This window comes from Podarcis vaucheri (genome assembly GCF_965113315.1).
Source record: "Podarcis vaucheri genome assembly, chromosome: 4".
In the NCBI taxonomy this organism is placed as follows: Eukaryota; Metazoa; Chordata; class Lepidosauria; order Squamata; family Lacertidae; genus Podarcis; species Podarcis vaucheri.
In genome coordinates, this window is record NC_138762.1 from 7974567 (window position 1) to 8115400 (window position 140834).

Here is a 140834-nt window from a genome sequence, read left to right on the forward strand (position 1 = left end):
CAAGACAAGATCTGGCATCCACAGCGTGGTCAGGCATGGAGAGGCTGCCAGTTCTGATGTTCCTGCGGCTGAAGACTTTGCAGCGGAGTTCCTGGAGGTTGTGAAGACGGAGGGCTACGTTCCACAGCAGGTCTTCAACTGCGACGAGACCGGGCTGTTTTGGAAGAGGATGCCCAAAAGGACTTTCATCACACAGGAGGAGGCCAAGTTGCCTGGCCACAAGCCCATGAAGGACCGTCTGACCCTGCTCTTCTGTGCCAACGCAAGCGGCGACCTGAAGATCAAGCCCCTGCTGGTGTACCACTCGGAGAACCCACGGGCCTTCAAGAGACACAAGATCGACAAGGAGCGGCTGAGTGTCATGTGGCGATCCAACAGTAGGGCTTGGGTCACACGTGTGCTGTTTGTGGACTGGGTCAATCTTGCTTTTGGCCCTGCTGTCAAGCAGTACCTGCTGGACAACGACCTGCCGCTGAAGGCTTTGCTTCTGATGGACAATGCTCCTGCCCATCCTAAAGGCCTTGAGGTGGACTTGTTGGAGGAGTTCAGCTTCATCAACATCATGTTCCTGCCGCCTAACACCACGCCACTGCTCCAGCCAATGGATCAGCAGGTCATCGCCAATTTCAAAAAACTCTACACCAAGGAGCTTTTCAGGCGATGCTTCGAGGTGACTGACTGCACCACCATCACCCTGCGGGAATTCTGGAAGGACCACTTCGACATTGTCACCTGCTTGAAGATGATCACCACGGCCTGGAACGGGATCAGCCAGAGAAATTTGAATTGCGCTTGGCGCAGCCTGTGGCCGGACTGTGTGGCACCAAGTGACTCTGATGCACCAGAGTCAACAGTGGTGCAGGACATTGTTGCCTTGGGGAGGACCATGGGCCCGGAGGTCACGGAGGAGGACGTCTGCGAGCTGGTGGAGGAGCATGACGACGAGCTGACCACCGTGGAGCTGGTCGAACTGCAGGCAGAGGCTGCGCAGGAGCAGGCCTGGCTGGAAGAGGAGGAAGCAACTGAGGAACGGCTGTCCTCCAAAGAACTGAGGGACCTTTGCCTGAAGTGGAAGGAGGTGCAGACTTTTGCAGAGCAGCACCACCCTGAGAAGCACGTGGCACATGACGCTGGGAACATTTTTGATACGAGGGTCATGTCGCCTTTCAGGGAGGTGCTGAAAAGGCGGATGAAGCAGCAGACTATGGACAGGTTCTTGACCAAGAAGCAAAGAGTGGAAGAGGAGCCTTCTTCGAGTGGTCCCCCAGAGTCTTAGAAAATGTACTGTGCACTTTGTTGATTTTTAAATGTTTTTCTGTCATGTTTATAAAGTTAATTTATTTTCCCTTCAATTTTTGAACTGCTCTTTACAGTATGTGCGACTTTAAAGAGCAGTTAATAAACTGTTGTTGTACCCAATTTGGCTTTGTTTGGACTTTTTTTGACCATAGGAACGCATTAATTGATTTTCAATGCATTCCTGTGGGATTTCGTGACTCGCAAGACGAAAAATTCGCTAGACGACAAAACTTGCGGAACGAATTAATTTCGTCTTGCGGGGCACCACTGTATCTGAGTGTTTTATCTGCATACCCCGTTACACAACACACACAGAGACCCGTCTCTGTATTCTCTCCCTCCCTGATATGCGAGACACACGTTATATACACCCTTTTCGTGTAAATATGCGTATGTCTAGACACAGAGACACGCGTGTTTCCAGTCACTTTATTTGCGTCCATTGACAACGTGCAGCCGTGTGACGTGAGGGAAAAACCGGGGGGGGAAAGCGAGCGACACCCGTGAGGGCTGAGGCGGTGGGGGGAGGGGGCCGCGGCCGCGGCGTCACTTTATACAGCAGGAGGAGGAGCCTCCTTCCCGGCCCGCTCCTCTGACTGGGCGCGGCCGACCCACCCTCGCCCGGCTATTGGGTGTTGGGAGAGAAGTGGGCGGGGCTCCGGCGGCGGCCGAGGCAGGCGCGGGCCTTTTCCTAACCGTCGTCCGCGGCGCGCGCATCAACGGACTCCCCTCCCCCCCGCCGCCCCCATCACAAACAAGCGGCAGCGGAGGCGGTGGAAGGGCTCATGAATATGCAGGAGGTGGGCGTGGCCGACGCGGGGGCTCCTTTCCCTCCCCTCACGCCGTGAGAAAATGGCGGCGGCGGCGGCAGCAGCATCGGCGGCGCTCGGCGTCCGGGCCGCGGGGTCTCCGCCGCCGCCTCCTCCGCTCCTGCGACGGGGCCGGGGCCGGAGGAGGCGGCGCCAGGGCGGGCCTGAGGAGAAAGAGGCGGCGGCGGAGGGCGGCGGGCCGCGGCGCTGCCCGCCTGAGGGCCCCGGCCGCCCGTTTTGCCGCAGCCGCCTCGGCAGCTTCTCGCAGCCGGTTCGGGCCCCCTCGGAAGGCGAGACGCCGCCGCCTCCTCCTCCTCCTCCGCCACCGCCCGCCCAGGCAGAGCGAGGTGCGGCGCCCGCCCGTGCGCGACACGTATCGTGTGAATGGGTTACGTGCGCGTGTGCGGGAGTAGGAAATGCACGCGACTCGTTGACGTTGTCTGGGCGCGGGCGCGTGCCTGCTCGCGTTTCTGCCTACGTGGCTGCAGCGGAGCCTCGGAGGGGTGCGTGTGGTTTTTGGACAGGCGCCTCAGTTGCTAGCGAAGCACGTCGGGATGCGCCCAGGCGAGGCGCGCGTGTGTGAATGGGCAAATTTCACGGGGGCGGGCGTAGGCGCCTGGGTCTGCGGGCAGGTGGCTGTGGTTGTTTGTTAATTAAATTTGCATTCGTAGATCTCGGGGCAGTTCGCAACATGAGAAACGCAAGATGCAAACACGGAATTCCGAGGGGCTGTGTCACCCGGGGACAGCAGCTCTGCGTGGGGCTTCGCCCGAGAACGCAGTTTATTTCTAGCTAAATGGACACAGGCTTAAGATGCGTGTGGTGACTGCGGTGGTGGTTTTGCAATGCCTTCGGAGCAAATGAGAGAGCCGGATGATGCGTGTTGGCCCACCTTTCAGGTGACCCCAAAGACCCGTGTTTTCCAACTGCTTTTAACCACTCTCTGCGACTCTTGCTGAAATCGATTCCTTCAAGCTTTATTTCCAGAAATAATTGATCACTTTCTTAAACCTTAATACCCAGAGTTACAAAATGCAAGTTGGCTCCCAAAAAAGAATGGTTTTAAGGAATTTGCTAACCACAACATTGGTGTGTGTGTGTGGGGGGTGTTTTTTGTTTGAAAACATCAGCCGTGTGCTGGAGGTCCATGTTTTATACATCTTTGGTGCACTCGAAGGAGGAGTGTAACAAGCACATGTATTGTGCAGTCAGTTGCAATTGGCTGTGCTCTTTTGTGTTTGCATTCTTATCTTGTGCATTGTCCTCACCCCTTGGCACAGTTGGCATCTGTCTGAAGTGTACAGTGGTGCCTCGCAAGACGAAAAGAATCCGTTCTGTGATTCTCTTCGTCTAGCGGTTTTTTCGTCTTGCAAAGCAAGCCCATTGACAGATTAGCGGATTAGCGCTATTAGCGACTTTTAGCAGCTTATCTGCTGATCGGATCAGCTGATAAGTGGCTTAGCGGCTTAGAAAAAGGGGAAGGAAAAAAACCCAGCAGGAACTCACAAGACATTGTCATCTTGCGAAGCAAGCCCATAGGAAATTCGTTTTGCGAAGCACCTCCAAAACGGAAAACTCTTTCATCTAGCGAGTTTTCCGTCTTGCGAGGCATTCGTCTTGCGGGGCACCACTGTATCTTGTGAAGTGAAGGAGTCCTGTGTGTGTGTTTCTTCTCGCAGGGGCAGGTTATTCAGGGGAGCAGTCTCTAGACATGCCCCGTCCAATTTTCTTTCTTTATTGCCTTTATATCCCACTTTCTCTCCCAATTTGCTCAAGGTGTATTCTTCCTCCCCTGTGAGGTAGGTTAGGCTTAGAACTAGCCCAAGGTCACCCTAGGACAGCGGTTCTCAACCTGTGGGTCCCCAGATGTTGTTGGACTACAACTCCCATCATCCCTGAGCTCTGGCCTTGTTAGCTCAGGGTGATGGGAGTTGTAGTCCAACAACATCTGGGGACCCACAGGTTGAGAAAGGCTGCCCTAGGAGTTTCATGGCTGAGCTGGGATTTTAGCCCTGGCCTCCCAGCTCCTAGTCTCTAACCACTACACCACATGGGTTGATCATCTGTTGGCTATGGGGCATGGGCAGTGTGTGTGCATCGACATCCAGCACACGGGACTTCCGGGCGTGTTATTGTGAGGCTTTTCAAGTGCGTGTTAACCAGAGGTACCAAACAGTACAGCCTTTGTGGGTCTCAAGTGTTGTGATAAATTTAGTGCCTGATTGACTGGGTGTGTGAGGCTTGCTTTCAGTCAGGTGTTGAGAGGAGGGGTGGACAGAGGAGAATGTAGCATTGAAAGCCCAAGAAATGTATTGTGTTGTACATTTGGGCCACAGACCACTTCATCAGTGTACAGTCATACCTTGGATTGAAGTAGCTTTCGGTTGAGCTTTTTCAGATTGTGCTCTGTGGCGACCCGGAAGTAACGTGTTCCGTTACCTCCGTGTTTCGCCGCTCACGCATGCGCAGACGGTCAAGATGACATGCGCAGAAGCAGAGAATCGTGATGCGCAGACGCGGGTTGCGTTCGCTTCAGGATGCGAACAGGGCTCCAGAACGGATCCTGTTCACATCCAGAGGTACCACTGTAAAGAGAAATGGGATGTGTTTGGTGTGTGAGTTAATGAGTGCTTGGGTGTGATAGTCATGCACATTGGGAAAAGGCGTATACATCCTAATTGTTTGTGGAGCACAGTGTTATTAGAACAATATGACACTTAGTAAGTGAGGTGATGTTCCTAAGAACAAGAGGTTGGTGTGTAATGATGCATATACAAAATATTTTTTCTTAGTCTGCTAATTTCCTGTTCTTGTTACTGATGGAACGATGGCCACTCCTTGAATCACTTACATGGATTGCAATTGTACACAAACATAAGATGATTCTTTTTTTTAGTCACTCTGCCTGTGTATTTGAAAACAACTAACACTCATGGTGCTGAATTAGTCCAAAATATATTTCACATGTTGTAAAGCAGGGCTTTGTGTATGTGTGTTTGAGAGTTTTACCATGGAGTATGAATTTGCACCTTTTAAACATGCTCTGGAGATGAGCAAGTGTGAGTTTAGTTTTGCTTCTTGTGTTGGTCATATATTTCTTGACTTTGTGGGTAGATGTGTTGAATGTTCTGGACATAGAATTAAATCATAGAATTGTAGAGTTGGAAGGGACCACAAGGGTAATTTAGTTCAACCCCCTACAATGTTGGAATCTTTTGCCCAACATGGGCCTCGAACCCACAACCCTGGGATTAAGAGTCTCGTGCTCTACCTACTGAGCTACATAATGTATGCTGGACACATAATGCTGCTACAAAGAAGATGATTGGTGAATTGAGATGTTGATAGTACGGGGAAAGATTTTCCTAAGGTGTATACAGGGAACAGCCCTGTCACATCTTTGGTCAAAGGTGCCAGGGTGACTTGGACTTACTGTTATTCTCCAATTCCTACTGCCTTCGGCAAGGTTGTTAATCAGTCCTAAAGCAGGGGATTTGATGGGTTTTAACAACCACCACTACCTTGGGCACTGAATCGGATGTCTTGAGTAAATTCAGTTTTGTGCCATTTTCCTTTACTTTACTTGTCTGGGCTGGATCTCCACTAACTAGATTACCTTCATTTTGTCTGACCTGTGTCCAGGGCTGAACCCTTCTTTTTTCTTGTTATTGAGAGAGTGTTCCTTGTGCAACAGGTCCCTAGATTCCAGTGTGCCATAAAACTTTGTGTTATCTACGCTGAAAACCTTTTCATCTCTAAAAGCACTTCAGTGCCACTAATTTTATCGGCTCCCCCATAAACTTGCAGTTTCTGGTTGTTCTGGTCTGCTGTACAACTACAGAAAAGAATGAATAGCTTAGTGTTGGATGGAAAGTCTGGGTTAGGTGTAGTTTGACAGGTTTTCTGAAAACTGCTTTTTGAAATTGACTATTCAGTTCAGGAGAATTCCTCAGATAATGCTGTGTTGAGCTTTGGCCTGCAAGTTGCACTTTTGCCACTCCTTGATGTCACCTGAGGGGGGACACAAAGAGTTAAGGTGGAGTCTTGTGAATCTTCGGATCTCAACGGTTGGCTTTCTTTCTTTGAACAGAAGTCACTGGCTGATTCTTGAGCACACAAAATAGGGGTTGTAATTGCAGGAGGGGAGTGCACAGCAACATTCCGCTGTTGGTTTGATTTTGGGAAATTGCAAATGAAACGAATTAATTTATTTTCTGTTATCATATGTACCAGGTTACATTTGTTTGCAATATCCAGCTCTTCTATCTAAATTGGATTATCAGAATGGATAAAAGTGTTCTATGTCAAGATTGTGTATGGCATTGTTTCAGGTTAACTAAACGCAGTAAACTGTCACATACATGTTAAGAAATAGTTTGTTCAAAGTCAATTTTTCTTCCCTAGCTTTAAGCATCTAGGCACTGACCAAACTCTGACCTGTTAAACTTCAGAGAGGGTCTTCTGCTTTTAGGCCCGGCCCTGCCCTGGTCATTAAACTTCCTCAAATAGGAAACTGGATTTTGTTTTGTTAATCTAGGAAATTCTGTCTAGTCTTGAGCAACAGTTCTGTCAGATTTCATGCAGCCCAATGTTGGGTCACTTCAGAGCAACGTCTGCCATGGGGACATGCTGTTTTGTCTTTGTGTACTCGTGCAAGGTTCCCCTAAGTTGCTAGACCTGTCTCTCCATACACACTTCTTCTTCTTTGGCGATCACTCGTAGCCGAGTGAGATTGTCTTCCATAAACACGGTTTTAACAATGAGTCCGTAAGTGACTGAGGAGGCCAATTCTGGATCCACGTCCTTCCATAGTGGGGACTTCGGTTTCTGGGTGGGAGATGATCACGGTGTGGATTTGCCAAGCGTGCCTTCCTCCTAGCACGTTTCTCCCTTGCTTCCTGAGTTCGAGTGTCTTCAAAGCCCATGACACCTTTGGGAAAAGCTGTTCTCCAACTGGTGCGCTTGCAGACCAGTGTTTCCCAGTTGTCAGTATTTATACTACATTTTTTAGATTTGCTTTGAGACAGTCTTTAAACCTCCTTTGTTGACCACCAGCATTACTCTTTCCATTTTTAAGTTCGGAATAGAGTACAGTCATACCTCGGGTTGAATGCGCTTCGGGTTGAGCGCGTTCGAGTTGCACACTGTGGCAACCCGGAAGTAACGGAGCGTGATACTTCTGGGTTTCCCCGCTTGTGCATGCGCAGATGCTCAAAATGACATCACGTGCATGCGCAGAAGTGACAAAAAGCGGCGTGCGCGCGCAGATGTGCTGTTGAAGCCTTATTTACCTAGGGATCCATTAGCCACGCCATCCCCTGGACCTCGGAGGGAACAAAAGTACCAGGAAAGCAAAATCTTCTTTGGAGAAAAAGAGTTTATTGAAAATCTGTGCACAGAGACAAGGTCTGTACTCAGAGACAACCAGCTGGATAGTTCCTGAAAATATTCTGGCTGTAGAGCAAGACACTTTTGCAGACTTTTCTTATACTTTTCTGAACACTCTTCCCCCTCCCACATCTTCCCCAGACTTCCCCTATATGGAACATCCATATTGCTTGCTAAACACATTTTTATTGCTTGCTAAACATTCCTGTCTTTCTGCTAAGCAAGCACTTCCTCCCCTCTCCTTCATACACGTGTCTTTTCTCATTCTTGCATTAGTAAGCATAAGACAGGAAAAGGGGCTTCTTTAGCAACAGGTCTGGTTGGTTATTGCTTACAGTAGCAGCTTCTGCTAGCCAGCAAGGCAGGAAATGAACTTTTGTCCTGCCAACCAAATTTAGCAAACAGTCACTGGCGGCGTGCTAACTGTCTGGCCAAAATTTGCAGAAGGTGCAGAAGTAAGATTAGCACAGGATTAGCACAGGAATTTACTGCAGATAATATTTGAGAGCAACCTTTCTTAGGTACAGAATACAAAGCACAGAAAATATTGAGAGAAACCTTTCCCATCTTCCTTTACTCCCTCCTCTTCTTTTGAACAATCTATTACTTAGATTCGTTCTGGGGTAGGGGTCTATATTCTCTCATTACAGCAATCACGCGAGGTCCCACCATGCGAGACATCATCTTTCCCATCATATTCTGCAAGCATTGCATCAAGCAGGGAATACAAAAGCAAAGAAGCAATAGAAGCATTATTGGGCTCACCAGCATGGTAAATAGTCTCCCCATCCATCCACCTGGGAAGATGCTATCCAACCAAGACATATCCCAGCCCTCCCAAGTTTGTACAGGGACATGTGCCACCTTTTCAATGCTAGCCGCCAGATCACAGATAGCCTCGCCATGGTCTGAAACGTTGAAGCAACATGCTCCATTTCAGCCATTTGTAACCACCTATTGTAGGGGTTATGGGCACCCCACTTAGTCATCAAACGGGAAATGTCGGCAAGGGAGGTCGGGGGACTTTTTCCTGCCTGTGCCAATACACATGTGGGCTCTCCAACTAAAAAGAGAAGGAGAATCATCAAAGGTATAGATGGATTACGTTTCTTCCCACAAATACGATACCGTTCATGCCAACAGAAATACGAGAGCATCCATATGACAAGGGCGGTACATATCATTCCTACCCACCAAACCCAATATCTCCATGGTTCCTCCCACCAATATTCAGGGGGTGTGCTCATTGTTGAAGAGCCCACTGATATTTGTATTCAATTATTTCCTGGACCTCAGGGGTAACTTTCCACTTCTCTGCTGAGGCACCTACTATGCGGAGCAATTTCCCTACAATCCCTTGTGGGTGGACTGGGCTCTCGTGTTGTCTCTTCAAGATATTATACCCAAAAGGGGCTTCTCCCTCTTCATATATCAGCATGCACCCACAGGAATATGTCCACCCCTGCAATGGCCTGACACTTGGGGTGACTATATCAAGGGGTTCCGGGCCCAATACCAAAAGTCCTGGTGGTGCCTCTAAATTGGCTGGAGAACAAGTGTCTACGTTGGGGACGCTGCCCGCGGGCGCCCCTCCCATCCAATTATTCAGCCGTGCGTAGAGATACCAGCCTCCGGAGTGATATCAGCAAGGCGGTTGTCACTGGAGGGGATCTTCAGGATGCTGAGACACAGTCCAATCTGAAGCAGCTTTCTTCACTTGAATGTGGTGGACCCAAGGTGTGACGCCAGCGACCTTCACAGCTGCGGGTGTGGAGAGCAGATGGGCCCTTCCAGCACGGTTGCAGTGGTGCCTGGGACCAGTCTTATCCACACCTCGTCACCTGGCTCAAACTGGTCATGCAAGGAGTTCGGGCCTGGGTCCACCTGTTGAGAGAGAGAATCTCGAGAGAGTGACTGTACATAGTTACTCAATTGCACATCTTGGCTAGCATATGGAGTTAACATTCTAACATATGGGACTGGTCTCCCAAACAGAACTTCAAAAGGTGACAAGTGGGTCCGTTTGGACGGAAGACTACGGACCCTGAGTAATGCCAAGGGCAACATGGTCACCCAATTAGACCCGGTTTCCTGTGTCAGCTTGGACAGCTGATTCTTTAGAGTCCGGTTCATTCTTTCCACCTTTCCAGAACTCTGGGGTCTATAAGCAGTATGCAGCTTCCAATTGATCTGGAGCGCTTTAGCCAGTCCCTGTAGGACTACATGAACGAATGCTGGTCCATTATCAGATCCTATGGACCTTGGCAATCCATAGCGAGGGATGATTTCCTTAAGCAGGCACCTGGTTACTTCAATTGCCTTTTCAGTCTTTGTTGGCCATGCTTCGACCCATCCAGTGTAGGTGCACACTGCCACCAGCAGGTAGCGATATAGTCCACAACGGGGTAATTCAGTGAAGTCCACAACAAGATCTTCCATAGGTGCAGTTCCACTGTGCTGAACTCCCGGGGGAGCCAGTGGTCCGGTTCTGGGATTATTCTTTTGACATAGCAAACATTTCCTGGAAACCTGGGCTGCCAGTTGATAAAGGTGGGCTATATAGAAACACTTTGCCAGCTGCTTGGTGGTAGCATCTGGTCCCATGTGGGTTGACTCATGGTATCTCTGAGTTATCTGCCGAGACAGGGACTCTGGAATCCATATCCTGTCATCTGGGGTGAGATACCATCCTTCTTTGGTCAATGTCAGCTCCTGGGCATCTGCAGTGTCCCTTTCCTGTTGTGTGTAAGCCGGCTTGTCAGCGGTGCTTAAAATTTCTTCTGGGATCAGTGCTCCAATGATCGGATCTGGGGCCAGGTCCCGGGCTGCTTCCTTGGCCACCTTGTCTGCCAGTCGATTTCCTCTGGCCACTTCCCCTGGTCCAGTTGTGTGTCCATAACAATGGATAACCGCTACTGCTTCGGGCTCCCATACAGCATCCAGAAGGTTCAATAAGGCTTGTGGGTGGGCCACCTGGCTTCCTCTGGAGGTAAGCAAACCTCTTTCTTTCCATAAGGCTCCATGGGCATGTAAAGTCAGGAATGCATACTTAGAATCTGTATAAATGTTTATCTTCTGCCCCTTTGCCAGGCTCAGGGCTCTGGTAAGCGCAGTTAGTTCTGCCAGCTGGGCCGATGTTCCAGGCGGGAGTGACTTTGCTTCAATCACCTGGTCTTCCAGGGCTACCACTGCATAGCCTGCCTTCCGCTGCCCAGCCTCGTTTGCCTCGTCTTTGAGATCAGGCCTGCTGGAATATACTTCGTCCATTACTTCAATGCAATCGTGCATCTGCTCCTCACCTTCTCCTACCGGCAACAGGGTAGCTGGGTTGAGGGCAGTGGTGACTTAGAACTTCAAACGTGGGTGCAACAATAACATCTGACACTTTCTCATCTTTGCTTGGGAGAGGAAATAGGTACCCTTCATGTCAAGCAGTGCTGGGACTGCGTGTGGAGTCACACAGGTGGTGTCCTGTCCAAACGTGAATTTATCTGCCTTTGTGAGTAGGGTGGCCACTGCCACAATCGCTCTCATACAGGGGGGGGGGGCAACCTCTGTTCTGTTGGGGTTAGCTTCTCTGACAAGTATGCGACAGGTTGCTGCCAATTTTTCAGTTTCTGGCATAAGACTCCCTTGGCTACCCCCCTGGTCTTCATCTATGAACAGGTTAAAAGGCTTCTCGGGGTTTGGATGCCAAGCGCTGAGGCTTGTTATAATGCCACTTTGAAATCCTGAAAAGCCTGTTGCTGTTCCCTGCCCCATATAAAAAGATCCTTCTCTATTCCCCTAGTAGACTCATGCAGGGGCCAAGCAATGCTTCTGTAGTTGGTAGTGAGTCCAGGAGATATTGTACATCATCATAAGTGGGATTTTAGGTTTTAAAAATCCCTTCAAACAGTTTTATGATCTTTGCTGGATTCTCCTCAAAAGAGGGGTTCTGATTTCTCCAATTACAAACATCTGCACTTGAAAAGGGTATATGCTGTGCCTTCGCTTGTCCAGCTGGGACAGGGGCTGGTGGATCATAAACCCTCCGAAGGGGCATTACTCCGGCTGCCTGATCCTTCCTGGTTTTCTCATACTGTCTGTGAGACATAACTTTCTTCGCCGCCTGTCCCCACTTCCTCTTTTCAGGGGTGTAGCATTTCTGTTGCCTCAACTAACAAGGGACTCACATCCAACTTCTCCCTCAAATGGCTTTACAAACTCCTTTAGTCTCTTTTTCTGTTTTTCTGTCCACATTTTCTTTCCTTGATTCATATCATCTAGTATCTTCCTAAACTCTTCGTCATCTTCCTCTTCTTCCGTCTCACTATCCTCCTTCGCAGGTCCTCCTCCCCCTACACCAGTACCTCCCTGTGCTTCTTGATTTTGGCCTGGGGGGGTGTTGGAGGGACTGTTGCTGGAGTGTAAGGTGGTGGCTTAATCACTCCCCTCTCCTCATCTTCTGGGTCTTCTAACACCAGAGGCTTCACTGTACAAATCCTGTTCTGTGTGTTGCTGTCACAGCAAAACTTTAGCCATGGTAGATTCTTTTCTACATTGGTCTTCCATGTAGAGATATAGGGGACCTGGTCTGGGTGGACATTTAATATATTTTGCCACAGGGGGTTGATTCGCCACAGGGGGGGGTTGATTAATTGCAAATCAAAGCCACGCAGTTCCCTGGGTCGGCAAGTCCACCTCACATAAAGTTCTGAGTCTCTGTTCTTTTCAATTTGAATCCCCAAATCATCACTCTTCGTGGCCGCTTTCCAGTTATTTAAAAAGCATTCAGATACTCTGCTCCTAACAGGGTTTCAAAATTCTCTCACACTCCACATGCTACATATTGTCAGAAAATGCACAACCTTACAATCGCTCGGCCAAGGGGACACTAAGCCTTGGCCCACACTTGACAATTCAGTCACTAGAGTATCTGACATGCAACATACAACATACAAAACACATCAATATAACACACTAAACACACCAAAATAACTCCAGCATGCAATACACAAAACACACCAAAATAATTCTGACATGCATCATGCCAAAAAAACACACACACAATTCCCTCTGCCCCATTCCCTTTCCCAAACCTTACTGGCGCCCCATTCCCTTTCCCAAACCTTACCAATTCCTTTCCTGGTGGCACTCTTACTGCTACCAGGTGAGGCTGATCAGGCCTCTGGCCCTTTCCCTCGGGCCCCTAGCCCTTTCCTTCGGGCTTACCTTTTTCCGCTGCGGACCTGTCCCCTCGGCGCCGTCCTGTCCTCTTGTTCTCCCTCAACTAGATGTCTCCACTCCAGAACAGTGTGGCTGGCTCCCCCCCACAAAACAGGCGGGGTGCGCACGGGAGCCTGCAAACGCTGCTGAGCTGTTCACCTTGGTTGAGCCTGGCCCTCCGGTCCGTATTGGGGAGGGGGCTTATCCCGGACGAGCCCCCAGAGAGATGAAGCCTTATTTACCTAGGGATCCATTAGCCACGCCATCCCCTGGACCTCGGAGGGAACAAAAGTACCAGGAAAGCAAAATCTTCTTTGGAGAAAAAGAGTTTATTGAAAATCTGTGCACAGAGACAAGGTCTGTACTCAGAGACAACCAGCTGGATAGTTCCTGAAAATATTCTGGCTGTAGAGCAAGACACTTTTGCAGACTTTTCTTATACTTTTCTGAACACTCTTCCCCCTCCCACATCTTCCCCTATATGGAACATCCATATTGCTTGCTAAACACATTTTTATTGCTTGCTAAACATTCCTGTCTTTCTGCTAAGCAAGCACTTCCTCCCCTCTCCTTCATACACGTGTCTTTTCTCATTCTTGCATTAGTAAGCATAAGACAGGAAAAGGGGCTTCTTTAGCAACAGGTCTGGTTGGTTATTGCTTACAGTAGCAGCTTCTGCTAGCCAGCAAGGCAGGAAATGAACTTTTGTCCTGCCAACCAAATTTAGCAAACAGTCACTGGCGGCGTGCTAACTGTCTGGCCAAAATTTGCAGAAGGTGCAGAAGTAAGATTAGCACAGGATTAGCACAGGAATTTACTGCAGATAATATTTGAGAGCAACCTTTCTTAGGTACAGAATACAAAGCACAGAAAATATTGAGAGAAACCTTTCCCATCTTCCTTTACTGTTGCTAGTTACGTTTGCTCCTAGATGCGAACGGGGCTCCGGAATGGATCCCGTGTGTATCTAGAGGTACCACTGTAGTTGCTTTGGAAGACGATCAGGCATCCAGACAACATAGAATCATAGAGTTGGACGAGACCACAAGGGCCATCGAGTCCAACCCCCTGCCAAGTCCAACGAAGTTGATGTTGAAGAATCATTGCTTCAACACTGGTGCTAAACCATTAAATGATTTTTTAAAAAATAAATAAAAAATCCACGTGTTGTGAGGCTTCCCTGGGCCCCAGCAGCTAAATTTTGCTCACTGCAGCTGGCTGGCTTTGTAGCTTTGTGCATGCCTGTGTTATGGGTGCTGCTGGTGTGGGAATCTTGGTGTGTGTGTGCACATGCATGCTCCTCCCCCTGTAGATTTATCGTGACCTTGTCCCAAGAAAGGCAAACAAACCTGTCTGGAAAGTAAAAGATACATTTTGCCACTAGAAAGGACTATTGAGAGGAAAGATGTGGTTCCCTTTAAGCATTTCCACTCTGTTATACAATCATGCTCCCTTTCAAGTGATAGGGAAATTCAGGACAGGCTTCCTTTGTATAAAGGAGAGCACATTTAGAGACTCTTTGACTTTCTGGCAAATCCTGACTTTTCAAATGTTTGTTAGGGAAAGAATTGACATAAGTCCCTTAACGCATGTATGCAGTGTGTGATAATGTACATTCAATGCTGGATGCAGGCACCTTTTTTGGGTGCTGTACACATGTCACCCCATGTCATCTAGGGCTGGGCAATATGTCGATAAATCATCCAAAACCAGTTTGAAGTTCATATTGTGATAATGGCTTCATAATTTTTGACCTGGCAGTATATCACAAATGGGTGTTAGTAGTCCAATCTGATGCCTAGAAGAGGCACACAGTACATTTTTTTATTTTTGCTTCTTGCACTCATGTCCACACACTTAACGTTTGAAAATAAACATGCCCACGTGATATTGAAATGGGTCCTGTGTTTTGTAACTTAAAGGTGGAAAGTTTTCTTAAAGCTAGCTGGTGGTACTGTGTGGGCACAAATTGTGGATTGGCTAACCTGTCCCTTTTCAGCTTCTTATCAGTGACATATATTTGTTTTGCGATAGTCTCTTCTTTGCAAACATGATGAGATAAAATTGGATGGCTTTATGGATGACTTGGTCTTGAATTCCTTTGTAGAAAACCTCTGGTTCCAGAGAGTGACTTGCCTGGGCATGTGTTTAGCCAAAGTGGGTGTGGTTTTTAAAGTTGCTGTTGAGCTTTTCACTAGAGATGGCATAGGAGGTAGTGCGACATTTTGTTCTCCAGCTGCAGGACATCTATGTGCGCGAACCCTGCTTAGTTTCACTCAAGTTGCATAGGTAGGCTGACATTGTTGCACTTGATTTTTAAAAAAAGTTTTGAGAGGCTAGGGGCTGCTTTTTGGATCGTTATTTTAGCATGCAGTTGCCAAGTGGATTCATCTCCTTGTGGTGAGCCCCAATATGAGGGAGAGACACATTTCTGATATAGTAGTAAGAATAACCATGCTTAACTGCATTTCTGTAGCATTTCTGTGAATTCTCAAAACGCTAAACAACTCCTCCACCCCTCTTTCTGCCGGCAGATTTTATATTCAGAGCACCCATCACGTTAAGCAAGCCTGGAGAGCTGCATGAGGAATACAAAAGCCAGCTACGAAAGGTAAGACAGTTGCATTCTGTGATAAATTATTGCAGCCATATCATCAAGACCAGGATGGTCAATTTGTGGCCCTCCAGAAGTTTCTGGAGTCCACCACCCATCTTCCCTGACACTTTGGACCTTCTGGTGGGGCTTAGTGGGAGATAGGAGTCCAACAATATCTGGAGGGCCAGAGTTTAAAGTTTAAAGCAGTCACTGCTACATGTGCCTAGTGTGCATCTCTCTCCAGCATAGAGCCAGTGTTTATTTTGTGCTCAACCTTTTGTAGTACTGACAGATACTCTTGGGGGCTGATAGGATCCATGCCCTATTTTTAATAAGCATTTTGCATTCAGGGGTGTTAAGGCATGCCGTAGACTCTTGCAGATTTCTGTTGTCTTTCTAAATGTCAGATCAATTATCTATCTGTCTATCCATTTATTTACATCAAATTTATACACATCTCTGTAAATGTGAATTTGGGCAGTCTTTTACTACTGAGGGCGATTTAAAGTATGTTAATTGTTGTTCTCTTCCTTGACTAAGGAGTTACAGATAGGTAGCCGTGTTGGTCTGCCATAGTCAAAATAAAAAAAATCCTACACTCAGTGTATCTGAAGAAGTGTGCATGCACACGAAAGCTCATACCAAGAACTAACTTAGTTGGTCTTTAAGGTGCTACTGGAAGGAATTTTTTTATTTTGACTAAGGAGGTTTGCTTGGGCACAGTTGAGAACTTCTGTTTCATTTTGTGGGAATCTTTCTCAGCCGTGGTAGAGGATGAGAGAAAGAGATTAGGTGGAGCAAAGGAGATAACTGCGCAATGTTTTCCATGCTTTCTGCAAATTATTATTGCAAGAGCTCCCAACCCTTGCAGACCTGTGGAATGTTGAGAGTGTGCCAGAGCTGTACACCTCAGTTTCTCTTCTTCCCTTGCCACTCCCAGTGCTGTCATGGCACACAGATGTTGATCCAAGTCATGGATCTTTGTGGATCTTGCGTGGTTTTTACATGGTGTAATAGGTATGAGTTACTCATGCGTAAGCTGGTGCCTTTCTCGGTTAATTTGCCTTGTGAAACCTTTCTGACTGCACAGCCCCTTCTCATCGCGGCTGCCTCAGTCACTGGCAGAATCCGTCAGTGGGTGTTTCTTGAACCTCTTCCAACATAAAAGTTGTTTGACTCCCAGTCTCCTCCTCCTCTCACTGCGCAGGAGTCTTCTGCGCAGGGAAGGCGTGGGTAGCGGAGGACCTGGGCTCTCCTCACTGATGTCCAGTGAAGAGTCCTGGAGCCCTCTCTCCAATTCCCCCGTCTGCCCCCCCTCATCTCTGGTGTTGCGCTGAATGGCTTCCCCCTCTACTGAGCCGTTTCTCCCCCTGCTGCTGGGTCCTTCGCCAGCATCATCTGGGAGCCTCCCCTTCGCCTCTCCCTCCGATGTCAGTTCCCTGACACATGGGGTGCCATCAAAATGACAGTACACACCCATGGATGCGTTTGGGGGGATCCCTTGTAAAAATCACACAAATTGTATCATGTTTTTAATATTCGGTTGGGAGCAAATCCCTTGTAAAAATGACACAAATTGTATCATGTTTTTAATATTCGGTTGGGAGCCGCCCAGAGTGGCTGGGGAAATGGGCGGGGTATAAATAATAAATTATCATTATTATAAATTCAAGTTGCTTTGTTTTATTTCCACGGGAATCTACATTTTCCAGGCCCATGGAAAAGCAAGGAGGACACATGCCTGCAGGGTGCTGTGTGTGCCTGTGTTGTGCAAGTGCTTTGTCTTTTGTGGGGCGGAGGACATTGTGCAAACCAGGCATGATCCCCACACCCTTACTCATTCCTCGTTAGCGCTCTGCTCATTACCCTCACCTCTTCCATCATTCTTTTTCCATCTCCATTGCTCTTTTTGCCCCTACCATCTCCTCCTTAAAACTATTTTCACTGGGTGGTTGGACACACTTCAAAGCAGCCCCCTAGCTACCCACCATTTAAATTTTCTCCAGAGGGACTCCAGGCCCCATGTACTTTGCTTGGTAAAGCACCCAGTTGCCCAGTAGAAATAGTTATTAGTTTTTAATCCTCCGTGAAGAGCCTTCTGGGTGATTCATTCAAAACTGCAGGATTATAAATAAGATAGCACAGTTGCCTACTGGCCACCAGAGGGGGGGAAATAGAAATGTTCTACATGCAGTATCATAGAGGTGAAATAATGAATTCCTTATACAGATCTTGTAGTTCTAAAGCCTGCAGCAGCAGAAGCCTGGTGACTTTAGGAAAGGGAAGCTGGGAATTGCATATCCTACACAGCTTCCTTGTTGAAACTGCACTAAGATTTTCTTCATGCTGTAGAAGCATTTCTGGCAATAGTTCTAATGATTTCCTTTACAGCAATTGAGGAGAAAAATGTTTTCAAGAAGTGTTTCTGGGGCTCTGACTCTGCCACGTGTGCAGTTGGGAGACAGCTTTTTGTCCACTTCCTGTTTGGCTTGCGGGCCCTGCTCTTTTTCTTCAGACACACTGGCAGAACTTAGATGTGCTTCCTCTCAATGTTTAAACACCTTTTCTGAACTTTAAACTGCGCCCAAAGGAAGCAGATTCCTAAACCTATGCTCAGGTGGGACATATAGATTGTCCAGTGCCTAAATTCAGGAGTTGCTGCCAAGTCTTGGGATTTAGTCCTATGCCACACCTGATCTTTTCACTATAATTTTTGCATAATAGATAGGAAAATAGGAGTCAGTCCTTTGCTCCATCATGCTCAATATTGTCGACACTGACCGGCCGTCTCTCTCCAGGGTTTCAGACAAGACATTTTCAGCTCTACCTGAGATGTCAGGGTTTGGTCCTGAGACTTTTCTGCATGACGAAGAGCTGCAGCTCCAGTCTTCCCCAGAATAACTGCCTTATTTTTTATTTATTTTTTAAAAAGCAGAACCTTGCAACACCAAAAATAAGTAATTATATTTCTAAAATGGCTACCCTGAGCCAACTTAGGTCCTCTTATGGGTCCCCCTACCTTGAGTGGGGACCACAATAGGGGCCTTTTGATTGTGGGACCTGGATTCTGAAATGTTCTTCTCAGAGAGGCCTACATGATGCAGAGTCTGAAACCTTTTCAGTGCTAGGTGAAGACTATCTTCATTTGTTTCCACCTTTTAGTGTTTTCAGGTTTTAATGATGTGTTTTATCTGGATTTAACGTTACCATTGTTCAGCTGTTTTATTGTATTTCAATAGATTGCTTTGTTTTTAAGTTACGTTAACTGCTTTGGAAGGTTTTGCCTTAAAATCAGTGTAAAAGTCACTTCTCCAGGCTAAAGAGATCCAGGTCTTTCCATTATTTGTCATACAGTTTGGTTTCCAGTCTCCTCACTATCCTGGTCACCCGTCTTGGGACACACTGCAGTTGGTCAATGTCTCTCTTTAACTGTGGCACCCAAATGTAGCCGCAGTAATAAAACAGCTGCATTTTTTTTAAAAAAAGAATAGCAGCCAAAGCAAGATTAAACCAGGACATGAATTCTCATTTGCTTCTAGTTGAGGGATGAAAAACTGCAAGAAGAGAGAACCTCTGATGATTTTATTCACAAGCTGATTGTTGAGGACACTACTGATGCAGGGAAAAGAAAAACAGAAGATCAGAAGAAAGAGGAGTCCTTAATGGTCAAAATGACCCAAGAACGTGTAAGTAACTGTGGGTTGTGCAATGCTGCTTTGTCTCCCCACCACCAAAAAAACACCTGTATACCTACCTGCTATACCCAGGGTAGCCTGGAGGCAACAGAAATTGAACCTTTTGTGGGCAAAGCATGTGCAGTGCCCCCCAAAAAACCTATGATTTAGTTACAGTAGGGTTACCAGATGTCCCCAGTTCCCAGGGACAGTCCCCGGATTTGCAAATCTGTCCCCGTACAAATTCCGTCCCCGGAATGTCCCCAGATTTGCAAATCTGTCCCCGGGAAACGTGGCAGCAGCAGCCTCAGCAGCCCAGGGCCAGCGAGAGCCAACTGCGCTACCAGGCTGACTCTAGCCTGCTGACTGCCACTGCCGAAGGAGAACTGGGGACGTGAGGCGGTACAGATCTCCTGTCCCCTTCCCACTTTGTTTTGACTGATTGGGGGAGGCTCGGGAGTTGCAGAGTTTTTAAAAAACTGCACATTTATGTTTCACAGGGTCCAAAAGAAGGGCTTTGCACCTTGCCTGGCAGAGAAACCGTGCGCCTTGCGCCCTTCCTGGGCAACAGCCACCCGCCTGCGACTCTCGAGCCTCCCCGATCTGTCAAAACAAAGCAGGAAGGGGGCAGGAGATCGGCTCAGGAGTCACAGGCATGCGGCACGCCATTGTCCAGTTTTTTAAAAAACTCTGCACATTTATGTTTCAGAGGGTGCAAAAGAAGGGCTTTGCGCCTTTATACAATATGCACGTGTGCTTGGGCCCCAGGGTCTTTTGCCTCGCCATCCCCACTACTGACTCCCTGTTGCTACTCAGCTTCCTAAAAAAAACAGTGTCCCCGGATTCATTGAAAAGAATCTGGTAACCATAAGTTACAGTCCATATGGTGGGTGTAGGATTAAAAAAAAATACTGCTGCTTTTAATGCAGAAGCCAATAATTTGGTTGTTCCTCCTAGAAATATCTTGCAGACACTAGGGTCTATGTCATGTGACGATGGCACACTGTCTTCTCCTGGGACTTAATTGTCAGGTTCATGGCCACACCAAATTCAGTGCAGAATTGAAGGAGGAACCTTTGAGAACTTGTTTCCTCCAGAACGTCTTGCCGTAGGAAGCCACAGATTTTGTTGTTCAGCTGTGTGAACCAACACAGGACAAAGATGCCCACGAATATGGGCTGCAGGGATTGAAAGTGCTGAGCGGGCTCCTCTTCCCTAGCTATAACTACATGAATGTGTGGACAGAATGCTGAGTGGGATGGGAGAAGGAGGCATCTAACTTGGGTCAGCAACCTAAGGCCCATGGGCCACAAGCGGCCCACGGGGGATGTTTAACCGGCTCCCAAGCCGCCCCCGAACCAAGCTGCCAGTGCACTGCGCTAAACTGGCACAGCACGGTGTGGGGACTTTCTTCCGTGGCGCCAGAAATCGTGTCTGTGCAAACACCGGAAATTGCGGGCGCTCTCTCTCTCATACATGCGATCCGGCCCACGGAGGGATCTCCGCTGTAGTGAACTGGCACAGGCGAGGTAAACTTTGCCGACCCCTGATTTACCTAGATGACAACCCTAACCTTAAAACTTTGCTCAAAAGAAAGCCTAGTTGATTTCCGTAGGACTCGCTTTCAGACATGTGTATCAAGAGGTACAGAGTAATCTCCCATGGGATGTTGATGAGCTAAGGATTTTAGGACCCAGGCATAGAAACTGGATTGGCTAGTATCCCTTTCCCTCTGTAATTCCCCGGTGACTGGTATTCAGAGGCATACTCCCTGTGATGTTGGATATAAATCTAGCCATCATGACGTATTAGTCGTGGATAGCCATAGCTGCCATAGTACAATGGTATCTTGGGTTCCAAACACTTTGGGTTCCAAACTCCGCTAACCCGGAAGCAGTACCTTGGGTTGAGAACTTTGCCCCAGGATGAGAAAGGAAATCGCGCAGCAGCGGGAGGCCCCATTAGCAAAAGTGCGCCTCAGGTTAAGAACGGACCTCGAACGAATTAAATTCGTAACCCGAGGTACCACTGTATTTTAGTCCCTTAACTCTGAAACCATGTGGCTATATACTGGTCAGGATTTTACTCTTGTGAGTTTTTTTACATAACAACAACAACAACAATTTTATTATTTATACTCCGCCCATCTGGCTGGGCTTCCCCAGCCACTCTGGGCAGCTTCCAAAAATATTAAAATAATGTAATACATCAAACATTAAAAGCTTCCCTAAAAAGACTTCCCTGAGACTTTGCAGTGATGAGGAATGGCTAAGGGAGCTGGGCATGTTTAGCCTGGAGAAGAGGAGGTTAAGGGGTGATATGATAGCCATGTTCAAATATATAAAAGGATGTCACATAGAGGAGGGAGAAAGGTTGTTTTCTGCTGCTCCAGAGAAGCGGACATGGAGCAATGGATCCAAACTAGGAAGAACTTCCTGACAATAAGAGCTGTTCGACAGTGGAATTTGCTGCCTTGGAGTGTGGTGGAGTCTCCTACTTTGAAGGTCTTTAAGCAGAGGCTTGACACCCATATGTCAGGAGTGCTCTGATGGTGTTTCCTGCTTGGCAGGGGGTTGGACTCGATGGCCCTTGTGGTCTCTTCCAACTCTATGATTCTATGTAGAAATCTATTTGACAGTGATGTAAATCACCTTCAGACACAGAAGCAGTATCCCTTTGCATTCCAGCCTCTGGGGAAGAATAGTGGGAGAAAGAGCCGTTTGCCTCTGTGTCATGCTTTCGGGCTTCCCAGGGGCATCTAGTTGGCCACCAAGGGAAGCAGGATGCTTGACAAGATGGTCTTTGATCTGATCCAGTAGAAAGGCTCTTCTTTTGTTCTTCTCCTGTTTCAAATTTGGTTACTGCCAACAAATCCCCCTCTGCTCAGTGCGTACCTCAAACGTAACTGCTCTGCGGAACGGAGGCTGAAAACACTGTTGGAAGAAGCAGTGAACTGCCAGAGTGAGGCTGTTTGTGGTCCACTGTATGCCACATTGGTACTTTTTGTGAGTTGGCGGTTTAAAAGATTGTTATAAATAAGGAAAGTGTCAACTAATCTTTCCTTGATTCCTTCAGTTTCCTGAACGCCTCTCTGATTCCGAGAATGAGGAACCATTCCAGGGCAAATCTGCACATCGGTCAGCTTTTGTCTCCAAGGGAAGCACCTACTCAATAGCATTGGTGGCAGGGTAAGTCCTTGGTCACTCTCTGGGTTGTCTTTAGGGGAAAGTTCCAGCTAAGACAGTGGAGGTAGGTGGGGCAGGGAATATTAGGAGAGTGAGCAGATGACTCTGTACTGTGTTATAGCGGCCCAGAATTTGTTCCTGGAATAAACTGCAAATTAGAAATCACTTCGAAATTGTCTGCACATTTATGCAGATGTGTTACAGGGACTGGGGCACAAGGAAATTGTGACTCCTGGTTTTTGTGGAGCTGTAAGGGGGGGCAGTGTGGCGTGAAGGGGCGATTTAGCTGGATTTTGTTTGCCTGCTTTGAAATCTTCTTGGCAATCATGTGGACCAGAAATGCTGAACAGTTGGAGCTCCTCTCTAGAAAGATTTCACAGCCCCTTCATGTTCAGAGTGAGGGAGCTCTCTCTAGGTCATGGGCCATTAGTAAAAATAAATGGTTTTTATACCATATCTGAAGTATCCTTATTACTAATGGGTTCACAACATTTAAAATAAAGCTCAGTCCATTAGATAGAGGGCTGAACCAGAACAGAACCTTGTTCAGTACATGTAAGTCTACCTGCATATATACTGTGGGTCTGTGCCCACAATGTAGGCATTGTGTTAATTTATTGTGCTTTTCCCACTAAACTTTTGTTTTCTTTACATTTTTTTTAGAAGCTTGAGCTCCAAGGTAGAAAGGAGCCAGAGTTGCAACGATACCCTTCGAGAAAGATCCAAAAGCAGGCAAAGATCAGCTCCAGTCAGAACAAAGGTGATGATGATTTTGAAAATGGTGGCTATCATCTTGGGTTCCACTGCCTCAAAATGTCCTGAGCTATATTGTAAAGAGTCTTTGATTTGACCAGGGGACTGCTGCATCTGCTGGCTTTCTGTAATACTGAATGTGTGTTTCTTGACATATTCCTCTACTACTACAGAGGGTCCTGTGGGTGCTTCCATGTGGCAGTTTGTTGTTGACTCAAGCCAAAGAACCACCTAGCTTAGCGCCCTCTTTCCACCAGGCCTTTGGTCAGGGCACAGCCTGACTCCCTCCTATGGCAATCTTCACAGAACTTTAGCCTAATGGTTGCCATCAATTTGATTTGAATTAATTGTATACTGAAATGGTTTTAGAATGTTGTACTATTTTATTGTTGTTAGCCGCCCTGAGCCCAGCTTCGGCTGGAGAGGGCGGGATATAAATAAAATTTATTATTATTATTATTATTATTATTATTATTATTATTATTATTTATTATTATTATTATTAGACACCCCCAGGCAGGACCTGAGTGCAATAGCGCTCTCCCTACTTCCCTCCCTAATCTCAGCAGCTGGTTTTCAGAGGCTTTTACTGTCTCCTGTAGTGGAGGTTGGATGCAGCCTTCATGGCTAGCAACCAGTGGTAGCCTCTTTCTCTATGAATTTGTCCCTTAAAGTCACCTGTAGTTTGGGACATCGCTGCATCATTTGGGAGTGAATGCCGTAGTTTTAACTATGCGCTGTGTGAATAAGAACTTTCTTCTTTCTGTTCTGAATCTTCCATCATCTAGCTTCATCAAATAACCTTGGGTTCTTACTATTGTACTGCACTGTTCTGTCTCTGTCCCCTTTGCCTTCACCATCCATAATCGTTATACACCACCATCATGCCTCCCTCTTTATCCACCTTTTCACTGAATTAATCCCCAAGTGTTGTGTAATTTTCCTCATTGGTGAATTGCTCCAGCCCCACAATCACTTCAGTCGTGTGTGTGTTTTTTTAACCTTCCAGCTCTCCAATGTCATTTTTGAGGTGTGTGTTGACCAGAACTGCGCAGTACATCTAGTGTGGTTGTATCATAGTTTTGTATATTGACAGTTTGATTTCCATTCCCCGTTTTTAATGAGCTATAACATGGAATTTGCCCCCTTTTTTCGTAATGTGCTTGGAGGGCTGTGTTACAGCTGTTTTCATTATTACCCTGAATCTGCCTTCCATGTTAATGTGCAGCAGCAGCAGCAGTTCTCAACGTAATCTGTGAAAATCGTTTTTATCCAGTGGTACCTTGGTTTGCATATGTTTTGGATTACAAACACGTCAAACCCAGAAGTGCATGTCCCGGTTTGCAACCTTTTTTTGGATTGCAACCCATTTTATTTGGATTGCGAACAAATTTTTTTTGGCGGCCCCATTGGCGAAAGCGCGCCTTGGGTTACAACCTGTTTTGGTTTACAAAAGGACGTCCGGAACAGATTGTGGCTGTAAACGAAGGTACCACTGTACTTTGTAAACCCCTTTTGGCATTAAGCTGTGTGTAAATTAGTTAATAATGATACCCACTTGCTCCTTGCAGATAAACCAGTTATCTGGCGCGCCTGCTCCCCTCGTTGGAGTTTTATCGTCCACCCAGAACAATCGCTGCCTCTCCGCCCCAGACCTAACAGCTGATAAGCGCCTTGTATTCCATGCAGCTGCTTCCTTCTCCGTCCTCCAGAAGCCAGAGCGCTCGATCAGCCCCGAGAGCAATGACAGCATTTCAGAAGAACTCAATCACTTCAAGCCCATTGTCTGTTCACCCTGCACACCTCCAAAGCAGCTTCCCGACGGTGGAGTTCTCAGTCCTCTAATTATCAAGTCTACTCCGAGGAACCTAACGAGGAGTTTACAGAAGCCAACCACTTACGAAGCCAGTCCCAGGATCTTGAAAAAATGGGAGCAGATATTCCAGGAACGGCAGGTGAAAAAGACTCTTTCTAAAGCCACCCTAACATCCCTGGCCCCAGAGGTGGGAGAAGATTTTCTGGTTCCTAGCGCGAACTCACTCGTCAAAGAGCCCCTGCAGATATCAAACGATGTGCTGCCGCCTGAAACCATCACGCATGTGCAGGCAGCAACAGACTGTTCGCCTTCCGTCTGTGTTTCAAAGTTTGAAAGCTCTGGCAATATCAGGAGAGACTTGGAGGCAGTGGAGGATTACCCCAAAGCACCCGTAGCGAGACCCAACGAAAGCACCCTAAACACCAGGATTTCTGAGGTCCCCAGCACAAAACCAGCCTTGCGGCAGACGGAAACGTGTCTGAACGTCGATGCCAAAATGGTGACCCGGAAAGTGATTCGAGTCAGCTCGGAATTTCCAGAGAACGGGGCCCTCGGCCCATCGGTCAAGGCGGCCGGCAGGAAGCAGCTGAAGTACCTGAACGAAAGTGAGCGGAGCAACTTCCCGAACGGCATCTGTATCGAGAAAGCCCTCGGCGGCGAGGCCTCGCCTTTGAGGAGAGGGCGAAAGAGACAGTGCAAAATGAAGCACTTGGAACAGGCCGGCTCGGTCAAGAGACTGAGGCAGGTGGCCTGTCACCACGGAGCGCTGGCTGCTCCCGAACCTCCGAGGAAGAGGAGGAGGAGTGAGGTGGAGCAGAGGTTGAAGCAGGAGGAGGAAGACCGCCGGCTGGCCTTGCAGCTCCAGCGGAAGTTTGACAGCGAGAACAGGACAGTGGCAAGGCGGAAAGGGAGAGCAGATCAGTATTTCCTGCGGTCAAAGAGCACCACGGGTGCAAAGTAGCACTTATTGAACAATGTTGCCTTTTCTAGTTAATGTGAGGTTGGTCAAAATGATCTGGGAAGGAGGAAGACCTGTTTTGTTATCCTACCTCCCCCAATTGCGTTTCCTTTTTTTTAATGGTAAGGTGAGTTAAACCCAGTTCACGCTACAGTCAAAGTCTTTGCACAGATGTAGGCTACACTTTATTCTTTTTACTGAAGTTGCTTCTGAGACTCTTCAGACCCACTCACAGGAATGCATTTAAATTTCACTGATCAGAAGGGCATAGACCCGTGTCTACAGCTGAGTCCCATTGGTATGCAAACTGCTTCCAGGTTGTGAGTAGATGACACTATTGGATTGGCATTTTTTGTCACTGAAACCAGTTGCTGTAAGTGATTTTTTAACCTCAGGAGCGGCCTTGAAAGGGAGGGAGGCCAGTCACTTGAACTGTGGGATACACAGGAATGTATTTAAATATACAGTGTATTATTGAGCATTCACATCTATGGAGGGCTGTTTATACAGAACCCAAACGAATAACCTTTTGCCAGATCTGTGGCTATTTGTGCTGTCCATCTCTTAACACCTGGCACAATCCGTTTGCATTGCCGTAGATTATTTTTTGATCCCAAGGCCATGTTAATAGGAGTCAGATTTGCAGTGTACAAACACAAGGCTTCCCACTCTGGCGAGACAGAACTGAAGGCAGAGAAATTGCACCTAGCCTCTCTCACTACCATGGCGATTTGTTTGCTATCCCAAGCCTTTCTCTTGCTCCTCATCATGCACAGCTTTGGGGATATGACAGCAGTGGAATGACTTCTGTGACTGGAAATGTGTGTGGACGTGTTGTGTGAATGAGATGGCCACGGAAAGTGGATTCTGTTGAACTCTTCCAGTGTCTGGTTTTTGAGATTGCTGAGTTGAAAGGCCCAATGCAGATGACTAAACTGTCCCATTTAAAGTGGGTTTTGAATTGGAGATAGGTGGTGTTGGTACTATTTTCTGGACACCTGCCCTCACCAGTGCTCACTTGGTCAGCAAGTTAAAGTTTCCACATGTGGAAGTGTGTCATATTTACAACCTCTTCAGCAACGCTTGTTTCCTAGTGTGCTGCAGAGGTTTGTTTTTTGTTTTGTTTTGCTGTATCAGATAGGCTTTTCACAAGCCTGTTTGTCGTAAGAATTTGAAGAGGATAAGTTGACTCATGATGACTTCAGAAGTGGCCACTGCAATCAGCCAGGTTTGTCCCACACTAGGAGTAGGTGTTTTTAAGCCCTTTTGAACTACGTAGCATGATAGATTGACATTGAGGCTTCTGGGTTTGCTGCTCAAGAAAAGTTGAAAGCCACAAAAGGTGAAATACAGAGTAAATAGTCTATAAGTACATCACCCTAGTATGGTTAGAGCCAAAGCAGCTCTCAGTGGGTGGAAACTTGTAATCTCTAAAAACAGGTTGCAGTTTAAAAATGCGCTTAGCACTTCAACAGTCACTTGTAGACCCAGGTTTCTGTGTTGTGCTGCTGTATCCCTTTGGAGGTGGGAAGCTAAAACTTGGCATACTCTTCTCAAGGCTTCCTGGATCACTGGCAAGAGAGCTACCCCCACCTGTCTTCCAGGCTGACTCATTCATTCCAACTCTGCCTTGCGGAGTTTCCTTGATTATCCTGCAACTTCCTCTCTACAGCTGTTTGCTGGAGGGGCAGAGCTCTTGCGGTCTGCACTGTCTAGCATCAGCCTTGACACTTGCTTGGACCAAGCAAATCTGGCACGTAAGAGAATTCTCTAAAAAACTATGTGGAGGAAAGTGTTGCTCTCACCCTTTGAACTAATTCCAAATTGGTTTGTTTTCCTGGCAAACAGAACTAGAATATGTTTTGGTTTCACTTTTGCTTCATTTCCTTAGGTCCTTACCATTCTATCATAGTTGGTAAGCTTGAGTAGAATTGCAACCTTAAATTTTGCTGATCTGTTAGAGACAGAAAACGCTTATGTAAAATGCAGTGTTTCCTTGCTGAAAACCTGGGAGCAATCGGTATTATTCTCAACATGCCAAAGACTGCCATTACAGTAAGGAAACCCTTATGGAGACCAGACCTTTTCAGGCCCTTTGGAAAGATGTGGCCCCTTGGTAAGAAAAGGGGATTAGAAGGATACTTCAGAGGAGAATTGGGCCTTAAAAACTTGGAAAGTATGAGTTCACTTCAGATGCTTATTTCAGCATAATCTCTGGTGAATGTAGAGCACTTTTTCCAAGTGATCGCACATCGAGTAACATAATTCGGGTGAGCTGATGATCATGTTTCTTAATGGGAATTTAGGATCATCACTGGAAGAACTATGTGGATTTCCAGTTCTTTTGTTGCACTACCGCACACAGGTAGTCAGGCTGTCTGTTCCGTGTTGTCCCGGTGCATGTTACAGGGGCTCAGCCCTCAAGACCCATTTACGGCCCAGTGACATTCCCTCCACCCCACAGGCCCTGGCAGGAGATGAATGCTAAAGGCTCCAGCTTAAGGCTGGCATGGAGCAACAGAGAATATCACTCTGCCATGTCTCATTACTGGTAACAATGAATGGGTGAGAGTGAAGGCCTCTTCACCCATGGATGTTAGACTTTTGATCAGTACACCCTTGGGGGTGTACAAGTGATTTAAGTGAGTGCCAGAAACACAGGGCACCCTCAAGGTACACCTGTTGGCAAACTGGGATGGCAGAAGCAATGGCGAAGTCAGATGTGTGATATGGCCCTTAGGCCATAGAATTTGGAAAAGCATGGTCTTGGTCTTGACAGTCTGTGGGAAAGGTAGGGAAGCAAAGCTTTACCCATGTGGTATCTTCACACCAGCGGTCTCCTTCAGGATATGCTGTGAAAAAGGCTAGTGCCGTCCATGTGGTCTCAGACAAGAGACTGCCTATGGCTGCACTTTTCTTTGTGGGGTCATCAGGATTTCATGAGAAGAGGCACAAAGGACAACTCCACAAATTATGTAGGAACAAACCCAGATTTTTGACTGATTATGCGCTTGGAAGGAAAGCGAAGCCAATCTGAGCACCCTGAGGAATGTAATGTACCTGCACATAGCAGTGGACCATTTAAGTAGCCCTATGGCCTAAGGGGCACCCAGTAGCATTCTGGGACTTTCCTCCTTTTTGAAGGAAACACACCAGTTGCAAGAGCTTTAGCCCTCTTGCAAACAGAGATCTGCTATATGCTCTTGTAATACAGGGCAAGGTCTGGAAGTAGGTACAAGGCGCAATATTTGTTGTTTAGTTGTGTCCGACTCTTCGTGGCCCCATGGACCAGAGCACGCCAGGCACTCCTGTCTTCCACTGCCTCCCACAGTTTGGTCACTCACGTTGGTAGCTTCGAGCAATATTATCCCCTGCGATTTTGCTGCGTGAAGCTCCAAACCGGAGCACATTCTGCAAGTGGATCTGTTCAGTGGGCGAGCAGCCTCAGCTTGGTGTTTCAAATGCAGGCATTCCGGAAGAGGGGTGTGTATGGAACGCAGACACGACTGTTTCAGGACGTGAACAAGATTCAGGAGTAGGAGGCCAAACAAGTCTCTTGCGTGTGTGTGTGTGTACATGTGTGTGAGCGAGAGATCACTTAGTAGATGAAGTCATGGCTGTGAACCTCCCCGCCATGCGTCATTAACTAGTGGGGGATGTGGCGATGAACACTGCAGGGATGTAATCTGACAAGAGGTAGCTGTGTAGCCCTTACATCCTCTAAACTGATCCCTTAGGTAGGGCAAACTACTACTAGAGTGCTTTTGCCCAAGGTTCTGGCCGACCTGATGCCAAACACTAATCTCTTTGGACATATGAGCCTATAGGCTACTGAATGTATTAACGAGGCCCTTTAGTCTAGATAGATGTGGGGGGCCTTAATCTTGCAAGGTTGGTTGCCTAAAAGCGTGCCCAGAGTTTTTGTGTTTTCCTTGCCTTTGAGAGATCTGCCCTCATTTGGTCAGAAACTGACCCAGGCTTGCCTACTTATCAAGGAGAGCACTACCGTTGGGCCTGTCACGGAGGTCAAAGAGTGTCTTGCCATAAATGTCAGCGGGTGTGAACTTCCTGCTTACCTGCTCTTGCCTTTGTCAGACTTCTGGTTCCTGATGAGGTTTAAAAACGGGGTTCTGTTTATAGCTCAGTTGGCTGGTCAAGTGGGCTGCACGGCTCTATGGCACTTCCTCGTGGCCCCCAGGGGGTGGGAGGGGGTGTAGAGATCTTGACAGTGGGTGAATGAATGCAGCTGCCAAAGACACAATCTGACCCTGAAAATCCGCTCTGACCCTCTTGGATATCCCTGTTTGGAGAAGGGAGCGATGCAAGTTCTTCATTTGATTATGGATGTTGGTGGAAATAGCGAAGATGGGGAAAGTGCCAAAAGATTGGATTTTGTACGATGATTGTATTGCATTTTATTATATAACTGTCAGTATTCTTTCTCTTCAAATGTATTGTGGGGCATGTCACGGACTACAGGTCAAACCCAAGCACTTTGTTGAAGTTCTCTCAATGAAGGCAAAGGAAGAGGAAAGTACAAGCCTTAAAGACTTTCTAGAACGCATTGATTCCCCCCCCCAAAAAAAAGGACAAAAAACAAACCTGGACATTGCTTCAACGAGCACCTGCAACGCTTCTTGTTGGGCTTTAAAAAGGATCACGCTGGCATCTTGATTTTCATCTTTACCGGTGGATTAAGGCAGCCTTGCCTTCAGGAAGGTGCCACCCAAAACCAGTTTCAGCTCTCGGAGAGGACCAGATGCAGTCGCTTCAAAGTAACATTCCTTGCCCAAGAACTGACTGGATGTGAAAGTCCATCAACCCATCTTCCTAAATGTTGTGTTACTAGGAATCTTGATGGAAAACATTGTTCCTTTTCCAACTATTTCAAACACTGCAAGCAGGTATAGAATTAGCTATCCACTATGCAAACAAAGAAAACACTTTTTTTTTTTGGTTACCATTGGTGGGATTTTGTGTAAGCTAGGTTCTACTGGTGTTTACTGTCAGACTGTTCCCAGAAAAATTGATGTTGCTGCATTTATCTAATTCCCTTCTCTCAACACGCCCCCCCCCCCAGTATGCTTTAAATCATTTTGTGCTTTGGTGTGTATCCTCCGCTGGCTACCTGAAAACCAGTGCAGTACAAGACAAAGCATCATTTTGGAGATCGCAACTGAATCACTGTGGCTTCATCAGATTTTTTGATAAAACAAATCTGTTTACTGAGAAACGAATGTGTGTGTCTGTCTTTATGGGTAAAGGTACACAAGTCTCCCTCACTAAGTTCTTAGAAATGGATTTTGGGGGGTGGGGGAAGGGGATTTGCAACAGTAAAAATAAATAAATTGATGTCCTTTAACCCAACCCAGCTACAGATTCTAACACAATGAAATTGCATGCTTTCCTCAATCTCCCTCTTTGACAAGCCCCTCCACCTATAATAAGATAGTTGAGTTGACCAAGAAATGACTGGAGAGTGGATCATTTTTGTAGTTATTCAGCCACAACCCCCTTTAGCGTAGCTTTACCTACGTTGCCACCCTGAACAAGGATCAATACTTAACTAGCAGTCAGATAAATTGGAAGTGGGGGGGGGGGACTTGGCCCATCTTCCACGCTGATCCAGCAGTGGTGATTTTAACACTTCTTTAGAAATGCTTTTATTTCTTCTATCTACTTACAAGTTTCTTAGAATTTTCCAAGGGCTACTTAAATGCACACTCAGCAGCCTACGTATGCAAAAATTTGTGCCCTGCCTCTTGTCTAGTAGTCCCACTGTACCAACAAGGTAGAATGCAGCCCCAGACTAGCTTGGGTTTCAAGGAATTTTAGAGAGTTCTGTGCAACAAAAATAGATTTTGATCTGAGAGATGTGCTTCATGCTCCAGAGAGGGGGCTCACAGAGGAAACAGGCCAAACTGATCTCTGGGCATGTGCCTTCATGCTCCATGTACATGCTCAGGGAATGAGTTGCAGGTATTCCGATGCATGGGCAAAAGAGAAGTGCTTGAATCTAGAGAAAACATTACGGTGTGAGGAAGCCAAGCCATTCTGCCTGAGCTCATGGGAAAAAAGCCATGGGACTCGGAAGTCTGGACTATGAGGAAGAATGGGACTGAGGTGGGGTCCTGTGTGTACATGATAGACTGCCGCTGGGGTGGCCATTGCTCCTTCCCTCCCTGCAGAACTGTACTAATTTAAGTGGTTGCCCTTTTAACCTCGGGTGGTCTTAAGAGGGAATTCTGCCTTGGTAAAAGAAACAGCGAGGTTTGGCCCATGAATTGCTACTGGGTGGTTTAGCTAACTGATCTGAAAAGACCACATCTGCAAATGCCAATTCTCTTCGAGCTCAGAGAGTGGATTGTGAAGTATTACCGGGTACGTAAAGCAGAATATTAACTGCACAATTACCTTAAGGATTAAATATTTAATTACTTTTTTTTCCCCCTAGAGCCACAGCCTAAGGGGAAAGGAAAGAGGGCAAGCGGTCGTGAGGTGTCGGGAGCAATTTAAACCTGCAAAGCAAAAGAAGTGTGCAAGGGACAACATGCCCTTTTACCGACACCCCTGGTTTGGGGCAAGCAGAAGGGAAGTGGGGAAATGTCTAGCAAACTACATGGGCAATTGGGGTCTTACAATAAGGCACTGGAAGTGTGACAAAGCCTTTCTGTGCCAGTCACTGCTTCTATGGAAAGCTGTCTTGGCATGACTTCTTTCCCTCTCCCAACAGATTCTACCAAGGTTCTTCCATCTGAACAATTGTAAAAGGGGGGGACTTAGGCCGTAGTCATTTGATAAAACCGGAGGCCCACATGACACATTTATTTCACTGCTTTTGCGGCGGCTGCCCGGGTTCAAGTCTCATGATTTAGATGGGAACTGCATCCTGAAACAGCCTTTCGGAGTGCGCCTAGCGGTTCCCGTCGGTTTTCTGTTGCGCTTCTGAACATCTGCACTGAAGTGGAGCCTGAACTACTCTTAGCCTGTAACCCTGAGCGGGTCAAACCTTCGCAGAGGGTTTTGGAAGTAGGTAACCTCCGTTCCTATGGTTGCTAGTTACACCACTATGGCCTCCTAGGACAAGGGGCTCTCCGGAAAATACGGCAAATAGCTCTACGCCTTGTAAAAAGAGGAGGTTCTTCAGCAGTCCGGTTTAAATTGAGCTTTCTTCAGATTGGGTGGAGAAAATCCTTTCTCCTCCGTAGGGACCGAGGATTCTTCAAGCGGCTGCCCACCCACCTCGGCCTCCGGGAGACCCTCGAGCATCAAGTTTTGACTCGTCCCCTCTGCGCTGGTACCCTTCTTACTAATGGCTTTGGACTCGACCTGCTTGTTGCAGCTGGCCACGGCCGCTTTATACTCCTTCCGGAACTCCTTCAGCATCGCCAGGGCCTGCCGGTACTCGCGCCAGTTGTCCTTCTTCCTCCGCAGGATGCACACTGCAAAGCACACGGGAAAGAAAGGGCCTCTTCATGCCGCGCATGGCTAAACTATGGAACTCCCACAGGAGGTAATGATGGCCACCAGCTGGGATGGCTTTGGAGGATGATTATACAAATGCATGGAGAGCTATTGGCTACCAGCCACGGTGACTCTCCTCTGCTTCCACAGCTGGAAGCAGTGATCCTTCTGAATCCCGGTTGCTGGAAACCACAGCAGGGGAGAGGACCCTTTTGCTCGGATCCTGCTTGCCAGTTTCCCACAGGCATCTGGTTGGCCAGTGTGAGAACAGGATTCTGCATTCGATGGGCCATTGGCTCAGTCCAGCAGGCTCTGGTGTTCTTATTAACAGAACCAAACTGCAGGCAGGCAGCTCTGTTTTTCATTGCATTTGCATAATGTACAGTGGTACCTTGTGTTACAGACGCTTCAGGTTACAGACGCTTCAAGTTACAGACTCCGCTAACCCAGAAATAGTACCTCGGGTTAAGAACTTTGCTTCAGGACGAGAACAGAAATTGTGCTCTGGTAGCGCAGCGGCAGCAGGAGGCCCCATTAGCTAAAGTGGTGCTTCAGGTTAAGAACGGTTCCAGGTTAAGAACGGACCTCCGGAATGAATTAAGTACTTAACCCGAGGTACCACTGTATTCTTCTTCTGCCAGCTGAGAGAGGAGCAAGGGAGGTTAGATGGAAAACAGGCTAGCGTTGCTGTGTGAGTCTTAATCTCTTAGTCTATTTTTGTTTTAACTTTTCAGAAGGTTTCATAGAATCGTGGAGTTGGAAGGGACCCTGAGGGTCATTCAGTCCAACCTCCCTGCAAAGCAGGAAAGGGCAGCTACCCCAAACGGGGATCGAACCTGCAGCCCTGGCATTCTCAGCACCACCTTCTAACCAACAGAGCTAAAAAAGGTAAAGGACCACTGACAGTTAAGTCCAGTCATGAATGACTCTGGGGTTGCGACGCTCATCTAGCTTTACTGGCCGAGGGAGCCAGTGTTTGTCCGCTTTTTCTTCCGGGTCATGTGGCCAGCATGACTAAGCCGCTTCTGGCGAACCAGAGCAGTGCACGGAAATGCTGTTTACCTTCCCACCGGAGCGGTACCTATTGATCTACTTGCACATTTTACGTGCTTTCGAACTGCTAGGTTGGCAGGAGCTGGGTGAGAGCAACGGGAGCTCACTCCGTTGCAGGGATTCGAACCACTGACCTTCTGATCGGCAAGTCCAAGAGGTTCAGTGGTTTAGACCACAGCGTCACCCACGTCCCCCACCAACAGAACTAAGTGTTGCTCATTTTTCTTAATTTTTCTCACTGATCCGTTTGTTGCATTACCTTGTTTGTAATCTGCTCAGAGGTTTCTCCTTTCTTTCTGCAAGCAAGTGGTGCGTTAATTTTATGAAATAAATAAATACCTAGCGGCATCTGTATGATATTTGTGGGGTTGCGCATCTTCAGGAGGATTTCTTCCAGCTTCTGCAGCCGGGTCTTTTCAGCTGGTGGCGGACGGACACTCAAGGCCTGCACAGAAAGCAGATCAAAATGAGAAGGCCGCGCACAATCCCCGCATCTTTACTTACCGTTCCCTCTATTGGTGATGCTCAGGAGTGCGGGCCGATCCTTACACAGTGGTACCTCAGGTTACAGACGCTTCAGGCTACAGACTCCGCTAACCCAGAAATAGTACCTCGGGTTAAGAACTTTGCTTCAGGATGAGAACATAAATCGTGTTCTGGCAGCGCGGAAGCAGCAGGAGGCCCCATTAGCTAAAGTGGTGCTTCAGGTTAAGAACAGTTTCAGGTTAAGAACGGACCTCCGGAATGAATTAAGTACTTAACCCGAGCTACCACTGTATAGCCAAAATGGGGGGGGGGGGGAGTGCTAAAAAAACAATGAGGCAGCTGAATGAGGACTGAGCATGCTCAGGGGCCACGGAATGCCCAGTGTCTGCTTTGGGGGGGGGCAGGAGAGGAGGGAGGAATGCAAATGAGCATCCTGGAGGGTGTTGTGTCTGTCTGCCAGCCCTTCATGCTCCACGCTGCAACCTTAAATAAAGGTAAAGGACCCCTGACAGTTAAGTCCAGTCACGAATGACTCTGGGGTTGCGGCGCTCATCTCACCTTCAGGCCAAGGGAGCCAGCGTTTGTCCGCAGACAGTTTTTCCAGGTCATGTGGCCAGCAGGACTAAGCCGCTTCTGGAGAAACCAGAGCAGCGCAAAAATCTGTGCCTCCCCCCGCCTTCCATTCTACATTCCATTCCATTCTGTCCCGCTAAATCCGCCTCTGTTGTCATCTTCCTTAGTGCTATTCTGCATATTGCTTTTTATAGGGTACAGTAATGGAGACGGGCAGTGAGTTTTCGGAACCTAAAGGGGGGGGGGGTGGCTCCGAAAAGTTTGGAAGTCACTAATCTAGAGGGTGATCCCAGTACAATTTAGCATCGATATTTTGCAAAGTATTTCACAAAGCGCTTTCTTGATGTGCTTGTTCATTCGACAACACGCCCCCCTTTTTATCTTCCCATTTTACAGATAGGGGACTGAGGCACAGAGGGAACCGTTTGCCAAACACCCCTCCCCTGAGCAGAAGTTTGAGCTCCAACCTCCCAGGTCTAGAGGCAAGAGTTTTACTTCCCTAGATACCATTTACCGTATTTTTCGCTCTATAAGACGCACCTTTTTCCTCCTAAAAAGTAAGGGGGAATGTATGTGCGTCTTATGGAGTGATGTGTGGTTGATCGCTGGCTCCCTTTCCTGCCCCGGCCCTTGCCCAGGCCTCCATTCTTGAATGTTCTGCATACGGAGGCTGTTTGTTTACCCAGCGACATGAGACTGGCTGATTAGATTATCTGTCTGGAAACAGTAGAAACGGCACCCTTTCTTTTCCTAAAGAAGCTGCAGAACTGTGAGCTGAACCCCATAAAAACAAGATTTTTTTTTTCCTTTGCAAAGTAAGCTGCACAACTTTGAGCTGATCCTCCAAAAAAGGGGGTTTTCCCCTTTCCTCCTCTAAAAACTAGGTGCGTCTTATGGTCTGGTGCGTCTTATGGGGCGAAAAATACAGTACCTTTTTCTCTGCAGGCACATAAGGCTTCTGGTAGCTGTCCAGCCTGGCCTTTGACTCGCGGTACACACGGGGATATCGGAGCGCCTTCTCCAGAGCTTGGACATTTTGCTGTATTCCTGGATGAAATAAAAACGGGAGCAGAGGGGAAATTGGGGGTGGGAACCATGTTAACGTAAACCCTGTTTAGAAGATCTCTCAGGAATCCAACTAGAAAATAAATTCCACCACGACACCACAAAGCTCTTTAAAATAAGCAACAAGCAATAAGATACACCACCCATCTATTTCTGAATTATGTTAGGGTGGGAAAGAGCAAAAGACGACTGACCCCCTGCTCCCCCCTCCCCATACAAGATTATGAAGGGAAATGAATCCCTTTTACTCCCCCAACAGAAAGCCCTGAACCTTTTCTCCTCTGCAATTGGGGAGGCTTAATCCACTCTGAAGTGGCCTGCAAATTTAATCCACTTTATCCAAAAAGGGGGAAAGTTATACAGTGGTAGATCGGTTATCAAATGGTCCAGAAGACCATTCGAGTTCTGAAACATTCGAAAACCGAAAACACAATACGGAAAATTCGATGTTCGACTTCCAAGGTGTGTTTGAAAACCGAAGCGTTTACTTGCAGGTTTACGGCATTCAAAAACCGAAATGTTCATCAACGGAGACGTCCGAAAGCCGAGGCACCACTGTAGTTGTTTTTAGATTTACCATTCTAGTGAACGGGGACCACAGAGCTTCATTTTACACACAGCAACTCAGCACCCGAAACACAGATCAATGCAGAGAGTACAGAGTGACTTCAAGAAATAGATGTGCATTTTTAAAAACGTGAGTACATACACTAGGTGAATCTTGAGGGCCCATGCAGTGTAGACAATGCAGAGACAGGTGGACCTTTGCAAAAGTTAGATGGTAGCTCTGTGTGATGGGAGAGGAAAGTTCAACCATGGGCCCCAGCCAAGATCCTTTTGTCAACTGGAACAAGGAAGGTCAAAGCCTGCACTTGACATTTCCAGCAGTCCCAGGTCAACTCACCCACTGGGTCAACGAAATCCGCGCCAGGGTCTCCGCCGAGCAGCTCTTCATAACCCTTGTATTTTTCGGGGACTGGCTGGGCTTGCCTTTTTCCTTTGCCTGACATCTTACGTGGGGATGCCACCCTTTCAGTCTTCGGCAGGGGACCAGACTCCTCGTCCACCTTCAGACCCAAGACACAAATGGAGGTATGTGAGAGTCATACACAAAACCCACACAGAAACATATCATTGCTTATTTCAACTCGCTTGTGGAAACAACTCAGAGGCCATGAAAGAAGGAAGGTTAACAACAGGAAGATTTAAAGGAACTATTGGAAAGACTATTCAAGGCAGCAGAGATATGAGATGATCAGTGCCCCCCTCAAACGTGAAGCATGGGAAGTCCCAACATTTTTTTTATATAATTTAGGCAGAATATTTGGACTAGAGGGACACAGGTGGCGCTGTGGGTAAAACCTAGGGCTTGCCGATCATATGGTCTGCGGTTCGAATCCCCGCGGCGGGGTGAGCTCCCGTCTTACGGTCCCAGCTCCTGCCCACCTAGCAGTTCGAAAGCACCCCTAAGTGCAAGTAGATAAATAGGTACCGCATTATAGCGGGAAGGTAAACGGCGTTTCCGTGTGCTGCGCTGGTGCTGGCTCGCCAGAGCAGCTTCGTCACACTGGCCACGTGACCTGGAAGTGTCTCCGGACAGCGCTGGCCCCCGGCCTCTTAAGTGAGATGGGCACACAATCCTAGAGTCGGACACGACTGGCCCGTACGGGCAGGGGTACCTATTTGGACTATTTGATATGTATACGTAGTCCCAAAACATCTGGAGGGCCGAGTTTGGAGATGCCTGCAATATGGACTTCAAACCGGTTTTGGGACGATACATTGTCTAGTGTAAACTACAGGTTGGGATTCTAGAATGGCTTCATTGGTAAACATTTCTTGCTTAAATACCATGGCGTACTGCCAGCTGACATACCTGCGTCATGAAAATGGATTCTGTTTCCTCTGCCTCCACGAACTCCCCGCTGCCGCTAAACACCTCGCCGTCACTAGAAAGACTATCATATGTTTCAAAAATAGGCTTCGTGCTCGAGTGGACTTTGGCAAAGAGCATGTAAAGCTCCCTAGAAGACGACCCAGACAGGCCACATTCCACAGAAGTTAAGCTGGCTGGTCGAGATTCTGAAAACTCCTCTTCCTCTGATCCATCTTGGGGCTCGGAACCTGATCGGTCAGGTTCTTGGACTGGTGAGGTGGCTGATGGAATGGGTTCCAGATGATCCTGTCCTCCTGGAGGGGATCCGGTTGGTTGCGAAGTCCAAGAAAGATTCCGTTCAGCTGAAGGAGGGCTTGGCTGGGCCAAGTCTTGCTCCCCTGGAGGGGATCCAAGTGGTGGAACGGGCTCTGGCGGAATCTGCTCTTGTGCAGGTGAGCTGGGCAGTGGAGCAGGTTCCAGGTGATCTTGTTCTGCTGGAGGGGATCCAGGTGGTGGAACGGGCTCAGAGGGAGCCGGTTCCTCCAAGCGGGGCATCGATGGAGAGATGGGTTCTGCCAGGTCCTGAGAGGGCTCCACCTGATCTTGCCCTTCTGGAGGAGAAGTGGCTGGCAGGAGAGTCCCAGACAAGTGTGGTGGAGCAGGTCCAGGCAAACTTTCGGAAGCTGAACTGTGTGGCAGAGTTGGCTCCACCTGATCTTGACCTTCTGCAGGAGAAGTGGTTGGCAGGAGAATCCCCGGTGGACCTGCGGAGGTTGATCTAGTAGCTGGGACAAGTTCTGGCAAATCCAGTCCTTGGGGAGCTGAGCTGGCTGGTGGGGTGGGTTCCGGGTGATCACCCTCCACTGCTGGCGGTCCAGCTGGTGGAGAGGAATCAGGAAAGCCCTGTCCCACCGACAGGGATCTGGCTGGAGACCCGGACAAGTCCTGCTCCCCTGCGGGAGAATGAGCTGGTGGAAGAGGTTCTGATCTACTTCGTCCTGGCAAAAGCGAGCTGCGGGGTGGGAACGGCCTCAGTCGATCTGGTTCTGCTGGAGGACCTTCGGAGAGACCCTGCTCTTGCAAAGGCAAAGGTGAGTTGGGAGGAGGGACCGGAGCACCGTGGTCCTGCCCCGGCAAAGACAATGAGATGAACTGAGGCCTCCCGGGCAACTCTTGTCCCTTTGAAGGAGCTGTGGTCAGAGGGCTGGGTTCAGGCAGATTCTCTTCTGGTGGGAGAGGTTCAGGTGGGAGCTGCTCCACAGGAGGTTGAGTGGACGCAACACTTCCAAACACTAAGTCAGCTAGCGAAGACTGGCCTTCAGGAACGTCTTCCAGCTGGTCTGCTGAGAGCTGGTCTGCCAAAGCATCACGAACACAACACTCCAGAGAAGAGGGTGCAGATATTTCCTCCTCCTTAAGAGGCAAGACGGGCTTCTCTGGTTTATACGGTAGTGAAAATCTCTTGATGGGTGGAAGAGGTTCATCCAGACTCGCTCTTCTATTGGGATCCAGATCTGCACCTGTCCACAGCTGCCAGAAGGTGGTCTCCAGGTGGTCTTCTAGCATCTGAGGCCGCTTCTGGACCTTGGGCAGCTGTGCTTTCACCTGCAAAAGACACAGAAGGCCACGGTGTGATGCATTCCAGACCTGGGAGGACCACAGCGGAACAGTCTCCTGTCTTTCCAAACCCAGCACCCATCCCTGGCCGCAACCTACAGCTCTTAAAACCCTAACCATTAATCAGCAGAGCTGGCACTATTTCAGCTGCCCCATGGTGCACATTCCACATTTGTAAGGCCTTCTTGTCGTTGTTTTGCAATCAAATGGTGCAAAAACCTCATGAAATAAATAACCACAAGTGTCGTTCTTCCTGCACCCCACCCAATCATAGCTGTCAACTTACAGATTTGAAAATAAGGGACCAACAGCCTCAAAAATAAGGGATCAGCAGCCCAAATAAGGGATTTTGCTTAGCTTATGCACGTCGGGGCTGCTGTCGTCCTGGCGCGAGGAGTTCCATCGGCCCTTCCCCGCCCGAGAGAGAGGGAGGGAGGGAGGGAGAGAGACTCTCACCCGCGAACCTGGCATGAGGCGGTTGCGGCACAGCCGCTGAAGCACCGCCCTTCTCCATCCCTCCCCATCCCCTTCTCTTCCTCCTCCCTCAGGCCGCTTCCTCAGCCACCACCGCCTCCAGCTTCCCCTGGCAGCGCAGCGGAAGTCTCACAAGAGAGGGGCTGCCTGCCCACCCGTCTCCTCATGACGTGCCCCTGAGGGGGAAAAGGGAGAGACGGAGACGCGGCAGCTCGTGCGCACTCTCTCTCTTGCTCTCTCGAGGCGGAGGACCCTGAGCCACCGCTTCCCTCCCGAGCTGGGTGAGCATGAAACCCGGGAAATTTAAGGGACATCATCAACCCCGGACAGCAGCGGGAAATGGCGCTAGTATAAGGGAGTTTCCCGCGAAATAAGGGACGGTTGACAGCTATGCACCCAATCACCGTTGCACTTTTCAGAAACTAAGCAGTGGGAGAAAACAGCACCCCTTTTCCCATTGCAGAGGAGTATGCTTAGGAAGATTTGGGGAATGAACAGAGCTGAGAAAATGAGAAGCTGGCCAGGGAAACTCGGGGCTTAAGAGATGGATGGAGGAACCCATAGGCCCTCCAGATGTGGTCAGGCTCCTTCTCCCATCAGCCTCATCCAAAGGAGCCAAGGGTCAGGGAGGATGGGAGTTGGGAGTTCAAAATCTGAAAGGTCCAGAAGTTCCTTATTCTGAGCCTAGAAGGGGATGCATCTGCCGCTGGCAGAACAGGAGGAGGCAGGACTTTGGAAGGGAAGGAATGAGATCTTGGATCTGGGTTGCCAAATAACAACAACTGGTTGTTGTTGTTGTTTCTTACCCAGGATGGGGGGATTGGGGGTTACTGGTATGTTTTTCTTCTGGCTTTCATTATGTATTTAGTGTTTTCATCTCGTATTTTTATGCTGTGAACCGCCCTGATACCTTTGGGTGATGGGTGGCGTACAAATTTAATAAAAAATAATGAAATAATTCATCCTAAGGCCCAAGGGCAGGTCATAGCAATTTGATATGAAAACGAGTTTAAAACAAATGACCGCCACAGTAATTGGTCGGATCCTGAAAATGCACATTTCAGGTGTCAGGGGCCAGGGAAAGGAGGCGTGTCTTCAGCTTATGATGGAAACTACGGTATGCAAGGAAGTTGCCAAGCGCACCTTTGTGGGGAGGGAATTCCATGGCTGAGTGTCTGTGGCACAGATTGCATTCTCCCAGGCCGCCCCCACCAGCTTGCGCCTGAGAGTGGAGAAACTCTAAGAGGGTCCCCTCTGCTGATCTTAACACCTGGGAGGGTCTGTAGGGGAGTAGCAGTAGGTGGGCAGAAGCTAAAATTCACATATTAAACTGAACTCCCTGTGCCAGCCAAATCTTTAGGTTGTGAGTCTCTCTCAGCTGCAGGGAGGTTCCTTGGCCCTTGACGAGCAACAGTGGAAACATAGAATCATAGAGTTGGAATAGACCACAAGGGCCATCGAGTCCAACCCCCTGCCAAGCAGGAAACACCATCAGAGCACTCCTGACATATGGTTGTCAAGCCTCTGCTTAAAGACCTCCAAAGGAGGAGACTCCACCACACTCCTTGGCAGCAAATTCCACTGTCGAACAGCTCTTACTGTCAGGAAGTTCTTCCTCATGTTTAGGTGGAATCTTCTTTCTTGTAGTTTGGATCCATTGCTCCGTGTCCGCTTCTCTGGAGCAGCAGAAAACAACCTTTCTCCCTCCTCTATGTGACATCCTTTTATATATTTGAACATGGCTATCATATCACCCCTTAACCTCCTCTTCTCCAGGCTAAACATGCCCAGCTCCCTTAGCCGTTCCTTATAAGGCATCGTTTCCAGGCCTTTGACCATTTTGGTTGCCCTCCTCTGGACACATCATCTTCCTCTTGCCCCCATTCTCCTCAATAAACAACAACAGAATCGTAGAGCTGGAAGGGAACCCACCGGTCATCTAGTCCAACCCCCTGCAGTGCAGGAATCACAAAGAATTCCTATGCCCCCAACCTCTGTTTAAAAGCTTCCCATTCTGAAACGGACTTCCTTAACACCTTCCTAAAGGGGTCCCACCTTCCGGCTAGGCTTGTTGGGTATAAAGATACGTGGCTTTTCCAGTTTCAAAATTTTCTTCCGAACCATTTTAATCCCCAGCTTGTTCTGAAGGAAACTGGTGAGTAAAGGTGGGTCACCTGGAAAGGAAGGGAAGAAAAGAAAGGGGGAGGGAATCGTCATTAAGCAACTGGGTGGTCTATGTTGCATAGATTAGCTTCATTTCCATGTGCATTTCGACTAGCGACAAAGAGGAACCACAAGACAGCACAGAGAGTGGAGACAGCTGCAGCAGTGCTGTGCAGGCTAAAAATTTGCACCTGAGTGCTCCAAACTCTATGAATTCTGCGACCTACACAAAATGTGTTGATTGAGGCAACGTGATTTTTTTCTTATGACTTTGCCCTCTTTATTCTGGCTCTCCTAGTCACAGGAAGAGGTGAGATCTTCAGAGCACAGAAAATCTAATTTAGGCACCTTCTGGTTTCTAAGGTTTCACAGCAGGCATTTTCATGCCTATAACCACAGGGACAGGGACGCAGGTGGCGCTGTGGGTTAAACCACAGAGCCTTGGACTTGCCAATCAGAAGGTCGGCAGTTTGAATCCCCGCGACGGGGTGATCTCCCGTTGCTCGGTCCCTGCTCCTGCCAACCTAGCAGTTCGAAAGCATGTCAAAGTGCAAGTAGATAAATAGGTACCGCTCTGGTGGGAAGGTAAACGGCGTTTCCATGCGCTGCTCTGGTTTGCCAGAAGTGGCCTAGTCATGCTGGCCACATGACCCGGAAGCTGTAAGCCGGCTCCCTCAGCCAATAAAGCAAGATGAGCACCGCAACCCCAGAGTCGGTCACAACTGGACCTAATGTTCAGGGGCCCCTTTACCTTTACCTAACCACAGGGACTAGAAAATGTTTGCTGCTGTTCTCGTTTTACCACTGCGCGATGTGGTGAAAGGGTTGCCGTGGAACGTCAGCTCGGTCAGCGATGGGAAAAGAGCCACGGCTAACAAATCTTCCTCATGTTCGATCTGCAAATCAGAACACAGCAGTGCTTTCAGGCTGGTAGGCAACCGTGAGTCACGGCTGTGAAAGGGAGCCAGCATTAAAAGGACCAGCATTAAGATTTAGGCTTAGGAAGGAGGCTGGTGCATTGGGGCTACCCCACTTCAAAAAGGGGCTCACAGGACCAAATATTCACACAATCTATCCATCCATCCATCCATCCATCCATCCTTGGACATAGAAAATGCAGCCAGCATCAAAGAAACAATGCTAAAGATAATGCAGACATTGTCTTTAACCTCAGGTAAACATCCATATGCGCATAAACATACTCCACTGATGTGCTGGTGAGCATGTGGGCAGCTATAGACACCTGTGGTGGACATGCACAAAAGTGGCAAATTGGGGGGAACAAGTGCTTAACGTCATAAGTAAAATTACTCATCAGCATATCGTGAAGTCTCCAGAGCCTTCGCTATAGAGCCTGTGTTTAAGCGACGACTGAAATCAGGACTTGGTGGATGAACCAATAATTGGATTTCATTTAGCGGCAACACATAGGGTTATAGCCACATTCGGGAGAGACTTCGAACGCTTAGTACAAGGGAGGGTGGCGTATTGCCCTGAGGGGAAAATTGCCTCACAAATTAAGACTGGCGGGTGGAAGAAAGCAGAGAGGTGCCTTTGCTGGAGCTTCATTCCGTTCACTAATTATCCAGGAAACCGAAGACCAGAAACAAAGGCAACTTGTGGGTCACTTCATAAGAACATGTTTTGCAGATGGTTAGATACTATTTTAAGTTGTGGTGCATGTATAGGAATATAGGCCTTCGTAATATATATATTTGGGGGGGTCTTTCTTTTGAAGAAAGAAATAAAGAAAGAAAGAAAATTTGCATGTCAGGGAGAAAGATTAGAGCCTTGCCTCCTCCCTGAGGGGTCTAGATTTCTGTCTGGAAGATTGGTTTTGGGAGGGTGGTTTTTTATGAAGAAGAATGATGGGCACCAACTAGCAACTCTGAAGTGCCACAGAGATTTGCCACCTCTGCCACCACTTGTTCTTAGTGGTGGCGTTGTCATAATATTTTCTAGGTGTGGCAGAGCATCTTTTTGGCATGCAAAGGTGTTTCCTGCCCCACCCTATACTCCTCTGCCACCAGAAATACCTGCCAGGGAGGGGCTTTGAAGCCTGAGGTCCTCTAGACACCTGAAAGAGCGTCTCCATTCCCATTGTTCTGCCCAGACACTGAGGTCCAGCTCTGAGGGCCTGAAAGACCTACATTGGCTCCCAGTATGTTTCTGAGCAGAATTCAAAGTGTTGGTGCTGACATTTAAACCCCTAAACGGCTTCGGCCCAGTATACCTGAAGGAGCGTCTCCACCCCCATCATTCTGCCCGGACACTGAGGTCCAGTGCCAAGGGCCTTCTGGCAGTTCCCTCGCTGCAAGAAGCCAAGCTACAGGGAACCAGGCAGAGGGCCTTCTCGGTGGTGGCACCCACCCTGTGGAACGCCAACCCTCAGATGTCGAGGAAATAAACAACTATCTGACTTTTAGAAGACACCGGAAGGCAGCCCTGTTTAGGGAAGTATTTAATGTTTCAAGTTTTATTCTGTTTTCAGTTATGTAGGGAGCCGTCCAGAGTGGCTGGGGAAACCTAGCCAGATGGGTGGGGTATAAATAAAATTGTTGTTGAGGACTAGAAACCAGGTCCTCCAATTGGGCAATATAAGATCGTAGTGATTCCTAGACATACCCGCCTCTACCATTTGTTGCAAAAGATCAGTGTGTCTCGTTAACAGTGGAAAAGGAAGGATCCAGTCACCTGGTTGTTGGCCAGGCTGAGAAACCTCAGCTCCGGTAGGGGAAGAGTGAACTCGGGGTTGAAACTGGCACAGGAGGCCTTAGAAGCGATCTGCGGCGAAGGAGAGCTGTCCTGAAAGGAAGGCAGAGGAGAGGTAAGAAACAGAAACCGGCACACCAAAGAAGGAAGAAAGGACATCATGGATTGTCGTGATCCTTGCCCTTATAATCTCTGCATATGGGTGTGTCAGTCTCTCCCTGGGACTGTCCAACTCCAGAAGGCAAGTGGTGGCTCTGTGATGCCACCTGACAATAACATATAATAATAATACCTTTATTGTCAAAGTACCACCTGTGTACAATGAAATTAACCAAGCCTCCCCCCAAAACACTCATTGCACTCTGTGTGCTTATTGCACAACACACCAACCCCGAAAGTCAGTTGCACTATATTATTTTCCATTCAGCAGCCTAACAGCCCACGGATAGAAACTGTTTTTTAGCCTGTTGGTATGACTGATTATAGGGATGCGGGTGGCGTTGTGGGTTAAACCACAGAGCCTAGGACTTGCCGATCAGAAGGTCGGGGGGTTTGAATCCCCGTGACGGGGTGAGCTCCCGTTGCTCGGTCCCTGCTCCTGCCAACCTAGCAGTTCAAAAGCACAAAGTGCAAGTAGATAAATAGGTATCACTCTGGTGGGAAGGTAAACGGCGTTTCCATGTGCTGCTCTGGTTCGCCAGAAGTGGCTTAGTCATGCTGGCCACATGACCCGGAAGCTGTATGCCGGCTCCCTTGGCCAGTAAAGCGAGATGAGCGCCACAACCCCAGAGTCGGTCACGACTGGACCTAATGGTCAGGCGTCCCTTTACCTTTACCTTATACTTCTATATCTCCTGCCTGAGGGTATAAGATTAAAGAGGTGCTGGCCGGGGTGTGAAATGTCCCTAAGAATTTTCCTCGCTATCCTAAGGCATCGATCCCTTGAGATGTCATCTAATGGGCTCAGGGGACAAACCATGATATCACCACCCTCTGTAGAGATATGTGCGTAGTACCAAGCTTCGGTGAATCAGATCCCTCCCCCAGTGGCAGTAAATAAGGAGATCAAACAAAAGGAGCGTTCTTACCAGTTGAAAAAAGGTAAAGGACCCCTGACAGTTAAGTCCAGTTGGGAACGACTCTGGGGTTGCGGCGCTCATCTTGCTTTATTGGCTGAGGGAGCTGGCATTTGTCCGCAGACAGTTTTTCCGGGTCATGTAGCCAGCATGACTAAGCCGCTTCTGGCGAAACCAGAGCAGTGCACGGAAACGCCATTTACCTTCCCGCCACAGCGGCACCTATTTATCTACTTGCACTGGTGTGCTTTCGATCAGAAGGTCAGCGGTTCGAATCCCCTCGACGGGGTGAGCTCCCGTTGCTCGGTCCCTGCTCCTGCCCACCTAGCAGTTCAAAAGCACATCAAAGTGCAAGTAGATAAATAGGTACCGCTCAGGCGGGAAGGTAAACGGCGTGTCCGTGCACTGCTCTAGTTCGCCAGAAGCGGCTTAGTCATGCTGGCCACATGACCCGGAAGCTGTACGCCGGCTCCCTCGGCCAATAAAGCGAGATGAGCGCCGTAACCCCAGAGTCGTCCGCAACTGGACCTAACGGTCAGGGGTCCCTTTACCCTTTACCTAGAGCCAATGAGGATGACTTGAAAGAAAAGAAAAATCTTACCAATCTTACCTGGGTTGGTAGGTCTGGGGACCAGGATGGAAAGATAACTTCTGTTTTTTTGTAAAAATAAAATAGAGAAAGAATAATATCAGTATCAAGATGCTGAATACAGGTGAAGGATAAACAGGATAAACTAAGATGGCAGCCCTAATCATGGCTATATCCTATGAGATTCAATGGGGCACTTCCAAAGAAACCGAGAGCTGTAACCAAGGGTTGTTCCTGACTTGCTATTCATGGTTTGTTTTGGGGAGAAAAACTCTGAACTGCCTTGGCCCACCCAGCTCAGTTCTGTCTATTAGTATTGTTGTTGCTGCTGCTGTTGTTACCACCTTGCATTTCATTGCTCCCACACATACTGAAGAGCCTTCATTTTCCAATTTTCCATTTTCCAATTTCTCTTCTCCTAACTAGGTCTGTCAATTCTATCATTTGCACTGCTCCTCGGCTAGCCATACGTCTAACGCCGAAGAGTTAAGATTTTCACCCAATTAATAGCCATAAGAGTAGCTATCAGTACCGTATTGGCCCGGATATAAGCCTCACTTTCCCCCCAAAATACTGACCGTGAAAAAAGTGAGGTTTAAATTCGCGACCTTACAAAAATTGGCTTTTACGATATCACTGGTGAAACATACATAACATACAGTAAAATGGAACAGGTGTGAGTGCCTGCAGAATTTTAAGGGAGCAGCTTATATTCAGGTATTGTCTTTCTCTCTCCCCCCCCCCCCGCCTTGAATTTTAAAGGTGTGGCTTATATTCGGGCAATACGGTAAATAATAATAATAATAATAATAATAATAATAATAATAATAATAATAATTTATATCCCACTCTCCCCAGCTGAAGCCAGGCTCAGAGCGGCTAACAACAGTAAAATGATACAACATTCTAAAATCATTTCATTATAAAATCAGTTCAAATCAGATTAATGGCAGCCATTGGGCTAGAGTTCTGTGAGGATTGCCAAAATGTACTGCCAGTTCTCTTATCTTCTGATAAAACCTGGTCCTTAGGTTAAAATGTTATGCCGTTAATAAATGGCTTATTTTTGTTTCTTTTTTGTTTCCTAGGCTTGGTTTGCTTCTTTCACCATCATCCACGGGGGTGAGGAGCACCAATGCACTACAAAGGAATAATATATAATTATGGCCCACCAGTCCTGTCTGGGTCCTTGCTGTTTTGGAAGACAATGTACTCTGGCTGCCCACCACCAGCCGGGGACTTATCCTGCCAGATCTGTTTCCCAGCACTCTTGCGGCTGCGCAATCCTTCCCTGATGCCCGACTTGGCAGATAAAGGATGGATGGAGAATCGGCCGCTGTCCAAGTGGTGGAGATACGGCACCTCTCTGATTCCGTTTCTGTCCAGGTTTAACTGCTTCAGGCTGAAATGGAAACAAGGAGGCCAGCGGTAAGGCCAAGGTTTGCAGAACTCCTGCAGAGACCAGGGCAAGGCACAAGACTGTTTCCCAATTATTACAATATAATATTATTGCTAAATTTATAGGTCACTTTTTGCCACGTGACTTACAAGACGACTTACCAAAAAAATTAATAATCATATATGAAAACTTGGGGTGGGTGGAGAATACAGTACAGTGGAACCTTGGGTTACATACACTTCAGGTTACAGACTCCCCTAACCCAGAAATAGTATCTCGGGTTAAGAACTTTGCTTCAGGATGAGAACAGTAATTGTGCTCCGGCGGCGCGGCGGCAGCAGGAGGCCCCTTTAGCTAAAGTGGTGCTTCAGGTTGAGAACAGTTTCAGGTTAAGAACAGACCTCCAGAACGAATTAAGTTCTTAACCCAAGGTACCACTGTAATACATCCCACGCTCTGTAAAATGCCATAAATAGTTAAAAGCCAAAGAAAGGCCTAGTTAAGAAGGAACTGTTTTGCCTGTTGCCAGAAAATACATTACAATGGTGCCAGGAGAGACTCCCTGGAGAGAGCATTCCACGAACAGGGAGCCACCACTGAAGAGGCTTGTTCTCATGTTGCCACCCTCCAGACCTGCCATGGACGTTTCCTGCCCCCATTGTTTAGCACAGACACTGAGGTCCAGCTCCAAGGGCCTTCTGGCAGTTCCCTCCCTGCGAGAAGTGAGGTTACAGGGAACCAGGCAGAGGGCCTTCTTGGTGGTGGCGCCTGCCCTGTGGAACGCCCTCCCATCAGATGTCAAGGAAATAAACAACTATCTGACTTTTAGAAGACATCTGAAGGCAGCCCTGTTTAAGGAAGTTGTTAATTTTTGATATTTTATCGTGTTTTTAATATTCTGTTGGGAGCCGCTCTGAGTGGCTGGAGAAACCCAACCAGATGGGCGGGGTACAAGTAAAAAATTATTATTATTAGCAAGCACAGGAGGTCTTCCTTACCTGCGGAGGTTGGCGAGGCTGACAAAGACGTTGGCGTGGGAGAGGCGGTTGTCGTCCAAGAGCAAGACTTCCAGAGCCGGGAACCTTGGGGGGCTCTCACTGCCAAGGGAAGCATACAGTGACTTTGGCTGTGCCACATCACTCAGGAAAAGGCAAAAGGGGGAGAAGGGTGCAGTGTAAGACTTTGAGAGAAACGAAGAGAGGAAGCCAATGTGGAGCTCTCGTGATTCTGCTGAACTACAACTCCCATCATCCCCCAGCTAGAAGATCCTGTGGTTGGAGGTGATGAGAATCGCCCCGACCTGGCCACAGTGATCCATGCAACGGTCACCTCCAGGCTTGACTACTGTAATTCGCTCTACGCAGGGCTGCCCTTGAAGCTGTCCCAGAAACTCCAGCGGGTGCAGAATGCTGCAGCGAGGCTCCTTACGGGGTCCCTGCCATGGGAACAGATTCACCCAGTGCTTTTCCAGCTGCACTGGCTCCCGGTGGAGTACAGGGTCAGGTTCAAGGTGCTGGTTTTGACCTTTAAAGCCCTTCACGGCCTAGGACCCTCATACCTACGGGACTGCCTCTCCCGGAATGCCCCACGGAGAGCCTCAAGGTCCATAAATAGCAACACCCTAGTGGTCCCGGGCCCTAAGGAAGTTAGATTAGCTTCAACCAGAGCCAGGGTCTTTTCAACGCTGGCCCCGGCCTGGTGGAACGCTCTGCCTCATGAGACCAGGGCCCTGCAGGATCTGATTTCTTTCCGCAGGGCCTGTAAGACAGAGTTGTTCCGCCTGGCCTTTGGCTTGGAGCCAATTTGATTCCCTCCCCCTCTTTCTTTTTTCTTTTTCCTTTCTCCTCCTGCGATGAGGCTGCATTTTAATATTTTAATGTTTCAATATTTTAATGTTGTATTTTAATCTTGTTTTTAAGTTGTATTCATTCAACTTGTTTTTATTATTGCTTGTTAGCCGCCCTGAGCCCAGCCTTGGCTGGGGAGGGCGGGGTATAAATAAAAATTGTTGTTGTTGTTGTTGTTGTTGTTGTTGTTGTTGTTGTTGTTGTTGTTGTTGTTATTAATGCACCAAGTTGGCTTTCCCTGATCTACAGGTTCCACAAACCCCACGCGGCCTGACCTCCCCCCCCCAGCAAATAAAAACTCTTGCTTGCCACCTTCCTCTCCCCGTGGGCTTACCTCTCAGGGGCAGCCAGGTCGAGGGGAAGCGAAGTGAGCCCATTGGCGGTGAGATGGAGGGCTTTTAAGTGGGACAAAACTCCCAGGGCTCGAACATCCTCGGGAGAAAGGTTGTTGTATGAGAGATCCAAGACCTGGAGCAGAGGCAAAGCAGGCAGTTCCATGGCTGGGGAAGAACCAGCGTCACCTCTAGCCCAGCCACAGCAGGTACGAACGACACTGTGAGATGTTTTTATTGCCAATGGCTTTGGGGGTGAAATTAAAAAATTAAGGTCTTACAGTGGTGCCTCGCAAGACGAAAAGAATCCGTTCTGTGATTCTCTTCGTCTAGCGGTTTTTTCGTCTTGCGAAGCAAGTCCATTGATGGATTAGCGGATTAGCGCTATTAGCGCTTTTAGCGGCTTATCTGCTGATCGGATCAGCTGATAAGCGGCTTAGCGGCTTAGAAAAAGGGGGGAAGGGGAAAAAACCAGCAGGAACTCGCAAGACATTTTCGTCTTGCGAAGCAAGCCCATAGGAAATTCGTTTTGCGAAGCACCTCCAAAACGGAAAACTCTTTCGTCTAGTGAGTTTTCCGTCTTGCGAGGCATTCGTCTTGCGGGGCACCACTGTATATATAAAATAAATGTTCATAAATGTACCAAGCAAACACGTACACAAATACCGTATTTTTCGCTCTATAGGATGCACTTTTTCCCCTCCAAAAATGAAGGGGAAATGTGTGTGCGTCCTATGGAGTGAATGCAGGTTTTTGCTGAAGCCTGGAGAGCGAGAGGGGTCGGTGCGCACCGATCCCTCTCACTCTCCAGGCTTCAGGAAGCTATCCACAAGCCTTCGGAGCACGATTTTTTTCCTTTATTCCCCCCCCCAAAAAAAACCTAGGTGCGCCCTATGGTCTGGTGCGCCCTATAGAGCGAAAAATACGGTATATAATCCACATGTCTGAAGCAGCACGCAGTAGGCAGCCCAGTTGCCAGTTGCTTCGCCAGGCATCCTGGGTCATAAAAGATAGTAGGTAGTTTCTCTGATGTACCCTTCTTTGGTTTTGTTAATCTTAGGGCCTGGAAATAGTTTCACAGGAAGGTGATAAAGATACTTATCTCCTTGCCATCCGTCCTCTCGTGTTTATTGCTTGCTTATGGCTTCTGGGGTTGCTGAATGCATTCCTCCTTTTTAGTCCTGTTTTATTTACCCTAGAAGTATGCATGCCTAAATTAGCTTTTGTAGTGTAACTTTGTCCCCACGTGGGGTTTTTTTTGAAATGCTCAGAGGAAATCTGATTGGTTCTTACGAACACTGTGTAAAAAGTTCTTTTGTGAATACAACGACCTGGGCTGAGGGGTGGAGAGGAATTATTATACCCACTCCTCCCAGAGTCTTGCTGGTCAAGCCTCTGGGTGTATTTTATAAATCAGAGTCCAATGCTTCCTTGCTTTGGGAACGCCACAACAAGGAATGGACGCAGCTCTTCCAGTGAGTTCCAGGCCCTTTCCCTACATGACACAAGAAGCTAGCCCCTTAAGCACTATCAGTCACCCCTCTGGCTTACTTCCAAGTGTGGAAAGTCCCCGGCGTTGACTTTTAGATTCCTTAGGCCGTTCAAGGAGAGTTCCAGTTCCCGGAGCCCAGGAAATGTACGGAAAGCGTCTGAATGGGTGATAAAAGGGGGGAAGTCAACATCAACCGAAAGAATCAGGGCAGCAGCGGCCGATTGTTTTGGATTACTGGGCACAAAGAATGTGAATGGTATAGCCACACACACACCCCATTTAGGACTCCCCAGATGTGCATGTTCGTTTAGGCAACACTGAGTCTCCAAAAAAGGGAACCACACAAACACACTTTCTTAGCAGTTGGAGGGCCAGCTCAAGGTATTTTGCCGCCCGAAGCAAAGGACAGGCCGGCTGAATCTCACTTCAACACTCGGAAAGGGGACAGGTCCTCCAGCGTCCCTGAGGGCAGAAGTCTAGCTTACAGGAACACCCTCCCACCAGATGTCAAAGAGAACAACAACTACCAGACTTTTAGAAGACATCTGAAGGCAGCCCTGTTTAGGGAAGCTTTTAATGTTTGACGGACTACTGTGTTTTAATATTTTGTTGGAAGCCGCCCAGAGTGGCTGGGGAAGCCCAGTTGGATGGGCGGGGTGTCGGTTATCAAGCCTTTATCAGGAGAAACTGGCCACTCTCCAGGCACCCGGCTTGATCTCCTTGTTGACCTCCCTGTCTGCATTTCCCGGCAGGACACAGGCTAGGTCACTATCGGCGATCCTCCTCATGCGTGAGGAGAACACACCACTCTTCCCTGCCTCCCCCAGGGAGGGGAAAGAGACAGACAGAAATGTATTTACATGGCTTTATTTCTGTCTTTCCAGCAGTACAGAGAAACGTGTCTGCTCTCTTTAGACACCAACAGCAGAGAGACTAACTCCACCTCCTGTACAGTGGTGCCTCGCAAGACGAAATTAATTCGTTCCGCAAGTCTCTTCGTCTTGCGGTTTTTTCGTCTTGCGAAGCACGGTTTCCCATAGGAATGCATTGAAAATCAATTAATGTGTTCCTAGGGAAACCGCCTTCAGACCAGGTCCGGGGACAGTCTGTCCCCGGACCTCTTCTGAAGGCTGGGGGGGGGGGGGACAAGGGCTTTTCTTTCCACCCCCAGCATTTTAAAAAACCCCGGGACAGCGGAGGACTTCTCCGCTGTCCAGGCGATCTTAAAATGCTGGCGGGCGGCATTTTAAAATCGCCCCGGACAGCGGAGGACTTCTCCGCTTTCCGGGGCGATTTAAAAGCCCCTGGGAAGGCAGGCAGGGGGGACAAAGACTTTTGCCCCCCGCCAGCCTTCAGAAGAGGTCCTGGACCTCTTCTGAAGGCGGGCGGGGGGCCAAAGTCTTTGCTCCCCCCCCGCCTGCCTTCAAAAGGTGTCCCCGCTGCGGCGGGAGGTGTCCCCTGCCCCCCCGCCCAGCTTCGGAGCACCGGGAGAAGCCATCTCCCCGCAGCCCCTTGCTGCAAAAGACGTCGGGGGAAGCGGGGAAGCGAAGCGCTTCGCTTCCCGCTTCCCCCGACGTCTTTTGCAGCAAGGGGCTGCAGGGAGATCCTATCTCCCCCCAGCCCCTTGCTTCAAAAGAGAAGACCCGCTGTCCCCGGGGCAAGCTTCGTTTTGCGAAGCAAGCCCATAGGGAAATTCGTCTTGCGAGGCAACTCGAAAACGAAAAAACCTTTCGTTTTGCGAGTTTTTCGTCTCGCGAGGCGTTCGTCTTGCGGGGTACTTCCTGTACAGGTCAAATGGCATTCTGAGCTAACATCCGGTGCTCAGCACAGTGAATAGACTGCCCCTTTGTTCCCACGGTACAGTCCCCAACAGTCACATCCTGTTTAGCTTTCCAGCCAGCTGCAGCTCGCTGCTGCATTGCTTCTTTTCCGTAACACGGGGTATAAATTATTATTATTATTATTATTATTATTATTATTATTATTATTATATGCATGACAGGTCTATGGCACATGTCGCTCTGATCGCCAGCTAGGGATGGGGGCAAAATTGGGTTCAGTTCATAATAATAATAATAATAATAATAATAATAATAATTTTCTTATTTATACCCCACCCATCTGGCTGGGTTTCTCCAGCCATTTAAATCGAAATCGATCAAATCTGCAGTTTCCGAAACAAGACAAGAACTGACACACAGCCATCCTTCAGAATGTGCCCTTCTCTGAACCAAACAATGCTTACCAAAATACATATACTGGGGGAAAGTGTGCATAAAAATGAGTATGTTAGTGAAAGCTATGTACAAATAAAACATAGGAATGGGCTTGCAAAAATGGGTACGTTGGTCAAAGCTGCATACAGAAAAGGACTTGCTAAGGTGAAATTCAAAGGAAAAGACTGGTTAATTTTTATGAGGGTTAGGAAAAGAAGAGTTTGCCAATTGCTGTAGAAGTGTAAAGGACCATATTTAAGATTGGAAAAACGAGAAACCGAGAGATGCAAAATCGGACAGTTCCTTTCATCCCTATCTCCAACAGAGGAGGAATGGGGGTGGAGCGCCTGGTGTAATTTTTTTAATGGCTGTGGGTCATCGCCAGCAGGCCAGATTGGAGCCATCAAGGCCAAGAAACACAAGGTAATGTAGTGTTGTGAGTTTGTGGGGTGCCTGGACTACTCTTCTAGTTCCTGGACCACCACCCCCTTCCTGAGTGCCAGTCAACTGGATTTAGCACATTAACATTTGGGCGAAACCAGCTTCCCGTGTTCAGGAAATCACCTGGGAAAGGAGCCATTGACTAAGAACGAAGTGGAGGTGATGGCCCATTAAGAAAGCCATTAAGAAGGAAACGTCTGAAGCGGGTGGGACCCCTCCTCCAGCTCAGAGGAAGCCTAAATCTACATCCAAGTGCAAATTAATTGAAACAAAGCATGTTTTCTATCTAAGAGAAGCTTCGTGATTGCCACATCAATCAGTCTGTCAAGCACCCACAAAAGATGTTTTGAGGATGCTTGCGTTATTATGGTATCAGAAGCCTGCAGCCAATAGAAGGAATGATGCGCTTGCCACAATATATTGAGGTTCTATGAAATAGAGTTATTCCAGAGCTGGAAAAGAGGTAACCTGACGGTACTGGGATATCGCAGCAGGACCTAGACCCCTGTCACACATTGAAAGTGGTGAAGAAATTCAGGACAGAGCAACAAAGACAGGTACTTGATTGGCCAGGGAATTCCCCAGACATAAATCCCACTGAGAATTTGTGGACTATATGCAAAAGTCGCCTCCGTTCTGTAGACTGTACGACTATGGAGAAGCTCATTCAGGCGCTGATTCAAGTGTGGTACATGGATCCAAAAATCAACAGTGATTCTTTGTAACTAGTACACTAGACTCCATGCCAAAACGTGTTCAAATACTGCTTAAAAATAGTGGAGGTCATACTGAAATACTTTATTGTCACTTGTACAACTTGTATACAGTGAGATTACACGAGCGCCCCCCACTCAGCTCTCTTAGTCTTAATTCCCCTTGTTTACTGACGCACACCCACCAAACCCGAAAGTCAGTTGCCCTGTTGTTATCTTTTCATTCAGCAGCCTAACAGCCCACAGACATCAAGAAAGTGCCGGCAAGGTTGTGAATCATCCCTGAGACTTTTCCTCACTCTCCCAAGGCAACATTCTTCCGCGAATTCATCCAGCGGATTCACGGGACAGCCCATAATATCTTGTGCTGTGTTCACCACCCTCTGTAGGCACTTCCTATCAGATGATGTCAAAAATGATGTCCGTTACTAATGTACGTATATGTGAGTTTTGTACAATAAGCTACTAAACTCATTGTTTGTTTCAATTAATTTGCACAAGGATGTACCCTAACAGCCGTTGTGCAGGCGCAGATGACAGCTGAATGAACGGGAGTTGCAGGAAGGCAGGAGAACCCCAAAAAACATGCATTTCAGGTGAAGACACCCCCACCCCATTTTGATGCAAACATCTCTGTGTAAATGCGGAAAATGACCTCTCTGCCTTTCAAGCCACCAGTGTGAAGATGCCCGCTGATTCTTCATCGCCCACCCAACAGCCCAATTAAAAATAACATGCCAATGCTGCAGCCCACAAACTGCCACGCATTCCTTACCCAAGGTCAAGAGATTTTCTGTGGCGTTGATATAGGCAACGCAGTCAAACTGCTCAAAATCTTCTTCTTTTGCCTGTAGAAGTGAAAAGGAAACAAGCTCCACCCACACATTCTGAAACAGAAGCGGGGCCAGAATGGTTAAGCTTGCTCTCAACTGCAGAGCAAACTGGAATCCTCTGACATTCATAACCATGGACGGACCCCAGCCCCCCAACTAAGGCAAAGGTAAAGGTATAGGACCCTTGGATGGTTAAGGCCAGTCAAAGGCGACTATGGGGTTACAGCGCTCATCTCGTTTTCAGGCTGAGGGAGCCGACGTTTGTCCACAGACAGCTTTCCGGGTCATGCAGTCAGCAGGACTAAACCGCTTCTTGCACAATAGAACAGCATGACGGAAACCAGAGCGCATGGAAATGCCGTTTACCTTCCCGCCGCAGAGGTACCTATTTATCTACTTGCACTGGAGTGCTTTCAAACTGCTGGGTTGGCAGGAGCTGCTGGGACAGAGCAATGGGAGCTTACCCCGTCGCATGGATTCAAACTGCTGACCTTCTGATTGGCAAGCCCAAGTCTAAGTGGTTTAGACCACAGTGCCCCCCGCATCCCATAGAAGCCCCCCAACTAATGGTTGCATAGCAACATGACTTTCCAGGCTTGGGCCATGACTATATTCAGCCAGTTAGGTGGGTTGAAGTTCCAACCCATTTCACCACAGCTGCTGCTATCCCAGTACAACACACACCAGAGTAAATTCACAAGGCAAGCCTCCTACTCACCATGACAAAATTTTGGTTACTGATGTCCACAGAGCACAAATGTGACGGGCTTTTCACATGGTGGAGCTTGATCTGCAAATAATAATAATAATAATAATAATAATAATATATTATTTGTACCCCGTCCATCTGACACTGGCAGCTTTCAACATAATATAAAAACACAACTAAGCATCAAGCATTAAAAACTTCCTGAAACTGCCTTATTTATGTATGCTACTACAGCGACAAGTATGTTACTTGCCCAAAAATGGAAAGAAGAAGTCACCCCAGCAAAGAAAGAATGGATACAAAAATTCAGGGAATATGCAGAAATGGCAAAACTTACTGGGAGAATAAGAAATCAAGATAACAAACTGTTTATAAAAGAATGGAAATGATTTATTGCATATTTACAAATAAATTGTAAACAGATAAAAACACTGGCAGACTTACTGTAATAACCTGCAGTTTCATAAGAGTATATATTTAAAGAAAATGAACAAATGAGCAAGTTAAGATAATTAGGATATGCAGAAGATATTAAAAATAAATGTAAGGAACCACAGAAAGAGGGGGAAGGAAGTCAAGTTTTGAAATGTCAAAATGATTGTAAAATCAGTGAAATGTATAAACTTGAAAAGTATAAATAATTTTTTTTAAAAAAAGAAAAACTTCCTGATACAACAAGCCGGAGAACAGGGTTGTGGACACACACTGCCCAAGGAAGGCAGTGTGACCTAGTGGCCGGGGTGCTGGACCAGGACTTTGGAGACCAGGGTTCAGTTCCTTGCTCAGCCATGAAATCTCACTGGGCGACCTTGGGCTAGTCACCAACCACCTGAAAGGGTAATGGGGAGAGCCATGAAGCCCCCTTTGAGCTCTTGGGAGGAAAGGTGGGATTTAAATGCAGCAATACAGAAAAAAGAAAAATGGAAAATCCTCTACCAAGGAAAGCCAAGCTCTGGGCCTCTTCTAATGATGCTCGAGTTTTTCATGCTCTCAACCACCCCCAAATGGTACAACTAAAATGATCAAAGAGCTGAAGAGCCTAAATAATAATAATAATAATAATAATAATAATAATAATTTATTTATACTCCACCCATCTGGCTGGGCTTCCCCAGGGGCCTTCTGGCGGTTCCCTCCCTGCAAGAAGCCAAGTTACAGGGAACCAGGCAGAGGGCCTTCTCGGTAGTGGCGCCCGCCCTGTGGAACGCCCTCCCATCAGATGTCAAAGAGAAATATAACTACCAAACTATTAGAAGACATCTGAAGGCAGCCCTGTTTAGGGAAGCTTTTAATGTTTAATAGGTTATTGTATTTTAGTGTTTTGTTGGAAACCGCCCAGAGTGGCTGGGGAAACTCAGCCAGATGAGCAGGGTATAAATAATAAATTATTATTATTATTAACGTATTTGAGCGAGGATCGGCATGAGTCTCAAGCTGTACGGTCTCTTCCTTGAAGTCACTCTGCACGCACAACAGAAAAGCAACAGTACCCCAGTCGTACTCACCAGCTGTGCGCCATCGAGAGTTTTGTTGTCCAGAAGCCTATAAGCCCCACTTGCCGTTTCTGGTCTTCTCAGCCTAACCTGGGGGGCTTTTGTCCCAAACAGCAACTCAATCTTGGTCTTCTCTGCTGTCCGGCGGGCCACTTGCCAGTGGCCAGCCCCTGAGGAGCCACGGCGGAAAACGGCCAGCATCAAATCAGGAGAAAGCGCACTGTGGATTTGCCACACGTGGCCTCATTCATTGATTCCTATTCATTTCATAAAATTTCTACACCGCTCCATGTGAACTTTGGTATATAAACAGCTCTGACCTGGTCGCTCCAGCCGCATGGCTTCAACCACCCTCTTTTGTTTCAGACCAAAATGGAGCCTGTTTTGCTACACCAATAGTTCAGAAACTTCTACCGTTTATAATTAAGCAACGTTTTAAACTGCCTGTGAACCTTGTCTGACTGCTGCATGGAAAACCACATTAATCTGACCTTTGAAGAGCTTTGTAAGTAAACCATGACTTACCAAATGTGTGGTCTATCTCGGTGCTGGGGAAGTGGGAAACCTTGGAAAGAGCTTTGAGAAGGGGACACTTTAGGACTTACTGGAAGGGCACATTCTAAAGCTTTTCTGTGCTGCATGTTTTGCGGTGTTAAATCTCTGCTGGGGTTCCCTCACAAAAGAGTACTTGCCCCAAACTTGGCTTCCAGGAATCTAAAACATGAACACTATGCACCAGCTTAGCCTTGCCTGCTACTGGATTGCCTGCCTGCACCGTATCTGACCACGGACGGCTCTGACCTTGCCTCTTGCCTCACTCTTGTTGTGGCCTGTCCTAGCCTGGACCCTGACCATGACCAGGCCCTGGATATTACCCTATTGGTGTTGCTTGTGTTGAGTCCTGTGTTTACCCAGGAGCCCAAGGAGAACAGGGCATCTACAGGACTTCTGATGCTCTCCCTATTCCTGCCTCTAGCCTCACCCACCACTGGGGTGCAGCACCCAGGTTGCCCTTGAGGTGGGGGAAGGCCTAAGAGGGAGCCCTATTGTTCTCCAGGAAATTTATTTCCACGTTATCAACGTCGGGATGGGTTACCTTCCTCGTATCTGGACCGCAAAAGGCTCCGGGCCGGAAAGCAGTTGGTGGGGCAGCAGTTTCCATCGTCCAGTTTATACATTCCTTTGGTAGCCATGTTGTCATTCTAGCACCTAAAGGCAGCAGATAAAGCGATCAAAGATTTCCTAGAACAGCAAGGCTCTCGAGGCTAAATCAATGGTTTTTTTTAGCACCCTAGGAAAACAGAAAGCTTCCTTATACTGAGTCACACCTCTCCTGCACCAGCAGACTCTCCAAGCGTCCCTATTTTCCAGGGACAGTCCTAGATTTACAGAAGCGGCCCCAATTTCTGATTCAATCCTGGAATGTCCCGCTTTTCCGTAGGATGTCCCTGTTTTCATGACCGGCTTGTCCCATTGATTTCAATAGGTCTACTCGAAGCACAATGAATAAGTCTGGATCCAACCCAACATGTTTATATACATATTGGGTTGGATCCAGGTTCTCTTTTTATTTAGATGTTTGATGATATTTTAAAGCCTGTTTGGATTTTGTAATGGCCATTAGCTACGCAAAAGGATGACCGATGGACTGATGCTGTTTTCTTTGTTCAGATAATCTATATACTGCTTAGCTACAACTGCCCCAGGGAGTGTTGACAATATTGCTCTGGGTGGGCCAAAGATTGGGCTCGTGTCATGAAGCTGCCTGCATCAGATCACTGGTTGACTGAATCCAGGACTGTCTGCTGTGACAGTTCACTAGGGCTGGGCGATACCTGGCTTTAAACATCGCAATATATCACGATGACTGAAATAAGGATGGAACTATGTAGAGGTGAACAGTAGTGCTGGGCGATATCTGGTTTTCAGCTTCATGGTATGCAGTGGTACCTCAGGTTACATAAGCTTCAGGTTACAGACGCTTCAGGTTACAGACTCCGCTAACCCAGAGATATTACCTTGGGTTAAGAACTTTGCTTCAGGATGAGAACAGAAATCGTGAAGTGGCGGTGCAGCAGCAGCAGCAGCAGGAGGCCCCATTAGCTAAAGTGGTGCTTCAGGTTAAGAAGAGTTTCAGGTTTAGAACAGACCTCCAGAATGAATTAAGTTCTTAACCCGAGGTACCACTGTATCACCATCTAAACATTGTGATATACTGATATATCACAATGTCTGAAATAAGGATGGAGCTAGTTTTCAATGTCTGAAATAAGGATGGAGCTAGTTTTCAACTTTGTGATATATCACTAGATGAACATTGCTATATCCTGATATATCACTGTCTGAAATAAGGATGGAGCTATGTAGAACCATTGGCTGGCTTCACGGTTTTTCCCACATTCCGATTTTTGCATAGCACACATACACACACACATCATGATTCATGATATATTCTCAGGTCAAGAATTATGAAACCGACATCACAATATGGATTTCAAACCGGTTTGGGATGCTATATAGATACATTGACCGCCCCACTGCCCAAAGCTTTTCCCAGCCCTGATGCCCGGGACCCTTCTTCTAAACGGGAGGTGCCAGGGATCTGCCACTCAGCTGCAGACCCTCAAACTCACAAGCATGAGAAAATGCGCATGGCACTGATCGAATCTTTAGGGGCCTGGCAAAGTGGACATGTACTTGGGGTTCTCACGTTTGCATGATTCCCTTCTCCGAGGAGCGCAGGGTACAGATGGAGCTATGTCATTCTTTCCTCTCAAACAGTCGCAAGCCCTTATGATGGGGCTTGTGTAGAGGTCAATAGAGGTGTAATATTCTGCTACCGGCCACAAGGACTGTTCTGTTTCCAGTATCGGAGGCCATATCTTGTTGAATCCCAGTTGCTTGGAATCTCAAGTGGGGAGAGGTCCATTGTACCCAGTTCCTATTGGTGCCGCTGTGGTCTAAACCACCGAGCCTCTTGGGCTTGCTGATCAGAAGGTCGGTGGTTTGAATCCGCGCAACGGAGTGAGCTCCCGTTGCTCAGTCCCTGCTCCTGCCAACCTATCAGTTCGAAAGCACACCAGTGCAAGTAGATAAATAGGTACCACTGTGACGGGAAGGTAAACAGCATTTCCGTGCACCCTGGCACTCATCTCGGTCCTCTGTGCAGCAGAAGCGGTTTAGTCATGATGACAACATGAACCGGAAAGCTGTCTGTGGACAAATGCCGGCTCAGGGGGCCAGGGCAGAAAGAGAATGACTTGCTCCAAGGCAGCCAGGGAAATGTATGCCTGATCAGGGGTTTGAATCCAAGCCTTCCAAATTCAAGTCCAATGCTCCATTCAGCTATCCCACACGGGGCCTTGTCTACCGCCAGTCGTTCCAAAACTTGCATTACAATGCAAGAAGAGGCTGCTGCATCAGGCCAATGGCCCATCGAGTGCAACATCCTGTCCTCCCAGTGGCCAGCCAGATACTTACTGGGAAGACCACCAGTAAGGTAAAAAGGTAAAGGACCCCTGGACGGTTAAGTCCAGTCAAAGGCGACTATGGGGTTGCGGCACTCATCTTGCTTCTGGCTGAGGGAGCCAGCATTTGTCCACAGACAGCTTTCTGAGTTATGTGGTCAGCATGACTAAACCGCTTCTGGTGCACGGAGGACCGTGACGAGTGCCAGGGTGCATGGAAATGCCATTTACCTTCCCGTCACAGTGGTACCTACTTATCTACTTGTACTGGCGTGCTTTCGAACTGCAAGGTTGACAGAAGCTGGGATAGAGCAACGGGTGTTGGCTTTTTGCAGTATAGTAACGCTGCAGAGAGCTTGCTGGGGAGATCATGCATTAAAAAGAAAGGACTCAAAAAGTACTTAAAGGTTTTAATAAGAAAAACAAAAACTCCATTTACACTAAATACATTACCAAACCAAACCAGACCCAACCACCAACCCATCCCCCAGGGTAATGGGAGAGCTAGGTGCTGCTCCTTATATACTCTACCCAAATGCTGACACGCCTTAATCAAATACAACTCAGCAGCACCTGCTATGTTTCACAGCTGTAAAGCTGGGTCTCGTTAGTTTGCTCTGGCCCTTGCTCCGGCCCCTTAAAGACATACACATGGAGTGGAACAATGATGAACCTTTACATTTAAAGAAACCATTCAACAACGGGAGCTCACTCCGTTGCGCGGATTCAAACCGCCGACCTTCTGATCAGCAAGCCCAAGAGGCTCGGTGGTTTAGACCACAGCGGGACCAGTAGGAACTGGGTACAATGGACCTCTCCCCACTTGCGATTCCAAGCAACTGGGATTCAACAACATATGGCCTCTGATACTGGAAACAGTACAGTCCTTGTGGCTGGAAGCAGAATATTACATCTCTATTCACCTCTACACAAGCCCCATCAAAAGGGCTTGCGACTTTATGTACTGCTGCTGCTCTAAGTAAGCCCATGTGATGTCTTTGCTGAGCAAAGCAGCCTTGCTTCTGTGACACAACACAAAGGCCCCCTTCCCGCCAGCCCCCTCTGCAGAGGGGCAGAGCCCAGCAAGCACCATGGCATCGCGGCAGTGAGGACGGTCAGCGATGCGGGTGACACGTGGGAATGTGAGGGTTAACATCAAGCTGCAGCCATGGTGCAACATTCCCAGAGAACGCCAACAAGAAAAGACCTTCTCTTCCCCGTTGCCTTGCACCAGCAACGGAACAAGGAGGAACCATGGCAGGGGACGTGAGGTATAGCCAGGAGTGTCGCAAGGTTCAGCCTCGTTTGTTTAGAAGTCGCGGGCTGACCCCCAAAAATCACGTCTTGCCTTGATGCTTTGGGCCTTATCAGATTAGCACCCCATCTTTCCCCGAAGGCACGGTGGTGGTGCGCTGAAGGCTCATCCCCTTCCGTCTGCCCATGTCTGAGAGCCAGTGTGGTGTAGTGGTTAGAGTGTCAGACTAAGACCTGGGAGACCAGGGTTCGAATCCCTACTCGGTCACGATGAAGCTCGCTGGGTGTGTGACCTTGGGCCAGTCATTGCCTCAGCTGAACCTACTTCACAGCATGTTTTGTGGGGATTAAATGAGGAGCAGGGGAATCTCGTATGCCATTGAGAGGTCCTTAGAGGGGGGAAGGAGGGATAGAAATACAATATATAATAAAATATATACGGGGTCCTTGCCGCAGGATCACATTCACCAGGTGCTATACCAGCTGCACTGGCTCCCGGTGGAGTGCAGGATCAGGTTTAAGGTGCTGGTTTTAACCTTTAAAGCCCTATACGGCCTAGGACCCACATACCTACGCGACCGCCTCTCCTGGTATGCCCCACAGAGGACCTTACGGTCTTCAAATAAAAACATCTTGGAGGTCCCGGGCCACAGGGAGGTTAGGCTGGCCTCAACCAGGGCCAGGGCTTTTTCGGCCGTGGCCCCGATCTGGTGGAACGCTCTGTCATAAGAGACTAGGGCCCTGCGGGACTTGACATCTTTCCGCAGGGCCTGCAAGACAGAGCTGTTCCACCAGGCCTTTGGCCAAGGCACAGTCTGACCCCCTCCTTCTGTAAACCTCATAGAACTCTAGCCCAATGGTTGTCATTAATTTGAGGCAGAGGACTGTTCCAGATTTCGTACCTTAAGAAATGCTGTAGGAATCTTCACATAAAATCCCGTTCCTTAAACTTCACACCACAGCTTTAGCGTTGGAAACAGAGTTCAGGAGCTGGAGGCTGCACAGACAGGAGCAGAGCTGATTCTCGATAACTGGGGTCAAAGCAGGCCAGGACCAGTGTTTCTGCAGGACACGCTGCGACTTCCTCCCGTTGCAAATCAATGGTTGCCATTCATTCCTTGAAAGAAAAACCATGGTCTGCTCTCGGAAACACCATTATGTCCTCCACGCTGGGTCCTTAAATGAAGAGCTTTATTTTTTAGCATATAATGGGGGGCAGGAAGAGGAAGGGTGGTAGCCCAGGGGCCCAGCAACGGCTTTGCCTGCAGAAATCTATCCACAATGGCATCTGCTTCCTATGTATGTTTTTTCAAGATTAGGGCTCTCTTTATTTATTTACTTATTGCATTTACATCCCACATTTTTCTTCAAGGAGAAAATGCTTCTCCCACTCATCATTTAATTCCCACAACAACCCTTCAGGGTAGGGTAGGCTGAGAGGCAGTGAGCTTCGTGGCCATGTAGGGCTTTGAACCCCCGTTTCCCAAGTCATAGTATGACACTCTAACCACTACACCACACTGTCTGAAGCGTGGGGTACTTGAACACTTTGCCCCTGCCCTCCCCCTCCAGTCCTGATTACAGTGGACGCTTGGGTTGTGAACGTGATTTGTGCAGGAAGCACATTCGCAACCCGCAGCGCCGCGTCTGCGCATGCGCGGGTCGCAATTTGATGCTTCTGCACATGCGCAAAGTGGGATTTAGCGCTTCTGCACAGAAACCCGGAAGTAACCTGTTCCGGTACTTCCGAGTTTGGTGCAACCCGAAGCGTCTGTAACCCGAGGTATGACTGTAATAATAATAATAATAATAATAATAATAATAAATTGTGCAGCCCGAAGCGTCTGCAACCCGAGATATGACTGTACAGTGTTACCTCAGGTTACATACGCTTCAGGTTACATACGCTTCAGGGTACAGACTCCACTAACCCAGAAATAGTGCTTCAGGTTAAGAACTTTGATTCAGGATAAGAACAGAAATTGGGCTCCGGCGGTGCGGCAGCAGCAGGAGGCCCCATTAGCTAAAGTGGTGCTTCAGGTTAAGAACAGTTTCAGGTTAAGAACGGACCTCCAGAACGAATTAAGTATTTAACCTGAGGTACCACTGTACAGTGGTGCCTCGCAAGACGAAATTAATCCGTTCGTGAGTCTCTTCGTCTTGCGGTTTTTTCGTCTTGCGAAGCACGGCTATTAACGGCTTAGCGGCTTTAAGAAAAAGGAAACAAACTCGCAAGAACTCGCAAGACGTTTCGTCTTGCGAAGCAAGCCCATAGGGAAATTCGTCTTGCGGAACGACTCAAAAAACGGAAAACTCTTTCGTCTAGCGCGTTTTTCGTCTTGCGAGGCATTCGTCTTGCGGGGCACCACTGTATTATTATTTTTTTGAGGGGGGCAACACATCAGCAACCTGCACAGGGAAAATGCAGCCTCTCCCATTTGCTTCAGTTGCAATCAGCCAGGCACCCCTCCCTCCCTCCTTCCTTCTCCCTCTCTCTCTCACAATCATAGGGCCGTAGTTGGAAGGGGCCTTGAGAGTCATCTGGTCCAACCCCCCTGCAATGCAGGAATCTTCTGCCCAACAAGGAGCTCGGACCCACGACCCTCTTTGTGCTCTGCGGACTGAACTACCCACACCTCTCCAACTACAATTCTACCCTCCAGGCACCCCACAGCTGCCATGAGGACTGGAATTTTGCAAGCTTACAATCCTTGCCTTTCCATCTCACACACCCTCCAGTATCCTAGAGTATGATCCCAGCCCCTTCTCTTATCCCATTTTATCTTCTCATTAACCCTGCGAGGTAGTGCCTTGGGCTGCTGAGAGAGAAACAGAAAGAGAGAGAAATATAGATATGACTGGCCCATTTTATCTTCACACTGTAGGCTCGCCACCTGTCTTGCATAATACAGGATTGTCCCATATTTCGATGTAAAATGCTACATCCTTTATCGATACAGTTTTGTCCTGCATGTGTTTGAAAGGATGTGCAAAAGATCATGTATTTAAGTTTTGGGTAGCCAAGCACAGGTAGATTTACACATTTGTGTGTGTGTGTGTGTGTGTGTGTGTGACAAATTCCAGAGGGGCCACCCTGTTGGCTGCAATAGATTGTACTTGATTGCTTTGAAGTCACGTCAGCACCAGGTGGGGAACCCCCCCATGGGTGTAGCCAGGGGGGAGCAGGGGGCAGCTGCCCCCACCTAAATCAAGTAAATAAATCAAAAATTAACTAAAAGTAGAAATTGTAGAAAGATTTTGACATATTTTTCTGAGCCCTTGGGGTCAAAAGAAAGTACCGTAATTTAAAACAACTCTTGTTGAGACATTTCACTCTGAATCTGCTAGCTATGCCCAAGGTGACAACACTGCTTCACTTCGCAGCCACCCAGTGCCTGGGGCTGCTGAGAAAGAAATAGAAAGAGAGAGACAGAGAAAGATAGATAGATAGATAGATAGATAGATAGATAGATAGATGAGAGAATGACTGGCCTGTTGTATCTTCACACAACCCTGTGAGGTGGTGTCTTGGGCTGCTGAGAAATGGAAACAGAAAGGAAGAGAGAGAAATATATATACGGCTGGCCCATTTTATTTCCACAGCACTCCTGTGAGGTAGTCCCTTGGGCTGCTGTGAAAGAAATAGAAATATAGATAGATAATAGACATATATACAGAAATAGATAGATGATAGATAGATAGATATGGCTGGCTCATGTTGTCTTCACAGCACCCTTGCAAGGTAGTCCTTTGGGTTGCTGATAAATATATATAATAGATATATAGATATGGCTGGCCCATTTTATTTCCACAGCACCCCTGCAAGGTAGTCCCTTGGGCTGCCAAGAAAGAAATAGAAATACAGTGGTGCCTCGCAAGACGAAAAGAATCCGTTCTGTGATTCTCTTCGTCTAGCGGTTTTTTTTGTCTTGCAAAGCAAGCCCATTGAAGGATTAGCAGATTAGCGCTATTAGAGGCTTTTAGAGGCTTTTAGCGGCTTATCTGCTGATCGGATCAGCTGATAAGCGGCTTAGCGCTATTAGCGGCTTATCTGCTGATCGGATCAGCTGATAAGCGGCTTAGCGCTATTAGTGCTATTAGCGGCTTTTAGCGGCTTATCTGCTGATCGGATCAGCTGATAAGCGGCTTAGCGGCTTAGAAAAAGGGGGGGAAAGGGGGGAAAAACCAGCAGGAACTCGCAAGACATTGTCGTCTTGCGAAGCAAGCCCATAGGAAATTCGTTTTGCGAAGCACCTGCAAAACGGAAAACTCTTTCGTCTAGCGAGTTTTCCGTCTTGCAAGGCATTCGTCTTGCAGGGCACCACTGTAGAAAACATAAACATAGACATATACAGATAGATAGATAGATAGATAGATAGATAGATATGGCTGACCCATTTTGTCTTCACAGCACCCCTATGAGGTAGTCCATTGGGTTGCTGATAAAGAAATAGAAATATAGATAGATAATAGATATATAGATACAGAAATAGATAGATAGATACGGCTGGCCCATTTTGTCTTCACAGCAACCCTATGAGGTAGTACCTTGGGCTGCTAAGAAAGAAATAGTAATAGAAAACATAGTCATAGACATGGAAATAGATAGATAGATAGATAGATAGATATGGCTGGCTCATTTTGTCTTTACACCACTCCTGTGAGGTAGTCCCTTGGGCTGCTGAGGAAGAATGAGAGAGAGCAGCATCTCTGCCTGTTCCCCAACATCCCCCCCTGCCATCTTCACAGCTGAGTGGGGATTGAGGGCAGGCCTGGGGCTCTGCACCCTGAGCCCCACCCCCTCACCTGTCCGGGGTCACCTGTCCAGGTGTGAGGCAGCATGGGGGGGTGGGGAAGCCATAGAGGCCGAAGACCTCCAAGGGCTAGAAAGGCGGGGACAGAGAGAGAAAGAGGGGGGGTTGTTTTCATTCTCTACCACGCTTTACCTGGCCTTTGCCCCGCAGCAGTCAGGCTACTCCGCCCCCTCCGGAGCAAGACCACCCCCCACCCCCCGCTCGCCGCCTTTCCCTTCCCCCTTTACGAGGAGGCCCCGGTTCCCATGTCCTCGCCCCGCCACGCGGTTGCCACGGTAACGAGGAAGCCGGAAGCCGGGGAGGAACTACGCCTCCCAGAATGCCACGCGGGGCGGCGGCGAAGGAGAATCCGGGCCATTGTCGCGCAGGGCACGCCTAGTTCTTCCCAGAATTCCACAGTCCATTTTAAAAAAACAACAGGCAACCCCCCCCCAATGCGCACGCGCGCACGCGCCGGCCTGTCTCCATCCACCCCGCGGCCGCGTTCCAAACTACCAATCCCGCCGTCCCTTGCGCGCCCCGTTCCTCCCGCTGCCGGCCAATCAGCGGCGAACAGGTCGCTAAGCAGGGAGGAGGAGGCAAGATGGCGGCGAAAGGCGGCGGCGCTGGAGGAGGAGGCGGCGGCGGCGCTAACAAGAACGGGATATTGGACAAGGTGGACCGGGCTAAGCGGGCTGGGGTCGTTCTGCTTCGAGGGACCCGGGCGGGAAGGGCCTCGGCGAGGGAGGAGGGAGCAAAAAACAAAAACCCGCGCGCGTGCCTGGGCGAAGGCAGTGGCGGGGAGTTCCGTAGGCTAAGGAACGTTTCCGAGCGCAATTCAAAGTGTTGGTGCCGACCTTTAAAGCCCTAAACGGCCTCTGTCCAGTAAATCTGAAGGAGCGTCTCCTCCCCCATCGTTCTGCCCAGACACTGAGGTCCAGCTCCGGGGGCCTTCTGGCGGTTCCCTCCCTGTGAGAAGTGAGGTTACAGGGAACCAGGCAGAGGGCCTTCTCGGTGGTGGCGCCCGCCCTGTGGAATGCCCTCCCATCAGATGTCAAGGCAATAAACAACTATTTTACTTTTAAAAGACAACTGAAGGCGGCCCTGTTTAGGGAAGTTTTTTATGTCTGATGCTGTGGTGTTTGTAATATTCAGTTGGAAGCCGCCCAGAGTGGCTGGGGAAACCCAGGCAGATGAGCGGAGTATAAATAATAAATTATTATTATTAGGCTCCATCCATCCATTCCCAGATGAGCCACAATGCAGCTTTTCCCCTCCCCCAATTCCCGGTTCTTCACGCCGCTAGCGTGCGGAACTCACTACCACAAGAGTTAGGGATCTTTCGCCCAATGTGGGGCTCCAGCCCATGACCCTAAGAGCAACAGCCTTGTGCTCTACCCACTGAGCTCTCGTGTCACTGCTATCATGTCAGGATCCTTTGGCCTGACCCAGCTGCAGGGCTCTTCTTGTGTTCCTTGATGTCATTGGGGGCCACCAGCTGTGTTGGCTTTGAAAGAGGGGTGTTCATAGAGGAGGAGGCAGGCTGTGCTCTTCCTCCCCTGCAGAATTTCTGTGCACAATATAATAATAATTTATTATTATTTGTACCCCGCCCATATGGCTGAATTTCCCCGGCCACTCTGGGCGGCTTCCAACAAGGATTAAAAATACATTAAAATGTCACACATTAAAAACTTCCCTGAACAAGAAGGTTATTGACAAGCTGGAAGGTGTGCAAGGAAGGGCGACTAAGATAATCAGGGGTTGGAAACTCAGCCTTATGAGGAACAGTTGAAGGAGCTTGGGATGTTTAGCCTGGGAAAGAGGAGACTGATAATAATTATTATTATTATTATTATTATTATTATTATTATTTATTTGTACCCCGCCCATCTGGCTGGGTTTCCCCAGCCACTCTGGGCGGCTTCGATAGAAACCAAAAATACAGTAAAATATCACAGATTAAAAACTTCCCTGAACAGGGCTGCCTTAAGATGTCTTCTGAATGTCAAGTAGTTATTTATCGCTTTGACATCTGATGGAAGGGCGTTCCACAGGGCGGGCGCCACTACCGAGAAGGCCCTCTGTCTGGTTCCCTGTAGCTTTGCTTCTCGCAATGAGGGAACCGCCAGAAGGCCCTCGGCGCTGGATCTCAGTGTCCGGGCTGAACGATGGGGGTGGAGATGCTCCTTCAGCTATACTGGGCCGAGGCCGTTTAAGGCTTTAAAGGTCAACACCAGCACTTTGAATTGTGCTCGGAAACGACTGAGAGGAGATGCATTAGTTGTTGTCAAATATATGAAGGGACGTCACATGAAAGATGGAGCAAGCTTGTCTTCTTCAGCTCTGGAGGGTAGGACTCGAACCCATGGCTAGACAAGAAAGGCGAATCCTGACTAAACATCAGGAAGAACTTTCTGATGGTGAGAGCTGTCAGTATCACCTACACTGATTGGCAGCTGCTCTCCAGGGTTTCAGGCTAGGGACTCGCACAGCCCTAGACTTCCAGAGTCTTGAAGAAATCTGAATTGTTGCCGTCCTGCATAGGATTATATTATATTATTCACAGGAAGACTTGCTTTCTGTCTCCCGTGTTGGAAAGGGATGGATTCAGAATTCCCTTTAAACCTTGGGCAGTTGAAACGCTCCCACTGTCTCAAGAAGGATGATGTGTACTTTAAGTGGGGCGATGTGTGTCTCTGTTTTAGAGTTGTAGCAAGTAACAGGAAGCAACCTGCAGAAATGGAAGGAGGAAGGAAGTTCATGGCTTAGCCTCTGACCGCTAGGCCACATTAGCTCTTAGTATCTTTATTAGGCAGGGCTCTATTCAGTCATACTCTGGAGTGGGAATTGAGGGACGTGACTAACTTCGATCTGTGCATTACAGCAAGTAAAACTTCATTTAATACAGCCTAGGGCTTATGCTTCAAGCTTATGCATCTTTTCAAAAGCCTGTGTTGATTCCTGCTACAATGTTCCACAAACATATGTATGTTAACAACTGTTTATAACCAAATGTGGGGGAGAGTTTTTTGTTTGAACATGCAAAATGGATCATTTCACCCCGTATTTTCTCTGTGCCTGGGGAGAGGGGCTTTCACTCTTTGTCCAAGCACTGTCGTGCTCCATTCATCTTCTTGTGGTGTGTGTGTGGCACGGTCCCAACCTGGCTCTGCTCTGTAGCATAAAATGAAGCGCGTCAGGGCTGAAGTCATCAACACCACATCTTGTTTGGCCCATGGGGGTCGTTTAACCAGCCTTTGGACCCCTGCCGCCTGCTCAGGGACCCCCACTGCCCGCTCAGAGCAGGGACCGCCTTCTGCAACACTAGCCGATTTCCCGTTGGCTGCAGGAAGCTCCTGCAGCCAGTGGGAAGCTGCGCATGCATCCTCTGCGCCGGAAGGGGCGCCAGAAATAGTGTTTTTGCCCGCCCGCACACTCTAGCCCACCGCGGTGTCTGCGGGACTGTGAAACAGCCCAAGCCACAAAAACTTTGCCAACCCCTGTGCTAGAGCCTGGGATCTTGGAAAGACTCGTGATCTGCCTGCCTCTGAGCTGTGGCTTCCCCTGTTGTAATGGTCAGTGTTATAGGGTTCCCCCTGACATGTGACGTCCATCGATCAACCCCTGACTGCAGGAGAAACTATTACAGTGGTACCTCGGGTTAAGTACTTAATTCATTCCAGAGGTCTGTTCTTAACCTGAAACTGTTCTTAACTTGAAGCACCACTTTAGCTAATTGGGCCTCCTGCTGCTGCCATGCCACCGGAGCACAATTTCTGCTCTCATCCTGAAGCAAAGTTCTTAAACCGAGGTACTATTTCTGGGTTAGCGGAGTCTGTAACCTGAAGCGTATGTAACCCGAGGTACCACTGTATAGACATTTCACACGGGCTGTATCCAGCTAAGTCATACACAAGATAAGCCCATTGAAATCAGTGGACTTGCATGAGTCATGGCTAACTTAAGCCCATTGGTTTTAGTGTGTCTCCCCTCGAGTATGACCTTGCTGGATGTAATCCAGTGTATTTATCGTCACGTTTAATTGCAGGCAGAGGAATTTGGCAAGCTGCACCCGGTGTTCCTCTCTGCAACACAAATTATTCCGTCGCTGTCAGCGTTGCACATTTCAGGAGCGCTGCGCTGAAAACATTCACTGGGCCCCAAATTGGAAATGGTTTGGGAGCCAACCAGATGCTGCTGTTGACATAGAAGAGATGATTATAAATTTAACAGACGCACAAGATGAGCGACCGCTTTCACCTGTGATAATTGAGGTGCACTCATTGATGCAACTCTTGCTTGTGGTTTTGTTCCTTTATCTCACAGTGGAAGATTGATGACAAACCTGTAAAAGTGGACAAGTGGGATGGTTCAGCCGTGAAGAACTCATTGGACGATTCCGCCAAAAAGGTACCATTCCCCCTCCCTTGTGGTATTGAAAAGGTATTTCCTTCATGGTTTTGCAGGCTTCGTTACTCCTCCTTGCTAGCCTCCTACGCAGTCCGTTGGGGAATACTTTGCTAAATTCCTGCATCTCTCCATCGCTCTGATCCTATGACTCCTCGAGGTCTAAGATCGGATTTGCTCTTTCCTTTGTTAAAGGCGCTTCTTTCCCTCCCTCTAGGTTCTGTTGGAAAAGTACAAGTACGTGGAGAACTTCTGCCTGATAGATGGCCGCCTTGTTATCTGCACAATCTCTTGCCTCTTCGCCATCGTGGCTTTAATATGGGATTACCTTCACCCCTTCCCTGAATCCAAGCCAGTTCTTGCAGTCTGTGTTGTATCATATCCTTTTTTGCCGAAATCAGATCTAGCCTGCCCTTAAGAGGGTGTCTTGTCAAAGCTGCTCCCGCCCCGCTTGCACAAGATGGAAAGTGCAATTTTGGAAAGACCTGGGATAGCTCAACTGGTAGATAATTAGACTCTTAATCTCAGGTTTGTGGGTTCAAGCCCCACGTTGGGCAAAGATTCCTGCATTGCAAACGGTTGAATTACAGTTGCAATCAAAATTATTCAGCTCCCATTGCAAATCGGGTTTATTATCAAAAAATTATAGGCTTTCAGCTGTTTGCAATGGGCAAATCAAACAAAAGCAATTGAAATACAGTGGTACCTTGGTTTACAACCATAATCCGTTCAGGAGGTCCAGTTGTAAACCAAAACAGGTTGTAACCCAAGGCGCACTTTCACCAATGGGGCCTCCCCCCAAAAAAATTGGTTGTAAACAAAAAAAAAAAAGGGGGTTGTAATCCAAAATAAGGGACACGCACTTCTGGGTTTGACGTGGTTCTAATCCAAAACAGTTGTAATCCAAAGCGGTTGCAAACCAAGGTACCACTGTAACTCGACACAACAGATGCTTCAAGTGGTTTCCCCAAATTCAGCTGAAAATGCAACTTATACAGTGGTGCCTCGGTTTAAGAACAGCCCTGCTTATGAATGCTTTGGTTTACGAACTCCACAAAACCAGAAGTAGTGTCCTGGTTTGCGAACTGTACCTCAGTCTAAGAACGGAATCCGAACAGTGGAAGGGCGCCGGCAGCGGAAGGCCTCATTAGGGAAAGCACACCTCGGTTTAAGAACACTTTCGGTTTAAGAACAGTCTTCTGGAACGGATTAAGTTCGTAAACTGAGGTACCACTGTACGTTGATATTCACTAGAACAGTGTTTCCCAACCTTTTTTGGGCAAAGGCACACTTGTTTCATGAAAAAAATCTCGAGGCACACCACCATTACAGCCCCGTGACGTCAGCGCGCAGCGTCACGCCGGGAGGGACATGAATTGCTAGCAAATTACATAATCACCTCCTTGAGGGCTGGCTCATCTTCTCCGAAGGCAGAACCCCATTAATTAACAGCACAGACTCACACCATAGCCAAGACGAGGGGGAAAAACCTCAGTCATGCACATGTGGGGGCTAAATGAGGACGAAGACCGGGCAGAGAGCAGGGTTCAAATCACCCCACCTGGCCAGGACAATCCCTGGGTGCTCCCTTGGGCCACTCGCCTGACCCAACTCGCAGGGCTGTTGTTGCGAGGATAACACGGGGAGAGCCACGCGCGCCCCCGGGAGCTCCTTGGAGGAGAAAGCGGGCGATGAATGCAATGCACGAAATATATGAGAGGCGACCAGGTTTTGCAGGTGAGGGGCCCCCGCCAGCCTCCGCTTCCAACACCCGGCACAACGACGCCGAAGTTTCCCCCCGGGCTCGGCTCGGGGAGCAGCGCTGCTCCCCCCCCGGCTCCCCTTCGCCCTCCCGGCTCTCTCTGCCGCCCACTGGGGACCCCCCTCACCTGCCAAGTCCGGAGCGCCGGTGGAAGTTGCATGCATGCATGCAGGGCGCCGCGTTGCCATTGCATTGCACTGCACTCCATGCAACGCCTGCACGCATGCATTGCCTTGCACGCCCACCAAGGGGTCTCCCCGCGGTCCGATGCGTCTCCTCCGGCGCGGATGCAGCATTGCAAAAATAAAAAAACCCTGACGCAGCCCTACCTGGGGGGCAGCCTCCGCCTCCGCGGGGATCCCCGGGCTCCATCCTGCTGCCCGATCTCCGCGGGGGCGCAGGCAGGCTGCGCGGGGTCTGCGCGGAAGAGCCCCTGCCCGCCCGGCCGCTGCCGCTGCGCTCATTCCATGGCCGGGAGAAGAGCGCTTCAAACAAAACGCCCGGCCCACCAGGCCACGCTGGGAAACGTAGTTTGTGCACCCCGCGCGGGCGCAGAGCCCAAGGGCGAGGGGACTACGGATCCCGGCAGCCCCTGCGCCGGGGACGGAGGGGGAGAGCCCGGGTGCAGGGATGGAGGGACGGGCGAGCGAGTGAGTGAGTGGCAGCCGCCAAGCCTTGGCTGAGAGCCAGGAAGGGCCTCCCCGGAGGAGGAGGAGGGAGGTGCAGAGCGGGAGGGAGGGAGGGAACCCCAGGGGTCATCTAGTGACGGCGCCCCAATCGAAAATTTGACTTTAAAAAAAAATCTTTCGAATTTTTTAATTTTTCCCGTGGCACACCAGGCAACATCTCGCGGCACACTAGTGTGCCGCGGAACAGTGGTTGGGAAACACTGCACTAGAATGTCAAATGCAATGGCATATAAAGCAAACAACAACAATGAAATATAAATAAAAAAGTTGTCCAGTAGCACCTTAGAGACCGCCACCCAAGAGTCGTCCGCGACTGGACCTAATGGTCAGGGGTCCCTTTAAGTTTGTTCATGGTATGAGTTTTCGTGTGCATGCACACGTCTTCAGATACTGAAGAATACTGGAGGTATCTGAAGAAGTGTGCATGCACACGAAAGTTCCTACCAAGAACAAACTTAGTTGGTCTCTAAGGTGCTACTGGACATTTTAAAAACATATTTCTACTGCGTCAGACCAACACGGCTACCTACCTGAATCAACAGCAATGAATTCATCAAGACAATTCAATAAAGTCATAGTAATACATGACTTCCTAATCACATGTAACCTTACTCCAGAACCCTGTCCACACAAGAGGAAAGGCCACACCACTGGGGAAAACCCCTTTCTGATTTCTTGCAATTTTGTATAGGATTGCAGAGTTGGAAGGGATCCAGAGCGTCATCTAGTCCAACCCTCCCCCCCCCCCAAAAAAATGCAGGCATCCTCCCATCCAATTTGAAACCATACTGGATCATTGCTTAGCTTTGCAAATGTGCTGGCAGTTTTATTGCTGCTCCCGTCAAGTGGGCTTGAGCCCGGCGGCATTCCTCGTTTGCAAAATCATCGGATCTGGACAACGTGGCTTTTAGTAGGGCAGTAATTCCCTGTAGAGAACAGGCTGACTCTTACCGCCACTCTGTCGCCGCGTGCTCCAGTCTCCGGCCACCGACTCTCTTTTCCTTAATGTCTCCCCACGTATTTTGTTATGATGGGGATTCTGACCATCTACACCTCGTATAAGGAGAAGAGCATCTTCCTGGTAGCACATAGGAAAGATCCAGCTGGAATGGATCCCGATGACATCTGGCAGCTTTCCTCGAGTCTGAAAAGGTACCAGCCTCTTCTCTCCCCTCCCGCCCCAGGGAGAAACCTTGGAACGGTGTTCAGGGCTTTTGAGTATTCTCGCCATTTCTGTATTTGTACCCCGCAGCTGTAGGGGCTGGTTTCGGCTATTGAACTGGGCGCCCTGAGAATCTCGGCGGTCATTTGTTTCTGGAGGAAACACAAGTTTCTAGCCCTGGATGTTGCGCATGTAGCTCAGAGGCGAAGCACCGGTCTTGCAGGCAGACGATCTCTGCTTCCATGCCTGGCATCTCCCAGCAGGGCTCACCAGGACCCATCTGAAACACTAGGGAGCTGCTGCCTGTTAGTGTAGACAGTACTGAGCTATATGGACCCAGTAGTCTGACACTGTGTTCTTGCATAAGCTGAAACAGCGTAAGCCAGAGGTGGGCAGCTGAGCAGAGTTTCCAAGGTATAGGAGGGGAGGTTCTGAGATTTGCCTATTTCCTTGGCGACCAGAATAAATTGGGCCAGGCATAGGCAAACTCGGCCCTCCAGATGTTTTGACACTACAGTTCCCATCATCCCTGACCACTGATCCTGTTAGCTAGGGATGGTGGGAGTTGTAGTCCCCAAACATCTGGAGGGCCAAGTTTGCCTATGCCTGAATTGGGCCCAGTAAGCAAATGTGGTGCAGCTCTAGTTAATTCGCAGAGTTCGCTCAGGCCACGAATGCTGCTCCTTGGTGCAGAAGTAATGTCTCCCCGGCAGAGCATGCATGGCCGTGCCTTGTTTCGGGAAGCTTTTAATGTTTGATGTATTATAGTATTTTAATATTCTTTTGGAAGCCGCCCAGAGTGGCTGGGGAAGCCCAGCCAGATGGGCGGGGTATAAATAAATTATTATTATTATTATTATTATTATTATTATTATTATTATTATTATTATTATTATTATTATTGCTATCCTCAGTTCCCCATTTCTGCCCTCTTCCCGTTTGCCAGCTGTGCCACCTCATTTATTTATTCTATTTATTAAATTTATATACAGCCCTTCATCAATAGATTTGGGCCAGAATAAAATGCAGGTTAAAGGTAAGGTGACCCCTGACCATTAGGTCTAGTCGTGGCCGACTCTGGGGTTGCGGCGCTCATCTCACTTTATTGGCTAAGGGAGCCGGCGTACAGCTTCTGGGTCATGTGGCCAGCATGATGAAGCCGCTTCTGGCGAACCAGAGCAGCGCATGGAAACGCCGTTTACCTTCCCACCGGTGCGGTACCTATTTATCTACTTGCACTTTGACGTGCTTTTGAACTGCTAGGTGGGCAGGAACAGGGACCGAGCAATTGGAGCTCACCCCGTTGCGGGGATTCGAACCGCTGACTTTCTGATCAGCAAGCTCTAGGATCTCTGGTTTAACACACAGCGCCGCCCGCGTCCCTTAAAATACAGGTTAACAACAAGTAAATTAAGTAAAACCAAACAATAACACCCACTTCCCACAGACACATTCATAAGGCTATAGAATATTAATCTGCCCAAGGCCTGGTTGAAGAGGAACATTTTTGCCTGGGGCCTAAAGATCAGTGGTACCTTGGTTTTTAAACAGAATGCATTCCAGGAGTCTGTTTGACTCCTGGAACTGTCCAAAAACTAAAGCACGGCTTCCGATTGGCCGCAGCCAATCGGAAGCTGTGCCGGACATTCGGCTTCCGAAAATCGTTTGAAAACCTGGACGCTTGCCTTGGGGTTTCGATCATTCAGGAGCCAAGGCATTTGGCCTCCAAGGTACGACTGTATATAGAAGAGCACTCCGCAAATGGGGAGCCACTGCAGAAAAGGCCCCGTTCCTGTATTGCCACCCTCTGGACTGAAGAGGCACACAACGAAGGGCCTTGTGATGAATGCAGAGTCCAGGATGGTTTATATAAAGAAAGGCAAAGAGCTATTGCACTTGTAAGACCTTAAAGGAACCTTAACCTCGCCGTCGCAGAGTATAGCAGCCAAACGTTGCCCTCACAGCCCTGCAGACTGCCTCGACGCTAATTATTCAGATTAAGCACTTGAAACATGATCACCGTTATCCCTAAGAAAACATAGTGACAGTTTGAAACAGATAATTCTTGGCTTTGCAGGATCACGCTGCTGAAAGCTTGTTCTTCACCACAGTGCTAAACTGGAGGTATGAGGCTCTCGCCCAGGGAAAGCTGCATGCAGAAAAATGCCTTCCACGTACAGAGCTAGGATTTGCTCTCTCGGGCTAGTTTTCTATGAGGACAGTGGGAACTGCTTGTGGAAAATCATGTTGGCCCTGGAGTGGTTCCTCCTTCCCCAGTGAGATTCTGGTTGAACTATCACAAGTTATTGAGTGCTATTAGGATGGCTATGCCGTTTTTAAAAGTGTTGGGGGGGGAGGGGTGTTATTGGGTTGTTTTTAATTTTTATTATGTATTTTATATTTTTTTATATTGTGATTTTATGTTGCAACCACCCTTAGACCTGGAGGCATAGGATGGTATACCAATTTAATAAATAATAATAATAATAATAATAATAATAATAATAATAATAATAATAATAATAATAGCAATAATACCAGTTTCTGCTTGCAGTTTCTGCTTGCAGGATTCCCAAAATCTCCTGATTTCCCAAAGTCTCCTGATTGGCCACTGAAAACAGGATGCTGGACTCAATAAGCAGTGCAGGGCGTCTAGTGAGATTCTGATCCGTTTAACCAGACTAATATAATAATAATTTATACCCCACACATCTGGCTGGGTTTCCCCAGCCACTCTGGGTGGCTCCCAACAAAATATTAAAAATACAATAAAACATTAGAACTATTAGGTTCAGCTCTGTAATGCAGCTGCAAGCAGAATTTAAATGGCTTGACCTCCAGCTCTCTCTGCTCCTGCAACCATCTCTCTAGGTTTGACGACAAATACACCCTGAAGATGACATTCATCAGTGGCAGAACCAGGCAGCAGAGGGAGGCGGAATTCACCATGTCCATCGCCAAATTCTTCGACTGCAACGGCACCTTAGTCATGGAAGCCTTTGAGCCAGAAGTCTCCAAGCTTCACGACAGCCTGCTCACAGAGAGGAAGATAAAGTAGGAGGCTCCGTCCGGCGTCCACCTTACCCGCTGGGCTCATGCTGAGTTTAAGCCAATAAAGCAAAATAGCAACGAATGTTAGCCTCTGTTTTTGTCCTGAGATCTCTCTCTTTCTCTTTCTCTTTCTCTTTCTCTTTCTCTTTCTGTTCTTCCTTCCTTTCTCTGTCTCTCTCCAGAGGTGGGGAGAAAAGATTTTAAATTTCAGACATACAAAACAGATGCAAAGATCCAGCCAGGTTTCGCTTTGCCTTGCTTTGAGAACGTCTTCAACCTGCTCCATCAAGTTCCTTTGCTCCTATGAAGGTGGACTCTCAGAAGCGGGGAGTTTGCATAACCCTCTGTAGAATTATTTTTATTTTAAGCTGGCAGCTGCTTTAGGAGGCAGCCCTGCACCACGCAGCATTTATCACAAAAGCTCTGTTGAATTAATTTTTGTCTTGGCTGCTGGCTGCGAAAGGATTCTTAGTTTTTATGTTAGGGATTCAAGACGGGACTTGCATTGTTAAGCCAACGTTGTACATTTGCAAGCAAGTTCTGATTTTTTTATATATATTTATCAATCAGGCGGAAGGAAAATGATTTTTTTAATAAGAAAACCTTTTATTGGATGGGAGAGAGACCTGGGAAGGAAGCTGAGTAAATCTGCCAGAGTGTATTTCAGGACAAAGGCAAAGGCAGGAGTTAGTAAAAGAAAACAACAAGGAGGGGTTTAAAATCCATTCCATCTGTTTTTTGTCCCGTCTGGTGCATTTGATTCGTGCTGAAAAATCTCTTCTATCCCTTCTGTGAACAACCATTTTCTAAAATGACTTTTTTCTCCAATAAAAGGAACAAATTTATGTCAAAACAGTGTGAAAGTGTTAATGGAGTTGGGAGTGGAATCAAAGCGGTCCTGTTGTCTCTCTCGTAAATGTAATGGATTGTGTGACCTCAACACACTCAATAACAGATATGCGTAACACAAGCGTACACCAGCAGCCAAATTCGGAAACCTTTTTGAAAATACGTATTTCTGAGGTTTGATGGCGCATAACAGCAGCCTTTTAAAAGAGTAATACCATAAGATTATGTATCATTAGAAAAATAATATAATGCAGAATATAATGCAACAAACAAGGCAGTGACGTCAGGAAGAAGCGGAATTAATTTTAGTTGAGAAGCTGCCTTCTACTGAGTCAAGGACCCACTGCATGCAAGCAGATGTTCTGCCTCTGAGTTCCAGCTCTTCTCCCAACCAATGCTTTTAATCTGCAGCCTTCTGGTAAATACCGTATTTTTCGCTGCATGAGACGCACCTGACCATAAGACGCACCTAGTTTTTAGAGGAGGAAAACAAGGAAAAAAAATTCTGAATGAAACAGTGGATGTATGATTTTGATGGTTCAAGCTGTGGCCACAGACATGATATGTGATTTGATGGTGAGTTTGGGGTAGCCCAATGCAAAAATCCTGAGAATCCATGTGGATCCGTGCTTTGTAACCATGTTTTTGCGCCATTGCGGCCCCACGAAACAGTGGGTGCGGGTTTTTTTTATACAGGCTGTAGCCATGGACATGCTATGTGATCTGATGGAGAATTCGGGGTGACCCAATGCAAAAATCCCGAGGGTCCATGTGTTTTTTCCTTCCCCTTCCCAGGCAGCCTCCTTTATTTCTAGAGTCCCTTATCTCCCGATCCCTTGCCAATCAGCTGCTCAGCGGCTTTGTTTCCCTTCCCTCTTGTTTGCCTTAGTGTCTTTTCCTTAGCTGGAGCAGTTTTTTGCTCCTTTTCTTCTAATTTCTCTCCTCATTGCTTTAATCTTCCTGTCTCCTCTCCTTGCAAGTTTTCTATCTTTACCTCCCTCCTCCCAGGCAGCCTCCTTTATCTCTAGCATTCCTTATCTCTCTCCCGATCCGCAAACAATCACCACCTTTGTTTCAACACCCCCTTCCCTCTTTTTTTAAAAAAAAGCATGATCTGCTTTTCGCCCCTAGGCAATTCGGCTCCAGGGACCACGCATTCGCTCCATAAGACACACAGACGTTTCCCCTTACTTTTTAGGAGGAAAAAAAATGAGTCTTATGGAGCGAAAAATACGGTAATTAAATCACCGCCATCGTTTTATTTGCAAGGCACCTTTACGCCCACAAAAAAATCAAAGCGACTTACAACAACAAAAACCGCGATACATCTCAAAATTGATCTCAAGAACAATTTGATAACGTGAATACCAAAACTACAATGTGATAGCAAATACGGTACGATCACATCTTATGGAATCAGAGAACTGTAGAGTTGGAAGGTACGTCAAGGGGCATCTAGTCGGACCTCTGCAATGCAGGAAGATTTTATGCGCATTTCGCCTGAACAGTTTGAACCGAACGCGTTTGAAGGCAGGCTGGTTGAAATTGCACGTGTGGGTGTCTCTGCTCATGGATAGCTGCTGAGAGTTGCATGCCTTCACCATGCGGCAGCTAGACTGGTGACTGGGAGTGGCCGCCGAGACCACATACTGTATTTTTTGCTCTATAAGACTCATTTTTTTCCTCCTAAAAAGTAAAGGGAAATGTGTGTGTGTCTTATGGAGCGAATGCAGACTGCGCATCTATCCCAGAAGCCACAACAGCAAGAGGGATTGCTGCTTTCACTGCGCAGCGATCCCTCTTGCTGTTCTGGCTTCTGAGATTCAGAATATTTTTTTTCTTGTTTTCCTCCTCCGAAAACTAGGTGCGTCTTGTGGTCTGGTGCGTCTTATAGAGCGAAAAATACGGTAACACCGGTCCTGAAAGACCTACATTGGCTCCCAGTATGTTTCCGAGCACAATTGGTGCTGACCTTTAAAGCCCTAAACGGCCTCGACCCAGTAATAATAATAATAATAGTAGTACTAATAAATTTTTATTTATACCTTGCCCTGCCTTCCTGGCCAGAGCCAGGCTCAGGGCGGCTAACACCAGTACAATTACAATAAAAACATAATTGGGGGGGGAGGGGAAAAACAATTTAAAATAGAGGTTAAAATACAATTTAAAATGCAGCCTCATTTTAATAGTAGCCCATAGATCAAAACCATAAGGGGAGGGAAACATAAGGGTCAGACTGAGTCCAAACCAAAGGCCAGGCGGAACAGCTCTGTCTTGCAGGCCCTGCGGAAAGATGTCAAGTCCCGCAGGGCCCTGGTCTCTTGTGACAGAGCGTTCCACCAAGTCGGGGCCAGTACTGAAAAGGCCCTGGCCCTAGTTGAGACCAATCTAACCACCTTGTGACCTGGGACCTCCAAAGTGTTGTCATTTGTGGACCTTAAGGTCCTCCACTGAGCATACCAGGAGAGGCGGTTTAGTAGGTAGACCTGAAGGAGCGTCTCCACCCCCATCGTTCAGCCCAGACACTGAGGTCCAGCTCCAAGGGCCTTCTGGCAGTTTCTGCGAGAAGTAAGCATACAGGGAACCAGGCAGAGGACCTTCTTGGTGGTGGCGCCCGCCCTGTGGAACGCCCTCCTGTCAGATGTCAAGGAAATAAACAACTATCTGACTTTTAGAAGGCATCTGAAGGCAGCCCCTGTTTAGGGATGGTTTTAATGTTTGATGTTTTATCATGTTTTTAATATTCTGTTGGGAGCCGCCCAGAGTGGCTGGGGAAACCCGGGCAGATGGGCGGCGTATAAATAAATAATTATTATTACATTATTATATCAAGCACAGGAGGTCTTCCTTACCTGCGAAGGTTGGCGAGGCTGACAAAGACATTGGCGTGGGAGAGGCGGTTGTCGTCCAAGAGCAAGACTTCCAGAGCCGGGAACCTCGGGGAGCTCTCACTGCCAAGGGAAACATACAGTGACTTTGGCTGTGCCACATCACTCAGGAAAAGGCAAAAGGGGAGAGAAGGGTGCAGTGTAAGACTTTGAGAGGAAGAGAGGAAGGCAATGTGGAGCCCCCGTGATGCTGCTGAACTACAACTCCCATCATCCCCCAGCTAGCATATCCTGTGGCTGGAGGTGATGAGAATCGTAGCCTAACAACAACCAGAACGCACTACAGTGGTGCCTCGCAAGACGAAATTAATTCATTCCACAAGTTTTTTCTTCTTGCGAGTTTTTCGTCTTCCGAAGCACGGTTTCCCATAGGAATGCATTGAAAAATCAATCAATGCGTTCCTATGGAGACCGTCCGGGGACAGAGGGGAAGCGCCGCGCGCCTTCCCCTCTGTCCCCTCTTTTGAAGCAAGGGGCGGAGGGGAGAAGATCGCTTCTCCCCGTTGCCGCCACTTGCTTCAAAAGAGGTCCGGGGACAGCGGGGAAGACGCGTTTTGCGAAGCAAGCCCATAGGGAAATGCGTCTTGCGAAGCGGCTAAGAAAACGAAAAACTCCTTCGTCTAGCGAGTTTTTCGTCTTCCAAGGCGTTCGTCTTGCGGGGTACCACTGTACGTTGGTTTCCCCTGATCTACAGGCTCCACAAACAGCCCTGTTTAGGGACGATTTTAATGTTTGATCTTTTATTGTGTTTTTAATAACCTGTTGGAAGCTGCCCAGAGCAGCTGGGGAGGCCTGGCCAGATGAGCTAGAAGCATAAGTAATAAATTTATTATTATTATTATTATTATTATTATTATTATTATTATTATTATATCCTCAGGATCCCAAATCTGTTAGTGAAGCAGAGTTTCATGATTCCAGCCAAACCGGTTTCTAGATGAGTATGGTTGTTCTGATTATACCTCTCACCTGCTGCCCTGTCCTGCAGCTGTTACAGAACGTACCTCCATTTGACTTCCGAAATGTTCAAAAACCAAAGCGCAGCTTCTGATTGGTGCAGGCACCCCGGAAACAATAGCCGACAGCTGCATCGGACGTTCAGTTTCTGAAAAACGTTCGGAAACCGGAACACTTACTTCCGGGTTTTCGGCATTTGAATACCAAGGCATCTGAGAACCAAGGTGCCGTTGTAATGGGGAAAGTTTGCGGATGACTTGAACTATTTTAAGTAACCCAGATTGCTAGCAGGATGAACAGAAAAACGTGCGCTGTCATTTTACTTTTACTCTCCCTGGAAACATCAAGAAGGCGGAAAACAAGGGCACTTACACATTTTTCAATCAAATAAACATTTTACAAACTTTAAAATATCCAATAATTTCCCTTCTTCTCTTTCCATGGTTCATTTTACCTATCATCCATCCCTGCATCTTTTACTATAACTATTCAATTCAGTTTCCCACTTTTACATCCATCAAAAATTATTTACTCTGTTGAATTTATCTTAATGCTGCCAGCATTTTCAGCTATACAAAGTTATTTTCCATATATTGAATACACGTTTTCCAATCTTCTTTGAACATATGTTCTTCTTGCTATTACGTATTCTAAATGTTAAATCTGACAGCTCTGCATATTCTATCAACTTAGGTCATCAGTCCTCTTTGGTTGGGACCTCGCTCACTTTCCATTTTAGGGCTAACAAAACACAGGCTGCAGTTGTTGCATACATAAATCATCTTTTCTGACACCTAGGAATTTCTGTCTAGGTTATTCTCAACAAAGAGGACTGGGGTTTGGGGGGGGGAGTAGTTTTCAACATGTTCTCCGATTCATTATAAATCCTTTCCCAATACACTTTTTACCTTTTTTAGCATGTCCACCACATGTGGAAGAACATTCGTTCTGCTTCTTTACACTTCCAGCACAGAATTGGTTCTGTTTTATAAAAATCTGTTCGTGAGGCAGAGTTTCATAAGTCCAGCCAAACCAGTTTCTAGATGATTGTGATTGTTCCGATTATACTTCTCACCGGCTGCCCTGCCCTGCAGCTGTTACAGAACCTTCTGGCGCTTGTTCTGGCATGGTGGCTCCTCACCCAAAGATGAAGATGGTGAAACTCGTATTGACGAGACAAGGGCAGAAGGAAGGGACACCTGTCTAGTTAACGCATCTGTCAGGGGCTCAGGAACAGAGGTACAGGGGAGAGAGGAAATGGAGAGCGAAGGGGAAGAATCTGAGGGCAGCGTAGGGGAGTATGACAGTGGCCCGAGAGATTCCATGAGCTTCTCCAGCGAATCAGAAGATTCCCAGAAGGAGGCGCCGATGGTCAGGGCAAGGGGGGTCCCAGGGGAGACACACCAGAAACAAGGGGCCAGCGGGGACTCCCAAAGCAGCAGCAGGAGATCAGGACCAGCTTCCCCACCAGAGCGTAGTGGGGGGGAAGAGTCCCATGTGTCAGGGCCAGCGTCTCCTCCAGCAGGGAAAGAAGATGAGTCAGGGCTGACCACGCCTCTATCGGAGAGTGGGGGAACGGAGGGGAGGTCAGGTCCAGCTAGCCTCCCCGAAGGGGGAAGCAGTGACAGGAGCAGTGTAACGGTCAGGAGGAAGGTTGCCAGCTGGGCGCGCGCACCAAGTTCGAATGTACAGGCGCGTGGGACAGCAGAAAACCCGGATTGGGAACCAGGTCCTAAAGCCCGCCGGAGGCAGGGGAAGACTCAGGGGACTCAGCGTCAGAAGAGTCTAGGAAGGGCGAGACCCCAGCTGACAGGCGGACCCAGCGGAGGAAAGAGCAGAGGAAGAGGTGGAGCAAGGCTAGGGTCTTAAACTGGTGTCTGGGGGGAGGAGATTCAGACGGAGCTTCGGCGGTCTAGAGTTTCAGACGTAGAGCTGCGCGCTGCGGCTGTGAAAGCAGAACTGAACTTCAATAAAGACTTTTGTATATAACAACGAACTGGCGTTGGTCCTTTGTGAGCTGGGACCTCGGGCAGCTCTGACAGCATCCTTTTATAAATTGTGCATTCACGATATATGCTGAAGGTATCCTGACGGTATCAGGGCAGTTCTATCCGATTCCACTTCCAATACTGTGCTTGTTCCAGCTGGTTTCTGGATGGACATTCCTCCTTTGTTGCTATGCTGGTCCCGCGGGGGGTTACCGTGCGGCGTGGTCTGAGTCTGGTGCTGGGTCAAGGGTCTGGAGGCTGTCCGCCAAGGACGAAGCGGGGTCCAAGGCAAGGAGCCGGGCGTGGTCAGGAACTCCGGAAGAGCAGGTCAGAGTGCTGGCAGGAACAGGTTTCCAGCGATGTTGCTCCCGCAACCTGGGACTGGGCTGACTGGCCTTTATCTCCTCTGGGCCCTAGGGCGGTCCCGGCCCACAGGTGACTCGCCTCTTCTGGCCTTAAGGTGAGCACTCCTCCTGAGAGGACTCCCCTCCCCTTCTCTGCCCTGAGCCTCTGCAGCTCCGGAGAGGATGGAGGGTTACTGGACCCAGGGGCAGCTTCACCTTCCCCTGACGGGACTGGGAGAGGAGCACCTGCAGGCAAAGGGTCCTCAATCATCTCCGGAGCCAGAGTGGATTCATCTGGTGTCTGCTCCTTCAGATTCAAGGCCCTGCCCCGGCTCAGCCGGCCCTGGAGGCGGGGATTCCTGTGCAAGCTGGGATTCCTCACAGTAGGCAACCAATTGCTTCATTTTCAAAACCTGCAAGCGGGATTTGAACACAAGAGCAATTCTCTCCTCTCCTGTGGTTTCCAGCAATTGGTGTTAAAAAGCATCGCTGCCTCCAGCTGAGGAACAAAAGCACAATGATCCTGGTTAGGTCTAGGAGCCATCGATAGCCTCCTCCTTGGATTTATCTGTTGTTGTTTAGACGTTTAGTTGTGTCCGACTCTTCGTGACCCCATGGACCAGAGCACGCCAGGCCCTCCTGTCTTCCACTGCCTCCCGCAGTTTGGTCAAACTCATGCTGGTAGCTTCGAGAACACTGTCCAACCATCTCGTCCTCTGTCGTCCCCTTCTCCTTGTGCCCTCCATCTTTCCCAACATCAGGGTCTTTTCCAGGGAGTCTTCTCTTCTTATGAGGTGGCCAAAGTATTGGAGTCTCAGCTTCAGGATCTGTCCTTCCAGTGAGCACTCAGGGCTGATTTCCTTCAGAATGGAGAGGTTTGATCTTCTTGCAGTCCATGGGACTCTCAAGAGTCTCCTCCAGCACCAGAATTCAAAAGCATCAATTCTTCAGCGATCAGCCTTCTTTATAGTCCAGCTCTCACTTCCATACATCACTACTGGGAAAACCATGGCTTTAACTATACGAACCTTTGTTGGCATTTGTCTAGTCCTCTTTTAAAGCCATCACGTCTTTGTGGAGGTATTTAATTGCTGTTAGGGGGGGGAACCTGGTGTACATGTGATACATACCACTCTACCTTGCACCTGCAGCTCTTGTGACCAGCGTTTGAAAGTCACTGTGACCCGGCAACTGGCCGAAGAACGAGAGAATTTTTGAGCTCCATCCGAGAAAGAGTGGCAAAATAAACCGATGGAGTATGCGGAAATAGCAAAACACACCAGAAGAATAAGAGATCCAAATGTCAATCAAATACAGTGGTACCTTGGTTCTCAAACTTAATCCGTTCCAGAAGTCCGTTCCAAAACCAAAGAGTTCCAAAACCAAGGCGCACTTTCCTATCAAACGTAATAGAAATGTTTGATACGAGCCAGACTTAACCACCCCTAAAACAGCAATTTAACATGAATTTTACGATCCGACAAGACCATTGATCCTTAAAATGAAAGCAATAATCAATGTATTGTATTATAAAATAAATAAGACAGTATTGTAGATGATAAAAATTAAAATTATTATTTTTTCTTACCTGCACTGATGATAGCCATTGTTTGGATGGGGGGCATTTATCAAATTCCACAGTCACACAGTCAATCAAATCAGTAGCTGAACTGGGTTCCACACAGTCACAAAAGCAAATTAACCCAAAAAGCCTCAAAATCAAAAACGCAAAACAAATAGCAAAAACAAAAGCGCCAAACTTCATCCATTCCGGAAGTCCATTTGACTTCCAAAATGTTCAAAAAACCAAGGCGCAGCTTCTGATTGGTGCAGGTGCCCCGGAAACAATAGCCGACAGCTGCATTGGACGTTCAGCTTCTGAAAGACGTTCAGAAACCGGAACACTTACTTCCGGGTTTTCGGCAATTGAGAACCAAGGCATCTGAGAACTAAGGTACTCCAAGACTTTGGCCACCTCACGAGAAGAGAAGACTCCCTGGAAAAGACCCTGATGTTGGGAAAGATTGAGGGCACAAGGAGAAGGGGACGACAGAGGACGAGATGGCGGGACAGTGTTCTCAAAGCTACGAACATGAGTTTGACCAAACTGCAGGAGGCAGTGGAAGACAGGAGTGCCTGGCGTGCTCTGGTCCAGGGGGTCACAAAGAGTCGGACACGACTAAACAACAACAAATTTTCAAACATTTTCTTTAGCTCATTATATACCATTTCCCAGAAAGCCTTTTACCTCTTTGCAGGTCCCACCCCATGTGGTAGATTAGAAGATAACTTCCCCTTCTTTACATTCCCAGCACTCATTACAGTGGTATCTCGGGTTAAGTACTTAATTAGTTCTGGAGGTCCATTCTTAACCTGAAACTGTTCTTAACCTGAGGTACCACTTTATCTAATGGAGCCTCCCTCTTTTTTCCTGGCTGATCTGTCTTTGTCTAAAGTTGGATCTCCATTTAAGTCTCCCATTAAGATAATCTTTTGATCTGCAAATTCAAGTAGTTCTGTTGCAAGTCTTCTGAAAAAAATTGCTTTTTTATCATTAGGGGCGTAAATACCAACCAATATCACTTTCTCTCCCTGGATTATTAAAATTCTGCCTTTTCGTCCTTCTAAATCAATTTGGGTTCAAGTGCAGGATGAACTGTTCTTAACCTGAAGCACCACTTTAGCTAATGGGGCCTCCTGCCTCCGCCGCGCCGCCGGAGCACGATTTCTGTTCTCATCCTGAAGCAAAGTTCTTAACCCGAGGTACTGTTTCTGGGTTAGCGGAGCCTGTAACCTGAAGCGTATGTAACTCGAGGTACCACTGTAGTTCATAGCTGTCAACGTTTTCCCTTTTTAAAGGGAAATTCCCTTATTCCGAATAGGATTCATCGCAAGAAAACGGAAAAGTTGACAGCTGTGCATTAGTTATTGTCGCCTCTGCCGCTTTCCATTCTCCCAATCCACACACCTGCTTTGCTCAATTCCTGACGCAACGACCGGGGCACGGCAGGTGATGCAGAGAGGAGGCCGGTGGAGAAAGGATAAACTCCTCCTGCCCTGGTTTTTGGGCTGGAGAGGCTCAGCTCCCTCCCTGCCACCACTTGTGGGGTTGATCCTGCCCACGAAGCGCTCCCTCTCCCCTGATCTCGGAGGAGCTTGCTGCCTGGTGAGTGATGGAGATGAGGATGGAGGGGATGGCGGCGGCGGCGGGGAGGACAACCAAATTGGGCGGCTACCCCCGAATTATTCCCCCATTATTCTCACCCTTTATGCGAGGAAATGAACTATTTTTCCCTCCAGCACCCGCTCACAACAAACACAGCATCCCAAGCGTGGAAGGGGGTCATTTCAGGGCGCGCTTTTAAAGCTGCATTTTGCAGGCGAGGTGGGTGGAGAGGGAGAGAGAGAGATAGAAAGATGCGCGGAGCGGGAGGAAGAGTTATAAGGGAGGGAGGCAGACTGCAGGAGTGCAGACCCATAATTATTTCTTTATTCGTGTGTGTGTGTGTGAAAGAGAGAGAGAGAGGGGGGGGGAGGGAGGGAGGGAGAGAGACCGTGCTGTGAAGCTGCTATCAGGATGCCAAGACCTTTGTTGATTTATTTAGGTACAGAGGCTGGATTTGTGCATTTAAGACTATAGCTTTTCACAGGACAGGCCCACGTGTCCATGACCCCCGCTGGTGGGGCTGGTGGTTTATTTAGTTTTTAATTATTTCTCTCTCTCTCAAAGAGAATGTCCTAACCTACCCTGAATACTCCTTTCTGCCGGAGGGGCAATTAGAGATAACCATAACGTTCTAGAGTCGGATGGTTTCTTTAAAAAATAAAATAAAAATGTTTTCAGAGCAAAAAGAAAGGCGTGCCCAGTCCATAAAACTAGGGGGATAATGAACCCCAGTCAAAATCCCATTTAGAGAATATACCTCTTCGGCATCTTCAGCAGGAAATGATTTCCCCTCTGCAAATCCTCAAATCTGAGATGTTTTGCAGTACTCCTCTAGCACAGAGTAACAGCAGAGTCTCCTTCTCCAAATCCCAGAGCCTTCTTTGCAGCACTTCCTATGTGGTCCATTAAGCTGCAATAGATTCTTCTTCACCCTATCTGTGGATCTTGCAAGCAGTCCCATTAAACCAGGGGTAGGCAAACTAAGGCCTGGGGGGCCAGATCTGGCCCAATCGCTTTCTAAATCCGGCCCATGGACGGTCTGGGAATAAGCGTGTTTTTACATGAGCAGAATGTGTGCTTTTATTTAAAATGCACCTCTGGGTTATTTGTGGGGCACAGGAATTTGTTCATCCCCTCCCCAAATATAGTCCGGCTCCCCACAAGGTCTGAGGGACAGTGGACCGGCCCCCTACTGAAAAAGTTTGCTGACCCCTGCATTAAGCAATCTCCCCTCTTAGCCCCCTTCCCCCAAATGCAGAAAACCAGTATGCTCTTAAAGATCAACCTGCCGTCCAGTTCCCTGGTCCACCAAGTTTTGTATATGCAGCCCCCGCCCTTGCACCCACCCTGGGACCAGTTTCTACACTGTGGCTGTTTTAAATGTACTTCTTTGTATTACATATTTTTATATCCTGCGCTCCATCCATTCTGGAGCAGGATGTGGCCACGGGATCAATAAAACAGCCGTGAAACAGGACACCAGTTGAAATTATTGTTAACAATATAGAAACGCTCTAGGGGGTTGCCTAGACAGTCATGATTTATTCCTCCATCTCACCTGATGCACACACCCGATTTTGAAGGGTTCTTAGGAGACAGAGTGCTGTCAGCAGAGAAACCAAGCAACAGCAGGAAGAGCACGCTTCTGGATAACAAAAAACCTCTTAGGGTGCAAATTGGAAGATTCACCGGGACCATTCAGATTTGGGTGGCAGCGCTACCAAATTCAGAGCAGAACTGGAGTAAGGGAAGGGGTTAATCCTCCTCCCTCTATGCCATTTTCCTGATTAAACTCACCCCCCCCATTCAGCCATTTGCCCCATGGGAGAAGCGTACACACCATGCTGGATTTAGGTCTAAGCTAAACAAGCTATAGTTTAGGGCCCCGCTCTCCTGGGGGCCCCCCCAAAAAAAAAAAATTAAAGGGGGGAAAAGTGGATGTGCATTTCTAAAATGTAAGATAAAAAACAAATAAAATAAAACCTACATGCAGCAACAGTGTTTTCTGTTGTGTAGGCTCCTAGGATGTACCGTATTTTTCGCTCTATAAGACGCACCAGACCACAAGACGCACCTAGTTTTTGGAGGAGGAAAACAAGGGGGGGAAATATTCTGAATCTCAGAAGCCAGAACAAGAGGGATCGCTGCACAGCGAAAGCAGCGATCCCTTTTGCTGTTCTGGCTTCTGGGATAGCTGCACAGCCTGCATCCGCTCCATAAGACGCACACACATTTCCCCTTACTTTTTAGGAGGGAAAAAGTGAGTCTTATAGAGCAAAAAATACGGTAAGTCATGGGCCCCGCCTGCTAGCCTGCTCCCTAAAATATCCCTGGTTTGCTCCTTTCTATATATAGGGTGCCTACATTCTGCATGGACTGGTTGAATGGCAGCAGGTGCAAATGGTTTTAGATACCTATTAGGTCCATATAGCATATATTGCACACAAAAAGCAGCGACCATTTGTTGTTGACAAAGGACAGCTGGACATAGAAAGGGCCCCATTACCTTCAGTAGCTTAGGTTAGAATTTGCAGGGCAGCAGTTGAAGAAGGAGCAAAAAGGGTTTTCTTGTGTGTGTGTGTTTCTTTGTGGCTGATTAGCTGTTTTCCCTGTGAAAAGGTCAGAGGGGGCAGGGTTTCTGTTGAGGCAGGGGATTAGCTGTGGGAGGAGCTTATCAGAGTTTGCAGGGCAGCAGTTGAAGAAGGAGCAAAAAGGGTTTTCTTGTGTGTATGTGTTTCTTTGTGGCTGATTAGCTGTTTTCCCTGTGTAAAGGTCAGAGGGGGCAGGGTTTCTGTTGAGGCAGGGGATTAGCTGTGGGAGGAGCTTATCAGAGTTTGCAGAGCAGCGGTGCGTGCAGTTATACCCATCTTTTAGATTTAGGGGAGCTAGTCTCAAACGTTTGTTGGGGGAGACCTAGGTTTTTTTGTGGGGGAAGTTATTTGTCCTGTCTTCAAGCTTTTTATGATGGAGGACCTCTGTAGCCACCCCCAACGACACGATCTCAAGATGGAAGGGGAGGGAACAGCTGCAGTCGCCTGCGATTCCTGCGCAATGTTTGCCATCTTGCCAAAGGTTGCAGGCAGCTTTACCTGCAGCAATTGCATGTTGATTGCCCTCTTAAAAGACAAAGTCCAGCAACTGGAGGAACGTGTAGCTACGCTCCAAAGAATTAGAGAGCTGGAGCTCTTCTTGGAAGCAACAGAGCACACCGTCTCCACCAAGGAGGAGACAGGGGACTCCCCTGAGAAGGAGGCTAGTTCACCAACACAGGAGCCAGATATATGGAGAAACGTGACTCAAAGAAGTAGGAGGCCCAGGGTTCACTCTGATTGTTTAGAAATACACAATCGCTTTGAGGTCCTCTCCCCTAGCATGGAAGACGAAGAGCAGACTCCATTTGAGGATCTCTCCCTCATTACAGTCGATCAGGTATATGAAGACGAGCAGCAAAGTCAGTCCTCAGGGAATGTGCAGGCAACCTTGGAACGGACAGCTCACGGAAGAACCCCGACCAAACCCAAGAGGAGGTGTGTAGTGGTGATAGGGGATTCCCTACTGAGGGGAACAGAAGCAGTAATCTGTGGGCCTGACAAGATGTCTCGGGAAGTGTGCTGTCTCCCCGGGGCTAAGATCCAAGATGTAACTGAACGACTGCAAGGAATCATAAATACCCCTTCCTCTTGGTTCATGTGGGAACCAATGACACTGCAAGCAATAGCCTCCAGAAGATCAAAAGAGACTACGAGGCTCTCGGCAGGAAATTGAAGCAACTAAATGCACAAATTGTCATCTCATCTGTCCTCCCAGTTGAATGACGTGGCCCAGGGAGAGAGGGGAAAATAGTGGAAGTGAACAGCTGGCTTCGCAAATGGTGTAAACAGGAACGGTTTGGATTCTTAGATCACGGACAGCAGTTTCTTGAAGATGGACTTCTGGCAAGTGATGGGCTGCACCTCACAACGGTTGGGAGAAATGTTTTTGCCAAAAATCTCAGAAACCTCATCAGGAGGGCTTTAAACTGACTAATGTGGGGGAGGGAGACAGTGCTCCTGAAGGTAGGAGTCTATCAATTAATGAAGATGATCATCCAAATGTCATAGACCAAATGGAGCAAACAGCATGCGGACCTAGTGGTGGGAGGAAAAATTCCTTAAATAAGAGACACGGGGGAATGATTAATGGACTTCAATGTCTGTACACTAATGCGCAAAGCATGGGAAATAAACAAGATGAGCGTGAGCTCTTAGTACAGCAAACTAAATATGACATAATAGGCATCACTGATACCTGGTGGGATAAGTCCCACGATTGGAATGTAATAATGGGGGGATACAATCTATTTCAGAGAAACAGACCAGACAAGAAAGGAGGAGGAGTGGTGTTATATGTCAAGGATGTGTATACCTGTGAAGAGATCCAAGATTTAGATCCTCAAAGCCAAAGTGAGGGCATTTGGGTCAAAATTAAGGGAGAGAAGAATAACAGAGACCTCATTGTGGGAGTTTACTATAGATCCCCAAGCCAAACGGAGGACATAGATGATGCCTTCCTGGAACAGATGGCCAAGCATGCAAAAGGAAGGGAGATAGTAGTAATGGGGGACTTCAATTACCCGAATATTTGTTGGACGTCAAACTCAGCCAAGAGCATAAGGTCAAACAGATTCCTCACTGGCCTTGCAGACAACTTCATTGTCCAGAAAGTCGGAGAAGCAACAAGAGGAACAGCCATTTTAGATCTGGTCCTAACCAATGTTGATGACCTGGTTAGTGGGGTAGAAGTGGAAGGATCATTAGGCACGAGTGATCATGCTCTTCTGAAGTTTACTATACAGTGGAAAGGAGCAGCCAAGCATACTAGGGCTCAATTTCTTGACTTTAAGAAAGCCGACTTCATAAAACTTAGGGAAGTGCTGGGTGAGATCCCATGGACAACAATACTAAAAGGAAAGGGAGTGCATGATGGCTGGGAGTTTGTTAAGAGGGAGATAGTAAAAGCACAACGTCAGGCAATACCAATGAGACGGAAACATGGAAGGTGCCTAAAGAAGCCAGGGTGGCTATCTAATGAACTTTTAACTGAATTAAGATTAAAAAAGGATGTGTACAAAAAATGGAAAAGGGGGGAAACCACCAAAGAGGAATTCAAACAAATAGCCAGCACGTGTAAACACAAAGTCAGAAAAGCTAAAGCACAGAATGAACTCAGGCTTGCTAGAGAGGTTAAAAGCAACAAAAAAGGCTTTTATGGGTATGTTCGTAGCAAAAGGAAGAACAAAGAAACAGTGGGGTCACTCAGAGGAGAAGATGATGAAATGCAAACAGGGGACACAGAAAGGGCTGAACTCCTCAATGCCTTCTTTGCCTCAGTCTTCTCCGATAAAGAAAACAATGCCCGACCTGAAGAATTTGGAGCAAATGATTCAGCAAAGGAAACACAGCCCAGAATAACTAAGGAGATAGTACAAGAATATTTGGCTAGTTTAGATGTATTCAAGTCTCCAGGGCCAGATGAACTGCATCCAAGAGTATTAAAAGAACTGGCAGATGTGATCTCAGAACCACTGGCAGTCATCTTTGAGAATTCCTGGAGAACAGGCGAAGTCCCGGCAGACTGGAGGAGGGCAAATGTTGTCCCTATTTTCAAAAAGGGGGAAAGAGAGGACCCAAATAATTACCGCCCAGTCAGTCTGACATCAATAGCAGGGAAGATTCTGGAGCAGATCATTAAGCAAACAGTCTGTGAGCACCTAGAAAGGAATGCTGTGATCACCAATAGTCAGCATGGATTTCTGAAAAATAAGTCATGTCAGACTAACCTGATCTCGTTTTTTGACAGAATTACAAGCCTGGTAGATGAAGGGAACGCAGTGGATGTAGCCTACCTTGATTTCAGCAAGGCATTTGACAAGGTGCCCCATGATATTCTTGTAAAGAAGCTGGTAAAATGCAGTCTTGACTATGCTACCACTCAGTGGATTTGTAACTGGCTGACTGACCGAACCCAAAGGGTGCTCATCAATGGTTCCTCTTCATCCTGGAGAAGAGTGACTAGTGGGGTGCCACAGGGTTCTGTCTTGGGCCCGGTCTTGTTCAACATCTTTATCAACGACTTGGATGATGGACTCAAGGGCATCCTGATCAAATTTGCAGATGACACCAAACTGGGAGGGGTGGCTAACACCCCAGAGGACAGGATCACACTTCAAAATGACCTTGACAGATTAGAGAACTGGGCAAAAACAAACAAGATGAATTTTAACAGGGAGAAATGTAAAGTATTGCACTTGGGCAAAAAAAATGAGAGGCACAAATACAAGATGGGTGACACCTGGCTTGAGAGCAGTACATGTGAAAAGGATCTAGGAGTCTTGGTTGACCACAAACTTGACATGAGCCAACAGTGTGACGCGGCAGCTAAAAAAGCCAATGCAATTCTGGGCTGCATCAATAGAGTATAGCATCTAGATCAAGGGAAGTAATAGTGCCACTGTATTCTGCTCTGGTCAGACCACACCTGGAGTACTGTGTCCAGTTCTGGGCACCACAATTCAAGAAGGACACTGACACACTGGAACGTGTCCAGAGGAGGGCAACCAAAATGGTCAAAGGCCTGGAAACGATGCCTTATGAGGAACGGCTAAGGGAGCTGGGCATGTTTAGCCTGGAGAAGAGGAGGTTAAGGGGTGATATGATAGCCATGTTCAAATATATAAAAGGATGTCACATAGAGGAGGGAGAAAGGTTGTTTTCTGCTGCTCCAGAGAAGCGGACACGGAGCAATGAATCCAAACTACAAGAAAGAAGATTCCACCTAAACATTAGGAAGAACTTCCTGACAGTAAGAGCTGTTCGACAGTGGAATTTGCTGCCAAGGAGTGTGGTGGAGTCGCCTACTTTGGAGGTCTTTAAGCAGAGGCTTGACAACCATATGTCAGGAGTGCTCTGATGGTGTTTCCTGCTTGGCAGGGGGTTGGACTCGATGGCCCTTGTGGTCTCTTCCAACTCTAGGATTCTATGATTCTAGGTCCTCATCAAAGCTAAATCTGGCCCTGCTCTCTTGCGATTCTCAGCGTTCAGAGGGGTCACTGCTTCTGATAGTGGAGGTGAAACATAGCCATTGTGACCAATAGCCCTGAGTGCAAAAACACCATCCTCCTGAATACCTCCCTGTTTTCCCTCCTGGGGCAAACAGCTTGGGGTACTTAATTTATTGGTCATTTATCTAAAAACAAAACAAAACAACCCAACAAACCCTTTGATCAAAACAAGAATTCTCGATGCAGCGCATGTGAAATGATCCAGCTAAAACCCACAAACCCAGTTGCAAGCAAATGCCCACAAAGGATTCATTGAGAACAAAGAGAAATGTCAGCAAGACAGTTGTCTAGATGGGCCTGCCGAAACCGAAAGGTTTTTTTCAGGCGCTTAGAAGGAGGTTAGTGAGGGTATCTGACTAATGTCAAGAGCCAGGGAGTTGCAGAGAAAAAGATGTCGCCACATGAAGGGAATAACGTCAGGGGAATGTATGTGTCAGGGACAAGCCAGACTGGTTTTAATTACACAAGAACCTAAAAAGAGCCTGCTGGCTGATGGTCCATCCAGTCCAGAATTATGTTCTCCCGTTTCTCAACCAGATGCCTTCAGGAAACCCCCAAGTAGGATTTGAACACAAGAATACTCCATCCCTCCTGCTTCGGATCATGGAGACACAGCGTTTGCTGTTGTGGACAGAAGCCATTCTTAAATTTGTCTAATCCTTGGCCATCCAAGTTTGTGGCCATCGCTGACTTGCTACAGAAGGGAGTTCCCTAGAACTATGTGTTGCGTGAGGAATTAACTTTCCTTTATGGCCACAGTTAATTTATTAAGTTGACTATTACCCTGCGGTGATTTACACTTAAGATTTACACGCAATTCAACGCACACAAGCATAAAGCGATGCATTTTGGGGCAAAAAAGTGTTTTTAATTAACACTCTTAATCCTGCCAACCTAGTGGTTCAAAAGCACACAAGCGCAAGTAGATAAATAGGTACCACTGTGGCACAACGGTAAACGGCGTTTCCGTGCGCTCTGGCTTCCGTCACAGTGTCCCGTGATGCCAGAAGCGGTTTAGTCCTGCTGGCCACATGACCCGGAAAGCTGTCTGTGGACAAACGCCGGCTCCCTCGGCCCGAAAGCGAGATAAGCGCTGCAACCCCAAAGTCGCCTTTGACTGGACTTAACTGTCCAGGGGTCCTTTACCTACACCTACCACTAGTTCAGACATCATGGGAGCATACGTGGAAATAAGGTTTTTTATTTTTTTGCCCCAACATGCATCGCTTTACACTTGTTTGCGTTGAATTGCGTTTGCAATTTTACCGCCCATTCACGACGCATGGAGAGGTCCTATTGGAGCTCTTCACAATCTCTTTTTGGTTTAGCACCGTTGATTTAGCATCATCAGCAAACATGGCCACCTCACTGCTCACTCCTTTCTCTAGATCAATTATGAACAAATTAAAAAGCACCAGTCCCAGTACCGATTCTTGGGGACTCCACTTTCTACATCTCTCCATTGGCGAAACTGTCCGTTCCTCTGACCTCTCTTTTTCTACCACGCTCAGGAAACATGGCCCAAGTTGATTCAGGGAAGACGGTTATTTTCCACCAGGAAGACCCAAAAGGTCTCACCTACCGCATCCCAGCTCTGCTCTACCTGCCCTCTGAGTCTACTTTCCTGGCATTTGCTGAGGAGCGCTCAACGCCCAGAGACGAAAATGCCAAGTTCCTGGTGATGAAACGAGGGCAAAAGGAAGGAATGTCCGTTCAGGTAACACCAAGAGCAGAAAGCGTAACCGAGCTATATTTCATTCCATAATTCTCTTCTTTCTTCCTATATACATAAAATGTAAGACTGTCATCACACAGCAGTTCATGTGGCCACCAATATGTGGCCAAACCAATTCCAGTGTGAAAACAGGGTGGCAGGTGGCCCAAGTGAGCTGTTTAATGGTGCTCTGTGAAGTTCCTGGTGACAAGGTGTTCCAGGTAACACCAGGTCAGGAAATGTAACTGTGCTTTTCCTGATTTGTCATTCTGTGTAACGTTTGAGTTGGGTTCCAGGAACAAAAGTATTGCCAGGAAAGAGGATTGGCTTGGAACTGACCACCCAAGGAAGTGTCTTGAAATTGTCGTGGACAGCTTATCTGACTCCTTTCAATCTGAAATGTTAGTTGACCTGGCAATGATGTTTGTTTTAAACTCATATTCTTTTTTATTAATGTTTTAAGTGGCAAATTTAACAGAGAATAAATGAATAAATGTATAGAAATAATATTAGTACCAATATTAGTACCAATAATCATTTGAACTGTGGTCAGTTTCAGAATTCCAGAAAATTCCAGAATGGCTTCATTGGTAAACACCTCTTGCTTAAATACTACGGCACTTTGCCAGCTCACATACCTGTGTCATGAAAATGGATTCTGTTTCCCCTGCCTCCAGGAACTCCCCACTGCCGCTAAACACCCTCACACATCATGATTTGCAATATATTGCCAGGTCAAAAATTATGAAACCAAAATCAGGATATGAACTGGAAACCGGTTGTTGAGGGTTTCCACCCAGCCCCAATACACATCATGATTCGTGATATATTGTCAGGACAAAAACTATTAAACCGATATCACAATATAGACTTCAGACCGGTTTTGGATAGTATATGGATACATCTCCCGGCTCTAGTGAGAGAACCACCGGCTAACTACTCCATCTTTCTTCCTTTCTAGTGGGGTCCTCAGACGTCTCTGATGGAAGCCACATTGCCCAACCATCGCACCATGAACCCTTGCCCCGTTCTCGAGAGGAAGAGCGGACGGATTTTCCTGTTCTTCATCTGCGTGGAGACCCACGTGACGGAACGGCACCAGATCTTCACAGGGAAGAACGCCGCTCGGCTCTGCTACGTCGTCAGCCAAGATGGCGGCCGCACCTGGAGCCAGACGACCGACTTGACGGAGCAGGTGATTGGCAAACATTTGAGGAATTGGGCCACCTTTGCGGTTGGGCCTGGTCACGGCCTGCAGCTGAGTTCCGGGCGCCTGGTGATCCCGGCTTACGCCTATTACATCCACAGGCGATGTTTCGGGCATGCGCTCAACTGCTGGACCAGACCTCATTCCTTCGCGTTCTACAGCGATGACGGCGGGCAGAGTTGGGCCCGAGGACAGCTCCTGATGCACTTGAACGCATCCGAGTGCCAAGTTGCGGAGCTGACCCGCCGGGACAATAGCCAAGTGCTGTACTGCAATGCCCGCAGCCTGGACAGGTTCCGGGCCGAAGCTTTCAGCACAGATGGTGGAGAACACTTTGAGGAAGGGTACCTGTCCGAGGACTTGTGCGAGCCGCCCAGTGGGTGCCAGGGCAGCGTGGTGAGCTTCTTCCCTCAGCCGGAGGGCAGCTCTCGCTTCTCTTCGGCCTCGCTCAGCAGCACAAAGTCCTGGCTGGTGTACTCACACCCCACAAGCTGTCACAAGCGCTTCGATTTGGGCATCTACCTGAACAAGTCCCCGCTGGAAAAAGACTCTTGGCGCCCTCCCTGGGTGCTGTACAAAGGTCCCAGTAGCTACTCGGACCTGGCTGTGTGCCAAGAAGGGGGGAACACACTGGTGTTTGGGTGCTTGTTTGAGTGTGGGGTGCACCATCCCATTGAAGAAATCGCGTTCCAGCTCTTCACCAGTGATGAGCTTTGGAGGAACGTGAGGGAAGGATGATGTTGTGACACTTCTCTCCCTCTCCCCTCCCTCCCTCTCCCCCTCTCTCTCCCTCCCTCCCCTCCCTCCCTCCCTCTCCCCTTCCCTCCCTCTCCTCCTCCCCTCCCTCCCTCTCCCTCCCTCTCCCCCTCCCTCTCTCCCCTCCCTCTCCCTTCCTCTCTCTCTCCCTCTCCCTCTCCCCTCCCTCGCCCTCTCTCTCTCTCCCGAAGTTTGAGCAAAACTTGAGCGGCGTCCAACACACCTGTTCCATGTTTTTAATGTTTGAAATTTTATTCTGTTTTTAGTGTTCTGTTGGGAGCCTGCCAGAGTGGCTGGGGAAAGCCAGCCAGATGGTTGGGGTATAAATAATTTATTATTATTATTTATTATTATTATTAATTACACTAAAGGAACAAGTGTGTTGGACAGCATCTTTATCACCCAAGGACAGAACCTGCTCATTTTACCCCAGGCTTCCTCAACCTCGGCCCTCCAGATGTTTTGAGACTACAATTCCCATCATCCCTGACCACTGGTCCTGCTAGCTAGGGATCATGGGAGTTGTAGGCCAAAAACATCTGGAGGGCCGAGGTTGGTGAAGCCTGTTCTCCTCTTTCTCTACTTTCCCTGAGGCTCCCACATCAGAAGAAAGTCTGGGTTTTGGTGATATGATCTCTGCTGATGCAGACACCTTTAGCACCACGCCTCCATCACTGCAAAAGGCGGGGTTTAAAATTCTTTTTTAATTTATTTAACAGTATTTTTATACTGTGTGTGTGTGTGTGTGTGTGTGTGTGTGCGCACACACACACACACACACACACACACACACTATATAGACATATTCTTCAAGCGGTTCCCCACTCCTGATATATAGAGAGCTGGAAAACTTTTGGGTACCAGACAATTTCATACTGGGGCCATCTTTTTACACACCCTGCCATTCTTCAAGGACTTGAGGAGAGTCCCAACGGTCCTGGAAAGACTGGGACGAGAACAGAATAGTACTTTGTGCACAGAGTCAGACTATTGGCCTAGTTAGCCTCGGCCCAGTAGACCTGAAGAAGCATCTCCACCCCCATCGTTCTGCCCGGACACTGAGGTCCAGCTCCGAGGGCCTTCTGGCAGTTCCCTCCCTGCGAGAAGTGAGGTTACAGGGAACCAGGCAGAGGGCCTTCTCGTGGTGGCACCCGTCCTGTGGAACGTCCTCCCATCAGATGTCAAGGAAATAAACAACTATCCGACTTTTAGAAGGCATCTGAAGGCAGCCCCTGTTTAGGGATGGTTTTAATGTTTGATCTTTTATCGTGTTTTTAATATTCTGTTGGGAGCCGCCCGGAGTGGCTGGGGAAACCCAGCCAGATGGGCGGGGTATAAATAAATTATTATTGTTGTTGTTGATGTTTATTGTCTACACTGAATGTCAGTGGCTCTTCAGAGTTTGAGGCAAAGTTCTCTCTCTCAGCCTCATCTGGAGACGCCGGTGATTGAACTCTGAGCCTTCTGTCCCTGCATGGGACTAAATGTTGGAGCCTAAGCCAGACCTTTGTGCCAAAATCTTTATACTCAGTTTTGAACTCTTGTGCCAAATGCTTGCAATCTGCTGTGCTTCTGTTATGTTGGATGAACTCAGCTTGGCTAGGAATGTATTATGTGTCAAACGCTACAAATGTAGATCAGTTTTCTACCACTTTTAACTGTCATGGCTTCCCTCAAAGGAGATGCTAAGATAGGGCTGCAAGCAACTTTGTTGAGCTATTTTTAAGCAAACCCCAATTTCGGTGCTGTCCTGGTTTCTACGTTTTGAAATATGGCGACCCTAGCTAAGAGCTTTCTTTGCTTTTTAAGCTAGCAGTGCTGTCAGCATGGGCTGTTTTCCTTGGGTGCCTTTGTCCATTTCACAGTAAGGTCTTATTGTGCTAAAATTATAGCTCAGCCAAATTTGAACAAGCCTTCTCAGCAACCTTCTTCCCTCCCTGGTGCAGCCATGAGGAGGAGATTGGAAGTTTAAGTTTCCATTTGTCTATTGTTTCCTGTGTTTGAACCTCGAGAAACTGTGGTTGGCCTTAACTGTGCTTTACTGAAACAACCAAACTTCAAAACGTTGTTTATGAAGTTGGCTTGTTTTCCTAAAGCAGTGGCGCATTCCCTGTTGCCCACCATCTATGCCTTTGCTTGGTCCAGCTGTATTGCCCAAGTTTCTGGCACCAACGCCAGCCAAATCCCAGGACATTGCACTGTGAGCATGTGGGAAATAAAAGCAGAAGCTGTTAACAAACAATAGCCTACAGGGAATGTGTTTAAATAAAATGATCTGCTGTCAGTTCCGTTTTCCGCTTCCTTCTTTTTTTCTGGAGGGGTTTTTGCATACATCAAAAACCGTAGCATGCGGAACGCACACTGTATGGCCCAACGCCATGTGATGAATCTAAAAATCCTTTTCATGCTACCGGGTTAGGAGAAAAACTGGTTTCTTCTCTGGGAGGAGGGAAAAGCAACATGAGGCTTGTGCCCTGCCCCAAAGCCTGCAGGAACAGGCAGGCTAAAAACTCATTTTTGTGGGCTTCCCTTGTTTTATTGCATTGTTCAGCTGCCCAACGTCAAGATTTCAAACAAACAGTATCTAACACGGCCGTCTTGCTTCACCAAATGGGGTGACAGACATCTTGAGTAGGGATGGCGGAGAATTGAATACAGTCTGTATTTTTAACTGAACTATGAATCTGGATATGGATTTAAACAGGTATTTTCATATGGATTAAAAAATATATAGCGTGCCACCAGTCACACTGTATAAGAAAGAGATTTTGCAGGCACCCCTGGTTCTGACATTCTCTTCAAATTATTTTTTAAAATGCTAACAGACCTTTGCAGGTGTTTATTTTGTACTTTGCTTAACCCATTACCTTAACGATGGTCTTCTTCTTTTTTTTGGTAAATTGTGTTTTATTACACCACACTCGTATTTTATTATATGGCTGTACAGAAATATTCCCCCCACCCCCGCCATTATTCAAGCCTCCTAGTGATGCAGCAATAAAACTGTAGCACATTTGCAAAGATAAGCAGAATCTGGCATGGTTTCAAATGGGATGGGAGACCATGTGTTGAGCTTCCTGCATTGCAGGGGGTTGGACTATATAAATTCAATCAATCAATAGAGGACCATTGGGTTTCTTTACAATTCTGTGAAAGCTGGCTTCCGGAGGCGGCGCGTTCAGCAATGGCGGTCCTCTTCAGCTGCTGAAGAGGGGCTCCGCGGAAAAGGGTCGTGCGCTGTGGCACAGCGACGACCCAGTCAGAAAAACCACGGGTAGAGTGAGCTCGTGGCCGTGGGTTTCGGCGGGCACCAGGAGCGACCTCGGAAACGCAGAAGGGACCCCGTAAGGGGTTTCGGAACGTGGAGGGGGTAGCGGTGCTGTGAAACCATCGCTCTTTCCGCGGAAGTGAAGCCGCGCGGCTGCTGCTGATCGGCGCTGACCTTTCTTCTTTTAACAATTGAATCGAAAACAACATACTCGTGAGTAAGAAACTTGAGGCTTTATTTGAACTTAAATTTGGCGAAATTCGGCTGAAAGCGGGAGACGCTAAAAAGGAAGTCAGTCTTCCGGCTCTGTTTAAAGTATTAAGCAAAGACTTTCTAAAGCGGAAGCGTTGAAAGGAATTTTAAAAAAAGCTGGAATATACTTGCAAATTTGGATTTGATCGCTTAAAGGTTAAAGAAAAGTTACCAGCTTTATAAGTGGATAAGAACTGTGACTCTCTCTTCCATCTATTTTCTGTGGATTATAAGTTAAAAAACCCTGCTCTCGACCTGCCTGGATACAAAGAAACATCGGACTGTGGCAACTATAGTTTAAAAAAAAAACATATAAAGTTACACTGGGCTACTTTGTAAACTGTAAAAAAGGAACTGTTGCATGCACCTTTGTAAAGAACTTTTACTCTCTGCAGTTGAAATTGAACTTGGAAGGTCCCCCCAGTTTTGGAATTTGTTTGATTTTCCTCCTTTTCTGCTGGACTTTAATGGTGGAATTTTCCTATCCTTCTTCCTAATTTCTTGGGAGCTCCCCCTGCAGGATTGTGGAATTATTAGTCTCTGAGAACTGCTGTTTGATTTGGAATTCTTATGTCTGGATGTTTATTTTTTTGGATTGTCTTTCCCATGGGATTTACAATTTGACCTTGACGCCTGGACAGCTGTGGAATGAGTGGTGCAGGAAAAACAAGGGCTGCTAAGAAAGCAAAACAAACTGAACTTTTGCAAACAACTTTGCTTGTGCAGCCACGCAGATCATCTGTTCCTATTGTGACGGGTCTGCAAGAAGGACAACTCCAGCAGCCAACTTTTGGGGATATGGCAGCAGGAGGGCTAGACCCTGTATCTAAAGAAATATTGGATCAGTTGGCAGCGTTAAATAAAAAGGCTGATGAACAAGCAGCTAAATTTGAGGAGCAAGCGGCTAAATTTGATAAGGTAACAGCTACAATTAATAAATTGACAGACCAAGTCGCCCAAAATACACAGGCACTAGGGAATATTGAAAAAACTACAACAGAAAATCGAAAATTAGCTTTGGAAGCAAATACTAAAGCAGATCAAAACAAAGAAAGGATTGAGGAACTAAGAGGAGAAGTAAGACCACTGAGTAGACAGATCACTGAACAACAAGCGTACCTGTCCATGGCGGATTTGAAAAACAGGGAGAGCAACCTTAGGCTGAGAAACATCCCAGAATTAGAAAAAGAAGATTTGACTGGTTTTTTGACAACAGAAATATCTAAGTTCTGGGATCTGACAGAAGAGAAGGACTTTAAAATTGTTACCGCTTTTAGATTGGGAAGAGTGGCCAAGAAGGACAAACCAAGAGACTGCTTGATCATTTTGAGATCTAAGCAGGAAAAAGACAATATACTCGGCCTACATTTTAAAAATTCATTGGTAATCCAGGGAAAAACAGCAGAAATCTTCAGAGACATACCAAAACAGCTATTGGATTTAAGAGCTACATACAAAGACTTGGCAAGCCTACTGAGGAATAACACAATACCATACAGGTGGGAATTCCCTCAAGGACTATCTTTTTCCTGGAAAGGGAAGAAGACAAGAATCAGAACAGCAGAGGAGCAAGAAAAGTTCTTAAACGATCACGGGGAGGACCTCCGGAAAGGGGTAGGAGCCTGGCCACCTCCTTCGTTTGGCTTCAACCCGGTTCCACCTCCAGTCAAAGACGATAAAGGAGAAGCCCCTACCGGCTAATAAATTGATCCAGGATGTCTCTACAGCTTCTCAGCTGGAATATTAATGGCGCAAACTCACCGGAAAAAAGGAAAAAGATTTTTCACATATTGAGAAAAGAACAATTAGATGTCATTTGCCTTCAAGAAACTCATGTGTCTAGGCTCCACAGGAGAGTATTAATTAATAAGAGACTAGGCCAAGAATTTATTTCATCTGACAAAGTTAAAAAAAGAGGAGTAGTGATTTATGCAAAAGAGAGCCTAGCACCAAAGTTGGTGTTTAAAGACGAATTTGGAAGAATTTTGGCAATTGAAATACAAGCACAAGGAGAAAAATTTTTGATAGTAGGAATCTATGCACCAAATGATGGGAAATCGGAATTTTACAAGAAGCTGCATGAGACAATGCTGGACCATATTGACTATTCTAACATCATCTTGATGGGAGATATGAATGGGGTTGTCTCCACTTACATGGACAAGTCACAAAACCAAAATTTGACCAAAGATGGCAGACTCCCAAAGACTTTCTTTGAACTTACAGACAATATGGACTTGACTGATATTTGGAGAACAAAGAACCCTTTAGGTAAAGAGGGAACATTCTTTTCTGAAGCCCACCTATCTTGGACAAGAATCAACCAAATCTGGACATCTAGAGGACTGGCACCTAAGACAAAAAAAATAGAGATCTGCCCTAAAACCTGCTCCGACCATAACGCTTTGAAAATGGACTTGAGACTTACACCAGCCGGATCCTTCAGATGGAGAATGAATGACTATTTATTTAGAGACCAGGAGATTGTGAAGCAGGCCAAAAAAACGCTGAAAGATTATTTTGAAATAAATTTGAATACTTCGGTGGAAAAGAGAATAATCTGGGACGCGAGTAAAGCTGTTATGAGAGGGTTTCTGATACAACAGAATTCTATCAAGAAAAAACTTCGGAATGGTAAAAAGGACAAGATCTTGGAGAAGATAAGAGACGGAGAGAAAAAATTGAGACTAAACCCAAAATCAAAAGAGGTTTTAAGAGAAATAAAATTCCATCAAGCACAATACGCGAAACTAATAAATCAAGAAGTTGAATGGAAAATTAAACAGATGAAGCAAAGATCATTTGAATCGGCAAATAAATGTGGGAAGCTGCTGGCATGGCAGCTGAAAAAGAGACAAAAATTGAACTTTGTTACCAATCTCGAGGTTGAAGGAGAATGTATCCAGAAACCAGAAGAAATTAGAAAGTGTTTCCAGAGATATTTCAAAAAATTGTTTACCCAAGGACACCAAGTAGAGACTGAGATAGACCAATTTTTAAAAAGTCATGGCCTGCAAAAACTAACACAAGATAAACAAACAGCCCTGAACTATAAAATAACACAACAGGAAATTGAAAGTGCCATTCAGAATATGCAATTAGGCAAATCCCCAGGTCCAGATGGGCTTACCTCCAAGTATTATAAGACACTGAAGGAATATTTGGTTCAGCCATTAATGGAGGTATGTAATCAAATCATGGAAGGGAAGGGGGCACCAGAATCGTGGAAAGAGGCATTCATCACCTTGATACCAAAATTGGAATCTGAAAAGACCCAACTCAAGAACTACCGTCCCATCTCACTCCTAAATGTGGATTACAAAATTTTTCCTGATATTCTGGCAAATAGACTGAAAAAAGTTTTAAATGAAGTAATACATAAAGACCAAGCAGGCTTTCTCCCGGGTAGGCATTTGTCTGACAACACCAGGAACATTGTCGACGTTTTGGAGTTATTACAGACAAATATGAACACAAAAGCAGTTTTGATTTTTATAGATGCAGAGAAGGCCTTTGATAATGTATCTTGGAAATTTATGAAGAAAAATTTGGAAGGAATGGGAGTGGGAAGGGCGTTCCAAAATGGTATCGAAGCAATTTATTCAGAACAAAAAGCTAAATTGATAGTAAATAATGTGGTGACAGAGGAGTTTAAAATTGAAAAAGGGACACGACAGGGATGCCCCCTATCACCCTTGTTATTCATTTCTGTCCTGGAGGTGTTGCTGAACTTGATTAGGAAGGACCAACAGGTGGAAGGAATACAGGTCGGAGAAAAACAATATAAATTGAAGGCCTTTGCAGATGATTTGGTTTTGACAGTACAGGAGCCAGAAACCAGTACAAAAAGAGCCTTAGAGTTAATTTCTGAATTTGGTCGGGTGGCGGGATTTAAGCTGAACAAACAAAAAACCAAGGTTTTGGCAAAAAATATGACCTCTTCAGAAGTGGATGGGTTTCAGAAGGAAACAGAATTAAATGTGGTAACAAAAGTGAAATACCTGGGGGTTAACTTGACTGGAAGAAATTTAAATTTGTTTAAAGACAATTATGAAAAATGTTGGTCTGAAATTAAAAGGGACTTAGAAATTTGGTCAAGATTGAAACTTTCTTTGTCGGGAAGGATAGCAGCAGTTAAAATGAATGTATTGCCAAGAATGTTATTCTTGTTTCAAACCCTCCAGATCGTGGACAGAGTGGAATGCTTTGGAAAGTGGCAGAAGGATATTGCGAAGTTTGTCTGGCAGGGCAAAAAGCCCCGAATAAAATTTAAGATATTAACAGATGCAAAGGAAAGAGGGGGATTTGCCCTGCCGGACTTAAGATTGTATTATGAAGCTGCATCCTTCTGCTGGATGAAGGATTGGTTTCTGCTAGAAAACACAGATGTCCTAGATCTGGAAGGGCATAGCAACGCTTTTGGGTGGCATGCTTATTTGTGGTACGACAAGGCAAAGTCTCATAAATTGTTTAAAAACCATATTGTCAGGAAAGCTCTATTCATTGTCTGGACAAAATACAAGGACTTATTTGAAAATAAGACTCCGAGGTGGTTATCACCGACGGAGGCCAAGGCCATTAAACTACGTAACATGGAGAGTGGCTGGGCAAAATATTGTGAGTTAATAGAAAGAGTTGGTGACACTTGGAGGTTGCAGAGTTTCGAAAAATTGAAGGGAAAGGTGCGAGACTGGTTTCATTATGCCCAAATTTTAGAGGTTTTTAAAAAAGATAAGAAAATTGGTTTCCAGGTGGAAAAATCAAAACTAGAGACAGAATTACTTGAACCTAAGACTAAAGTGCTTTCAAGAATGTATAACTTGTTGCTTAAATGGAATACTCAAGATGAGACAGTTAAATCAGCTATGATAAAATGGGCACAAGACATTGGGTACAACATTATGTCTGAAGACTGGGAAAGGTTATGGACCACCGGTATGAAATTTACGGCATGTAGTGCCCTAAAAGAAAACATTATGAAAATGGTATACAGGTGGTACATAACCCCGGTTAAACTTGCAAAGATATATCATCTGTCTGACAATAAATGTTGGAAATGTAAGGAGGCTGAAGGTACCTTTTTTCACCTCTGGTGGACATGCCCGAGGGTGAAGGCTTTCTGGGAAATGATTTATAATGAGTTGAAAAAGGTGTTTAAGTACACCTTTCACAAGAAACCAGAGGCCTTCCTCCTGGGCATTGTGGGCCAGAGAGTGTTAAAGAAAGATAGAGTTTTCTTTTTATATGCAACTACAGCAGCAAGAATTCTTATAGCCAAACATTGGAAAGCACAGGAGTTACCCACGCTGGAAGAGTGGCATTCACAGCTGATGGACTACATGGAACTAGCTGAAATGACCGGCAGAATTCGAGATGTGGGAGAAGAAGCGGTGGAAGAGGACTGGAAAAAATTTAAGGACTATTTACAAAAACATTATAAGTTATATGAATGTTGAGAATTTGTTAAGTTTTCGGGAAAAATATGCTTCAGTATTGAGATTGGTAAATGGTGGAAATTAAGTTAGCATTCTGAAAAACATAAATCACAGACTATATAATCAAATGAAAGTACAAAAACACATAAAATAAGGTATCAATTTGCTATTTATTTTTATTGTAAAGAAAGCAGGGGATGGAAGATGTGGGGAAGTCCAGTTGATTATGAAAATAGATCTGGAAAAGTGATTTTCTTTTTTTTTTTCTCTTTTTTTCTTTTGTAACTTTCTTCTTTTTTGTAAAACTGCTTTTGTTGTGTCAATGACGATGTATTTTGACCTTGGAAAAAAAGCAAATAAAAACTATTTAAAAAAAAATACAATTCTGTGAAAGCTGTGTCTCTCGGTAAAATATTGTTGTTGTTGTTTAGTCGTTTAGTCGTGTCCGCCTCTTCGTGACCCCCTGGACCAGAGCACGCCAGGCACTCCTGTCTTCCACTGCCTCCCGCAGTTTGGTCAAACTCATGCTGGTAGCTTCGAGAACACTGTCCAGCCATCTTGTCCTCTGCCGTCCCCTTCTCCTTGTGCCCTCCATCTTTCCCAACATCAGGGTCTTTTCCAGGGAGTCTTCTCCTCTCATGGAGAAGTCTAGCCAAAGTCTAGCCAAAGTCTAGGAGCCTCAGCTTCAGGATCTGTCCTTCCAGTGAGCACTCAGGGCTGATTTCCTTCAGAATGGAGAGGTTTCATCTTCTTGCAGTCCATGGGACTCTCAAGAGTCTCCTCCAGCACCAGATTTCAAAAGCATCAATTCTTCGGCGATCAGCCTTCTTTATGGTCCAGCTCTCACTTCCATACATCACTACTGGGAGAACCAGAGCTTTAACTATACGGACCTTTGTTGGCAAGGTGATGTCTCTGCTTTTTAAGATGCTGTCTAGGTTTGTCATTGCTTTTCTCCCAAGAAGCAGGCATCTTTTAATTTTGTGACTGCTGTCACCATCTGCAGTGATCATGGAGCCCAAGAAAGTAAAATCTCTCACTGCCTCCATTTCTTCCCCTTCTATTTGCCAGGAGGTGATAGGACCAGTGGCCATGATCTTCGTTTTTTTGATGTTGAGCTTCAGACCATATTTTGCACTCTCCTCTTTCACCCTCAATAAAAGGTTCTTTAATTCCTCCTCACTTAAAATATTAGCTCTCAGTTAATTGGCAGCTCAGTGGCTAAAGAGGGGAAGTTTTTACCCATTAACAATTCATAAATGGCTCATTTAACATACTCTGACGTTGCCTCTTGATCATCTGCATGGGGCATAGGGAGAAAGCAAAAGAGTAGACTGACACACTGCCGCCAGCTTGCGGGTTGACTTTGAATTTCCTTCTGGTGCTTTGCAAAAAGCCTCTCCAAGGCTGGAGCGGCTAGCCATCATTTTCCATGGACTAAATCTATGGCTTCTGAAAGAGATCCCTTCCCCTGATTGGCCGAGCGGGGAACCGGATCCTAGCAGGCTGGCTGGCAGCCTGTGGAAGCTGCTGCCGAGCATTTATTTATATTTCTTGTTGCAAGTTGCGCTCAGCTGTTGCCAAAGCTGGGCTGTGCGCGCAGGCGAGGAAGCGCCTCTCCCTGGTCTCTCTTTCTCTCTCCTTGCAGGGTCGGATCCTGCACCTGCGGATCGCGCTTCCCAAACCCCCAACCCAACCTCTAACCCAGCCCCCCCCCTCCCCATGCTGGGTCTTTATGCACTGCGAGGAATCCGCTGCGCGGTGAGTGATGGATGGATGGGGAAGCGGGCAGCGCAGGGCATGCAATCAGTGCCAGATTTAGGTATAAGCTAAACAAGCTATAGCTTAGGGCCCCACTGGAGGTAGAGTTCCGAAATATAAGATAAAAAAGAAATAAAATAAAAGCTACATACAGCAACTGTGTTTTGTGTTGTGCAGGCTCCTGTGATGTAAGTCATGGGCTCCGCCTGCTAGCCTGCTCCCTAAAATATCACTGGTTCCTCATTTCTATATATAGGGTGCCTACATTCTGCTGTTTATAATTATTAGTAGTTTGCATCCTATACAGTATTTACACCTATTATTGTTTCATGTTATAGCAAGTTTCTCGAGACTGGATTATGAGCCTTTGTAAATTGTGTTTCTCAAGGAACTTTTGTTATTGCCAAATGCCAATGTGTTTGCATTAAGTTTGTTATGAATAAAAAAAATCATTTTATGTTAGAGCTTAATACTTATTTCACTGTTAATATACTTGTTAATTGTATTTCACTATTAATATACTTCTTTTTTCCTCCATTTTTTTATTGATTTTCCAAAGATTTTTTAAATAGACAAACAAACATAAATCTCAACCATATTTAAACCAAACTTGGTAACATTGTTGAGTGGCTTCCTCGTATCCCCCTGGTTGAATTTCAGTGTGTATCATTTTAATGGTTTTCCAAAACCACTATTCTTATAAAATTAGCATCTTTTTATTTTCCTTTCCAATTCAGTATTAAACATATTAATTCATCCCATTACTTGATTATGTCCTAACCCTATCTGTTATTTGCAAGCTTCACCAATTAATTTAACTTAACATATTTAAATAGTCTTTAAATTTCATCCATTCTTCCTGGTAATCCTCTTCCTTCTGGTCACGGACTATTCCAGTCAGGTCGGCTACGTCCAAAAAAGTCCATCATCTTCATCTGAATATACTTCTTCTTAATTGTATTTCAGTTCAACAGTTACTGTGATAAAATACATATTTTGTCATGTGCAAATGCCTTGAGATACCTATTAGGTCCATAAATTACCACATAGCATATATTCAACACAAAAAAACAGGGACAATTTGTTGTGGGCAAAGGACAGCTGGACATATAAAGGGCCCCATTACCTTCAGCAGCTAAGGGCCTCATCAAACCTAAATCCGGCCCTGCACACACCCTTTAATGAAGACCTCCAGGAATAGGGACCCCTACTTAGGGTAGCAGAGGTAGCCGTAAATCCCTCTCCCCGCTGTCTAAGATTCTTGACCATCCCTTATTTTATTTTTTACCACCAAAACTTATGTCCAAGAATTTCATGACTCATTTATGCAGCATGTGAAAAAAGTATTTTCATTTGGCTGTCCTGAATCTCACGCCAATCCACTAGCGCAGGGGTCTGCAACCCGCGGCTCCGGAGCCGCATGTGGCTCTTTTACACCTTTGCCGCAGCTCCGCGGTGGATACTAGCGAGGGGAGGAGGCGCATTGTACGCCCCGACACTCCCCACTGTGGCGGGCGCTGTACTGGCTGTGACGTCGCATGGGAGCGGTGCGTGCATTAGTCACGCACCGTCCCGACGTCACCTTCCCGCCCGCCTGCCCGCTACATTGTAATGGCCATGTACGCTGGTCACTGCATTGAAAGGGGGCATGTACGCTGGTCAGTGTTTTGAAGGGGAGTGAAGAACACACACACACACACACAAAAAGGTAACTTGTTAATTTAACGTTTATTTCTATGAGGAGGAGTAATTCTGAGGGGTCAAACAAAGAAATAATAAAAAGTGACAAAAAAGTTATTTTTATAATGACGAGTTTTGTGGCTCCCAGTTTTTTTTCTTCGGAAACGGGTCCAAGTGGCTCTTTTTATCTTAAAGGTTGCAGACCCCTGCACTAGCGTTATGAGGAAGAGAGAAAGGAAAATTTTCTCTTTCTAACATATCAGAGCCCTAATCGGTCAGTCCACCTTTGGAGCTGAAATCCTTTGAGGACTTTTTAAAATGGCTACCTACTTTTGGAGTGTTAAATTTGGATCTCTACCTCTTATCTATTTGGTGTTTGCACGTTTATTAACTATTTCAAAAAATTTCCTTTTCTCCTTCTTTCATCCACAAATTACCTTCAGAATACTATTTGGGAAGCTACTTCTACCCACCGCATCAAAAATTAAAATTACCTTCAGCTTGAATACTATTAAAAGTAAAATGTTGTACCTGCCAAAGTTCAGAAACAAAAAGCCCCATACAGTACAGGGGTCAGCAAACTTTTTCAGTAGGGGGCCGGTCCACTGTCCCTCAGACCTTGTCGGGGGCCGGACTATATTTTTTTTTTGGGGGGTGAACGAATTCCTATGCCCCACAAATAACCCAGAGATGCATTTTAAACAAAAGCACACATTCTACTCATGTAAAAACACGCTGATTCCCAGGCCGTCCGCGGGCCGGATTTAGAAGGCGTTTGGGCCGGATCTGGCCCCCGGGCTTTAGTTTCCCTACCCATGCCATGGACTGTGTGACCATCCTTTATTAGTCATATCCAGAGTCAGGCCCATTTGAATCAATGGACCAAACCAGCCATTCCATTGAAGTCGATGGGTCTGACTCTTTTGAGTGCGTCTTAGTTAGACATCGCCCTTAGTGGAGCAATTCATGGACAGGACTAGCAACTTATTTGTTTTGTTTATATTTGTTTGTTGCATCAACGCCCTACCTTTCCCTCCAGGGAGATCAAAGTGGTGTTCGGGGTTCTTCTCCCCTCCATTTGATCCTCACAAACAACCCTGTGAGCCTGGGAGGGAATAACGGGTCTGAAATCACCCCGTGAGGTTAATATAAGGAAACGGGGGTTGGCTTTTACAGCCGGACTCCCCATCAAGATTTGACCACCGGTCTGAGAACAGAGGCAACTAAAGAACAGAGCTAGCCGTCTTTCAGACATGTGGTTTGTGGCGTGTTTGCCTTGCGCACATATTATGAACATGCAATTTATTTATGTCACCTGAGAATTCACAGACCAAGTGGGGATTAGACCCCGTCCTAGTCTGACACTCTTAACCACTGTGTCACACTGGCTTAATATTAACTCTAGCATATTTTTAAATATTTTATTTCATCTAATGTTTATTGGATGGATTTCGCCCCTACATTGATTTTTGAATTCTGAATTTATTGTTATTCACGTTTATACTGTATTTAATGCTGGTTTTTGTTGCATCAAATTAAGGGTTTTAAATTTGTTGTTAGCCGCTCTGAGCCTAGTTTTCTGAACTGGGAAGGGCGGGGTATAAAAAAAAAATTATTATTATTATTATTATTATTATTATTATTATTATTATTATTTAGACTACTTAGAAGTGGGTGGGTGTACATTAAAAATAAATCAATAAATAGGTGTGGTTTTTTAAAGTCTATTCTCCAAAGGGTAAAATGTGCCCCTCCTCCCTTTTTCCATCTTCTCTCTCCAGAAAGAGGGTGGTCTTTCCCCTCTAGTCTCCAGCCCCCTCACTTCCACAAAACAGTGGAAGCTTTAAATTTTGGAGCTGGCTTGTTGCTCCAATGAAGAATCGATAGTTTAGATCCTTGGCTCCCAAATCTTTTGGGGCCATTCTCCGGCTTGGTTTCATAAATGCATCCACAATACCTGGTACTCTGCAACAAGCATCATCCAGAATAGCAGTTTGCATGGCCCACTATGGGAGATAATGGCACAGTGAAATTCAAAACAGTAACAACTTATTGCACATTTATTCAAAATCCAAACTACCGTACTTTGTTAAATTAGGTCAAGTTGTGTGGGGCTCCCAAATTGTAATAATGTGGACCTCTGGGAGTGACTGAGAAAAGGGAGCTTACAGTAGCCTATCACTTTAAGAAACTGTTAAGAAACTGCTGAGAAAGTATTTCACTTTGGGAAGAGAGGAGCTAAAACGCTTATCGCAAGAACACAAGTACAGTGGTGCCTCGCAAGACGAAAAGAATCCGTTCTGTGATTCTCTTCGTCTAGCGGTTTTTTCGTCTTGCGAAGCAAGCCCATTGACGGATTAGCGGATTAGCGCTATTAGCGGCTTTTAGCGGCTTACCTGCTGATCGGATCAGCTGATAAGCGGCTTACAGGCTTAGAAAAAGGGGGGGGGGACCAGAGGAACTCACAAGACATTGTCGTCTTGCGAAGCAAGCCCATAGGAAATTCGTTTTGCGAAGCACCTCCAAAACGGAAAACTCTTTCGTCTAGCGAGTTTTCCGTCTTGCGGGGCACCACTGTAGCAGGTTCACACAGGCACAATACAAAGCACAATAGCCTTTGTAACAAAATGTATTGATGTAAGCTATGTCAGCAAATCAACCGGACCAATCTGAAGGTTTGTGCTTCTGCTAGAAGCGCAAGCGCGCTAAAAGGAAATGTAACTAAATAAGTTCTGGCTTTCAAGCTCTCTCCTTTCCCCGTCTCCTAGAATATTTCTGCATGCCCAGAAAACATGGCCGAGGCTCAGGCTGGCTCTGGGAAGGTGACTCTTTTCAGCCAGAAAAAACGAGGGGGTCTCACCTACCGCATCCCAGCGCTGCTTTACCTGCCCTCCGAGTCCACCTTCCTGGCGTTTGCAGAAGAGCGCTCATCCCCCCGAGACGAAGATGCTAAGTTCCTGGTGATGAGGCGAGGGCGGAAGGAAGGAACGTCCGTTCAGGTAACGCCAGGAGCAGAAAGCGTAACGCTGCTATTCTTTCATTGCACGTTTCTTTACTTTCTTACTATATACAATAAATGTAAGGCTGTCGTCACGCAGCAGTTCATGGGCCTGCCAACTCCAGCGTGACAGCAGGGTGGCAGGCAGCTCAGGTAAGCTGTTTAATGAAGGTGGAGAGGTGCTCTGCGCACTATGTATAATGGGAGGAAATGCTCTCTGAAGCAAGTCCCCCAGCTGGGAAGGGAGACTTCCCGTTGCCTAACTGAGAGACCCCTGGCCCCTCCTGCTTGCACGCAAGCTCTGATAGGCAGCATGAAGCCTCCCTTCACAGCTTAGTTGCTGGGGTCAGGGAAGGTGGAGGCAGCCCGGAAGCTGCATCTTGGAGCCCCTGCACCACCATCACATGGGGACTTCCCAGCAGTTCCTGAAGCCAGCCAGGGCCAACTGCTCCGGGCTACTGAGACTGCCGCCGCTGCGTTTCCTGGGGCCATTAGATGAAATCCGGGGACATTCAGGGGATGGAATTTGTCTGGGGACTTATTCGCAAATCCGGGGACTGTCCCCGGGAAACCGGGATGTCTGGTAACCCTTCTGTGGAGGCCAATTCTGGGTCCACACGTCCTTCCACAGTGGGGACATAGGTTTCCGGGTGGGAGTTGATCACGGTGTGGATTTGCCAAGCGTGCCTTCCTCTTAGCGTGTTTCTCCTTTGCGTCCTGAGTTCGAGCGTCTTCAAAGCCAATGCCACCTTTAGTAAAAGCTGCTCTACGATTGCAGTGGTTGCAGGCCAGTGTTTCCCAATTTTCTGTGCTTATGTTGCATTTTATATATATATATATAGATTTCCCCTGAGAGTGCCTTTAAAGCTCTTTTGTTGTATTTCGCTTTCTTTTCAGAAAATGCTTTGTCCCAAGTTACATTATGCCATTGTGTACAACCCTGGATTTATAATAATCATATGCGCACATGGAACTAGATTTTTTAAAAATCTACAATCTTTGCTAATAACAATTTACAAACAGACAGTCATACCTTGGATTCCGAACAAATCGGCTCCCAAACGATCGAAACCCAGTAGTTGGTGTTCGGGTTTTCAAACGATTTTCGGAAGCCGACCGTCCGGCGCGGCTTCCGATTGGCTGCAGGAGCTTCCTGCAGCCAATCGGAAGCTGCGTTCTGCTTTCCAAACATTTTGGAATTCAAATGGACTTCTGGAATGGATTCTGTTTGACTTCCAAGCTAACGACTATACAAGGAAATTCAGACAATACCTAAATTCAGATAAATTTGACTGGGTTTGAGGCTGCAACAATCGGATCCAAGTAATTCAAATAATTGTCCCGTTTGGCTCCCTGACTTCACGAGCAACAGATATATGACATAGATTCTTCCATGTGTGGCTATGAAGAGTCTGTTCCTTATGCCTTCTGCCCACATTTTAAAAAAAGGAATGGAAAGATAGGGTTAACAGCTTGCCAGTCAGGCTGAGCGACTGACAGCTGTTCTGGTCTGTGTATATTTATGCCGCTGACTCAATAAGTAACTTGAAGCCTTGCTGGGAACTTGCCCTGGTAACACTGGGGGTTTGGGTTTGAGTCCCGGTATATGATAGCGGAAGCAAGCAGACACTCCTACAAGAAAAAGGGCAAATTTGCTAATCCTGCATCAACTTTCCAGGGATCAAGTTTGAGATACTTTTTTAAAAAAACAATATCCAGGCAAGGCCTCTCAGCTCTGTCCTCTCCAAATCCAAGCCACCGAAATGCTTCTCTTCTCCTTCTGGAAAGTTTCATTTTCTTCAACTGTTATTAATTTACAAAGCCCTGAACAATTTCGGTCTAGGATACCGCAGGGATCACCAGAACCCTGATATCTCAGCTCGATCACTGGGATCATTTGCAGGAGCATTGTTCGTCATTCCCCGAGACAGAGAGGCTCATCTGACAGCAGCAATAAACCTAGCTTTTAGTGTCAAATGTCCCAGTCCTGTGGAACTCTCTGCCACTGGAGATTCTGGTCACCAGTGATGGGACAGACAGGAGGAGGATTTAGTGACGCAATCCCCCCTTTAAAAAAAGCTCAAAAGCCTTGGGAAATCCCCCTCCAAAAAAGCTCAACAACTCTGTGCCATCTCCCCCATTTTCTAAAATTTGAGTCTTACGGGCGGGCTCTTCCTCAGACTCAACTCTTGGGCCCCAGACTCTCAGCCTGGTGCCCCTGAGAGCCCAGTGCCCGGGTGCCCCACACCCCTAGCGCCTATGGGGAAGACGGCCCTGAAAGTACAGTATATAGGAATAGGTTAACGGTCTGAGTGTTTGGTAGCACTGCCCTCCTTGAACACACAGTCTGCGGGGAGTTCGAGAAGGGAGTGGAATTTAAACCTCTATTTAAAGATACCCGAAAATAGATGGTGCGCTCACTCCAACGGCGCTTGACTCCCAAATTAAAAACCCCAAAGCCTTTTTCGAGCGCTGGGGTGCCACATGTGTCCTCTGCAAAAAGTACGATTATGCTCAGACAAGGATGTCCATTGTTAAATTTGGAACATATTTAAATCACCTATTATCCACTCATTGTAAAATTACAAGTACTTTTAAAACCCTGCTAATGGATTAACCTGTGTACGATGCTCCTGTATATATGCAGTAAGCATCTTCCATTCTTCCTCGAATTTGTTGTTGTCACTTCCTCTTAATTTCATTGTCAGTTTTGCCATTTATATAACAACAACAACAACAACAACAACAACAATTTATTATTTATACCCCACCCATCTGGCTGAGTTTCCCCAGCCACTCTGGGCGGCTCCCAATCAAGTGTTAAAAACAATACAGCGTTAAATATTAAAAACTTCCCTAAACATTTCAAAATATTCCATTAATTTAACTTGCCAATCTTCTTTAGCTGGGACACCTTCTTCTTTCCAATATTGTGCTAATACTGTCCGTGCAGCCGTAGCTGCATACAAAAATAGATTCTTTTGTGATTTTGGTAAGTCCACTCCTGGGCCGAGCGGGAATTTGCACCCCGGCCTCCCTGGTTCCTAGTACAACACTCTAACCACTGCACCACAGCGAAGAGAGGGAAATATCTGGGCTTACTCTCTAACTCAGGGGTTGTCAACCTGGTCTCTGTCAGGAGCTCATCCTACACTCGAGTAGGACCCTGGCAGAGACACATGCCCGACTGGCATGTTCTCTCCCTCCTGGTCGATTGTTCGGGAGCTTTGAAAGCTTTCTTCAACCCGAACATCACAGCGACCCATGCCAACCGACACCGGCAAACTTAGGGATCCACAGAGTTTGCACATCATGCACATGACAGACCTCAGCAACTCAGCATTTTGGCTAATCTACTTTATTTACCTGTATACCTGAAGGAGCGTCTCCACCTCCATCGTTCTGCCCAGACACTGAGGTCCAACTCTGAGGGCCTTCTGGCGGTTCCCTCGCTGTGAGAAGCCAAGCTACAGGGAACCAGGCAGAGGGCCTTCTCGGTGGTGGCGCCTGCCCTGTGGAACGCCCTCCCACCAGATGTCAAAGAGAAAAACAACTACCAACTTTTAGAAGACATCTGAAGACAGCCCTGTTTAGGGAAGCTTTTAATGTTTAATAGGTTATTGTATTTTAGGGTTTTGTTGGAAGCCGGCCAGAGTGGCTGGGGAAACTCAGCCAGATGGGCGGGGTATAAATAATATATTATTGTTGTTGTCGTTATTATTATTATTATTATTATTATTATTATTATTATTATTATTAACACACACAGAGCACTGCAACATCGCTCCCTCTCTCTATAGCATCGGATAGAGAAAGAACAAAGGACAGTAGTCCCACTTCAAGCAACACAGTAACACAAATATCCTGTTTCCGTCACTTCCCACTCTGTGGAGTCAAAACATACACCGTCATGTGAAAGACAACAGTCCCATGACTGCAATCATGGAGCAGGAATTCCAACAGTCCCTACCACCCACTAGTGGCCGTTTAAGGATTCTAGGTGAGCGGTAAGGTGTTCTACGGCACAAGCCGAATCCTCCTTCCATCGAGCACTGGTGGGCGGTAAGGAAATTTTACCATCAAGAAAGATGCATTAGTGGGCAGTAGGTATTAAAAGCTTGACTATGCTCTAAGGGACGCGGGTGGCGCTGTGGGTTAAACCACAGAGCCTAGGACTTGCTGATCAGAAGGTCAGCAGTTTGAATCCCCGCAACGGGGTGAGCTCCCGTTACTCGGTTCCTGCTCCTGCCCACCTAGCAGTTCGAAAGCACATCAAGTGCAAGTAGATAAATAGGTACCGCTCTAGCGGGAAGGTAAACAGCGTTTCCGTGCGCTGCTCTGGTTCACCAGAAGCAGTTTAGTCATGCTGGCCACATGACCCGGAAGCTGTACGCCGGCTCCCTCGGCCAATAAAGCGAGATGAGCGCCGCAACCCCAGAGTTGTCCGCAACTGGACCTAACGGTCAGGGGTCCCTTTACCTTTACCCGTGCTCTAACTCATCCTCTGCTTTGTATTTCAGTGGGGTCCTCAGGAACCGCTGGAGACAGCCGTCCTGCCCAACCACCGCACCATGAACCCCTGCCCCGTATTCGAGAGGAAGAGCGGCACCCTTTTCCTCTTCTTCATCTGTGTGGAGAAGTACATCACGGAACGGCACCAGATCAGCACGGGGAGGAACGCCGCCAGGCTCTGCTACGTCTCCAGCCAAGATGGCGGCCGCACCTGGAGCCAGGCAACTGACCTGACCGAGGCGGTCATTGGCGGAGAGCTGACCAATTGGGCCACGTTTGCCGTCGGCCCGGGCCACGGCGTCCAGCTCAGCTCCGGCCGCCTGGTGATCCCGGCGTACGCTTATTACATCCACAAGCGCTTGCTTGGGCACCCTCTGGAGTGCTGGATCAAGCCCCACTGCCTCACTTTCTACAGCGACGACGGCGGGCAGAGCTGGTCGCGCAGCCCGCTCCTTGAGGCCTTGCTGACCTCCGAGTGCCAGGTGGCCGAGCTGTCGTGCCCGGACGACAGCCGGGTCCTCTACTGCAACGCCCGCAGCCTCCACAACTACCGGGTGGGGGCGCTGTGCACTGACAACGGCCACCAGTTTGTCAGCCCCTCCCTGTGCGAGGAGTTGTGCGAGTCTCCGCACGGGTGCCAGGGCAGCGTGGTGAGCTTCTCCCCGCAGCTGGAGCCGTTGGATCTGGGCCGGAAGAAAGACGGGGCCAAGTCGTCGGGTCTCGATCCCTTCTCGGCCGCCTTCAAGGGCACGCAGTCGTGGCTGATCTTCTCCCACCCCACGAAAAGGCACAAGCGTGTGGATCTTGGCATCTACCTCAACACCTCTCCGTTGGAGAAGGGCTGCTGGAAAACTCCGTGGGTGCTGAACAAAGGGCCCAGTGGGTATTCGGACCTGGCCGTGTGCGAGGAGGGCGGGTCAGTGATGTTTGGGTGTCTGTTTGAGTGTGGGGTGTCCTGCGAGTGTGAGGAGATCGCCTTCCAACTGTTCACGGGTGTCGAGCTCCTGAGGAACGTGAGGGAAAGCTGCTGTGGTCCCTCTTCTCCCTTGGAAGCCTAGGTGCTCAGGGACGTTTAGCACCCCAGGACAGAAAATGTGGGTGCTCTCCCTTGTCTCCGCCTTCATATTATACGGTGTAGGCTTTGGAAAATGACTGTCGTTTTTGGGTGACGATAAACAGGCCCTCGCTTCTGCCTCCTTGAAAGCAGCCAAACAAAAAAGAATTACAGTGGTACCTTGGTTCTCAAACTTAATCCGTTGCGGACGTCCGTTCCAAAACCAAAGCGTTCCAAAACCAAAGCATGCTTCCCCATAGAAAGTAATGTGAAACGGTTTAATCCGTTCCAGACTTTGAAAAACAACCCCTAAAACAGCAATTTAACATGAATTTTACTTTCTAACGAGACCATTGATCTATAAAAAGAAAACAATCAACGTACTGTACTATAAAATAAATAAGAGGGTTTTGTAGATGATAAAAGCTAAAATTATTATTTTTTCTTACCTGCACTGATGATTGTCATTGTTCAGATAGAGGGCTTTTATCCATTTCCACAGTCACACAATCAATCGATCAGTAGCTGAACTGGGTTCCACACAGTCATAAAAACAAATTAAGCGGAAAAAACTCAAACACAAAAATGCAAAATAAATAGGAAAAACAAAAGCACCAAACTTAATCCGTTCCAGAAGTCTGTTTGATTTTCGAAATGTTCGAAAACCAAGGTGTAGCTTCTGATTGGTGCAGGCATCCCAGAAACAATAGCTGACAGCCTCATCAGATGTTCGGCTTCCGAAAAACGTCTGAAAACCGGAACACTTAACCTCCGGGTTTTCGGCGTTTGAGAACCAAGGCACCACTGTACTGCATCTTCTGCGTAATTATATTGATAAAGCGAAAGGGGCGCTCTACAATTCAAGGTTGTTGTGATTTCTTTCTTTCATTTTTACCTCAGCACTCTCTCTTTCACCATCGCTGACGGCTGCCTCCTGTTGGTCACAAGATACGTCTCGCCCTTCCATGTCCTGGGGCCTAAAATGATATATAAACAGAACTGCATTGTTCAGAATCGGCTCATTGCCGCCTTTGCTGCCTTCCACTTCCGTACACGAAAGGAGGAACTTTTCAAAGTTCAAAAACGGATGGGCAATGCCATACCCTCTGGGGTTTTTGGCACCGGAACAGGCACGCTTCATTTTTGCCTGAGCTCTTGCACATGCGCGAAAGCGTGTGGACGCCTGTAATTTTGGGAAAGATCAGAGTCACCCCAAAAGCAAGGCAGTGCTTGTTCCGATGTGCTTGTGGGGGGTTCCTAAATATGCAGAAATGTATATGTTATAGGTTTTTTTAAAAAAAACACCATAATAAGCCCTTGAGCTTCCAGGTTCTGTGGGGTGTTAAAGGCCCAGAGAGACAGGAGATCTAGAGCAGGTCATCTCATTGTCTCTCCTGGTCTGCCCCGCAGAGGACCTTAAGGTCCATGAATAACCATAGTTTAGAGGTCCAGGGCCCTAAGGAAGTCAGACTATCCTCCACCAGGGCCAGGGCCTTCTCAGTGATGGCTCCAACCTGGTAGAATGCTCTGTCCCAGGAGACCAGGGCCCTGCAGGATTTAACCTCCTTCTGCAGGGCCTGTAAGACAGAGCTATTCCACCTGGCTTTCAATTTGAACTTAGCCTGATCTTTTATTCCCCTTCCTCCCCTCCCCTCCCCTTTTTATGAAGATTCCCCGCTCTGGGATCCCACGGCTAATTCTCGCCTGGTCTCCTCACTGGCCCAATTAGGACTAATTTAGCCAGCTAGCCCTGCTGATCATCTAATGTTTATTGGATGGCTTTCCCCCCTAAATTGATTTTTGAATTCTGAATTTATTATTCATGTTTTATACTGTATTTTATGCTGGTTTTTTGTTGCATCAATTAAGTGTTTTAAATTTGTTGTTAGCCGCCCTGAGCCTGGTTTTCTGAACCGGGAAGGGAAGGGGTATAAATAAAAAAAATATTATTATTTATTATAGAGAAGGGACTTCTGGTTTCGCAGCAACTGACAAAGCCAGGAGTTTCAGCATCTTCTGTTAGCTTTGGGGTGGGGGCACCATGTGCTGTTCCCCAACTACGCTGAAACCCTGAGTTTAGGGACTTCCCCTCACTTCTGCCCAAGAAGGGTGCAGAAAGTGAAGAAATTGGATGGATGCCTAAAGAATGGAGTCCAAGTCCGTACTTCAGGGAGATGATGAATGAGGGTGGTTGCCTCATTGCAAAACAAACCAAAATTACAGCCAGCACGACTGTGCAAAATAGAGATGTCTTGAGCCTGTTAGGACGGATGCATAAAATGTCCACAACAGCTCTCTGTCTCACACACAAATTTCCGTGCCTTCTAAAGAAAGGAGCTGCTTTTGAAATAAGTCCCAGATGTGTGTTTTGGGGTTATTTGAGTATCCTGTTCCCTGACTCCTGCAAGTCACTCAGTTTGGGCCCAGTGGTTCATTTTCCTGTGGCAACGAGATGGTGGCCTTTCATGGCTTTCTGATTTGTCTTGATCAACAGTGCTAGAAAACAGGAATTATTATTATTATTATTATTATTATTAGCATCACAGTCGTACCTTGGATCTCAAACGCCTTGCGAGTCGAACATTTTGGCTTCTGAACGCCGTAAACCCAGAAGTGAGTGTTTCGGTTTGCGGACGTTCTTTGGAACCCGAATGTCCGACATGGCTTCCGATTGGATGTAGGAGCTTCTTGCAGCCAATCAGAAGCCGAATGTTTTGGAAGTCAACTGGACTTCCGGAACAGATTCTGTTCAACTTCTGAGGTACCACTGTATTATTATTAATTATTATTATTATTATTATTACCACCACCATCATTTTACTGATATTTACATTTACTTACCTACAGTATTTTTTATATATATATACATTTTTATTGGGGGGGTTTACATATCATTTCCAACATTCATTTAACATAACTTCTTATCTTATACAATATTTTAGACGTCCGTCTAACCACCTCTGACGATTTTCCGTTCTTTATCACTTCTTCTGCATTTCTTAATTTCTCTATTACTCTTAATTACCATTAACTGATAATTCTCTTCATGGTTTGGACCCCCAGATTGGCTTACGGAGATCTGTAGTTAACACAGATCCCGTCTTCAGGCTTGCATTCTGAAAGGCATGACACACAAGGAAAAGAGGGTGGGAATGGAGGAGGAATGAAAAAGAGCAAACTCTAGCACCAGTTCTTAAAGTTACATATCACATGTGCCGGCCTACAGGTTAGCTGGCACCGTGTGGGCAAAAGGCTTGTGGCTTGTGAGTTCTGTCCCTCTTGTTTGTGGCCTTGGAGCAGAAGGGGGGATAGCGTGATCCTACTCAATTCTGCTTAGTGTAGCAACATCTTGTATTGCATGCTGTTCCTGCCTCTGGCTTTACATGGCACTGTATGAAGTCCTGGCACACGTCCTGGCGATAACTTCGGATAACTGCTCTGCCCATGCTCCACCTCAGATCTCTACCGCTTCCTGTTGCAGTTCATCTCCTTAAAAAAACACAACGCTACTTCCCGTATCTGGAAATCTAGCTCATCAGGGGAGATAGCCTGTACTAAACCTCATTCTTTGGCCCACGTAGGACCAGTCTGGATAGTTGGCCTTGGTGAAGACTGGACGTTTTCATCCCCAAAAAGTTTTTGATTTGAGTTTCTACTGAAATGAGGCTGCATTTTAATGTTGTATTTTAAGGTTGTTTTTAACTTGTATTTTAATCAGTTGTTTTATACCTGGTGTTAGGCGCCCTAGCCCGGTCTTGGCTGGGGAGGGCGGGGTATAAATAAAATTTATTATTATTATTATTATTATTATTATTATTATTATTATTATTATTATTATTAATTTATTATTATTATTACATGAAGGGATAGGCAGATCAGATCAGACGACTTCTGATTTCCATCCGTTTTGCCTTATATGTTTATTCAAGAGTTCAGTTCTGCTTCTGTACTGATGTGCAGTTTTTTGTTGTTGTTTTTTAAATCTTTATGAAAAGGCTTATTTCAGTGTGCATTAAAACATGTACTTTTAAATATATTTTATGCTAAAATAGATTTACATACACATACATATACAAACAAGAAATAGACAATAACTGCATTGCAAAAAGTCAGAGAAGTATATGTAACCCGATATTTACTGCTGAATTGGAACAAACACAGACATTGGCAGGTTTTCCCAGGGAAAGAGATGGAACAAAATGAAAAGCTCTCAGAACTCTGCCTAAAAATCGTGGGGCAACTGGAAGTGTGAATGACCCCTGAATCTCTCAGTTCAGGGAAGGAAAGTATGCCTAGTTTGATAAAAGAATTGCATGCTTTATTATAGGAATGAAGGTGGAGACACAAAGATCGATGCCTGCTTTTCATTCTCAGCAGGTAAGAGATACAAAGATGTCTCCTCTCTCAAAGGATGAAGAAGTAGTAAAGAATGAGCTCAGAAAGCCTAAGAGCAGGGGTAGGCAAACTTTTTCAGCAGGGGGCCGGTCCACTGTCCCTCAGACCTTGTGGGGGGCCGGACTATATTTTGAGGGGAAAAATATGAACGAATTCCTATGCCCCACAAATAACCCAGAGATGCAGTTTAAATAAAAAGACACATTCTACTCATGTAAAAACACTAGGCAGGCCCCACAAATAACCCAGAGATGCAGTTTAAATAAAAAGACACATTCTACTCATGTAAAAACACTAGGCAGGCCCCACAAATAACCCAGAGATGCAGTTTAAATAAAAGAGTCCAGACGTCTCCCCACTTACATGGGGGTTACGTTCCCAGGTACCAGTGCCGGATTTACATCTAAGCTAAACAAGGTATAGCTTAGCTCTCCACTCTCTTGGGGACCCCCAAAAAATTAAAAGGAAAAAACCTGGATGTACATTTCCAAAATAGAAGATAAAAAAATAAAACCTACATACAGCAACAGTGTTTTGTTTTGTTTTGTTTTAGTTACACATAGGTAGCCGTGTTGGTCTGCCATAGTCAAAATAAAAAAATTCCTTCCTGTAGCACCTTAAAGACCTTAAAGTGTTGGTCTTTAAGGTGCTACAGGAAGGAATTTTTTTGTTTTGTTTTGTTTTGTTTTGTTTTGTGTAGGCTCCTGTGATGTAAGTCATGGGCCCTGCCTGCTAGCCTGCTCCCTAAAATATCCCTGGTTTGCTCCTTTCTATATATAGGGTCCCTACATTCTGCATGGACTGGTTACAAGGCAACATGTGCAAATGGCTTGAGATACCTATGAGGTCCATAAATTACCATATAGCCTATATTCAACACCAAAAACAGCGACCATTTGTTGTTGACAAAGGACAGCTGGACATATAAAGAGCCCCATTACCTTCAGTAGCTGAGGGCCTCATCAAACCTAAATCCAACCCTGATTCTGAGCTACATAATAGTTTGTGTGGGTGGGTTTATTTGTTCCTTTATAAATGGAAAAAAAATAAAGAAATAAGAAACAAGATTGAGCAAGATCCCGGAAGGAAAAGCTATGTGCAGCGCCAGCGCAGGCGTGGAACACGAGGACAGCATAAATATTGTCGTGGTTAAAACGAATTCTTCTACTTATTTGGGAAGAGAAAAGACCATGCTAGTTGAAGGAGCACATTTGGATGAAGCAAAATGGCCGATTCCCTTGCCGCCTACCATGGTAAGAATAATTTTTTAAAATGTCATATACAGTGGTATCTTGGGTTAAGATTTTAATTCGTTCCGGAGGTCCGTTCTTAACCTGAAACTGCTCTTAACCTGAAGCACCACTTTAGCTAATGGGGCCTCCTGCTGCCGCCGGAGCATGATTTCTGTTCTCATCCTGAAGCAAAGTTCTTAACCCGAGGTACTATTTCTGGGTTAGCGGAGTCTGTAACCTGAAGCGTCTGTAACCCGAGGTACCACTGTACAGTATACTCTTTGCTTCCGCGTAGCTTTGTTTGGAGCAATAAATCTATTTATTCTTTTGATGCATGAGCATCAAATAATCATTGGAAGCGTTACTTGTGCCTAGTATTATCTCTCTAAAAAACAACAACAGTGCCTTTGCTAACAGCTTGATGTACATAAACTGAGCAGGAGCTAAAGTAATGTTAGGCTATTGTCAACGGGAGGGGGGTGGAAGTGGCAAAGGCAAAGGCAGCAAAGGCCCGCGAGCGTTTCACACGGGCAAACCTTCCCACGGGTCTGCGCTCTGAATGGCGCAGGAGGGAGGATGCTGTGGGATGTCTCTCTGGGATGCTGAGGGATGCTCAGTGGGCGTGGCTAAAGGAGGGGCGGTGCTTTGCTTCGGAGGAGGAGGAGGAAATCCTGATCTCGCCTTGCGCCCTATCCAGGGAGCTGATCCTGCGCACCGATCCTCTCCCGGCGCCGTTGCTTGTATCCCTTTCACCTGCGCTGCTGGGAAGCCGTTGCACGGTGAGTGATGCAGCAAGGACGTTGCAGGAAAATCCCAGGGAGAGAAAACCAATAATTATCCCCCCCCAAAGAAATAAATAAAGGGGAAGCTCTATGAAAGGATGGGGGGGGCAGTGTGGTGCATTTAAAGGAGTAAAATATAAACTAGGGAATATATCTCTCTTATGGGGGTGGATATAAACCCCCCCGTCTCCCGCAGCCCCAGTTATTTTTGCAGAAGTTTGCCCAGGGAGGAAGATCGATTTCAGTCCCCTGGAAGAGACCTTCTCGCATCTGGATTTTTTTTTGGGGGGGGGGAGGAGGGAAGGATGAGTGCTGGAAATCCAAAGAGAGTCGTGTTTTTGTCCCCCCCCTCCCCGTTTCCTGCAAAAAAAGGATGTGATGCAATTAGGAACGCTGCAAAATGTGCAATGCATTTTTTTTTAAAGGAAAAAGGCATTCCTCTCGCCGCTTTTCGGAGAAAGGGGCTTACGGTAATTCGGAGAAAGCGCTTGAGGATTTCAGCAACCGAGGTTTCTGTTTTCAAAACGTTTCTGCCAGTGACGGGAGGGGAGTGATGGAAACCCAGTCCTTTAATCAGAAGAAGCGGCTTCTGCCTAGAGCCAAAGCGGTAGAGATTTAGGACAAGGATCTCCCCACATCTTAAATGATAATAATAATAATAATAATAGCAGCTGGTGAGCTTGCAACTTGGATAAAGCATTGCCCAAACTTGCTGTTTTGTCTCCTGGGAGAAATCTTGCAAGGGTTTGATTCCTGGAAATGTTCCTTACCATGAAAATAATGAGCAGGGATACCATTTTAACTGGGGAAGTAGGAGCGCCGTATGTCAAACTTCAGGCTTTGTCTATCATAGAATCATAGAGTTGGAAGAGACCACAAGGGCCATCGAGTCCAACCCCCTGCCAAGCAGGAAACACCATCAGAGCACTCCTGACATATGGTTGTCAAGCCTCTGCTTAAAGACCTCCAAAGTAGGAAACTCCACCACACTCCTTGGCAGCAAATTCCACTGTCAAACCGCTCTTACTGTCAGGAAGTTCTTCCTAATGTTTAGGTGGAATCTTCTTTCTTGTAGTTTGGATCCATTGCTCCGTGTCCGCTTCTCTGGAGCAGCAGAAAACAACCTTTCTCCCTCCTCTATGTGACATCCTTTTATATATTTGAACATGGCTATCATATCACCCCTTAACCTCCTCTTCTCCAGGCTAAACATGCCCAGCTCCCTTAGCCGTTCCTCATAAGGCATCGTTTCCAGGCCTTTGACCATTTTGGTTGCCCTCCTCTGGACACGTTCCAGTTTGTCAGTGTCCTTCTTGAATTGTGGTGCCCAGAACTGGACACAGTACTCCAGGTGAGGTCTGACCAGAGCAGAATACAGTGGCACTATTACTTCCCTTGATCTAGATGCTATACTTCTATTGATGCAGCCCAGAATTGCATTGGCTTTTTTAGCTGCCGCGTCACACTGTTGGCTCATGTCAAGTTTGTGGTCAACCAAGACTCCTAGATCCTTTTCACATGTACTGCTCTCAAGCCAGGTGTCACCCATCTTGTATTTGTGCCTCTCATTTTTTTTTAATTTTTTTTTTTGCCCAAGTGCAATACTTTACATTTCTCCCTGTTAAAGTTCATCTTGTTTGTTTTGGCCCAGTTCTCTAATCTGTCAAGGTCGTTTTGAAGTGTGATCCTGTCCTCTGGGGTGTTAGCCACCCCTCCCAGTTTGGTGTCATCTGCAAATTTGATCAGGATGCCCTTGAGTCCATCATCCAAGTCGTTGATAAAGATGTTGAATAAGACCGGGCCCAAGACAGAACCCTGTGGCACCCCACTAGTCACTCTTCTCCAGGATGAAGAGGAACCATTGATGAGCACCCTTTGGGTTCGGTCAGTCAGCCAGTTACAAATCCACTGAGTGGTAGCATAGTCAAGACCGCATTTTACCAGCTTCTTTACAAGAATATCATGGGGCACCTTGTCAAATGCCTTGCTGAAATCAAGGTAGGCTACATCCATTGCGTTCCCTTCATCTACCAGGCTTGTAATTCTGTCAAAAAACGAGATCAGGTTAATCTGACATGGCTTATTTTTCAGAAATCCATGCTGACTATTGGTGATCAGAGCATTCCTCTCTAAAGAGAGCTCAACAACTTTCAGGTTTTTCTGGTTTTTACTTTGAAATGTGGCAACCCAGTAGAAAATTAAAAAGTCATTCCCCAGTACCAAGGTACTGATCCTGCCCCAACACCCCCCCTGCACTGTCACGAATTCTCCGCTGCACTTTAGCAGAAATGATCAGAGTTCCAGGTTCTTCAGTGCAGTATATTTATTATGAGCTATATATATATATAGAAATATACTCGAAGTCGAGAGTGGATTTCATGCTCTTTATTCAGCTCATAGTGGTGAGGAGGAATGAAAGTTCCCCCAAAATATCTGCTTTATATACATTATTTACACAATGGGCCCCACGTGATTGGCTAATTCCGGGATTCTCCTGTAGGCCAATCAGGTTGCGGATTCACTTCCATCTGGAGCTGGATTGGGTGGCTCCTGTGGACCAATCAGACTGCTGCATTGTTCTGGGACCAATCAGACTGCTACATTTTGGATCCTATTGTTCTCAGTACATAACATATATATACACACAAATACAGTGGACGCTCGGGTCGCAAATGTGATCCGTGCGGGATGCATGTTCGCAACCTGCAGCGTTCGCAACCCGTGTCTGTGCACGTGCGGGTTGCGATTTGGCGCTTCTGTGCATGCGCGAAACGCGATTTAGCACTTCTGCGCATGCGCGAACGCCAAAACCTGGAAGTAATCCTTTCCAGTACTTCCGGCTTTCGGCGGTCCGTAACCCAAAAAAACACAACCTGAACTATCTGTAACCCGAGGTATGACTGTATGTATATACAATATTCTACAGGCTATAATACACGAGCATTTCATACAGTCAAACAGAATGCCTGGTTGCACCTTAAGGCAAACAGGAAGACCCTTCCTTCCTCCCTCCCTCCCTCCCTCCCTCCCTCCCTCCCTTTCTTTCTTTCTTTCTTTCTTTCTATCTATCTTTCTATCTCTCTCTCTCCACACTCTTCCACACCAGGTTCCCTTTTAAACCTATGACAGCCAATCAACTGACAGCATATTACTGCTGAGTCTTTCTGACTCAGCACTTCCATAGAAAGTGTTTCACCAGCCAGCTCCATCGGCTAGCAAACTCAAGCCTGCAGACTTACTATCTCACACAGCATTCTGTGAATCCCGACACACACAAACAAAAGCTCTTACTTTTTAAGACTCTTCAGGGGCGAAACAGGTGACAAATGCCGGCACCCTGTCTAACTCTTGTGCGCAACACCACCGACACTTCATTTGATCCAACTTATCCTTTGTTGATATCTACAGGAGCCTGGCTAAAGGAACATTTGAAGACTGTATCTTCCTTCTGGACACAATTTGAATGAGTTTTCTGTTTGTGGCTTCTGTAGTAGATCTTGTACATAGCTCTCTCAATTTTTGGATTATTAATATAAGATTTAGAGCGTAGAATGGTTTTTTAGTGTTTTGTGTGCTGCTTATGTGCTGCTTACTTTATACTGGTTACTTTTTAAGAGGCGCAGCTAATTCTATTTAGGATTTATTCTCTCTACCCTGAGGACTATACTGTACTGTGAGCCCTGTGCAAATATTCTGAGAAGCAGAGTCGGGGTGCGTGGGTGGGTTTAAAGATGAAACATTGCTGGTTGAATGGCCCCCTGTCAGGAATTCTTTAACTGTGATTCCTGCTGCTGCCAGTCCGTGTCGACAGTATTGAGCTTAGGTGGAGCAATAGTCTGAGACTCTATAAAGCAGCTTATGCATGTAATGCTTGCAGTTTGGCTAAAGAGGGCTTCCTATAGAGCAGGACAGGGTCAGGTTTAAGGTGCTGGTTTTGACCTTTAAAGCCCTATGTGGTCTAGGACCCACATACCTACGGGCCCGCTGCTCCTGGTATGCCCCGTGGATGACCTTAAGGTCCACAAATAACAACACTTTTGAGGTCCCAAGTTGCAAGGTGGTTAGATTGGTCTCAACTAGGGCCAGGGCCTTTTCAGTACTGGCCCCGACTTGGTAGAACGCTCTGTCACAAGAGACTAGGACCCTGCGGGACTTGACAACTTTCCGCAGGGCCTGCAAGACAGAGCTGTTCCACCTGGCCTTTGGCTTGGACTCAGTCTGGCCCTTATGTTTCCCTCCCCTTATGGTTTTGATGAGGCTGCATTTTAAATTGCATTTTAACCTGTATTCTAAATTGTACCCGCCCCCCTATTATGTTTTTACTGTAATTTTACTGTTGTTAGCTGCCCTGAGCCTGGCTTTGGCTGGGGAGAGTGGGGTATAAATAATTTTTTTTAATAATTATTATTATTATTATTATTTCTGGCGATAACTAGCCTACTGGTCACCTTTGGCGAGCAGGAATCTTTTGCAGGTGACCAAGCTTCAAAGCTTTTGTAAACTGGACGTTATTGTGGTGGGGTGAGGTCTGTTTCACCTGTTTTCTTCCCAGGTTGCCAGTTAGCTACTGGTTGCTCAGTACATGTCGGCAGGCAGATTTGCAACCCGGACTGGTTCCGGCCCGAGGTGTGAAATTTCTCCAGGTCTGAGTCCTGGAGGCAAAATTTCCCTTACAGGGTGCAAATCCAGGATTTGTATACTTATGGGAATCAAGGAAGACAATGGATTTGGGGTTGGACGTAGCTTTTAGTTCCCCCTGGTGAGGAACATGGGCTGGTGGTAGGAGGATCTTTGCACCTGAGCAGGTTTATAAAGGAAGATAGGACCTTTCAGGTGATGCAGCAAACTAACTGGATTCTTCATCTCCCTCTTTTCCTCCTCTCACCTCCCCAAATATTTCTGCATGCCCAGAAAACATGGCCGAGGCTCAGGCTGGCTCTGGGAAGGTGACTCTTTTCAGCCAGAAAAAACGAGGGGGTCTCACCTACCGCATCCCGGCACTGCTTTACCTGCCCTCCGAGTCCACCTTCCTGGCGTTTGCAGAAGAGCGCTCATCCCCCCGAGACGAAGATGCTAAGTTCCTGGTGATGAGGCGAGGGTGGAAGGAAGGAACGTCCGTTCAGGTAACGCCAGGAGCAGAAAGCGTAACGCTGCTATTCTTCATTGCACATTTCTTTACTTTCTTACTATATACAATAAATGTAAGGTTGTCGTCACGCAGCAGTTTATGGGCCTGCCAATAGGCAGCCACACCAACTCCAGCGTGACAGCAGGGTGGCAGGCAGCTCAGGTAAGCTGTTTAAGTGGGTGGGGCTTGGGGCGATGCCAAGCAGCTGGTGATGAGGCAAGGGCGGAAGGAAGGAATGTATGTCAAGCCAAGACCAAAGGTGACCCGGAAACTACAATTAATCCAGAACCCGGCAGCTAGACTGGTGACTGGGGGCGGCCGCCGAGACCACATAACACCGGTCTTGAAAGACCTACATTGCCTCCCAGTATGTTTCCAAGCACAATTCAAAGTATTGCTGCTGACCTTCAAATGGCCTCGGCCCAGTAGACCTGAAGGAGCGTCTCCACCCCCATCATTCTGCCCTCATTGCGAGAAGCAAAGCTACAGGGAACCAGGCAGAGGGCCTTCTCGGTGGTGGCGCCCACCCTGTGGAACACCCTCCCTTCAGATGTGAAGGAAATAAGTAGCTATCCTATCTTTAAAAGACATCTGAAGGCAGCCCTGTTCAGGGAAGCTTTTAATATTTAATGCTGTGCTGTTTTTAACATTTGATTGGGAGCCGCCCAGAGTGGCTGGGGAAACTCAGCCAGATGGGCGGGGTATAAATAATATATTGTTGTTGTTGTTGATGGTCAGGGGTCCCTTTAACTTTTATACATTTTAATCCGCTTACTCACATCTTGTGATCCGCCCTGAGATCTGCAGACGAAAGAAGGTATGCAGATTTAATTAATAATGACGATTCCAGGTCGGATGTGAAGTGTGCAGAGACGTCACCCCGAGAGCAAACCCTTTTGTCCCTTCTCTGTTTCAGAGCCAAGTGGTGTAGTGGTTAAGAGCGGTAGTCTCGTAATCTGGGGAACCGGGTTCGCTTCCCTGCTCCTCCACATGCAGCTGCTGGGTGACCTTGGGCCAGTCACACTTCTCTGAAGTCTCTCAGCCCCACTCACCTCACAGAGTGTTTGTTGTGGGGGAGGAAGGGAAAGGAGAATGTTAGCCGCTTTGAGACTCCGTCGGGTAGTGATAAAGTGGGATATCAAATCCAAACTCCTCTTCTTCTTCTCTCCAGTGGGGTCCTCAGGAGCCCCTGCCGATGGCCACGCTCCCCAAATACCGCACCATGAACCCCTGCCCGGTTCACGAGGAGAAGAGCGGAACCACTTTCCTGTTCTTCATCTGCGTTCTGGACCACGTCACGGCCCGGCGGCAGATTGCGACGGGGAGGAACGCCGCCAAGCTCTGCTACGTCTCCAGCCAAGATGGCGGCCGCACCTGGAGCCGGGCGGTGGACTTAACTAGGCAGATGTTTGGAGGCGAGCGGAGGAAGTGGGCCACCTTTGCTGTCGGGCCGGGCCACGGCGTGCAGCTTGGCTCCGGGCGCCTGGTGGTCCCGGCATACGCCTACCGCACCCGCAAACGTTGCTTTTGCTTCTGCCTGCTCTGCTGCTCGACTCCTCATTGCTTTGCTTTGCTCAGCGACGACGGAGGGCGCAGCTGGGCACGGGGCCGGCTCCTCGAGGACTTGCGAGCCACCGAGTGCCAGGTGGCCGAGATCAACCGCCAGGACGGAAGCCGCTTGTTGTACATCAATGCCCGGCATTCGGGTTGGAGCCGCTGCCGCGCTGAGGCCTTCAGCGCCGATAACGGAGGCCATTTCCAGAAGCCCTTTCTTTGCAAGCAGCTGCCTGAGCCGCCCCACGGGTGCCAGGGCAGTGTGGTGCGTTTCGCCCCGGCACCAAAACCCTCGGATCTGGGCCTAGAGGAAGGCACAGGCGAATCAGCGTCTCTGCTGGGTGTCAATCCCTCCTCAGCCCCTCGCAAGAGGAGCGCCAAGTCATGGCTGGTCTTCTCCCACCCCACAAACAGCCGCAAGCGTTTGGATCTGGGCATCTACCTGAACCCCTCTCCGTTGGAGAAGGGGTGCTGGGCAGCCCCTTGGGTGCTGAACAAAGGGCCCAGCGGGTATTCGGACCTGGCCGTGTGCCAGGAGGAGGGCAAGCCGGTGATGTTTGGGTGCCTGTTTGAATGCGGGGCGGCGACTGCGTGCGAAGAAATTGCCTTTCAGCTTTTCAGCGACGTTGAGCTTCTGAAGAACCTAAGGCCTGGGAATCGTAGAATCGCAGAGCAGTCAGGGACCCCGAGGGCCATCTAGTCCAACCCCCTGCAATGCAGGAATCTCAACTAGACCATCCATGACAGATGGCCGTCCAACCTCTGCTTGAAAACCTCCGAGGAAGGAGAGTCCACCACCCTCTAGAGATGGCACCAGCCAGCGGCACCAACAGCCAGGAATGATGGGAGTTGTAGTTCAGCATCACTGGGGGAACCCAGCCAGATGGGTGGGGTATAAATAAATTATTACAGTGGTGCCTCGCAAGACGAAATTAATCCGTTCCGCGAGTCTCTTCGTCTTGCGGTCTTTTCGTCTTGCGAAGCATGGCTATTAGTGGCTTAGCGGCTTAGCAGCTATTAGCGGCTTAGCAGCTATTAACGGCTTAGCAGCTATTAACGGCTTAGCGGCTATTAACGGCTTAGCGGCTATTAACGGCTTAGCGGCTATGGGGCTTTAAGAAAAAGGAAACAAACTCGCAAGAACTCGCAAGCCCATAGGGAAATTCGTCTTGCGGGACGACTCAAAAAACGGAAAACTCTTTCGTCTAGCGAGTTTTTCGTCTTGCGAGGCATTCGTCTTGCGGGGCACCACTGTATTATTATTATTATTATTATTATTATTATTATTATTATTATTATTTTGGAGTGCCACAGTTAGTCATCCCCTGATCTAAGGGAAGGGTGTTCATGCCTTCAGAGGCCCTTTAACCTTAAAATGACCCAGGTGATTTCTCCATAACTTCATGGGTTGTGCAGATCTTGGGAGATTTTTGGACTCAGTTGGATGAAGAAGCCTTGGAACAGAACAGGCACCACTTCTGAATAGTGTCTTGAATCATAGGACCAGGTGCGCAGCCTGGGAGTCATTTTGGACTCACAGCTGTCCACGGTGGCACAGGTCAGTTCTGTGTCCAGGGCAGCTGTTTAGCAGCTCCACCTGGTACGCAGGCTGAGACCCTCCCTGCCCACAGACTGTCTCACCATAGTGCTCCCTTCTCTGGTTATCTCCCGCTTGGACTACCCGCTCTGGGATCCCACAGCTAATTCTCCCCTGGCCTCCTCGCTGGCCCAAATAGGACTACCGTATTTTTCGCTCTATAAGACGCACCAGACCACAAGCCGCACCTAGTTTTTGGAGGAGGAAAACAAGAAAAAAAATATTCTGAATCCCAGAAGCCAGAACAGCAAGAGGGATCACTGCGCAGTGAAAGCAGCAATCCTTCTTGTTGTTCTGGCTTCTGGGATAGCTGCGCAGCCTGCATTCGCTCCATAAGACACACACACATTTCCCCTTACTTTTTAGGAGGGAAAAAGTGAGTCTTATAGAGCAAAAAATACAGCTAGCCCTGGTGATCACCAAGTGGAGATGAGAACCCTGCCCTAGTCTGACACTTTTAACCACTGTGTCACACTGTCTTAATATTAATTCTATCATATTTTTAAAATATTTTATTTCATCTAATGTTTATTGGATGGATTTCCCCCTAAGTTGATTTTTGAATTCTGAATTTATTGTTATTAACGTTTATACTGTAAATTATGCTGTTTTTTGTTGCATCAATTATGTAAGTGTTTAAAATCTGTTGTTAGCCGCCCTGAGCCCGGTTTTCTGAACCGGGAAGGACGGGGTATAAATAAATTATTACTATTATTATTGTTATTGTTGTTGTTATTTTGCACAAGCTTTTCTTCTGTTGTTCGCTGGTGTGAAAATATATGTAATTTTTTTTAATCTCTCAGAACACAATGAACATGCACATCTCAGCCAGCAACATATATTTCCATGTAAGTTATCTTCCTGTTGTGTTTCCTTTCAGAGTAAGTGAATTCCCAGAATTTCCTGTTTTGCAGCAAAATCCAGCCAAGTTTATGCCTCGTCTGTGACAAAAACCCTATTGTCTAGACGGAAAGCAGTCGTGGGTGTGCATTTGCTGAAACAGAATGTTCAAGATAAATGCATGTTTTAATCATTATTGCCAAACAATGAATTTTCCACCGTACTTTTTCTTACGGTTGGTTACACTATGTGCTACATCTTTGTCTTAAGAACGATAAACAAGCAGAAAGTAGCGTTAGACAGTTGCAAAGCTTTAACTTAGCCTTGTCGAACTTTTCAAAAGTTGCATCATGTGTCCTCTGAACTGTTTCCTTTAAAGAAAATTAAACAGTTACCATCACCTTGCTGCAAGGCAGAAATAAGCAACTTAAAAACATATCAGCTTAAAACAAATCGAAGCCATATTGAATTGTTGGGAGGCGATGATTTCCATGGTGATGTCAAATAAACAGATACAGTGGTACCTGGGTTCTCAAACGCCTTGGTACTCAAACAACATGGAACCCAAACACTGCAAACCCAGAAGTAAGTGTTCTGGTTTGCAAACCTTTTTTGGAAGCCGAACGTGCTGCATTTTGAGTGTTACGCTTCCGATTTGAGTGCCACCCTTCCGTTTTGAGTGTTACACTGAATTCTGTCTGTTTTTTGCTATTTATTTTGCTTTTTTGTTATTGCGGCTCTTTTTTGTTTTTGTGACTGTGTGGAACCCAGTTCAGCAACTGATTGATTGATTGTGTGACCGCAGTACATTGTTTATTGCTTTCATTTTTATGGATCAGTGGTCTCGCTAGATAGTAAAATCCATGTTGAATTGCTGTTTTAGGGATTGTTATTAAAAGTCTGGAACGGATTAATCCCTTTTGCATTACTTTCTATGGGAAAGCGCGCCTTGGTTTTGGAACGCTTTTGGTTTTGGAACGGACTTGCGGAACGGATCCAGTTTGAGAACCAAGGTACCACTGTATTGCAAAACTTGTCTATAACAGGGGCTACTCTTCTTCTGAACAGCTTGCACCCGGAACATCCCTCCCTTCACTGGAGTGATGGATTTCCTTGACCTCCTCTCTGTGCTAGGTTCTCATCACACAGCATCTGGGAATGAAGAGGAAACAAGGCTTTTTCAGAATTGCAACCACCAAGGGCAGTCTCAGAAGAACAAGGCTGCAGATTGTCGAAGTGTCGCCCTGCCTGGTGCCCAAAGCACTGCCCCACACCCCCTGCCCCACACATTGTCCTGAGCCTCCCAAATATTGGGCTATTTCACTGGATTCAAAGTTGGGGAGGTGGAAAGAAGCCATGCAACAATCACAGAGACCTAAGTAGCGTTTGGACTTAATGTCAAGGGGTTTTCTCTCCTCGCAGCTCTTTCCCCCTGCTTTCCTTTCCCCCCAACGCTTAGCGGAAACTGGCCCCCACGCCAGGAAGGCAGCCCTGAATCAATGGGCGGTAAAATGGCAAATTCAATTCAACCTAAACAAGTGGCAATTGATGCACGTCGGAGCAAAATATCTTATCAGCTGGGTAGTGATCAGGTGGGATTGCTATGAGGAATTATAAAAAATATGGAGGAAGCCATTTGTGTCCGCGATGAAAACGTTGCATTGACTGGGTTTGAGCCATTTTGATATGATTTCTGATCAATCCATGCCTCTGCATCTATGTCCCATTTCTCTACACCTGACAGGCATTCTAAATTCTAAATACACAGGCCAGTTGCTTCATCAGGCATCCTGGGTCAGAAAGATAATAGTTAGCTTTTATCTAGTTTAATTTTTAGGTAGATCTTAAGGGCCAGGAAGAGAGTTCACAAGGAGATGGTAAATCCTCTTTCTTGCCATACTTCCTTCCTTTCCGGCCTGTTTATGACCTGAATGCATTCCTTTAGTCCTGTTTTATTTACTTTCAGATTGTGTATGCATGCTCAGAGTAGTCTTTGCAGTTAAAAGAATTTCTTCTGATCTGACTTTGTCCCACGTGGGTTTTTTTTGAAATGCTCAGAGGAAATCTGATTGGTTCTTACGAACACTGTGTAAAAAGTTCTTGTGTGAATAGAACGACCTGGGCCAAGGGGTGGAGAGAGGATTATTATACGCGCTCCTCCCAGAGTCTTGCTGGTGAAGCCTCGTGTGTACAGTGGTACCTCTGGTTACGTACTTAATTCATTCTGGAGGTCCGTTCTTAACCTGAAACTGTTCTTAACCTGAAGCACCACATTAGCTAATGGGGCCTCCCGCTGCTGCTGCGCTGCCGGAGCACGATTTCTGTTCTCATCCTGAAGCAAAGTTCTTAACCCGAGGTACTATTTCTGGGTTAGGGGAGTCTGTAACCTGAAGCGTATGTAACATGAGGTACCACTGTATTCTATTAATCAGAGTCCAATCCTTCCTTGCTTTGGGAACGCCACAGTGGTGAGGGACCACGAACGAGACCTTGGGGTACAATGGACCAAGGTAGGTGTTAACAAGCGTGATGAGACTTTAATGTGCTCACAAACAATAAACAATCAACCCACAAGGAGAACAGCCATACCTATAGTGACGTGGGCAGCCGTGAACACCCAGGTGGATCTCATAAGCCAGGCAGGAGCGACGGCAGAGACCTCTCCAACTGGCACAGGTCCGTGTGTTCAGTGGGATCCCCATCTCCTGTCCAGCTTGGGTATAGGAAGTCACAACAATGAAGGTTAAAAAGCGATGACAAACCTAGACAGCATCTTAAAAAGCAGAGACATCACCTTGCTGACAAAGGTCCGTATATTTCAAGCTATGGTTTTCCCAGTAGTGATGTATGGAAGTGAGAGCTGGACCCTAAAGAAGGCTGATCGCCAAAGAATTGGTGCTTTTGAATTATGGTGCTGGAGGAGACTCTTGAGAGTCCCATGGACTGCAAGAAGATCAAACCGATCCATTCTGAAGGAAATCAGCCCTGAGTGCTCACTGGAAGGACAGATCCTGAAGCTGAGGCTCCAAGACTTTGGCCACCTCATGAGAAGAGAAGACTCCCTGGAAAAGACCCTGATGTTGGGAAAGATGGAGGGCCCAAGGAGAAGGGATGACAGAGGACGAGATGGTTGGACAGTGTTCTCGAAGCTACCAGCATGAGTTTGACCAAACTGCAGGAGGCAGTGGAAGACAGGAGTGCCTGGCATGCTCCCGTCCAGGGGGTCACGAAGAGTCAGACATGACTAAACAACAACAACAAATGGTTGGTAATTCTCCTTCCCTCCCCCTGGACCAGCAAGTTGATTGAAGGGAGTGGGAGCAAAGCATCTACACCTGTGTGCAAATAAATAGAAAAAAACATGTTTTCTATCTTACTCCTAATCCTGTACTCAAAACAAACATGAAAAGTCAGTTGGTCATTGTGGTGTCAGAAGCCTGCAGGCAATAGAAGGAATGATGCGCTCGCCACAATTTATTAAGGTTCTATGAAAAGAGAGTTATTCCAGAGCTGGAAAAGAGGTATCCTGACAGTACTGGGATATCACAGCAGGATCTAGTCCCCTCTCACACATCGAAAGTGGTGAAGAAATTCAGGACAGAACAGCAAATACAGGTACTTGATTGGCCAGAGAATTCCCCAGACGAAGAATTTGTGGGCTATATGCAAAAGATGCCTCCGTTCTGTAGACTGTATGACTATGGAGAAGCTCATTCGGGCGCTGATTCAAGTGTGGTACAGGGATTCAAAAATCAACAGTGACTGTTCGAAACTACCACAGTAGACTCCATGCCAAACCGTGTTCAAATGCTGCTTAAAAATAGCGGAGGTCATATCCGTTACTAATGTACGTATACGTGAGTTTTGTCCAATATACTACATTGCTTGTTTCAATTAATTTGCACAAGGGTGTAGGCATCAGTAGCAGCGGGACAAATGTCCCATTTGTGCAATGAGTGGGCCGGCTCACCATTTATTTCATGTCACCAGCTTTCTACTGAATCGCAACGTATTTCGTGCTTGCTTTTTTACGGAGGTTGTGTTATTGTTGGTTTTGTGTTGTATCGGAATATTTTGTAAACCGAATAAAGAAATAAAGCAGACCCGTCTTCACACAGAGGGGGATTGTTGGTAGATCCTGAGTGCCGGAACTAATGTTGTGTCGCCCCAATTAATTCCTGCGGATTAGCTCACAAAGCCCAGACATGTTTTTCCGTTGCAGCTGCTCTTCCCAGCCAATGTTTTTACAAAGGATGGCTTGTCTGTGTCTCGAATGGTGCCTGCGGTCTAAACCAGTGTGATTCATCTGGGCTTCTATTTGAGAGATTTATCACAGGGGTGTTCTTAGAGTGAACACAACTGAGATCAAGCACGTGTTTAGCTAAGCAATTGAAATTCAGGTCACAAAATTAAAACTGAATTGGCACTTTTAAGCACTTCTCCCCCATAAAATCAGAGTTTTTGTGATAAGGAAAGTGCTG

The 140834-nt window shown here is 47.1% G+C and overlaps 6 protein-coding genes and 4 long non-coding RNA genes across 16 annotated transcripts in view; 8 read left to right on the forward strand and 2 right to left on the reverse strand.

Moving 5' to 3' along the window:
• Positions 1–2100: 2100 nt before the first annotated feature.
• RNF169 (ring finger protein 169) lies at positions 2101–25742 on the forward strand (the record flags this gene model as incomplete). Its single annotated transcript, XM_082221190.1, has 6 exons — positions 2101–2455; positions 15239–15315; positions 18840–18986; positions 22050–22162; positions 22823–22919; positions 24484–25742. Coding segments are annotated over 6 exons (1995 nt in total), but the record flags the coding sequence as incomplete, so codon positions are not given.
• Positions 25743–27603: 1861 nt separating this feature from the next.
• On the forward strand, positions 27604–30919 carry LOC309530628. The gene is made up of 2 exons (XR_014218785.1): positions 27604–29843; positions 29904–30919. It is a non-coding gene; the product is annotated as an uncharacterized lncRNA (long non-coding RNA).
• Positions 30920–32476: 1557 nt separating this feature from the next.
• Positions 32477–68063, reverse strand: XRRA1 (X-ray radiation resistance associated 1). Of its 2 annotated transcripts, XM_082219002.1 has the most exons (19): positions 67977–68063; positions 63933–64147; positions 59406–59518; positions 58322–58479; positions 56826–56897; positions 56050–56122; positions 51964–52061; positions 50415–50548; positions 49232–49330; positions 48007–48236; positions 46856–46896; positions 45152–45262; positions 43260–43353; positions 42350–42468; positions 38204–39808; positions 37232–37394; positions 36194–36309; positions 34543–34648; positions 32477–33128 (listed from the first exon to the last, which is right to left on the reverse strand). In XM_082219002.1, the coding sequence occupies exons 3-19, from the start codon at positions 59500–59502 to the stop codon at positions 32830–32832; spliced, it is 3615 nt and encodes a 1204-aa protein (XP_082075128.1). In that variant the 5' UTR covers positions 59503–59518; positions 63933–64147; positions 67977–68063; the 3' UTR covers positions 32477–32829. The 2 variants fall into 2 exon arrangements, with proteins under 2 accessions (XP_082075128.1, XP_082075129.1); XM_082219003.1 differs by lacking the exon at positions 63933–64147 and having other exon boundaries at positions 67977–67999.
• LOC309530696 lies at positions 45176–47963 on the forward strand. The gene is made up of 2 exons (XR_014218857.1): positions 45176–45284; positions 47923–47963. It is a non-coding gene; the product is annotated as an uncharacterized lncRNA (long non-coding RNA).
• On the forward strand, positions 62842–78979 carry SPCS2 (signal peptidase complex subunit 2). Of its 2 annotated transcripts, none has more exons than XM_082219606.1 (5): positions 62842–63047; positions 72153–72236; positions 72451–72610; positions 75701–75836; positions 78718–78979. In XM_082219606.1, the coding sequence occupies exons 1-5, from the start codon at positions 62898–62900 to the stop codon at positions 78902–78904; spliced, it is 717 nt and encodes a 238-aa protein (XP_082075732.1). In that variant the 5' UTR covers positions 62842–62897; the 3' UTR covers positions 78905–78979. The 2 variants fall into 2 exon arrangements, with proteins under 2 accessions (XP_082075732.1, XP_082075733.1); XM_082219607.1 differs by lacking the exon at positions 62842–63047 and adding an exon at positions 68413–68499.
• On the forward strand, positions 64164–67601 carry LOC309530653. The gene is made up of 3 exons (XR_014218815.1): positions 64164–64470; positions 66671–66772; positions 67410–67601. It is a non-coding gene; the product is annotated as an uncharacterized lncRNA (long non-coding RNA).
• Positions 78980–85638: 6659 nt separating the features above from the next.
• Positions 85639–99883, forward strand: LOC309530462 (sialidase-3-like). Of its 4 annotated transcripts, XM_082219453.1 has the most exons (4): positions 85639–86039; positions 88569–88686; positions 97700–97905; positions 98864–99883. In XM_082219453.1, the coding sequence occupies exons 2-4, from the start codon at positions 88611–88613 to the stop codon at positions 99845–99847; spliced, it is 1266 nt and encodes a 421-aa protein (XP_082075579.1). In that variant the 5' UTR covers positions 85639–86039; positions 88569–88610; the 3' UTR covers positions 99848–99883. The 4 variants fall into 4 exon arrangements, with proteins under 4 accessions (XP_082075579.1, XP_082075581.1, XP_082075578.1 ...); XM_082219455.1 differs by lacking the exon at positions 88569–88686; XM_082219452.1 differs by lacking the exon at positions 85639–86039 and having other exon boundaries at positions 87935–88686.
• Positions 99884–110359: 10476 nt separating this feature from the next.
• Positions 110360–121087, forward strand: LOC309530450 (sialidase-3-like). The gene is made up of 3 exons (XM_082219428.1): positions 110360–110581; positions 115030–115260; positions 119780–121087. Exons 1-3 carry the CDS (start codon positions 110543–110545, stop codon positions 120827–120829), a joined length of 1320 nt encoding a protein of 439 aa, XP_082075554.1. The 5' UTR covers positions 110360–110542; the 3' UTR covers positions 120830–121087.
• A 6006-nt stretch (positions 121088–127093) lies between these two features.
• Positions 127094–134819, forward strand: LOC309530457 (sialidase-3-like). Its single transcript, XM_082219442.1, has 3 exons — positions 127094–127231; positions 132146–132357; positions 133534–134819. The coding sequence occupies exons 2-3, from the start codon at positions 132151–132153 to the stop codon at positions 134614–134616; spliced, it is 1290 nt and encodes a 429-aa protein (XP_082075568.1). The 5' UTR covers positions 127094–127231; positions 132146–132150; the 3' UTR covers positions 134617–134819.
• Positions 134820–136520: 1701 nt separating this feature from the next.
• The window catches only part of LOC309530636, a 7133-nt gene continuing 2819 nt past the window's right edge, over positions 136521–140834 (reverse strand). Inside the window, exons 2-3 of one of the 2 annotated variants that reach the window (XR_014218795.1) lie at positions 138943–139066; positions 136521–137505 (exon numbers count right to left, since the gene is read on the reverse strand). This is a non-coding gene — a long non-coding RNA (uncharacterized lncRNA). Of the gene's footprint in view, positions 139067–140834 lie in introns of both variants that reach the window. The other variant, XR_014218796.1, reaches the window with a different exon arrangement.

Coding starts and splice junctions, on each gene's coding strand:
- XRRA1 (XM_082219002.1), bottom strand. CDS start 59,502: ATGGCTACCAAAGGAATGTATAAACTGGACGATGGAAACTGCTGCCCC. Junction 39,809..42,349: donor CCAACAAGCCTAGCCGGAAG/GTGGGACCCCTT, acceptor TGTCTTTTGCAG/GTGAAAGCACAGCTGCCCAA. Junction 37,395..38,203: donor AATCCATTTTCATGACGCAG/GTATGTCAGCTG, acceptor TTGGGTCTGAAG/GTGGACGAGGAGTCTGGTCC.
- SPCS2 (XM_082219606.1), top strand. CDS start 62,898: ATGCGGGTGACACGTGGGAATGTGAGGGTTAACATCAAGCTGCAGCCA. Junction 63,048..72,152: donor ACCATGGCAGGGGACGTGAG/GTATAGCCAGGA, acceptor TTTATCTCACAG/TGGAAGATTGATGACAAACC. Junction 72,237..72,450: donor TGGACGATTCCGCCAAAAAG/GTACCATTCCCC, acceptor CCCTCCCTCTAG/GTTCTGTTGGAAAAGTACAA.
- LOC309530462 (XM_082219453.1), top strand. CDS start 88,611: ATGGGGCCTCCTGCCTCCGCCGCGCCGCCGGAGCACGATTTCTGTTCT. Junction 88,687..97,699: donor AGCAAAGTTCTTAACCCGAG/GTACTGTTTCTG, acceptor TACCACGCTCAG/GAAACATGGCCCAAGTTGAT. Junction 97,906..98,863: donor AGGAAGGAATGTCCGTTCAG/GTAACACCAAGA, acceptor CTTCCTTTCTAG/TGGGGTCCTCAGACGTCTCT.
- LOC309530450 (XM_082219428.1), top strand. CDS start 110,543: ATGCTGGGTCTTTATGCACTGCGAGGAATCCGCTGCGCG. Junction 110,582..115,029: donor TGCGAGGAATCCGCTGCGCG/GTGAGTGATGGA, acceptor CCCGTCTCCTAG/AATATTTCTGCATGCCCAGA. Junction 115,261..119,779: donor AGGAAGGAACGTCCGTTCAG/GTAACGCCAGGA, acceptor TTTGTATTTCAG/TGGGGTCCTCAGGAACCGCT.
- LOC309530457 (XM_082219442.1), top strand. CDS start 132,151: ATGGCCGAGGCTCAGGCTGGCTCTGGGAAGGTGACTCTTTTCAGCCAG. Junction 132,358..133,533: donor AGGAAGGAACGTCCGTTCAG/GTAACGCCAGGA, acceptor TCTTCTCTCCAG/TGGGGTCCTCAGGAGCCCCT.